The 109,831-nt window shown below is 27.8% G+C and overlaps 9 protein-coding genes across 11 annotated transcripts; 4 read left to right on the forward strand and 5 right to left on the reverse strand.

The window, feature by feature from the left end:
• Positions 1-59,074: 59,074 nt before the first annotated feature.
• LOC119675246 lies at positions 59,075-59,957 on the reverse strand. Its single transcript, XM_038086436.1, has 4 exons — positions 59,900-59,957; positions 59,473-59,838; positions 59,234-59,388; positions 59,075-59,165 (listed from the first exon to the last, which is right to left on the reverse strand). Exons 1-3 carry the CDS (start codon positions 59,951-59,953, stop codon positions 59,236-59,238), a joined length of 573 nt encoding a protein of 190 aa, XP_037942364.1. The 5' UTR covers positions 59,954-59,957; the 3' UTR covers positions 59,075-59,165; positions 59,234-59,235.
• Positions 59,958-62,987: 3,030 nt separating this feature from the next.
• Positions 62,988-63,975, forward strand: LOC119671665 (protein stunted-like). 2 transcript variants are annotated; one of them, XM_038082408.1, is made up of 4 exons: positions 62,988-63,127; positions 63,243-63,373; positions 63,566-63,610; positions 63,869-63,975. In XM_038082408.1, exons 1-3 carry the CDS (start codon positions 63,096-63,098, stop codon positions 63,574-63,576), a joined length of 174 nt encoding a protein of 57 aa, XP_037938336.1. In that variant the 5' UTR covers positions 62,988-63,095; the 3' UTR covers positions 63,577-63,610; positions 63,869-63,975. The 2 variants fall into 2 exon arrangements, with proteins under 2 accessions (XP_037938336.1, XP_037938335.1); XM_038082407.1 differs by lacking the exon at positions 63,566-63,610 and having other exon boundaries at positions 63,869-63,972.
• A 197-nt stretch (positions 63,976-64,172) lies between these two features.
• On the reverse strand, positions 64,173-66,191 carry LOC119671664 (peptidoglycan-recognition protein LE). Its single transcript, XM_038082406.1, has 6 exons — positions 65,647-66,191; positions 65,348-65,584; positions 65,177-65,290; positions 65,046-65,110; positions 64,769-64,983; positions 64,173-64,707 (listed from the first exon to the last, which is right to left on the reverse strand). Exons 1-6 carry the CDS (start codon positions 65,876-65,878, stop codon positions 64,566-64,568), a joined length of 1,005 nt encoding a protein of 334 aa, XP_037938334.1. The 5' UTR covers positions 65,879-66,191; the 3' UTR covers positions 64,173-64,565.
• Positions 66,192-66,546: 355 nt separating this feature from the next.
• On the forward strand, positions 66,547-68,264 carry LOC119671663 (mRNA cap guanine-N7 methyltransferase). Its single transcript, XM_038082405.1, has 4 exons — positions 66,547-67,035; positions 67,088-67,707; positions 67,759-67,908; positions 67,964-68,264. The coding sequence occupies exons 1-4, from the start codon at positions 66,698-66,700 to the stop codon at positions 68,041-68,043; spliced, it is 1,188 nt and encodes a 395-aa protein (XP_037938333.1). The 5' UTR covers positions 66,547-66,697; the 3' UTR covers positions 68,044-68,264.
• A 307-nt stretch (positions 68,265-68,571) lies between these two features.
• LOC119671666 (ribosomal RNA processing protein 1 homolog) lies at positions 68,572-71,085 on the reverse strand. Its single transcript, XM_038082409.1, has one exon. It carries the CDS (start codon positions 70,796-70,798, stop codon positions 68,648-68,650), a length of 2,151 nt encoding a protein of 716 aa, XP_037938337.1. The 5' UTR covers positions 70,799-71,085; the 3' UTR covers positions 68,572-68,647.
• Positions 71,086-72,528: 1,443 nt separating this feature from the next.
• Positions 72,529-73,938, forward strand: LOC119671668 (immunoglobulin-binding protein 1). The gene has a single exon (XM_038082410.1). It carries the CDS (start codon positions 72,692-72,694, stop codon positions 73,787-73,789), a length of 1,098 nt encoding a protein of 365 aa, XP_037938338.1. The 5' UTR covers positions 72,529-72,691; the 3' UTR covers positions 73,790-73,938.
• Positions 73,939-74,136: 198 nt separating this feature from the next.
• On the reverse strand, positions 74,137-77,494 carry LOC119671669 (basic proline-rich protein). Its single transcript, XM_038082411.1, has 3 exons — positions 76,686-77,494; positions 76,234-76,582; positions 74,137-76,131 (listed from the first exon to the last, which is right to left on the reverse strand). Exons 1-3 carry the CDS (start codon positions 77,163-77,165, stop codon positions 74,798-74,800), a joined length of 2,163 nt encoding a protein of 720 aa, XP_037938339.1. The 5' UTR covers positions 77,166-77,494; the 3' UTR covers positions 74,137-74,797.
• Positions 77,495-77,959: 465 nt separating this feature from the next.
• On the forward strand, positions 77,960-78,458 carry LOC119675254. The gene is made up of 2 exons (XM_038086444.1): positions 77,960-77,984; positions 78,039-78,458. The coding sequence occupies exon 2, from the start codon at positions 78,043-78,045 to the stop codon at positions 78,361-78,363; it is 321 nt and encodes a 106-aa protein (XP_037942372.1). The 5' UTR covers positions 77,960-77,984; positions 78,039-78,042; the 3' UTR covers positions 78,364-78,458.
• A 20,643-nt stretch (positions 78,459-99,101) lies between these two features.
• On the reverse strand, positions 99,102-101,363 carry LOC119671672 (hexokinase type 2). 2 transcript variants are annotated; one of them, XM_038082416.1, is made up of 2 exons: positions 99,608-101,363; positions 99,102-99,280 (listed from the first exon to the last, which is right to left on the reverse strand). In XM_038082416.1, the coding sequence occupies exons 1-2, from the start codon at positions 101,290-101,292 to the stop codon at positions 99,259-99,261; spliced, it is 1,707 nt and encodes a 568-aa protein (XP_037938344.1). In that variant the 5' UTR covers positions 101,293-101,363; the 3' UTR covers positions 99,102-99,258. The 2 variants fall into 2 exon arrangements, with proteins under 2 accessions (XP_037938344.1, XP_037938345.1); XM_038082417.1 differs by having other exon boundaries at positions 99,102-99,488.
• Positions 101,364-109,831: the final 8,468 nt, after the last annotated feature.

Genomic DNA, 109,831 nt, shown 5'->3' on the forward strand with positions numbered 1-109,831 from the left:
TAACACCTTATAGAAATCAGTTTTCATAATATGAATAACTGCATTCTAAGTTGTATATAATTTTTAAATTTTCACATTACGATAACAAACTCGCAAACTTAATTAAACACTAATTACTTAACTATATTTTGCAAAAAAAGCAAAAATCTATTAAAACTGACTGTCATCAAATTGAAAAACTATGAGAAAATTCTTATACAATGCAGGCACGAACATATGTGAAAGTAATTCTATTTAAGCAATAATTTATATTTTACTATAATTAAATTGATTGTGTGTTTTGTATGTGAAAAGATAATATAGCAACGAAATCAGTTTTTGATTTCAATAAGAAATTGATAATGATAGATGTGTGTTTATATTTCCATTAAAGCACAGTTAAATTAATAATTTGACATTTTCGACAATTCTATTTAATTAGTAATTCTTTCCTAATTTTTATTAATATTTTATAAATAAATAAATTGATTAACTAAAAACAATTGAAGTGCTGAGGTGTTTTTTTGAAGTGTTTTTACTTCACACACCCCAGATTAATTGCACTGATATTTTGCCAATTGCTTCTGCGTATAACAAAAAAAAATCCATTTTTCCAATAAATTTTGCAAATATTGATTAAGAAAACTAATTAAATGATAAATTATTTACATATTGTGGTTATATTTTTTAATCCAAGTCACATGACTCGTATATACAAATCATAAGAACTTTCCGTATTTTATTGCCTTTGGTTTATCTACTTATCAGTTAAAGCGACAATCACTAAAAATTATCAAACTAACTAACTGATTTATATAATTTTTAATAGTTTAGAGTATAGGCAGTTGAGTTTATTACAAAATAATTTCACATTAAATATGAATTATTTTATTTCTCTTTAAACAAAATATTTGCCCAAAAGTCTGGTAATCAGAGAGGTTAATCTATTTTTTTTGTCAACTTTGTCGTGAACTTAAGTTAAAACTACTTGAGATTATTGAAAAATAATTCAGCATTAAAAATCAATAATATTAATATACTTTATATGGTTTTGATAAGATTTTGATTCAAATTTGTAATTTAGATTATGACATTAAATCTGTTTTTATAGCTCAACGCAATATTCAATATTAGAAAAACTGTGTATTTTTAAAAATTTAAGTGTTTCTAATCATAGATACCTAAGAATTTGTGCACATAATTATAAATAATACTTAATGACTATAGAGGAATATTAGAATAAAATTGAATAATTTTATAAACTTTAAAAGGATTGTATATAAAATTCAATAAACACATGAAAATATTACTTGTATACTAATCCATGTATACATATACAAAACCCGTCCCTGTTTTTATTATTTACTATTATTTACTATTTACTATAACTCTTACTCTGTTAATCTAACAATAGAAGCATTAGTTGCTAGAGTATGGTAGGGATTTAGACTTTTATTAATTAGTACCTATTATTTTATATATTTTGATTATATTTATTTTAAACATTATTAACAATTATTAATGAAATTGAACACAAAACTTTCATAAAAAACAAAAATATTATTAATGTACAAAATTAAAGGAACTTTACTTGAAATAATATAAAAATATTTAAATTTATTATTCTGAAACTAGATTTTTTTAAAGTGTATTATAATATATTTAAATATAAAATTTTCAAAAATTAAATTGTTTATTCATAAATTTTAATTTAAAAAAAAAACTATTAAATTGTCAAAAATTTTGCATGAAATGTAGTAAGTATATAAAAATATATTATTTATTATTAATATCGATTTGAAATATAAAACTATTAAATAAATTCATTTTATTGATGTTAAAGTTATTAAAGTGTTATAGCAGGTTTTAACTATTCTTTAGTAATAAAATTAGTTTTCGTAGGTAAATAAAGTAACTGATTTATTACATTTAATGTTCTTTGTATTGTTTAGAAAAAAATAATTAAAATTAATTATAATTGTAATTTATAACCCTTATAATTACAGGTTAAAGTTTAGTTAATACTTAATAAATAAATATATTTTTTAAATATTGTTTTAAGTTTGCATTATATAAAAGTCTCAACCATTAAAAATTTGTGAAAATTTATACAATTATTTAAAGATGTTCCCAGAATTTCGTTTGTGAGTTTTTTTTATAACTATATTACTTCTAATTTTCAAGCAATTAATTTCCCCCGACACACTTGGTTCTTAGTTATGCTATGATATATCTTGAGCGATACAAAAAATCGTTTACTTAAAAAATCAAATATTTAAAACTGTATACAATAACAAAAATTCGTTTTTATATTATTTTAATTAATTAAATTTTTGGCTGACCATACAGCTGTGTCGAGTATGGGCAAATACCCATCATCAGTGGTCTTGAAAATAATTCCTGCATTTAATTATTCGTAAATAATATTTTTGAAACTGCAAGTGCCAGGCATCGAACTCGTGTCCTGCCAAATTTGAAGCTCAGAGTCAGCGCTTCTTAATCAACTGACCCAAAGCCGTACTTGACTTTTTTATGTTTGCACAAATTATTTTTTAATACCTGTTAATATAAAATTTTTATCTACTTCCACATTCCAATCTCTTAAGGAATATATGCGATGTGCATAACATATATATAAATTATATACTCTTATATATTATTTAAACTTTTATTATATATTACATTATTATTTATGTAACTTATTTTAAAAACGAATAATTGCATTTTAAAAAAACACTTACTTCTCAATATATTACAACACAACTGCTTTTTACGTTGTAGTATATATAAGTATCTATACTCGTATATATCTACATTTACGTCACTTTTTAACCCAAAATCAAAATTATATAAAACCGAAAACTCACAACCGATTTATAAATATGTGTAATTAAATATATATACCGATTCAAGTCAGAGCACGTCGTAGCTCTTTGAAAAAGTTTTCTTTCAAATACACAAAATGCCAAAGAAATAAGCAAACGCTAAGTTTATGCATTTACACGTATAAAAAAAATGCAAATTAGTGACTTTAACAATTGTTGAAAAATTGTTAATAAGTTTGTTTTTAAAATTTAAATAAATTTTGTTGAAATTTACTGTCAACTCGAATTGAAAAACGTTTTCTAGTCCGAACGCTTCGAACTTTTACTCTGTGCCACAGACGTTGGCCAAAGACGAATTGCCATCAAATTGCGACAATATGCGAATTTTAAACAAATTTTAATCAAAAGTGTGTGATTTTATAAACGAGATAGGAACAAATATAACAAATATTATTAATAATAATATCAAAAGCAGTAAAAGGAATAAGACGATAATAAATAATCAAATTAAAATTTCTACTATTATTCAGATAGAAAAAGCAACTTTTTTTTTTCATTCTATCTACTTTTACTCTTTAGCCAAAACGCTAACGTAGTGCTTACAGTCTACCCGTCTCCCCGTCTCCCCATCTACCCGTCATATATCTACCCATCTACATATATGTGAAATTAATTTTAAATGAAATATGATTTATTCTAACAAACACACAAGGTACTTGAAACTAACAGATACAGATACATGCGTTAAATTAAAAATATCGTTACTCCACCTCTACAATATACACCGCAACGTATACGCTCTGAAGACCCTTTGTCGCGAAATTCGTGCGACTGTATGCTCGGTGGTGCCCTGGTACTAACAGTTTTGCAACTGTGAGTGTGGGAAAAATTTTAAATTTAATACAAACAACAATAGTACCGCCTCGAAAAAAATTCACAATTTCAAGGGTAATGAAATTCAAAGTTAAACAATTCTTCGCCACGCTTATTCTCATTTATTTTTTACAAATTATTTGCTTAACATTTACAACAATTGGCAATTGGCAGCATTCAAGTGGGTTTGTATGTGTGCTGTCCAAGATTACAGCCACAAAAAGCTGAACGCTGAACGCTGCTAAGAATGGAAAATGATTGAAATAACGTCGGCGATAAGATAAATTTCGATTCCGGTTTCATTGATTGAAGTACACAGATACATTTACATCTACTATAAAACTTATAATGTAGCTCATCCACTTTGATGAATGGTCAATTGGCCACTTATTAGGCGGCGATAACGAGGGCTCATACCGTGTATTTGTTGCTGTTTCCAATTCACATTTCTTTTCTTCTTCTTCGCCTGTCGTGATAGTGGAAAATATCAGCTAAAGTTGCAAATATCTTACGTCTATATCAGAGCAACATCAATATCTAATAACCCAAGCAAATATAGGAATGAGTTGGCAAAGTAAACACACTCAGATGTATAAAATGAATTTATACATTGACGGTTTTAAACTTGTTCAGACTAGACGGTAGGGTAATGTAATGAAAATGTAAATAATATAAAATAAATACAAGTATATTTACAACGATATTTAAGATACAACAATGATTTTGTAATTCATTTAAATAAGAAGTAACACATTCTCCTTTTTTGCATTAAGCATTTCATACGTCTATCATTACACCAATAGATGCACATAGGTACATTAAACCTCAACTGTGTATTGTTTTAATTATACATAATAACATTTTTAGACTGTGTGGCAGCACGTGTCATTCTTTTTTCATATAAATATGTATAATATTTATAATTATTTAGGTATATATACAGGGAAAAAATTTTATAATATCATTATACAATCACATTTATTGCCGGCATTCTAATTTTATTTATAACTTGAAGCGTGATCATTGCTGCTGCAATATATATAATTTAATAAAATTATAGTAGTCGCATCATAAAAATATACTTTTTGCTTTAATTGTAGTCGAAAATTGTGTGCGGTAGATTTATTGAAGGCAATCAGAATATTTTATGGCTTTACGGTTAGACTTTTTGAACGTGCATAGATTTCAAAATGGTTACGAAGTGCCCAAAGTAAAATAATAATAATTATGAGAGTTAATTATTCATTTTATTATATTTTCCATTTTGTTGTATTCAATTTTGAACACATTATTTTAAAAAAATATTTCACTTTTATATTAAATTAATCATTAATATATAATTATCATTATAAATATTAATATATTAGTATGATGTTTATATCTATAAAGTAAGCATAGTGAAGTGAGTTGAGTTTTTCTTATTCCTATAACATAATACAGAAAAAAGTAAAAAAATAAAAATTACTATAAAGTATGTACATATATACATAAAGAATATATAAAGTATGTAAGTATAAAAAGTATATGCTATAAAGTAAGCGTAATGAAGTGAGATGATCTTTCCTTATTCCTATAACATAATACAGAAATAAGTAAATAAATAAAAATAACTAACTAGTAAATAAATAAAATACTGCTCAGTATTGCAGCTAGCTCCTATATTTCTTATTTAAAGAAAATATAGTATCTTAATACTTAAAAGATCTAAGATGAGTCTTCACCTATTCTATAATTTCTTTTATCTTTTCTTACTTAAACAAAATATAATATCTTATTTAAAAGAACCAAGATGAGTCTTCATCTTTTCTATAATATCCCTGTCTTTTCTTAATAAAAAAAAAATATAATATCTTACTTAAAAGAACTAAGACAAGTCTTCACCTATTCTATAACTTCTTTTATCTTTTCTTACTTAAACAAAATATAATACCTTACTTAAAAGAACTAAGATGAGTCTTCATCTTTTTTATAACTTCTCCTATCTTGTCTTACTTAAAGAAAATATAATATCTTACTCAAAACAACTAAGATGGGTCTTCATCTTTTCTATAATTTAATTTTCTTTTCTTTCTCCATATAATATACGCGTATATTCTAACCAGATGTTTGTGTAGATCATTAGCAATGACAAGGAGAAGGATACATTTAGCGAACCCTGAGAATTTTTATGTAATTCTCAGAGATAATTGTTCAAATTTTTTTAAATTGTATAATGAGTTTTATAAATTTTTAGAAACTATCTAACTATAAATTAAACAGTCAAAGTATCAGTTAATAACGCTTAAAAACTGTATATTCAGGAAAAAAGTAATAGAAAACATGATACTAGCTAAAGGCTTTCCAAATAATAGAGGAGTAATTTAAAAAAAATGTTTCTAGAAATTCTCTGAACTTAAGTTTTTAAGACTCTCTTTCGCTTATATCTCTCTCTCCTTTATTACTGGAATAAAGTTTCACACTGTGGTGGAAATCTTCTCCATTAATTTTTAAGTAGCGGTTTTAGTGGGTTAAAGTCGCATACTCTTTCTATCGAAACCTCTGAACATTAATGAATAATTTATCTTATATTTTTAATTACTTTTATTGCTTCCAAGGTTTTTAAAAAATTCACACTTCGGATAATATTTTTTATTAACAAACATTCATTTTTATTTTTATTTTTCTATTTAGTTATTTGATTATAATATGTTTATAATATATATGATTGTACTTTGTACTTGAAGAAATTTACTATTCGCACGTCTATAATTTACTACTGAATTTAGTAAAATAATAACTTTATCAATTTTTTAATCATTCGATAGAAATCTCAATTTTCTGTATCTAAATATACAAAAGTACTTGTAATAGTATCGAATTGTTCATACCAAAAATAGTTAAGCATTAGATTTGATATGATTTAGTATGTTTCTTCCACTAAACAATATGTCAGTTTTAAATACTTACTGTATTTATAGCGACTATAAAAATAAATATGACATCAAATATTTAAAAAAAAAATAATGAAGATATTACGGATTATATATTATTGTATATATACGTTATAAGTTAATTTAAATATGAAATAAGAATTATTTTATTTTATATTGAATAAAGTAGATATGTTGTAAAGGAATTACTTTTATAGTAAGACTAAATACATAGCTACGGGAGGAAGGGACCTCAGCTAGTAAAATCAAAAACAATATCGTAACAAGTCATCGTAACAAGGTGTATGAGAATTGGATGATATATGAAGAAAACGCCATTGAACTTATAACTTAATTAATATGTTATATGTAAAGGATTAAAGGGGTAAGAATTAAATTTTAGGAAAACAAATAAAAAATTCAATAATAGATATGCAGAAGTTTGGAATATAATCAATACAGTATATATGTATATTGTATATTACGAGATAATTTAAAATATTTCGTGGTACAGACTTAGCGATATTGTTTTAGTAACATATATCAAACAGAACTATAATTCAAGACATTATGTATTTAATAAAAGGTTTGTTATATCATTTATGGATCGTTTAAGTGCTGTATGAGATTATGGAAACACTAATAAAATAGTGTCGATATTGTGGATCAAATTTTCTTTAGTATTGAAGTTCATTTTCACATTTATGTATATATCAATAAACAAAACTGTGACGTCTGGCAATGAAATTGTAGCCACAATAATTTACCATATGGTGTGGCATGTCTTCTGAAACTTTGATAGGCCCATACTTTCTAAAAATAACGAGTCTGACTCAAACCGTCAATTCCAATAGGTACAGTCATCAGATTATAAATTTTTTTTAAGACATTTGAACTTTAAAGGTTCAAAACAATTGTCAGTAGTAAATTTTTTATAATAATAGTCTTATATATAAAATAAATTCACATATCAAAAGATAAATAATAAAAATTTTAAAATTATAGGATAACAAATTTAAAAAGCTTTAATATTGGCAGCTCGTTTCATTTGTTTTAGTCAAGAAGTTTCATCATTTCTAAGTTCTTCACTTAAATTTATTACCTACTCAAAATAATATGAAAATTTCTAACTCTTAGTAACGACAATATTGATTCGATTTGTATCTTATCACTTTTAAGATTGCTTTTTAAAAATAAAAATAATTATAAGTTTGTATATTTTATCATAAAACGGCAAGTTAAAAAAGAAAATATTTATTAAAAGTTCTAAATGCAAAATAAGTTCACTTTCTTTTTTCATTTCATAAAAAATAATCTAAACTCGGTTTTTTAGAATTAACAAATAACAAATTAAGCAGAAACAATATAATAAATAAATAGAAGAAATATATAATTTTTATTTATTCAATTAATTTTTTATATGATGAATTGCTTGACTTTAATTTAATTGTTATTTATTTTATAAATTATTAAAATTATGTAATTATTCCAAGTAAAATAGTTCCATCATTAATATTAAATTTAAATTATGTGAATTTTACATGATATAGCACTGACTTTTCTGTGTAATATATAAAAATAATTTATGTTAAAAAATAATTAGAATTAAAAATTAGCTACATTTGACCATGTGAACTTTATTTAGAAATCTTAAATAAACATATGTTTCAAGAATCTATCTATCTTTGAAAGTATCCATTAATAGAAACATTTTAACCTATTTTTAATGAAGTAATGAATTTAATTCTAATGGATGTAGAGACAATTTTGTTAGAATTCTTTTGTACTAGGTTTTTAGACTTAAAGACTATATAATATTTCAAAGTCTATATCTGTATCTATACCTATATCTATATCTAGGTATATCTATATCTATATCTATATCTATATCTATTTGTATTATATTATACTTAATATTATTAATAAATTTTTTAATTTATCATCATGGAAGTTACATTAGATTTAAAAGATATAAGTCAACACTAGATCTCATTCGTATATATGTGAAGAGTATGAAAATTTCGGCATTGCTAAAATAAATTTTTTTTTTCATGCTTTCAGCGTTGTCTGTGACTCATTCGAAATTTGAAAAATATTATTATTAATTAAGTAAATAATTTATGATTTCAATTACTATTGTTATTTTAATTCATTAAATTCGCATGCTAATAATTATTTGAAATTGTGAAATGCAATGTTGTGCGCATAATTTCTATACTGTCAAAATTAATTATTCATTATTATTTAATTTCAAAAATCACATGAATAAAAATTTATAATTAAATTATCTGCAATAAGTTCTATTTACAAGCAGCTTTTACATTCACATCTCGTGCTAAAACATTATCTTTATAACCATTGCTTCATTAAAACACTAGTCACCTGATATGGAATCAACTAATCAATTTCTATATATATACCTGGAACCTACTAAGCACTTTCTCATCTCTGCCCGAGATTACTGAAGAAGCGACTTTAATGTTTATTGGAATTCCTTAGCTACACCTGGAAAACCAAATTTTTTAACAAGACCAACATGTATAGCCCTTTTGAAAGAAATGGTTAATATAGCTCATCTCCCTACCCGACAACTTTAAAGGCATCACACTTAGCAATAGTGACATTTTAAAAGTAACCCAACCTAAGTCATGACTTGCATCGCGCAGAGATAAATAATAATTTGAATGGATACCTTTTAAATTAATTAGTAAATTAATAAAATTGTTTAATTTGCTTGATTAATTCAATTTTTATTGAAATGCGTTGAAAACGAAATATCTGGTACTTATGCGCCAAACCAATTCCTGTAGGGCATCGCGTATATCACTGCCAAATCTGCGAAAAAGCAGTTACTTAACAGGTTCAATATTCGCAACTACAACAATTGCTGATATTGAACTTAATTAACCTGTAATCGTACACAACCACACTGACAAAAGAGACCCAGCAGTCGCTTTAAGCAACGGCAGCAGATACGAAAACATCACAGACACCTGTAAAAATATCAGCACTCAACAGACGCTGCGATGCATATCTAAAGCACGTGAATAAGCAATTGAAATTGTTCAAAATAAAAAGCAAATACAATTCATACGAGATATTTTTGCAAGTATTTCAAGTGTACGTGGTACCAGTATTGGTACTTTTTTGTCTTCTCCGAAGTAGTCGCTAATATTGAAAATAATTAGAACAAATATTGTAGCTCTAAATATAGCGGCAGATGGCATGATAAATGGCAAAAAAAAATATTATTCAGGGTGAAATATTGCATGACAAAATTCCCAAAAATATCAAAAAAAACAAAAACAAAAAAAAACAGAAGGCATATTCAAATTTATTTATTAAAAAATTGTTTTATGTTTTTTATCACTTCAATCAATATGCGAAAAATGGAGTACGTAATGAATAAGTTTTTTGTGAGTATTTTTAATCGGTTAATGATCAATCGCCAGTTAAATATTCAAAATTAAAAAACGATCACATGAAACTTTTTATCAACGCAATCAAATACTTATATTATTAGTTTAATTTATTACTTTTAAAACGCTCGCTAAAACTTATTGCCTTTACAAAATTTCCAAATAGAATTATTTAATCTTTATGGCGTACCATAATTTCAGTTAATTTTTAATCAATTTCTATTTAGTACGTAATTTTGTGAGATTTTTAATATCAGTTTTTTATGACGGTCTTTTGAAAGGCCTGCGTATGCACAGATTTATGACGGTACTTTGGAGAAAGTGTTGAAGCTAATCAGTTGCGTGCAAAGTGATTAATAAAAGAATATAATGAGCTAAACGCTTATTTTTATTAATAGCCGAGGCACTAATTTTTACACTCGGGGGAATCTTATGTCTTACATCGTATAATAAGAGGAGTGAAATAGTGAGTGCCTCACAGATATTGGTGGTAGAAAGTAAGCACATTTCTCAATCAAATATATAAAGAGGAGAACGAAGATTATTGCTATCCTACATCTGTTTCTATATTTAATCCTTTCAAATAAGACTCACAAGATACTATAAAGGAAAAAATTAAAATCATTATCCTACCAGTGTCTATACTACTATGTTAAGCTTCTTCGTATAGAACTTAACAGAAAATTCTTCAAATAAGACTCGCAAGGCACTATAAAGAAAAAAACTAAAACCCTTATTATCGCACCAGTATCTATACTATTATATTCAGCTTCTTCGAATAGGAATTACTAGAAAAAGGCGAGAACTACAACACTTTCAATACTACCAGTGTCTGTTTGGCTATATTAAGTGTAATAAATGCGATTATTAGATCGTATGTTAGTAGTTATTAAAGTAGTTCACTATACCAGTGTGTAAATGTATTCAAAATCTTAGTGTCAAATAAATAAAAGTAAATACTGAACTGGTATCCTTGTAGTATGCTTCATTTTTCGATATATGATGAGTGATTAGAGACCTTCGAATTTAGTTATATATTATTTTATACATATGACTCACAAGGAATGGCTGCTTTATTTGAAATATTTTTTCTATAAATTATAAATATGTATGCAATACACATATATATAAATTGTTAAGTTCACAATCTGAAGTATTTATTATTTATATTTATTTATATATTACATCTTTATTTATATTAACATGAAATATTTATTATTTATATTTATATATATATTATTTATAATATTTTTATGGAGTAATATTTTTATTTTTATTGAAAAAAAGTGATCTAAACTTGACAGTGATTTCAGTGGCTTTTTATATATGTAGACACATGTAGCATGTTTCTACAGCAATGAGAAAAGTTCCATAATATAATAAAAACTATAAAAAACTACCATATCAATAACAAGTAAATTACTAGGGTTTCTCATATGTGTATATTTTTATTTTGATTATTCGGAGATCGCATTACAGAATAAAATATACTATGTAAGATAAGAAATGATTTTTTTTATTGAAATATATTAAAAAAAAAATCACCGACTAAAACTACGACTAATCGAATAAAAATACATCTATAAATCATAAACAGAATGTGCTATACAGTAATTAAATAATTAAAATGTTAAAAATATAAATTTAATTATTAGAAGTAATATTTTAAACTTTTAGTTTCATATATATTCAAAACACTAATAATAACGAAAAAAATAAATAAATTTTCTATAATTTCAACTAATAAATAAAGTAATGAAATAAAGTAAGCTGCTTTAAAATAGATATAAGTACGAGTAAATATCGACTATTTGTTATAACATTTCTCCACATATATAATAATTTTTATTATATAATTTCAATTATATATGATCACCACCCGCGAACACTTCTTACTCCTCTGATTTAGCCATTTCAATCAATTTGAGGTAACAACTTCCGAAACAAATTTGTAACTTGTAAATTTGTACTTGCATTTCAAATATTACATATTCTTCTAACTATAAATTTTATTATATAGTGTATAGTGTATGCTTGTATAATATTTCCCATGTCTGACAATATGGGAAACGAATGACTATCATTACAACAGTAACAATTACAAAACAATAACACAACTGACAAATTTAACAACAATTGAAAATAGCAGTTAATCTCTTTCAAACACAATAGCGGATAAATAATGATATCAAAACTAGAATTTTCTTTAATAATTTAATATTGTTTATAAAACCTTGCATGTATAATAAAAAAGCGCATATATTTCATATAAATTTATATAACTTTTTTTTTTAAAAAAAAGTAGGTGACGAATAACAATAACAAAATTGTTTCTAAAAATGATAAGTACAAAAATTAATTTGTGGGATTTAGTAAGTCTTATATGTATTTTTCTTAATATATATATATAAAATAATATGATAATAATGACTCATCGTTAATTTCATAAATAATATTATAATATTCTTTCAAGTTGTATGAGATAACTTAAAAGGCAATTGCAATAACTGATTAGTTGCACACAAGTGTTAAGTATTATCTATTATTTATTATTAATTAAAGGTGCAAAAAATACTTAAGAGTGCTAATGCAAAAATAGTTGGCATATTTGCTTAATTGACTGTTAAGTTTTAATATTTATAATAGTTGATTGATGAACTGTATGAACTGGAGTTCAATTAGCACACTACTGAAATAAAAAATAACATTAGAAATAATGACTTTTTACGCCTACTATTAACACTTTTATTAAACTTATAACACTTGCTTAACAAAAAAATAAAACAATTATAAATTAAATTCGAATTTTAGAAAAAACTGCAATATAAAAAGAAATAATAATTGATTATACTTTTATGATTGATAATTTGTAATTTTATTTTATTACTATATTTGCTTTGATAACTTATAATGATGAGTGATCATTATAAGCAAAATAAAATCACTTTAAGTAATCACCACAAGCTTTACTACATCTAAATTATTTTAACAATCGCTTTACATTTATAAAATTGTCGATATATCAAAAAAAACACGTATACGCCATGCGATACCTAATACCTAATTCGCTTATAATTATTAAATGCAAAGGAGCAATTTATAATAAGGAAAAAGAATGAAACTCATTTTAAATAAAGTTGTTTGAGTTTTGATAATTATGTATAGAAATCATACAAATTTAATGTTATGCTTTTTTATTTTAATTTGTTTGAAATACATAAACTTTAAAATTATATATGTTAAATAAATAATAGCGGAAAATAAATAAAATAGAAACGAATATTTTACTAAATATTTAACCCTTTTTATATTAATTTTTTTTAATAATGAAGACAAATTTCTATAAAATGATTAATTTTTTATTCATATAAATGCTTGTATATTAAAATAAGTGTTTACTTTAATCTTAAATTAACTAAAAATATAGTAAAAAAGTCAGTCTCCACATGCCTTTATATATATATTGTTAATTGCTGTTGTAAAGTGATTTATTATAATTTTTTATTAGTTTTTTTTTAGCATCAATATTAATTAAATATTTTTTTTAATTTGAATATTATACTAATATTATATTTGAATATTATATTGAATATTAATTAACTTATCAAATTCTTATTTATTAAATTTTATTCAATCTAAATTTAAATTTACAGACCTTCGTTATGATTAGCATTTGTAGTTGTTTTTGTAATTATGTATTTTGTTCTAATATGAACTTAAATAGTTACTAGCAGTAAACCTATTTACATTATCTTTTACGGTAGTACAATCACACTTCCGTTAACGAACGGATTTTTAAATTGCAATTAAAAAATGTTAAAAATTTTTTTAATAAATGCAAATTTTTTAATAGTTTTTGTGTAGCTTTAGCTTTGTACTATAATTATATTAGAGCTGTTCTAAAATATATATACAATTGTTTTTTAATTTAATGAGAGGTGCTTTTGCAAAGCTGAAACTTATTAACTTTTAGTCATTAAAGCAAAACAATTCAGTACAAAACTTGTATATTTGTTAGCATAAATTTTGTAGAGATGCTGACTTTTATTTTGTATCTAATTAAAAGTTATTAATAAGCACAAAAAAAAAACTTTAAGGTTTCACTAAAACAATCTTCAGGCAAACTTGTATGTTGAAGCCTTAAACTGCAAATATCAAATATCTTCAGACATTTAAATCATAATTATGTACCATATTATATTTTACAAAATGTGATAATCTAACGAGTCTTCGAAGGGTTTTTTTTATAAAAAATATATACGTTGTAGTTCCCATATATTCAGCATATTAACTAAATTAGTCTTAATGATTCATTTGGGTAATTTTGAAATTTGTATTAGCCTAAGGAATTAACACGACGAAGGTTGCTAATTAATAACACCGTTGAATTGGCTATCGCTACCATGAATAAGTAACTTTTTTCCAATTTTCAATTAATTATTAGTATTAGATTTAAATGGAATCATATATTAAATGAAAAGATAAATAAATTCTATTAGCAGCTGCTGTCAGCGTTTTTGCAAATATTTATTTTTGAAATTTCCAAATACGATAACATTTTTACAATTGGCGCGAGACCAATTATTTGCGGCGACAATTTTACAATCTCAGAAAAAAGAAAAAAAAAACCTTTTGCCTTCTGAATTTTAACAACTTTTAGTCATCATAAATTATATTATTATTTTTTTTATTAAAAAAAATGATTAAGCAAAATCAGACTAGTAATTTGAAAGCAAAATTATAATTTTCTGTAGCTACGTTTTTTTTTTTAATTACTAAACTTTGCTTTAAAATTCATTCATAAATTTTTCTTAAAACTCAATTATTTATTAATATTTACCTTTTTATTTATTTAATTGTAATTTATGAAAAAAAAATTGTTTAATGCAAAAAAAAAAATCTAACATTTGCATTTGATAAGCCTCAGTTGAGTTATGATACATTTGTCCCAGTTTTGCGATAAGCGTATGGAGGCATATAAATTTCAATGTCAACATTTTTGAACTTAGTAAATAGATTTGAGCTGGTGAAATTACTTTCATGAAAAATAAAATTATTTATAAAATAACACTCAGGTTATTTAAATAAGACATTAACATTAATAATGCCAATAATTATAAAAAATAATAACAAAAATATAAAAAAGTGCACTCATCATGATTGCATATTTAATGTGGATTACTTTTATCTGGTGTAGAACTTATATCTCAGTAAGTATGATGAATAAACATTATTCAGTATTTAACTTCAAATAGTTCTAGAAATAAAGAGACATTTAATTGTCCTTTATGCTTATATGAGGTTATTTATGAAATCATAACTGTTAGCTTGAAAGAGTTTTAAGTACAGATTTTGTGGTAAAAATCTATAGTTTTGTAGAATAGAAAAAGTTACTTAATTGAAACCATTTAACAAACCTTAACTATATTTGAAAAGTTAATCGTGTTTATTAAGAATATTCTTTAGTAGTTTCAATTCGATTATAATCTTGATTCAAGTGTCCGTTTAAATTAATCTATAACACATAAGCCATTTAAACAACTGTCTGAAATTCTCTAGAAATTTTGTCATTTGATCTATATGGCATATGAGTTGAATAAGTACAAAGCACACTGACATCCACCAACAACCAACCCATTATAAAATTAGTAGTCTTACGAAGCATATCAATTAGTTAATAGTTTAGATAAAGTTTGCGTGACTTAGTGGATAAGATATTAATTGACATTATAAGTAGAAATAAATAAATTCATTTTTTTATACTAAAGTAATCTTAAAGAAATGTTAATAAACATCAACTATAAATCATTAAAATGTAATCATAAATAAAAAAATTTCAATTATGATGAAAAAAATTCTATTAAATTTTTTAACAAGAAAAATTTTAAAATAATAAGTTCTTTGGAAATATATAAACTTAATAATTGCAATTCTACTTAGATAATTAAAATATAGCATTAACAAATTTCTTTTTTATAGATAAATTATTTTTTATGTTCTACCATAAAATTTTACCAAATTTTTATATTGTTTTTAGAAAAAAAATTTTTTTAAACACATCAAAAATGAATGAATTTCAATTAATTATAAAGTCATGGAAAGTTACTCTCAAGTAATATTGATGAGATAAAATAAAATTCAATTAATTCTTGGTTTTTTGTAACAAAAAATTTATTGCTATTTTTAACTCTGAAATAGTGCCCAAAAATAAATCCATTTAAAATATTAATGATTTGCAAAAATAACTTATATCAACTTGAAGAAAAAAACAAGAAAAACATTCAAATATTCTATTTCAATTAATTTATCATGAATATTTATACATGATAAATTGCGCATTACTGAAATAATAATCACTTAAGGGTTCTTAAATATATATAATATATATATATACATATTATTTCACAAAGATATTGACCAGAATTTCCAGCATCGACTTAAAGTACTACTCATATGAAGTCATAAAGTTTAAACAAATAATGAAGATAAAAATAATTATAATTTCGCACAAATAAAATTATAATTGAAATATCTAAAAGTTGTTTCAAATTATGATCATTTTGAGTCAAGATACGTATCGGTGTCGTATTTATTTAGGAAGTCTTATTTTCTAAAAAACAAGCTACAATAAATCACACCAGCTGTACACATATATTTATTTACATTATGACGCTGAAGCCTTTGAAAAATATTTAAAAACATAATTTTAACTTGTTAATGGAAAATTACCAGGTTATCCAGTCTAAACTAGATTAACTGGTGCTTTGGTACTTGAAGGTAGACAAACTGCTGTCTTATTGCGATATTCTTACTAGTTAAGTGCCTTGCTTGAGACTTTTACTATCTCAGAAAAATCTTCAAAGTAGTGGCAAGACACACTCTGACGCCTGCTCATGTTTGCACTTTGTTTACTTTCATTTAATATGAAATCGCGTTTGTTTTTGAACTTTCTAATTAAAGTTAATGACAACAAAATATTTCAGTAATATAATGTAATAAATGATAATTGAATAAAAACAGAAGCAGAGCAGTATTGAGAAACACTTGTTAATATTTATATAGCAACACAAAAAATGCTTATACGACGAGTATAGAATAAAAGGTGAGAAAATGGTATTTGCAAATGAAAATCTACAGAAATTTATTTACTTCAAGTGCTTGGGATGGCGTTAGACAATTGCGCAGATCTACAAACAAAAAGTCTTTCTGAACTACTTTATTTTTGGGGTATTGCCTGTAACAGAAGTAAGACAAATAATCTATTACTAAAACGACAATTTATGGGGATATCCAAAGTATACATAATTTTTTATTTATAATATATTATAATTATATTATTTAATTACAAAGAGGTTTTTCGAACAACAACAAAAACCTATATCATATTATTTTAATTAATTGAATTTTTGATTGACCATACAGTTGCTTCGAGTATTGCCAAATACCCATCATAGGTGGTCTTGGAAATAATTCTTGTATTCAATTCAATTTGTTGAGACTGCAAGTACCAGGTTCGAACTAGTACTCTGCCAAATTTGAAGCTCAGAGTCAGCGCTCTTTCACCAACTGACCGAAAGCCGTACTTGACTTTTATCTTTTGGAGTTTCTTGTTACTTTGCTGTGAAAGTTTTGTTTACAAATTCATTTGCTGGTTTACATTAGAACGAAATCATAAACCAGCTGTAGAATAATTGAATTAATTAATTATATTTTTATGTTTAATTGTTAAATTTCAATATTATTCTATTTGTAGAAGCATTATTTGTTGCATGATTTATATATTCTTTCTTATGTATAGAACCTAATCTAGGAACGTAATACTGAGAAAGTCATGCTAATGTTACTCCACAACAAATTGTTTTAAAATTACACTATTCTTAGTACTATTTTTTGCTGTTACACTAGCTAGAAGTCGAATCAAAGATCTAACAGAAACTGATATGGAAATCCTTATATATTTACAAGAAAATTTAATTGGTCAAATTTATGCAGATAACTCTTAAATTAAGAATATACGTATACTAGAAACACTGTTAATAATAACAATTATTCAATTTGATTTAAGAATCATGAAAATATATAACTAGACTTGGAATCAAATTTGCCGTAGACTTACTCATATTAATTATCACTTAAAAAATGAAAATTAATTTAGGAAAACAATTTATTTTAATATTGATATGCTTTAAACCTTTTAGAAAAAATATAATTTCAAAGACTAGAATATTTAAATTAGTCATCAATGGAGTAGCACACTGTCTACCATACAGCGTATAGCGCACTTTAAGTTAGTTTATTTACAAACTTTTTATTGTTTTTTTTTAAATAAATTTTTTTTAACGTTTAAATAACATTTATTTACAAAAAACCATTAAATATAACTTTCTCAAACAAAAGATACAAAACTATACATATTTATTCTTATACATACAAACACATCTATTTATATTTGGCAGCTACTGTGTTTATTTTAAAACTCGTATTTATAAGACCATCAATATTTTGTTAATAAAATATTAAATAAAACATATTTAGCTAACAAGATATGTTTAAAAAAATATACTTTAATAAAATAAATAATAGTTTAATAATAATTATTATTTCAATGAAGCAACTTGAATTGCGGTCATGCCTCAAGCTAAGTTATGTGTGATTCCTTTCGATAAAAAAATACATAAAAATAATCAAATAAGTACAAATCAAAAAATCGAAAAAACAGAAAAAATCAAAAAAAAAACTGACAAAATCGTATATGAGAGAAAATTTAAATAAAAAAAGCTCCTAAAACTAAATCCAAAAGAGAAATTAAAAATTTATTATATATGCAAATCAAGGCGAAATGTAAAGAAAAATAAATAAAATAAAAAAATAAAAAATAAATTAAAATTAATAAAATTGGAAGACATAAAAAGGAAATAAAGTTTTATAAAAAGCACGAAAGCGCGTAAATGCACGCATCCCATGGCCTAGTTTAGCTTAACTTCATTGAATATGTAAATTTTATTGAAATATACAGATTTATGTAAAATACTTTATATATGTAAAATTGTTTGTATGAATTTTTGATGTCGATGTTTTGTCGTCCAATATAGCAACTATTGACGCCAAAAAAAAATTAAATACTGCGGCGAAATTAATCACTTATATTTGGGAAGCTGTTTACAGGTGCTGACGTCACAGCGATGAAGAAAATTCAAGTCAATCAAGTGGCGGACTGCTAAGCATATATCATTTTTGTTTATATTATTATTTTTTTGTTTTTTGATACACTTGACTTTATATTTGCAGGAAACAACAAACACAGTCAGTAAATCTTAAACAAAACACCGCAATAAAAACAATAATTTTAAAATAACAACAAAATCTTAACAAATGTGACTACTGGTTGACAGCTTCGTACGGGTATATAAACCATTAAGATACGCGCATGTAGTTGCGTTAATATATTTTTTACTTTATAAGAAATAACAAATATAAGATATATATGAAAAAAGAAACATTAGCCAAAAGAGTATTATTTTTATAATTAATAAAAAAAATATTTGAATTATTGAATTAAATTTGCAAATTGCTATGATTCTGTCACGATCACCCTGCCTTCAGTTATGAGTATCTAATGTATGCTATTTTGATTAGCAACTATATACAACTATATAAACTATATGTCTAGTGTGGAGTGTAAGAAACTCTGGCATTGTTAACATTAAAAATTGAGTACATTTTCTAGTGAATTTCTCATTACTTATTGCTGCAATTATTTGCAAAAATTGTTATCACATTTCAAACAAATATCACATATCACAAATCACATATCACATATCGTGCAATATTTGGTAAATATTGCACTTTCAATTAAGCGTTCTTCGTAGCGTATGAGTAATCTCCTTAACATCTCATCGTACATCAGCTACTGTCTGCAGCTACATTGCTGCTCGATGTAATAAGATATAAAAACAAACGGAGAAAATTTATAAAGATGTATAGGTATTTATTTTTTGAATATTGTTTTGTTTTGTTTTGTGAACTTTGTGTTTTGCGATATATACAAAATTAAATTTAATTGAGAAATTTTGTTTGTTTTAATTTAAGCATCATCAACTTTTTAATTTTAATAAATTTTATGGCAGACGTGCAAACAATAAAAATAAAAATAAGTGATAAACAAACATTGTTTACTTTTGCACTTAACATTTTGTTTTCCAGTAAATTCTATACGAAGTTAGGCATATCGCACTCTTGTTAGCGGTAGTATGAATATTGTTACTTCAAATTAGCTACAAGATACATTGTTGTGTTAATTGCAGCCTCGGAAGTGCCTTGATTTCCCATACAATATTTAAGACGATAGTGTTACAAAATTCTCATCTTTATTTTCATTTTTAATTAATTTAGTTTTGTTTTGCATATAGAAATGTTATATGCAAGCCTTTTCGCTATGAAATTTCGTAATAATTATCTGGTTATAATTTGATTGCAAATTTGAAATTTCTATTTACTACAGGCATATATGTGTATATATGATAAATAGAGGAAGTAACTTATTTTCGGCATCAATAAATCTTTGCAGTCTTAATAGTCAAGAGTCATTCATTGGAATAATTTTACATAATCTATTATAACAGGGTGTTATAATTAAGTGGTGTGAATATTTTAATATCTTTGTTGAGAAAGTGCCGATTTTAACACCATATTGTATTGAATTTACAGTAATTTTTAAAATTATCTACATAAATCTTATTCAATTCACGATTATATCAAAACTTGATTTCTAATTACTTATAAAATTAATAGTATTGATAAGGATTAGTTATATACTTAAAATTGCGACATATATCTAATTACTAATAAAATTAATAGTATTGATAAGGATTAGTTATATACTTAAAATTGCTATATATTTTAACATAACACACAATATTATAATATATTGAAACTATAAACAGTTTGCTACTTTATTCTTTTAAATTTATATGAAATACCTAACTTTTAATTATTTTTCAAAATCTATTTGCCTTCTTATCGACTAGTACTTCTTTAACACTTTTGGTAAGTAATATGATCTAATTGATGATTACACATTATTTTATCCATTTCTTATAAATTCAATGTATTAACAAATAAAATTAAAATAAAAATTAAATCTTATAATTGATTATTTCTGCAATATGAACTCTATCTGGCCTAATTATCATATTTATCAATTGATAATCATTTCGTATGCTTGTTCTTGAAAAACTAACAAATTTAAAAATAGTCAGATATGATATAAATAAATATAACCATATAGACAACTCGTTTTATATTATACAAATGTACTTATATTATACATATACTTAAGAACTTTTTAAGCACTTATAAAATTAAAAACAATTTATTAATTTTTATTATAAATAAACTTTTTATATTTCATTATTAAAATTGTTTAAAAACCTTTATGACAATAAAGAACGAATTAAAAAAAAATCATGATGTGAAAAATCGCATGTGATTGTGGTTTTTTTTTTTTGATATTAATAAACTTATAAACGCTAATTATGGCATTTTTAAAATAATACAAAAAAAAATTAACAATAAATTTAATAAATTATAGCGTTTAATTTTGTTAAATGCTGTTTGTGATATATATTGCAACAGAAAAAAAAACAAAAAAAACAATTCATTCATAAATATAAAATTAAAATACAATTACAATTAAGTATATATCAAAATTATATTATAAATAACCGAAAGCGTAAAAGCAATCAAGTGTAAATTTAATTTTATGCTTCTAAGATTGTTTTAGCTTCTGCCAACTGCAAAATGAAAATATCAACACTAATTATATAGACAGAAGAAAATCATATAATTTACATATGTAAATATATAATTTAAAAAATTTTAGACGTTTAAGAATATTTATGAAAATAATAAATAGGTTTTATTACAATGAAACTTTTCTATAACTTAAAATGAAAAAATTTGTATTGTTTTTAATAAATTTTTTTTAATTGTTATAAGCATCTTTATTATACTAAAAAACTTCTATAATTTTATTGCTTTTTTGTAGTCTAAGATATTCACTTAGATCTCCGATTTAAACTGTCTAGCTACTGGTTTATTTGAATTTAAATACAAACAGATTTGGGAATTTAAATACAAAAGTTGCATTAAGTATATTTTGATTTCTTAAATCAATCTTTTGGTTTTTAACTCTTTCATAATATATAGTATAAACCATTACTTTGATATTAAAAATGAGGATTGAAAATGAGCATTAGACTATATGTGCTATAAATGTCTTAGTATGAATTATAAAAGGCAATGAATGTATATGTTATATATACACAATACGATGCCATGGCGAAAACATCTTATTGACTTTATTAGTGAGACAAATATTGGTAAATACGTCATACGCATCACAATACTCAACGACTATATATCGCAATGTTTATTTATATATCTTATCGTTCAACAGCATTTTTGGCATTTAATAATAATTTTTTCTATTTCATGTTCCATTAAACTTGAACATTATTTGAATATAAACAATTAAAGATAAGATGACAAGAAGGCACGCAAAACTTGAAAGAAGTTTAATAATTCAGAAAAACATTTGTTGTTCCTTAACTGTGACGCATGTAGACTGCAAATATATCGTGCAACATAACAAATTTATTACTCGAAACAAGACATGTGCGACTACAACAAATTAGCCACATTTAAATTAGCCTAAAGCTGCTGAAAACAATTAAATGGCATTATTGCTCTAATGCCCTATCTCATATCTTTACTAAGAATAAGAAATCTTTGACACGATACTTTATGCGCATATTTACAAAATATATTTACATTTATTTAATACGAACTTCATGCTACTATTTAACTGCTTCAGATACCATAACTGAAGCCATAAATCAAAGAATAGTTAATTTTCATAAATTATTTTCTTGCATATATAAAATATCTATTGCATTTCAAAACATTTCTGGTCACAGATATTTTCTGCTTTTATCCGGATTAGACCAATTCCATGGTGTTATAACTGGTATATTTTCTTGGACCAGCATGACAGCTCAGGCTTTGCTTTGCTTTCAGCATGAATTTCATATTGACAAAATGTAAAGTGGCGGCTCTTCTGAGTATATTTTCAATCAGTTGCGGATATAAATATCTACCATTTATAGCTTACAATATTTTGAACGTTTACAAATCATTGGAAACTACATGATATTTGATTTTCTGTACTAATGACAGTTCAGAATTCTTAATTTCATTTATAATTGAATTACTTTTGTCATAATTACTTGAAGCTGGTATGACTTTGTTCTGTAACTTAGCAACTCAGCAAGTGTCGGAGTTTGCGTTATTAACAACAATTATTCTTTTTTGTAGGTACTTTTTGAAAAGTTAAATTAAGATACTTTTTTTTAAACTAAATTTTTATTGTTTGTGATATATAAGATAAATGGTATCCGGATGTTTTGTTCTGAGTTATTATGACTTTATTGTTATTAAATTCATGATTTAAGGAACAATAACAATTAGTACTCGAAAAGTTAAAAAATCTCAGATAAAAAATTTTATTTTTCAGAAAATTATTTAATTATGTTATGCTTATTAAATTAATGTCACCGCAGTAAATAGCCATTAATTTTTAAAGGCAAATTTAATTACCTGTTTTATACAAGTTAAGAGAAAATATTTTAAAAATATATAATAAAATAGTTATGTGGTTTCGTTAATTGTAAACGTAATATATAGGAAAATTTTGTTCTTTTAAAAAATGTGAATAAAAAATATAAGTCATAAGGTTTCAAATATATATATGAGACTTCAATATTTTATGCCATTAACAACGACTTTTTTGGATTCTATCTCTCTATACAGCTTCCTCAAAATCATACGCAATATTTTTTAAAATATTGCATTTTTGAATAATAGTTAACTATAAAAAAAATCTTTTCTTAATTTGATCATAATAAATAAAAATTTATATATTAATATATAAAATATTATAAAAATTGTTATGAAATAATCTATACATTATAACATTAATCAATTGAATTTATAATTAAATTGTAGTTTTAACTAAAGTATTTATAAAATAAATTTAATTAATTATTTTTAATACTGAAGAAATAACTACTCTCTTTAATAGAATTTAAATTTAATTATAATTAAATTTAAATTATTTATTTTAATCATTTTCGATATTCAATATATAAAAAATAATTAGTATATGATATTTTCTTTGTAGATTCATAAAGCATATAACATCACTCTAACATCCAATTTAAAATAGTATAACAATCACCGATTTTTAGGTTTTTGCCTTTGTTTTCTTTTCAAATATTTGTGTAGTATATATAAATAATAAACATAATAAAAATAAATACATATATACATATACAAATTAAATAAATATACATATAATTTTATATATTTTTATATAATATATTTTCAATATATTTATTTAAGCGCAAATAATATAAATTAAATTTTCTGCACCTTGAAGCTTAAGCAAAAAATTTATTTAAACAATTTTTTATTTAAAAAGTCTGTTTTTAAATTATAAAAAAACTTTTTATTTTTTTTAGTTAAAAAATAAATAAAATAAAAAAATTTAAAACAAGGAAGTTCTTTCAACTGCAAAAGTTAGTGAACGCACAATAATTATTTTTTATTTTAATAAATCAATGGCTTTTTTAAAAAATTATGAACCATCCTCATCAATATACAGTTCTTGATAAAAATGTGTTAAAAATTTTGTAAGAAATGAAATGAAAATAAATTAAATAAAAAAAATTTTTATTTTTATTAAATTTAAGGCATTTCTAAATGAAAATAATATAAATTTAGCCTTTTTTTTTTTCTCACAAAAACAATATAGAGTTCATTATAAACCTGATAAGTATTAGAAAAAGTTTCTATAATTTTTTTTTTTTATTCACAAATAATAAAATATAAACTTCAATATTTGAAATTAATTAACAATTAAAAGTTTTTAAAACAGCTGCAAAATTGACATAACTGCTTTGTTAATTGGCAACTTGTAAGTTTAATAATGTTTTATACATACAACAAATAGAAATTAAAAAAGTTATTAACAAATTAGTCATGAAAATTATATTAAAAATATATATTAAAATCTGCGGTGACACAAAATTTGGAATCTGGTAAATAAATATTCTTATTATATTTCTTTAAATATAATAGTATAGAGGAAATATTTTTGACTTAAATAAAAAAATTGATAGAAATCAATTGGATAACTCTAAATTTTTCAATGAAATTATCACTTTTAAATTATAAATTTATAGTAAATATTAAATTATATATGCATTTAATTAATTTAATTGTTAGGAACTTTTAAAAATCAGTAGTGCTAGTATCGATTACTCAAGGTAATCAAATTTTATATTTATAGTAAATATTGAATTATATATGCATTTAATGATCCATTTGATTGTTAGGAACTTTTAAAAGACAATAGTGCTAGTACCGATTACTCAAGGTTAAGTCTTCAAATGTATTTTTGTACTGTACGGGACACTTTTTTAGGATTATCAACTTTTGTGTTGATTATCATTTAGCTTTAAAAACTTTATTTGAGATTAATTAGTTATTTTTACTTAAAAACTATTTTTGTAAATTCTGCAAAATTATGCACCTAACATTATATAAATCTTAAGTCTGCTAATGTCTTATAAAGGTTATAATTTAGAGTTTAAAACTTCAATAAGTTGAAGATAAGTTTTAATTAAAATTAATAAAAAATATTATTAATCGTACATATTGTCTAAAACCTTATATACGAGTTTATAAACAAAAAAAAAATAATTTTTTTAACAATGAATGAAAACAGAAACAACTGTCGAGCTATCAATTTTATTTGTTTGTATTAACATTGTAATTTGATATCCGTGAAACTAAAAATTGCATGACTTATTATAATATTTACATATAAAAATTATTTTTGTTCTTAATACTTCTACTATAATTACAACAAATATTTTAAATAACTAAATTTATTCACAATAATTTTTTTTTTTTCTAAATTAAAACTTTCAGTAAACTGATATTTGTTATATATTCCTTTTTAAATCTTCAATTATTTTATTATTAATAATAAATATTAACAATATATTATGACTACGTTATACGTTATATGAAATGCTATATGAAACTTACAAATTTCCTGCACCTTGTCTCTTCCACTGAGTTTGGAGTTCTTTTGGATGCACCGTGTTCGCTTAGATATTTTTGCACTTTTTAGTTTTGTTCGAACGCTTATTTATTGTACATAAGATGTTCAAGTGCTTAAGCAAGTCTGAATTCAGTTATACAAATTATTTAAAATATTTAAGATATTAAATTTTCTCGAAAATTTATCTTAACACAATTTAAAAGTTTTATGTTAGTTCGTTGTTAATTAAAGATATACGAAATGGGGGCGAGTAATTTACATTTCCGTTTATTTTTAATTTATTTACAACAAAAAATATTTTTATATTCAAATCAATTATTTCAATAGTTTTAATAGATTGGATTCCTTTTTAAAATTTCATGCACTTTTCATTGGGCGCAATAAAAATCATTTAAGAATTCTTTCCTTTTTAAGTGCAACAATAAAATAAATAAAATAAATTTACGAAGAAATATTTTTCACACACCCGCACCGCTGGAAGCACAGATTAAAATTTTGAACACGACCGACTCGTTTTCATACCAAAACGGAATTAAATCAGAGTTGAAACTTAACTTCTCTGCTAGTTGGCGATTGCAAATGCGAATGCGAACGCGTACAACTTTAATTTGAACGTTAAAAAGGTTCGTTATTGTTGCTTTTGTTGTTGTAAGTAATCGTTTATGCAAACTGAATTTCTTTCCGTAGCTAAAATTTAAATATCTTTTTGGGTTTTAATTGAAATGACTCGTATTTGGTTAGATTTAAGCTGATTGGTTTTTAGCCAAGTTAACAGTAGCGCACTATAACGGAGAATGATGTTGGCTTAAAACAAGACGCAATGTAATATACTCAAGATCCTGTTTGTATAGCAGCGGCAGACAATGCACGATCGGCAAATAAGAAGAGCGTTAACGAAGTCTGTATGTGCTCAGTGAGTCGGAAAAAGCAGCAGCGGCGCATGTTGAGCGTGAGCTTTAGTTTTGTTGTTCATCTGCTGTGGCAGACTTATTATCATGGTATGTGTGAGTGCTGTGTGAACGCTATGAGTTCGTAAAAGTTCGGCTTGGCCGTTTATTTAAAACCGAGAGTTTAACAAATGATTCTAGCCAATCATGGCATTTCGCGTTGTTGGGCTTTGTATTGTTGTTGATGTTGTTGTTGATGTTGGAAAATTGTACTCTCTTTTGTAAACAAAATCTTCTTATAATGGTTATTTTCCTTTGAGGAACAAAACACCAAAACCAAAGTCAAAACAAAAACAATTAAAACAATAAAAGCAAAAGCAAATAAAATAAATATGCAATAAACATTTTATCTTTGTGCAAAATTTATAGCAGCATTACGCGCATAACTGAGAGATAATGTTTTGCATACGAAATGATAAAGATGGAAACAGTTTTTTGGTATGCCTTATCAATCTCAGGAAATGATGGTGTTAAAATTACAAATTTTTTTCTCAATTAAATTGTATTTTTTTACGAGATTTTAATTTTTTACATATCATTAAAAAAAAAACACAATTTTAACTTTAGATACTCATACACATATATATATCACCTTATTTAATAATTTATGTATTTTAGGTATATAGTTACATATGTATGTATTTATTTATTTTTTATGTACATAATTTAAAGATTTATAGAATTTTTATTTGATTGAGATTTAATCCCGCCTCTCAAGAAATTTTCAATTCCTATTGGATTGCAGTTCTGCTTTACTTTCCAAAACTTAGTTAAATATATTTTTTCATATTTTGATTGAACGTTGCGACCCACTTGGAACTTAAATGAGAAAACACCATTAAAAATTATGCAAATAATTGTTTGACTTTGTATTAATACTTTTATATACAGATTTTAAAGTACCAATTACATTTATTTTTAATTATATTAAATTTCATTTAAATGCTTTATTTTTTCACACTGAATTCAGGTTTAAGCTAATTTATGTCCAGAAGCTCTGTTAAAGACGTCAACACATTTGTTTATGTTGCAAAATTTAGTACAGAGAAATTTTTTCATAAAGATTTTTTTTAATTTTTTTAAATTAAAATATTTTAATTAAAAACTTGTGATTCGAGTTCGTAAACAAAATTTATTGTGTTAAGAAAATAAGAATGTTTTTTCTGAAATAGCAGTAATATCAAAAATAAATAATGAATTTTCAATAAAAAGGACACTAAGCAACTCTTATGCCATAAAGACATCGTATTTAATACATATAACTGTAATAATATGTGTTAAATAGGCTTGTAAAGTAATGCATGGCATTCTATGGCATAAAAACCTAATAAAATCAACATATTTATTTACTTCTTGAAAAAATTAAGAATTCCACAAAAAAAGCTTATAGAAATATGTTAGTGTCATTAAGAGTCTTCTATCTTATTGTTAAATCATCGTTATTGTAAGTTTGCCAAAGTTCTGAGCACGTCATAGCTTTTAACTGGCATATGACTTATCTTTTTACATATATATGCATTTTATCTTTATTTACTTTCTCTTGGTTTAGCATATGCAACAGTGTAGGTACTGTCTCCCATTGTTTATGTATATGTAATGCATGTATGCAACAGTATAGATACTTTTACAAATAGCATGCCTTCCAATGTTTATGTATATGTAATATAACATTCATTGCAGTATCTTTCAGGCAAAAGTATTGACTATTCACTAAACCACAAAATAGATCGTAGGCAACAAAATCTTGTAAATATCGCAGTCTTCTCGAATAGTCAAACAATTATAAAATCTTTAGTGTGTGTTACAGCCACATCCTTCACAATTCCAGAATGCCCGGCTTCACTTGATGAGCTCGCTAGTCATGTTAGTGTCCGGCTCACACGGGTACCTAGACACAGGGACATCTCAGGTAACTGAACGGCAGATTGGCTTACCAAGGCGTGCAATCTGTTCCCAGACATTTATTTCTTAAATATTGATATCCCCTTTGCTACGAAAAAGCTGACAATCAAACAAAAAAATTTGAGTACAACTAAACAAAACTGGGTAGTTAAACTCTTCTATCAGATCTCAAGATCGACCTGGTTCAAACTGGAGAGCACCACGGCATCGATACTGACGAAGACATGATACTGTGTGCTATCAAGACATGCTATGAGACTTTGTTTATCGTATAATAACTTTTGTCGTGGTTATGGTTTTCTGGATGAAGAGAAAATTGCACTACTCTAAATGTGTTAGTAACCATCATTGACTAAGAGAAGAATTAAAATCATTGGGAGTACAAAATTAGGGATCTGGTCAAGTTTAAAAACTTGTCAAATTGGTTCATTTTTACTTGAATGCGGAATTCATACCTTTCAGCGTTGTTCATATAAATTGTTCTTCTACACCAAATATTTTAATCTTTGTTAACAAACCTACATTTTTAGGTACCAACCCGCAAAATACAGCAAAAATTAATATCAAAATATCAAATTTTTTGCAATTGCAAACTCTTTTAGTTTCCTTATTAAAAAATCGCATAATTATTTCCTTCTTAAAACACAAAACTTTGAATTTTTAAGATCATTAATTTATTTGATGATGTGATTTGGCAAATTACACGCAGTTTTTTAACTACTCATGACGTTGAAGCACGCGCCTTTGTTCTTCTCAAAAACTTCTCAGAACAAAAGTAATGATAATTTTTATGAATTGAGGTTTCTTACTTTGGTTCACTTTAATATTAACGAAAAACAATCACTGGCACAGCATTTTAATAATTACGTAAATTCTTATAATTATGGCAGCGTTAAGTGCTGTAAAAGAAAAATAAACTTCACTCAATAAATAATTAATAAGTTTGTACACGTAATTAATAATCTGTCAAATTCCGTTTGTATGACGACAAAGTGTGGAGCAACCCAACTGACAGGTAGACGTATTGACTGAGTTTTGGACAGACGTAAGACACAATTTTTAAAGTCAATACATCCATAAACAATTAATTATTATATATATGAGTTATTAAAAATGAGCCAAAAAGTATCACATGTACTGCCAACTGGAATATTGGTAAGTCATATGATTTATTTTAAAATATTTTATTCTCATTTATTATGTTCATTGTTTTCTTTTTTGGGTTATAGATATTTATTTATAACTTTTCTCAGGCTTAATGAGTATATTTACATGTTAATTTATGTTGATTTATTTTACATCTATTGCTCACTTTGACATACTCCTATCCTCATCGCAACTAATTTATTACAATTTCATGAATGTGGTCTCTAAAATATATATATAATATATTGTGTTCCATATCTGTCACAAAACAATAGATTTCATGCTTTAAGTACCGTTTGCTGAACTTCAATTTTTTTTTTTAAATCACGTGCAATTTAAAAACAACGATTATCGTTTATATCAATAACTTTAAAAATAAATTCTCTAAAATTAATTTCATAACATGCGTGTTTTTATTTTATCGTCATTTTTTTACAGACTTATCGGCAGTAGAATTTCTATTTTATTATAAATATTTTTAAAAATAATTTATTGTTATAATGGCAGAGAGACTGGGTAAATGCAGTGACCTCTAACTTATCTAACACTATCACTGCAAAAATCTTGCATATATAATTTGAATAGAGGACAAAGCTATTGATAAATTTTAAAATGTTTGTTGGAATATATTCTTTTGGTTCTATAAAAATTATATAAAGCTAATGAATTCCTTTCTAGACACTCCGATTATCTATCTTGTCACGGAAAGAGTAGATTGGTGCCTATTTTATAGTGTTATTAATAATTAATTCAATGTTAATTAATAATGTTCTTAATAACAATATTCTAGTAATAGTCGACAACGGAAAGTCTTCTAAGTAACCAAACTATTAAACTAAGATTACATAGCTTTGCTTACCATACTTATGACTTTAATTATATATATATTAGATGCTGATCTAACATTCAATGCGAATCAAATTTCAGCATCTAATGTATATGACAAACAACAACATAAAATAATAAAATACACTCATATACATTACGAATAAACATAATGTAATTTATCATATGTGAAAGTGATGGATCCAACATATGCATCCAAGTATATGTTACAACAACATACTAAAACAAATTGAAGACGCGTATATCTGGACATAAGCACACCGTGAGCATAAAAATAATATTAAGTCGAAAACAACATTGGCTTCACATAATATTAAATCAAAGCACGAACCAGACAAAGGCGTTACACCAAGATATAACCAATAAAAGGACTTTTTCTTGGAAAGGCTTTATATCTTACAAAATCCTAGTGACACCAAGCACCTTTAACAAATCCTGAAGAGGATAAATATATCATTCTTCTATTTTATTTTATGTTTTATGTTTTATTAATAATGTATTGTATAATTATTCGTTTTCTATTTTTAACTCCTCTTTATTATATACTTATTTGATGTTTTATTGTTAATGTATTGTATAATTATATGTTTGTAATATATTTTAAATTATTGCTATATTATAAGAACATTATAGTACACTGAAGATGACTATAAAATATAGTCGAAATATAGGTTAAAATAAAAACAAATTTTTAAAACTAAATTTTTTTAAAAAGTGTATTATTTAAGCATTGACCAATTAGCCCCGTTTTAATAAGAAAATTATTAGTTATTAATATATAAATTATACATAAAAAAAATTGTTTAGAATTAGCTCTAGATAACATCACTTTTTTTGTGAAATTTACCCCATAAGTCAGATCTTTTTATTTATTTAGATATTTAGATTAGGATAAGACTAGGATAAGCAATAAGTTATGTGCACTAAATAAACTCAATTTGGTAGGGATAATTGACGTTAAATTTGAAAAAATAATATAACTGTTAAAAGCTCTTATGATTTCAGTCACTTCAATCATACATATTAAATCTTATATTTAGCGTTATGCTTCTTATAGAAAACACAAATAACTCGTATTATATTTTTCACACAAATAGTGTAAAAAAGGAGTGTTAAGGTTTCTTAGATGTTTGTAACACCTTAAAAATGGCAAACACCATATAAACTATTAATACTACTGATCAGCATGACTAGACAAATGGATATAATAGCTATAATCCCCCGTCTTCTAGCATTTACTTATGTTTCTGTCTATATAGTAGTATTAATCAGAGTATCTCAGTTGTCGACTTAGCTATCTATGCCCGTCTACTAGTATCTAACTATTCTGTGTAATTAGTTTTCATAATTCATAAGAGTTCTTTAGTTTTAGAGATAATCTAATGAATTTCACGCAAAGGCGTCTTGGTTAAAATAACCATTAGTGGTGTAGTAAAAATTATATCTGCTATTATAAGCTGTATATGGAAAAAGTCTTAACTACAACATGTTTAAGATGTTCAACTAACTCGCAATTAATTATAAAAACAACAATTGAACAAGATTTACGCTTAACTCGTTTCAGTATGTACACATAGCCAATAACTTTAAAATAAATAATAATTATTTGAAGAATATTAAAACGTGTACTTCAAAAAACAAGTAAAAGTCTTGCAAAGATAAGAGTTTATTTACAAAACAAAAATTTGAATAAGTCAACAAAATTTGTATTAATATATTTGTTAATAAATATTTTATCCGACTGTGTTTAGAAAGTCTATTCTATCAGTTCCAAAAGTCTAACTATTGTACAAAAATAATTATTTTTAATATTCAAAATTTAATAAATTTCATTTAATATATATTTTTTTGTAGGGAGCAAACCATTAGTTTAGCAAATCTACTGACAAAGACTATAATGTTTATGTACATAAAGTTACATTATTTTTATAGCTCGTAACTGTAGTAAAAATGACTCTGGAAAAGATCTAAACAATAAAATACTAATGTTTACTTAAATCACATTGCTCGAGCCATAAAAATGCTTTAAAAGCGCGTGCTAATTAATACAAAAATGCTGACAAAAGGCTATTAATCATCTCTCTACTACTAAAATAAAGCAACAACAAAAATGTGTATTACATTTTAAATTAAAACAAATTTTAATTCTGTTTTATTTTCTAAAAAGACAATAGATATGTAAACAACGTCATAAAGACGCCCCGAACGCTTAGCATAAAATACTGAAAATAAAAAAAAAATTGCTTCAAAATGTGTGACTTTTTTATCCACGAGATACGCAATAATTGTGAAAACTCAGATACGCGTGTTTTTTTTTTTGGCTAATTTGATAAATTAATTTGAAGTTAAGCAAAAATAATCATGTTGTATTTTAATAAATAATATACTAAATCAGTGCAAATCACAATGAGTTTTAAAACAGGCGCCAAGTTTCTTGACTATTGCATCAAATTATCTAGAAGAGATAAAATTGCAATTATTTTATAACAAATGATTAAGTAACAGCTTTTGTCAGTAGGAAATATTAATTAGTCTCTAAGAAAACTGTACTAACAAAAAATTTTAAAATATTTTATTACAAAATTTAAACTTGTTATTAAAAGGATTCGTAAATAAATACTTTTAATTAAGAAATAAATTTATTTACAAAACATAACTAAACTTTATATAATTTATTATACTGTAGTATATTAATATGATATAAGATAGAAGATATATAACATGCAATCAAAAATAGTTAGCCATACGGAACAGTTGATAGAATGTATCTATAGCAAATTCTACCAAGACTTTCACAATCTAAAAAGCTTTAAGATACTTACAACTTAAAACGCTTCAAAGATTACATAGCACAATCAAAAAAATAACCTAAGAATTATTACGGGATTATTGACCGGTCACTGTAGATTGATTAATTACCTATCGAAGTTAGGAATTCAATCCAACTCAAACTGCAGATACTGTAGAGAAGAGAGAGAAACTACATACCATATGCTTGGGGAGTGCCTGGCACTGAGATTATTTCATGGATCATAAGAATCCAATACTAGAAAAAAAAGGCTCTAAACTGTCTTTCATTAAAGAAATCGGGGGCACAATAGAGCTTTATTATTATTTAATAATAATAATAACAGCAAATTCTTAAAAATATTTCCAAAATTTACTGCAAACTGGATCAATGGAACTTTAGGTTACTTCACACTTAATCTCATCCTAGCAAAAAAATACCTGTAAATTAAAAAATGTTTATTCTTAGGAAAAAGATTCTTTAAAATTTTTCTTAAACTCGTTTCATATTAAACACATTATAAATATTTACTAAAACTATCTGATAACTACATGTATAAGATAAACTTTTCAAATGCTATTCATTTTGAATTTTAAACGGCACTTCAAGTTCATTGTCAAATGAGACTGCTATGTGTTAAGCGCATCTTAAGTTTTGTAATATTTTTCTCATAATTCACGACTCATTATTTTATGATTTTCTACCTCCGATGTACACGTTTCGTTATCAGTCGTAAAAGCCGTAACTGCTTCATTCTGGTATAAATTAGATTATGCTAGTTATCGCTCATTAACTTTTGCTCTTCATCATGTTGAAATGTTTTTCTTCTTGAATTTTCGATAATTATCTATCTTCACTTAAATTTTTTCTCATTTCGAAATGTATCACTCTTTACAGACTCATTTCACAATAATTATCATCTCATCTCGACTTGTTGATGCATTTCGACTTGTTGTGTTGCAGCTCGTTTTCTTCGGTTCCTGTTAAGCTGATTTGCATAGCAATGGAAGATCTTTCACTCAATGCAGTTTATATATTGTTATTTAACTTGTTGATGTGATTATTGTATATTGTATCATTGATTTAATTAAAAAATTTAATAATTAAAATGTGAAATAATATTTATTTTAATTTAATCATTTTCTTATGGTTTATTTATTTGTTTATTATTATTTGTATTTTAGTAAATATATTAACAATGCATTAAATTCATATTGATAACAATATATATAGTAGATACAAGATATAAAAGAAATTATACCATACCATTATACCATAATAATCCCTACACTGATGACCACTGTTGCACTTATATTTATAAAACAACAACACTGGTAAGTGCTGATAAATAATCCCTTAAACTTAATGAAATAAAAGTCTTGCCGAAAAGTCTTTATTTTTGCTTTATTACATGCTATGGTTTTATCCTACTCAACTTTCCAAAAAAATAAACAAATATTAGACATATAAACTTGACTTCTAATGGGTCATAACATGTTCACAACTAAGAGTGCAACGGAAGCGGATATTCGCATGCTAGGAGCAGACATACAAACGTCGACACTTGCAACGTTTTTCTGGCTGCGATATATGCAATGAAAAAAGCAACCAACTAATATAAGGTAATACATTCATCCTTCGAATGTCACTATTAGATAGCCATGAAGACAATCATGTGCAACGCAATCGAGGATGGAAATGATATGTTGTACCTCACTGATGAACACCGCTTATCAGAAGCTAACCAGATAGCTCATCGATATCCGACTCATCGATACAAACCTCTCAATGTGCACACTACATATTTAGAAAAATAAAAAAATATGCTATCGCTTGGGCAAATGACTTGTCAATCATATTAATCCTCAATCGCGAGGATTAATATGGCCTACGTTATAAAGGAATAAAACGATTCAAATTTCGGGCTAAAGCAAACCTATATATTGTGTAGTTACTGAGGTCTAGACAAGACACTGTGCCATTGCATTGTATCATTTCATCAATGCTGGCGTATTTCGACAAGTAGACTGTGCAAAATTTATCACGATGAAGATGAGATAAAATCTCTTCATAACTTCTATGTCTTTATCCATGGCTACAGATAGCGTGTCTACAATATTTTGATAGATGTCTCTGAGTGAAAGTACTGACAGTTATATTAGCCTATGCCTTCTCAACCTCAACCTAATCTGTAGTTAGTTAATGATCATAGATCAGCACCTGATATTAAAAATAAATTCATATTTATCGTTATTTATATATAATTAGCAGGCGTACAGATTATCTCTTTTACTCATATGGACCATATAAATGCACAAATAATTTTCTCTTCATAAGTGTGTATTGTATATAAAGGAGTTGACAATTTTAATTTTAAGCGTGCCTAATATAAAATGATCAAAATACGAGTATAACCACTAAACTATATATATTTGTTTTATTTTAATAAATTTATGAACACATTTTTGAAACCCTTTTATGTTATTCCATATTAATCCAACAAGCAGTTGCCTTCTTTAATACGCCACCTTAAGTTAACGGCGAAGTGTTTAATATGTATGTATGTCAGTGTGAAGACGATACTCTACTTAATTCATAAATTAGCCACAAAGTCTTATATATTTGCCATCTTTTGTCTTAGTTAAGTGATTAAAATTTGGTTTTATTGTAAGAATTTGTATCTTAAAAATGATGGTTATTTTTAAGTATTTTAAATGTTAATGAAAAAAAACTACACACATAAGTAAAGAATTTAGATGTAAATTCATTAATTCCATTAAATAATGATCAATAATTTCAGCTTTTACAAAGTCATATCTCTTGAAGTACAATAATGTTTTAAAAGTGTATGTATATTTTTTTTTTTTAATTAACAAATAAAAACAATTATTCTTTTTAATATAAAAATAAAATTCTTGTCGTTACACACCCACAAACTAACAAAAACGGCCGTTTTACCTAAGAAAATTTGTTGTTTATGTTTTTTCCGATTCGAAATGAATTTTTTACTGAACCATCTGAAACCGATTTGTACCGGTTAAAACTAGAATCAATGAACTAAAGAAGTTATAAAATACAACAATAAAAAATGAAAGCTGCTCCAAAGAGTCACAGACGTAACCAAAACAACTTGTGGGTAAAATACCCAGTCTAGCTACGTGAACTGTCTGCAACAGCTAACCAAGCAAATCAGTTTTATACTCACCAGTCAAGTCGAAGTCAATCCGCTACTCGCAATCGAAGTACTCAAATCAGTCGATTTATCAATTTATACGAAAGCAGAGGCCAAGCTAAGCTTCAAATGTACTACTTTAAAACTGAATACGATATGCTAAACTGAAAAAATAAAGTATATATAAAATTTAACAATGTATTTATAAAAATATCTAATGATATGCTTTATCTAATGATAATCTAATCTAGAGTCAGAAAAGATTATATGCGAAACTTATACATATCTTTACCAAAAATAAATACTCATTGAAAAAGCTTTTCGTATTCAATTAATTATTTAATAGTTAATTACTAGTAAATTAATTAATAGTTAAAATTATTAAATAAGTATTGTAATCGTAAATGTGGTAAAATATATTTAAAAGATAACTCTAGAAAACTATTTCAGTATATAACTGACACGATTTTTCCTAAAAAATTATATTAAGATTTACAACAATATTAATTCAGTAAGGGAAATGGTTACTATACAAAAAGAAATCTATCAATGAAAGCAAGCCACATACAAATAAATATATACATATATAAAAATCCATGGCAGACAGCAAAAATGTCGTACCCGTAAGCTTTATATATATAACTATGCCAGTTTATAAATTTCATTCTAATTGAACAAAATAAAAAATGAAATAATAAATAAAACTAATACTTCTACTACTACTGTAAAAATTTATATAAGACTGTAGATACCATGCATAGTTGAAATATGTAAACTTTTCAAGTATGACTCCTGATAAATATTACAACTAGACGTAAATGTCATTCATCGCTATTTAAAATGCTTTTGAAATGCCAAAGCGACATTCTGTAAAACTATAACCTTTTTACTTCGCTAGATAATAAGGGACTTCAACACAGTGTTACTATCAAACTTGATTTTGAACAGTATCACTGTTTCATCTCACGTGAAACTATTATTTTGTAACTCATCTCGATCATTTCTAAGTGTTTCTAAGATATTCTTTATGGATTCTATTTTAAAGTAGTTGTAGCGATGTTGTCCTGAAGTATTCTTTATATTCCCTTTTATAATAATCTTAAGTGATTTACTTCAAAGCTATTGATGGCTTATTTTTTTCAGACTGCACATTTTGCGTATTATACGAAGATATTTATTTACGTTAATTTGTAAAAATATGTCTTTCAATTGTTTAATTTTAAATGATCCATTGATGTCTTTCATAACTCTAGTATCTTTTTTCAAGTATTAAAAAAATTTAAATTAAAAACTGTAAATATAATTTAGTATATATTTCTAGAAATTGTGTTCAATTATAATTCTCAAGTACTTTAATATAAATATATTATAAAGAGAAAGCGATATTTGTATTGGAATTAAAAAATGTTAATGTAAGTTACTTAATATCGTATTGTGCCTAAACTAAATTCCTCTACCTCTTCAAAGCACTACTAACTTTAATATGTGCGTTTTAGAAGTTGTAAAATTACAAGTCTTGAATATTTTGAAGAAATACTAATAGTAGTAGTGGTATTATTGTAATATTACTAATAAATGAGTACATTTTATGTTAAAATGATATTATATGTGAAACTGTTTCATTTTAAATGACCCAAAACCTGATATCTTACATATTTGGCCATAACAACCCGTTACCTAGTTTTGGCCTAACGCAGCTTGTCTCCGCATGTATATCTGATTTCACTTATATAAAAAATTTGATTAATATTTTTAAAATGGTTTTCAATTATAATTCTTCAGTACTTTAATAATATATATCTATTAAAAGCATATACGGCAGGCCATTTGGTAGGAATTTAATATATATATATATATGTGTTGGTTATTTAATGTTTTTTTGTCTTAAAATTTCTGCCTTTATTGGTTACTAACTTTTAATCACTAAATTATTTACTTTGTGTATTTTAGGAATTTCGTGTCGGTATAATTCTTGTATACTTTCCTGAAATATTACTATAAAAAAATAGTGCTGTAGTACACTTTAATAGAAGGAATTTTAATCAAACAAAAATTTTAATTTTTTTTTTTGGATGTCTTCGCTTTGGTGTTTATTCTTATGCTTAAAATCCAAAAATGTGATTTAAATCCTTTAGAAATTGTGTTAAAATAAAATGTATTCTTTAAAGAAATTCTTCTATAAAAAGAAGGGTTCAGCTGTTACATTTAAGACAGCAATCCGAATTGAGATAGTGTGTAATATAGATAATTGGTTAAATTGCAGAACTTTTCCATGCTATATATTTATAAAAGTATGGTCAATATGTTAATAAAAAAATATATTATTTATTTATTATTTTTATTTTAAAAATGTTTACTTACATAGTTTACTTTTAGAGTGACTTTTCAATTCATATTTTGAGTATAAAATTTTAATTTTCTGCTATATATTTTCCAATAACATTTAAACAACTGATTTGATTAAGAAACAATGTTTTATCAATAAATCAAAATAATTAATATACAACATATAATGATTTATATCAATATATAATAAATACATTCATATGTAAACCATTGTAGTCTTTATTACTTTCGAAAACCTGATTAAGTCAATTACACAATTAAACTATTCTGTGTTCTGAATAGTTTGCTATTTATTTTTTTTGTCTATTATAATAACAATGAATAGAATTAAAATAGCGGTTATTATAAACACAAAGCGATTTTACCTTTTATATTAAAACAGAAATATAACGTTTATGTCACTTAAACCTCGATTTAATTTACATAAAAATAACTATAAATACAATAAGTGTGCTAGGTGTGCCTAGCGCATTTTTACATAAATTAACTTTAGTTTAAAACCATTTAATAAAAAGATATTCAATCTATGAAATGTACTTATAGTTATTGAATAAGTTGAGTTTCAGCTGAACTGTATTGTTGTATATTATCAATACCAAAACTATGAGTACATATTATTTTTTATCGAGTTTAACTAAAAGATTACAACCTGCTTCATAATGTAATGTTCTCATAATTTATATGCAGAGGTAATACCTCTTATTATCTATTAAATTGATATAGTATTGACTTACTTTTATATTATGAAAGAACCGCCCTTGAACTTAAGCTTGATTGATCTTCATTTAAAATTTCAAATAGTCTAACAGTCAGGTTTTATTCATACGATAACAAAATTGCTACATTTCTCACGTAAGACCATGGCTCTAGATTGTGACTTTTAATTATATCATTCGAATCTTTAACGTAACCAGGCATAAAAAAACATAGTACTGATATTCCCTGTGTTGCAAGCAGATTGCATTTCCAGTAATTAGGTCTGTTCCACGAGCTACTCGTAGTAAAACACAAGTAAAGTACAAACTGAGAGCGTAAAACAAATAAAGTGTCAAATTACGCTCTTTACACAGATTTTGATGGTTCAGCTTTGTGTAAAGTCTAGTGAGAACACTAGTACCGCGCAAAGAAACAATACAAAAATTTTAATTTAAACCAAAACAGCTGATTCAAACATCACACAAATTTTGCTTGAAATAAAATGTTCGAGTAAAGTCTGTGTAGCATTTTCAAATTTCAACAGGGATGTTACGCTCTCTCAGATGCTCCCATTTACTCGAAAATTTGCTGGTGGAACGCACTTGTGTATACACAATGCTACTCAAAGTTACTACAATTAACTTGTGAAACAAACCCACAGAGGCGTATTCTGAAATCCTTTTGAACGAGTAGAACAATTATAATATTTATAAGTTCAAGAGTTGTTGTAAATAGTTTTAGTAAAGTGTTCAGCTTAGTGGGTTCACCAGTTACTTCATTGGCTCCTACTTTCACGCTGGAAGGGAGAACCCAGCAACCTTTTCTTTGATCTACAGTGCATCAATTATTGTTTTGCTTAGTAGAACAAAGTCTGGTTGTTTTTAAGAAAAAAAGTAAAATTAATTAAATTTTCAATTGTCTAGTATTATATTTTATTGTTATGTGTAATTCAAATCTACAAACTGGATCGGTATACATGTAAGTTAAAGTTTTTTTAGGAATAAATCAATCGCTCTGATTCAATTGACGTTTTAACTGGTTTTGTACTAGTTACTTATGATTTCCATTTACATACTTAAAACAGTTTTTGTGAAATGGGAAGACCTGCTTGTGGGTCTACACTGAATGTCAGTTAGTTTACATACTAATGTACCACATTAACTATGAGATTTATAAATACTCAAGTTGTTTTCCAACTAAAATCTTATTTTACTTCCCTGTAGTAATAAAAAAGACTCTGAACTACAAAATTTAAGACTTACGACCTCTCTTTTATCGATTCACAATCCAAGGCACATTTTTATGCTTTTTTGAATGATTCGAAAGCACGTCGATTGCAGGTAGTTTACACTGCTCCATACAAGCTTACATTGATTTATTACAAAAAAATAATACATAATATTTACAACTCGAATGATGGTCAAGGGCGTACGTTAACCAAGCTTTCATTGGTCTCGGTTTTTGTTCAAATTAATTATGGGCAATTTTAATAAAAACTTTGAATAGAAAATTTATATAAATTTTTTGAACAATTCGGCTTTTGTGAGTTTTCAATTATAAGCAAAATAATGTATACTCAGACCAATGAAATACTTTTGAAGTTTAAATATATAGTAAATCACGTTATTGAGTTTATTGTTTTGATTTTAATTCGGTATTTAATTTAACATAAAAGAATGATGACCCTAATGCATATAATTGCATTTTTATATTAATAATAAATATGGCATAATTAATTGTTAGTAAATATAAATATAAAAAGACAATGGAGTTCTCGTTTTTGTGCTTCCTATATTTGTAATAAATATACATTAAGTATGTATGCTGTATCATATTAACGAAAAATATTATGTCTTTTGTGAAATAATCGAATAAAAAAAATAAGTTGAAAAACCTTTTTGGTCTCTTTAAAAGCAATTAAATAAATTGCCGTTCTAACGCACCAAGTTTAATAAAAAGTTTTGGTAATTTTGGTATTATACACACTTCTTATTTTACAAGATGTTTCTGTTATTTTGTGTATTGGTTGCATTGTCAGTAGCGTACGAGTTTATGTTAACTTTAGACAGCTGCGATAAATAGTTTCAAAAAAACGACTTCACGTAACTATAGCTAAATAATTGCTTAATCACGTCTTAGGTGAACCAGAGTGGAAATGAAATGTGGATATATGGCCACGATATTGAAATTTAGTCTCCGATTTTTCAATAATGGAAGTTTCCTATAGAATCAAACTCGAAAAAGGTTCAGGTCTAGTCAAATGCGAAACTCCTTCTAAATGCTTTTTTTGTCGATTAATTTATTACGAGGTTTTACATGCCTCTTGTACAATTAATTAGTAGTGCTATTTCCAAGTTTTACAAAATTCTCATACTGCTTAGCAAATCCAACAGTTAATGGCGAAACATAACATTATTGTAGTGCCAAAACCACCGTATTTACACAACTGGTACTTTTAGTTTATTTTGTATTTCCTAAACTTAAGAAGGCATTTCTCAACAATACATTGAGATGAAGGGAATCGCAAAGCCATACCTTTAAGGAAATACCTAAAAGAGATTTTAACAAGGATTTCAACAGCGATGGCATAAGTGGATCAGCGAAAGAACACTTTGAAAGAAATGGAAGCATTAAAAATACTCGTTCCTTTTAGATTACACTTCATATATTTTCTGACAATTCGGGTCTTAGCCATACAGTTGCAGCAGTTTTTGGGAAACAATTTTTATCATTCCATCTTTTTTTAATTATTCAAATTATATTATATAATCTTTCATTCAATCTCATTCTTAAGAAGTGGTTTCAGTGAATTTAAATCTCAAGCGAAGACTTTCGATCCGTTTACTAAATGTGTAATATAAATTCAATTTAGTATGTCAATTCATATGAGTCATACTTTGATATACACTTGAATAAAGCAATCATTAATATATAATCCTTCAATAAAATTAAATGTTACATATATTTATTGCCTTTCATCAATATTTCGTGATCATACTTTTCATGCTGTCATTAAGGCAATATTTTCACTTCACAGTGATTTCAATACCAGTGAAGTTAGAAGTCTTTCTTTGTTATCTCTCAAATAAATCATTTGGACGTTTGGCAGATATTGCCTGAAATCAATTGTTGAACAAACAATAACCAAAATTATTTGTTAACATCATTAGTGGTTTTACACTTCAGTGTCAGCTAATAAGTTTACAATACTTATTTTAGCCAAATTATCATAAAATTTGCGAAAGCAAAACAGTTTAAACAATAAACAATAAATATTTAAGATTAAAAATTTCCTTAATAATAATATTCCTTTTGTTGAGATTTTATTATTTACTCGTAAAATCTTTATTACATTTCACTGAATTAATACTAATAATAATAATAATAATAATTCCAATACTCATTCAGTTATTGAAAAATTAACAAGTAATTAGCAAATCGAAACTAATTCTTCATTGAAAATAAATTTAATAAATTTATTCACTTAACGAATTGTTTTGTTCAGTTAGAATTTTTCTATTGATTTAATTAACACAATGGAAACCCATTTAAACCGATTCAAACCTCTTTTAAGCAGTTTCTACAAATCAATATATCTGTCTATCTATCTATCTATCAGATAGCGAAATTTTTATCAGCCTCATGAAATGTGGCTGCATTTTCTTAATATTTATTTTAAGCATATGACGATTTTGAATTTTGAATCAATGAAGTTTCTAGTACTAAAAAATTAATCAAAAACTTTTCAATTCTAAACTAAAAATAATTTATGAATAATCCAAGTAACACAGTTTCGAAATATATTTCATAACAAACAGTAGAAACATTTAGAATGGAGAGAATATTTCCGTTTCATTGACGCTGACAATGCATTCAAAATTAAAAAGTGCAACTGAAATCAATCAACTAATTAAGTTTTTACACGATACACTACTCATACAATTTTTGTTAATTTGATAATGTATATATGGGCAATTATTTAATAATAGTAAATCATGTCTAATTTTAGGTTGAGTAAACGTTTGAGCGAGCCACACATAACCGTTAAATTGAATGATTTTTGTAAACAATAAGCAATTCCGAACTATCAATTAGACAGTTTAGCAATTTTACAATTGCTTCCTATCTGAGTTGAGAATTTTTAATTTTATTACACGCAGGCCAGGGAGTCTAGAAGACGCCCCTGGCCTTCACACACTTTACTATGATAACGTGCCTGAATTCGTGAATATCGTTTAGTGCACCCATTTAGGACCTTCAAGTGACTTGATTTTTCAGATATTATTGTTTAAATCTATAAACAAAACAGAATGTTCAACTCGCATTTTGTGGTTTTTATTCTGGTTTAATAGCACAACACGCAGGTGATATATGTAAGTACGCAAAACGTCGCTTTAAATTTGCATTTTTAAATGCAGCCCGCGTACGGAACTCGGCTTCACTTTCGGCCACAATTAAGCTTCACTTTTGGGTTCCCAATAATGCTGCCAACTCATTTCGATATGCGAATTGGGTACGCGTGCGTTATTGAAAATGGTCATTTTCAATAAAACACTTCAACAAAAACACTACAAAAAATATTAAATTAAAATTTAGACATAAATTAAATCATTTTAATAGATTATTCAACATGTTTTTGTAATTTAGGAAATATTAAAATCAAAATCAATTGTTTGTAACTTGAAAAAAAATTTAATAGATTTGTTTTGATGTTTTTGTATTTTACAATCTTTAGTTTGTTTGTACTTTTAAAAAAATTAAAACATTAAATATAGACATACAGACATTAGTCAGTCATACAATCATACAATATATTAAGGAATCTCAACAACCTTACATGAACGAGTTTCGTAAAAAACTTGATAATGATAATCAAGTAGCATTTAACATTTTGTATTCCTTGCAATGTCACACGCTTTTTTTTTATATTAAATTTTAAAAATTAATTTATTTGTGTGTATAATTAAATATATAAGTTTAACTAATTAATACAGATAAAAATAAAACTTTGTAAATATTAAATAAAAGAAAATTAATTTAAAATAATAATATTAAATATGGTTTAAGAAATCTGGGAAACCGATTAGGACTCAATACATCTTGATAAAATTTTGATACAGCCCTGATAATTTGAAAATAAGATAGTCTTGGGGAATATGATTTCAGATAAAATTTTTATGATTTCATACTAAGTGCAGACAGCCAAATTTCCTTAATTTCGTAAAAATGAAATTAAGTTAATTTCGAAAGTGGTCATGCTGCCCCAAATTAAGAAAATCATATCATTAAGAAACCATAAACACCATTTGTGTCTGGTAAATCTTAAAAGTTAATTATAGCTAGAAAGGATGGCATTTAGTAGTTTTATTAGCTTTAGTGGATTCCAGGTATGTGAATTATTATTTTTCACTCTATTTTAAATTAATAACAGTTACAGCTTTTTCTCTACATTAAAATGTAAAAATTTACACTATTTTCAAATATTTTCCCGGCTTTATTAAAGTCAACTGTTACTGACATTTATTTTAAAAAAATATCACATTTTCGTTATCTTAACTTTATCTTTTGTTTAAAATTCATCTTACGCATAGTTGCATTTGAAATGTCCCTTAATTTCAGCCTTCCTTAATTACGTTCTAACCTAAAAACTGAATTTTGTATGGAAAAAACAATTAAATTTGGCTGAAACGAAGATGAAATTAAGATTTTTGCGAAATTAAGGTGTGTCTGAACCAAGGATTAAACAAAAACCTTTATATTAGTAAGTTTGTTGGACTGAAACTAAAAAACAATTAAATATGTGTTTTCTTACGCTCGATTACGTCTTATCTTAACTGCTACTGCTTAGAGCGATTTTCTGTGTTCGAGCGAGATGCGTTCTTGTACAAGCATCATCGGACATCGTACTTCTCAAAACTTCAAGTCCTCGAGATTTTAGCCTCAAATATAATGGGTGGATAAATTCAGAACTCATCGAGATGATTGTATTAATATTGACATTATTGAACTCACAAAGGAGGTCTTATTTTCTTTTTAGCTCCAGAGCCACATCACATAACATAGTCAACCACTTTCGAACCTAACAATATTAATTTAATATTTCCTAATACGTCTGTAACGCAGTGCTCTGTGTTATGTATATCGTCGAGATATGATTAACATGTCGTAACTATGATCATAAACATACTGATCCACACTAATCATAAAGTACTCACCTGTATTGGGTGTAATGATAATTGCAAACATATTGACCGTCTAAGGACTGATTTCCGTTTTTTTAAAAGTAATTATCCATGTTTTTTTTTTTGGGATGCAAGGGGCAGAAGTGCCTCAATGGGGGAGTGACGCGAATATACAGTCTAACGTCCTCAATAACCAACCTCACCTACTCGTGATGCATCCTGTTCTCGCATACGAGGCTCTGGCGATCGAGCACAGGCAGTATAACCTGGAAACACATAGTAGAGGGGAAACTCTCTAGCTACCAAACACCAGTTTTATTCCGAGACTTGCAGGGGATCTGGTTTTTCAGATTGGGTGTTGATCACAAGGTCAGCAGCTACGTAAGCTTCTTTAAAAAAGTAGAAGGCCAAGGTTCACACTGGACTGTAGTGCCAAATAAGAAGGAGTACTTCATGTTGTTTGAAACCTGTAAGTTAAATACTGTTTTTATAAATATCTTCATTGAAGATATTCTATAAAAATATATTAAGTATATATTTTCGTTTAGCAGAAAATTTAGTTTAAACAAAAAATGACTTAATTCTCTTCTCTTCTGCTTATCAGAACTGTATCTTTTACTAGCATGGAAAGAGTTAATTGTTAAAAGTCAATTATCTATCGGTTTGAAATACTTATTAAGTGTTTTTGTAACTGAATTCTTTCTGAAAGACTATTTGCTGAATACTTTTTTACTCCTTTTTGTGATATCAAACTGCCTGAGAGTTCAATGGACTTCGTGTTTATGAAATTTGCAATTTTTGTTAGTTAAAACTATTCTAAAAATTACGTATTCTAAATTTTAGGCACAAGTGGCACTTGAGTTCGGTGTCAATCAACTTGAATACGGCCAACCCTGAGATGTCTGCGTAAACAAATCCAATAAGCGAATTCCGTGCAGTTGGCGGCAATTATCCGGTTTGTCATTTATGTTGTCGAATTTAATTTGAAATAATAAAAATTTAATTAAATTCTTGTATTTTCATATTTTGATGCAAAGCATATAAAATGTTGTATATTTTTCTATCCAGAATACGATCCAAAACTTATGTCAACACTACTTTAAGACCAGTAAATCATTCAGAACCACTTTATTGTTTATTTGAATGTTTATTAACATTTTCTCTTATTATATTTAACTAATTTTTAACGAGTATGTGAGCTGAAAATACTTCCGCTTTGACAAATTTACACAGGCAAAGTAACCGCAGAGGTCAACAAATTTTTATCAAGCTGAGCGGTTATCAAAACAGAGCGAACCTATGCGAACTTGTTGTAACAGATGTGAGTGAACCACCATTATCGTGCAAGCATCTTTCTTAATTATGCCAAAGTCCAGATGAGCATCTTCTACGTACGAATTCTTAGCAGATACTTTCATTTCTTGTTGGAAAGAAATGTTAATTTATTGTTAAAATGCAAATACACCACATATATTGCGATACTGCGATACTGCGGTAGGAACAAATATCTTCTCAGAATGCGAAAACAAAACGTTAACAAACGTTAACAAAATACGCGTAAAACAACGTAAATAAACAATCAAATTAAATTTTGCAAAATGAATTTACATGTTGCAGGAATTTTAAAATGATTTTATTTATTTTAGTTTTTAATGTTTAATTTTTTTAAATTTTTTTTAATTTTTTTGATTTTTTATCAGTTCGTTAAAATTTATTTGGCAAGGTAAACCGGTACGGGAAGCTGCGCAGAAGCTGCGCATGCTCACTTTGCGATTATTCATCGTTTGAGTTGAAAAATATTTTGGAAGAGTTTTGCATTTCATTTCGTGTGTAGTGTTGTGTTTTGTAAGAAGTTGAAGATATCTTATATGAATAAAATTTAAATATTTTTTCTCGAAATTAACGTCGCACATTAAAATTAATTTTATGTGCAAAACATTTTGATTTGTCGCCAATTTTTGTGATTTTGTGATTTTGTGATTTTTTTCAATGTTCTTGGAACAATTTTAACGATTTGACGCAGAGGAGCAGGCGCCAGAAACTGGATTTCTTGAACTTTATGATAATTACTTTAATTAGGCTGTTTTATAATTTCATTTAAAATCATTTAAATACACGATTTTGCTACACGCTGCCAACTGGACGTATGAGTAATTTTATTCAATTAGTTGTGCTATTTTGACGACATTCGAATTAAAATATTACGTATAAAGAGATTTCATTTTAGTAGTATATTTCTGTATTATTTAGTAAACATATTAACACGTTTCTCTTGCTGACTCACGATATTTGGGACTCACAATTAACTGAATTATATTATATTTTTATGGCTATTATAAAAGTTACCAAAATGTAACCAATCAATGTTTATATTTAAATTACTTCAAGTTGCGTATACTAAAGTAGGAGGATATCAATTTCACTGCTTAAGAGAACAACTTCTGCACAAAGAACATTTCGAAATTATAATAATTTATTCTATTAGGTTCAACAGAATCTATTTATTATATTCATTAATAGTTTAAATGAAGTTCTGAGATTTTTGAACTGAAATACATCTGACAAAAACAAACATAAGAAGATATACTAATTAGTTATATCAAGAAATGAAACAAAATCTACCATCACTTCGCTTAAACGCTAAGATCATTATGGTGAACTCTATCTATAAAGAATAAATGAAAAAGAATTGATATTATTAAATTTCAATACAAAGTACAATAACCAATATCCCTGGATTCTATCGTCCAATCGTGCCCACCCCTAACACAGCTATTGCATCTATTTATTATTGAATGTACACAATATGCTAAGAAGGTGATACGAAGATTTCAGATAATAACATTATCTGCTTTAGAGGGCTGAAAATCCTTTGCTAGTATATATCTTGAATCAACTATTACTTTTTAATCAACATGGTTTAACCTGCTCGTATCCATATATTTAATTCAGCCATCTTGCATATTTATTCCAATACAAAAATCCAAGAAACAGGCATTATTCTGTTAAAAACGAATGTTTCTTTACTTTGACGAATGTTATTTATATGGTACAAGTTCTTGAAAGATTCTTTCATAATCTGATTTTAGAAAAACGTCGGAGTAATATTATATCAATGTCATTTTATTTGAAAATCTTATTATATTAAATAAGTTTAATATCATCGATACAAATTGTTACAAGTCTGACTATTTATATTTATGCTTACTAAAATGGCGATGTAAATAATAATCCTCCATCTTACTCAGCATGTAACGGTGGTTCCAAAGGGCAGCATCTGTATAAAAAAACAGTGATTTCAGTGTTATAATGGCAAGCTGTAGTAGCGTAGTCAGGATTCTGTCAAAGGGGAAAGGAAGACAAGTACTATGAAATATTTTTTAGGTGTGTATTTGTAGTGTATTACCTGTAGTTTATAATGTCAAGGTGGGATCTAGCTCGTAGCATACACACACACCTCCCCCCGCCTCCTATGCTTACTTAACTATATCTATTTAGGATCGAGAAGCTGATTTGTCGCGTTAATGATATAAGATATATGTTTAATGTTTTTGTAGGTAATATAGAGCAAGTATTCGAGAAAGTGAGACTTTAAAGTGGATGCAAGTTTTTTGAGTAACAATTTTCTCTTCTTTATCTTGAAAGATGTTCTTAATTGGTAGGCGTACTTACTGATGAGATAGTGTCAATATAGCAATTTTGTTGTGAAATGATTAGCGAACCATCTAAAGAACTACTAGCTAAGATTTTTATCCGATACTATTATGTGGCAAATATCATGTAAGCAGCAGCTATAGTAAAGTTTGCGAGTTAAATAAAATTAGTCGACTTATGGAGATAAACACACCTATCGTTAAACTAAGAAAACTCATTTTTCTTTAGTCCTATAAAACATTTTTAATAGTTTGTAAAAACTTTCTTTGTGACTTTATAGAAAATACAAATAGTTTTATATCCTGTTAATGATTTCCAAATAATTTCAATTTGTTTACTTTAATCAATATTTTCTTAAAGAAATCGCTAAGCACCTATTGTACGAAATATGCAAATTGCTTAAAAATGATTCATTATTATTATTTGATAATATTTATTAAAACCGAATTATCAAGTAAAAATGTTTGAGTTTGTTTAGGCAATTAGCAAGTTCAAACGTCTGCGAAATATTAGTAAAAATGTCTGAATAGTTTAGAGTACAATAATTTCCTATTTTGTGAAATAATGAAAAAATAATTTTCTTTTATATTTACAAAAACACATTGAACAAATATTTAATTAAAAATGAATTTTCACAAATTGGTGTGAAATTTAGTATGGAATGTTTTGGAAACAAAAATTATTTGGTAAATTTTCCTATATAATATATGGTTTAACATAAATTTATTAAATAAATATATTATAGTAATATATATCAGATTAAGTTAAGTTAATTTAGCTGACCGTAAACTACAGACCTAGGCCTGTTGGTCTCTAATAGTAATATAAATCAGGTTAGGTTAAGTTATTTTGGCTGAACGTGAACTGCAGATCTAGACCTATTGGTCTCTAACTAAACCAAATACGGCAGTAGTATTATTTACTGAAAAATATATATTATAATTGATCTAATTTTATATATTTTGTTATTTGATCCATCCATACTTTCATACATTAAGTGTAAGAGCAAATAATATAAAACCAATAATTTGAATAATAATTTATTCAATTTATTAAAACAAAATTAAAAAAATGCTAAAATAAATTTCTAAACTGGCTGATGAAATACTTTGTTTCATTTCGGTGATCAAAAAAAAAAAAAAATAAATAAGTATAACATTTTCAATGGTTTCCTATGACATTTACTTATAATTTATTCAGAATACATAAATTCAGGTTAAAATATATATATTAAATGGAATTCCTGCGCTACTATCTATATAATTGTTTTTTTATTTTTGTGGTGGAATACTTTATGCACTGTTAACGCTACCGTCGTCGGAATGGTGTGTCCGACTCCGACTACATTAATGTGTAGTATACGGACTAAGACACCCCCATTCGGCGAGACTTATTCCCTCTCGGAACCGCTTTCGCATTACTTCGAGGAGGTCTCTTTTTAGGATTTCAAACCAAACTCTTGTTATTTTCGATCTGCGTCCAGACTATCATTTTTTTGCCGCATTTTCTTAGTGTCTGCACTATTTATTCTAGTTTCTGGTTCTCCTTTCTAAGTCTAATTTCTTCGTTTTGAGGTTTTGAATCCTATATAACTCTATCGTTCGCCAACTCTCTGGGGTTGTCCTCACCTTTTCCACTATATTTTTGGGATTTATAGATTGTTTTTGAGCCACCTCTTATAGTAAAGGAAGGTGTGCTCCACGTCGTCACAGTCTTCATCGCCATAAATGCAGTCAGGTAAGTACTTACAAAAGTCCATGTCCGGTCAGCATCTGAGCGAGATAGTAATTTGGGTCTCCCGATTTCCGTTTGAGCCAAGTGATTAAATTTGGTATCAGTCTGCACTACTATATAATATAGATAAATACCTACTATATTCTACTACATAGTAGATATAAATACATTGTTCTGATTTCCAAATTAATAATAATAATAACGCAATATAAATTTGTTTACAACTTTTTGTTTAAACAAATAAAATTTAGAGCCTTAAGACGTGCTAAGTGCACTAATTTCTGTGCAAATATGTTAAGTTTGTATCGTTTGATTTAACTTTTGACGCTGTTTTTCTCCTGTTTTGTTATTTATTATTTATTTGTTTATTTGTTTGTTTGTTTTTTTATAATTTACGTAATTTCTTTAAATCATTTGTAAATTATAAATATTTACATGTCATAAATGTAGAACCTCACAAAGTTACTCAAGGTTGACAAAATGCCTTTTCAAAGACTTCAGCGTACGAAATGTTTTCGCTGGAGCGACATTTTTATATTGTTTTTGTTTGTTTAATAAGTCAAATACGTTATATTTACCTTTTGAATTTAAAATGTTACGGTTTTACATTTAGTAAATTTACCATTTAGTAAATTCAAAAAATTTTGTTTTTTGTTTACAGTTGTACAAATAAAATAGTATCCAATCCAATTGTGTTTGTGTTGAGAGCGTTCGTGGCGTATGAGTGACGTGCTCAACTTCACATATGCACATATTGTTCAGCTAGATCGCACTTAACTTTAAGATTAAAAAAAATATTTCTTAATAATTTAGATATTAAGACATGACTTTGATTATATAAAAAACAGTAGTTTATTGCTCAATAACTTTGCAAATATAATAATTTTTTGAAAATTTACAAATACTGATGATATAAACTAATGATATGACAAAATAAAAACGAAATAATTGTATTATTTAAAGGCAAAAACAGAAGGCGTGAAGAACAAAAAACTGATCTATAGCCAGATAATTAGACCAGCATGGGTGTGTCGCGTATAGCAAAGCTGCCGAGTCTATTATACAAAAGCTACAAGTCGCTCAAAGTCAGGCTCTCCGAAGGCTCTTCAAAATGCCTTGGTACATCTGCACAAACGACATGCTAAGAGACCTTAGAATAGACCCGATCAAAAAACACATTAGGGACAGAGTACTGAAGTTATATGCGAAAATTGACAGGCTATCTTACTTACCACTATCTAATCTTAGAGTAATCACTCTCCGCACGGGGAGGTACACAGATCTTAGATCACTGAATAATCGTGAAATTTATAGGCATTACATATATTAGTCAATGAGTTGGGTAGGACCCTGTAGTACCCCCAGCTATCAAAGAATAAAAGTGCCCAGTTGCGCTGACTCGAAAAAAAAAGATCAACATACATCCAATGAATTACTGAAACCTTAAGAGAAATATTTATGAATAATGGAAAAATATTTAATATACAACAGAATGTGTTATGTTATCATTAATAGTTTCTCTTGTCTTGGTTTGTTTTATATATCATATATATAAATTATCTGAAAATAGAACAGAAATGTAAGACATTAGCAACAGTACAATGAACGGCAACCCTAAGAGTTGCTTTAGCATATCTTACGGTATCTGAGGTAACGGTGCTGGTTATTAATGGCACATTACCTATAGATCTAGCAGCCAAAGAAAATAAAATAAGGTGGCAAAATAAGCAGCACCAAAATACACTAAATGATCTAGAAGTAAAACTACAAATGCAACAACTGTAGCAACAAAGATGAAATGCAGAAACAAAAGAAAGTTGCACAGCAAGATTGATCCCAGATGTTCCAGACAGGAAAACTGGTGAGGGAAACAATCACTTAACTCAATTCCTTTCTGGTCATCAATATTTTTAGAAATATCTTTTCCGCATTGGCAAAACAAATTATCCAAAATGCATATTCGGAGATGCAGACGAAGACAACGCTGAACACACCATCTATAAAGGCAACAGAATTTTTTAATGGAAAACCAACATAGAGACCCTATCCTAAAGTATTCCCAATAAAGTTTCACGATAGGAACAATCTGGTACATGAGGGGGATTTTTTTCAGTCCATATAATGACATAATGATGAAATATGAATGATCTACGACATTCTAACATATTGAAGTGCTAAGGGCATTGTTCACTTTCGGGACATTATCCTATTTTATAAACGTGTACTGAACTTATAAAGGACACTTCAAGAAAAACACTTTATTGTTTCAAACAATTAAAGAAGGCAAATTTAAAAATTTATAGAGTAAAATAATAAAAATATTTAAGTTACTAAAAAAACTCATTCCAGGATTTTTTAAATTCGTATTAATTTTAATAAATATAAACAAACTAAAAAAATTTGAAAAAAAAATTGTCTATTGTTTAAAATTAAGACTTAATAATTTTTGTTGAATCTTTTTTTATCTTCTCAAATTTTTTATTTTTTTTTTATGAACTTATTTTTATATTCTGTACATGAAATAAATTATTAGTTTGACATCGCTTTACGTAATCCTCAGAAAAAAATTGCTTCACATATCAAGAATCATAAAACTGATCTGTTTTCAATATTTTCAAGACGTGGTCTGCATATTAGCACTTCTATTGCACATCCGTACCAGGTGTTCAATAAAATGTGTTCATTGCAGTTTGGTTTGGTTCAATCAAGAAATATACGGTGTACTATTGGAAAAATTTAGTTCAATACTACTAAACAAGTCATTAATTAAGAGCTCATAAAATAATAAAAAAATGGGAAAAATAAATTGTGAAATATCATTTGCTAATGTAAATGCTTTCTCCGTTCAAGCTCTAAATATCAGCAAAGAATATCAATAAATATATTGCATATAAGACTTGGTGTAATAAAGTGTTATTGTGGTAAAAAGTGTAAGTCGTGTAATAAATAATGAGTGAATTTTTTATTTAAAACAACACTTTTATATATTTTATAAATATATTAGAATCGTTGGAATTACGCTATACAAAAAGCTATTCATAAGACAGCACATAATCATAATTCAGTGTTATAATTATATTTGATGAAGACAAGTAGAACTTATAAAATCAATACCACGAGAGAATCTCTTAAGCTATGTTATTGATAAAGCTATTAATATATCTGTTTCATTATTCCCGACCATGTTATGTTCGCTGGAAGCTATATGAAGGTTATAAACTCATATCCTAGTAGCCACTTTTTCCGAAATCAAATTTATGTGTTCAGACATAAATTTTGAGTTTACACCGATCATTTATCTAATAACTCCTTCTAAAGAACAAAATAAATCTGAGTGAAGTTTTCATTTATTTAGTACGAATTTATTTTACGTTCAGTTTTTAAAGATTTAGATTTGTTGTGCTATCGCAGAAACCAATTTACTAAGCTTAGTTTTTGATTTGTTTCAACATCCTTCACACCAATATATTCGGTAAAAACTATATGGACGTAAGAAACCCATTGCTATGAAATCGCAGTACATGAATAAATCAGACAAAGAGAAGTTTTATAAATAAATATCGGTGTCTTTTAGTCTCCACCTTTTAGTTCAATTAAAATTTATAGGAAAACCTCCACTTAAAAAACCATTAATTAATCTGAGTTGACATCTTCTCAGTCTAAGTAACCTATTATTTTTGTCGTTCATCCCAGAGAGCTATTTGAACCTATTTGAACCTTCGGAAACAGTTTTTAATTGATGTTTCTAGGTAGTGATGCAGTCAGACTCAGATTACTTCATTGCGCATTCTCCTTGTCCAGTTTTGCTTCCATCTAATCTCTTATTCTGATATATTACTAAAAATTATAATTTTTCAAATACAGTTAAAAAAAGTTGAGTCTTTTTATCTTAAACATTATCTGAACTATGCATACTATCTAGTTATAAGACTAAGAGTTATTAATTTGTATTTTTTATGTATTTATAAATAAAATGAGTAGTAAATTTATTTATCCAGGAAAAAATTATATAATTTATAATGTTGAGATAGCAAAGCTGCCAACTCTACTATCCAGAAGCTGCAAGTTGCTTAAAGTCAGGCTCTCCGAAGACTCTTCAAAGTGCCTTGGTACATCCGCACAAATAACATACCAAGAGACCTTAGAATAGAACCGGCCAAAAAATACATAAGGGGCAAAGCCATGAAGCTATTCGCGAAAACCGAAAGGCTATCCTACTTAGCACTATCTAATCTCAGAATAATCTCTAGCAGATCTTAGTTTACTCATCGAATAATCACGAAGCTTTTGATGAATACATAAATTAGTCAGTGAGAAGGGTGGGACTCTGCAGTAACCCCGCAGCTAGCAAAAAGTAAGAGTGCCCAGATGCACTAACTTGAAAAAGACTCAACATAAACAATGTTAAGAAGAATATCAGTAAAATATATAAAAAACATAAAAAAATTTTGTTTAAAATCAATTTTTTTAAATAATTATTAATATAGCAAAATAAGGTGCGAAAACATGTTAGAATTAATGACTATTATTAAAATGTTAATTCATTGTAAACATTAGAAATTATAATACAGCTTCAGGCCATTTACTGGCAGATTGACATATTTCGCCTAAGGTGCGTATGAGTGACATTAAAGTGATAACATTAGAATTATATTAATACTCAATTAAACTTGCATATATTAGAAAACGTTGAAAACCTCTCATGTTTCAAAAATGCTTAAATAAATTATTATAAATTATTAAATTAATTTGACAAATGGTGGTTTTTAAATTTATTAAAGATCTTAAAAAAATAATTAGTTATAATTTTTTGGTTTTAAATAAACAACAAAATATTTATTTTTAGTTAGCTGTCATTTGAATTTTTTTATTTTTTAACTTAACATTTTCATATATATTAAAAGACAAAAGACGTCCTCAAAATTAACTCGTGCATAATATCAAAAATTTTTATTTTGATGGTAGGGGATTCCCGTTGTATAAGTAATTTATTATGTTGAATAAATTACTTGATTCATTTAATTTGTATATTTTTATTTTTGAAATACCAACAACAATTTCAACTTTAAATGATTAATTTAATGTTTATATAACAGCTTCAATATAAAATTTGTATAATGATCGCTATTTATATAATTAAAATATTTAATTATATATAAAAGTTTTTAATAGTAAAACACTTATTAAGCAATGAAATAAAATGTTAAAAGCAAATTCATATAACTAATTTAGTTATTAATCCCATTAAGAATTTAAATCAACATTTTAGGATATAGTTTCAGAAACAGCCAGAAGAAGAGATAACCCTATTGACGAACTAATAAAAATGACATAGAACAATCAAAAATAGAAGAAATTTTACATGACTCAACCAAGGGTACAGTGGCAATAGAAGTGTTTTATAAATTGAAGTTTTGTGTTTTACAATTTAAAAACATAATTACAACAAAAACTATCTTTTACTCGAAAATAAATATTATATATTTTGCTAAATATTATTACTTAAATAATATCGGTCTGTCTCTTAAGTGAAATTATTGATGAGATAGCTTTTGGAGATAATAAGGATATATTTAGTTATTGGAAAAAATTTTATCTTTAATAAAACTAAAACAATTGCAAATTTGTATATGGACAACACATGTTTTTAAAAACCAAAATCGGACATTTACAATTAAGGCATAACATCCTCACTTGGATTTAGTTTAAAAAAAATTACCATCATATCCTACATTTTATTCTGAATGTTTCAAATGCAACATAACTTCTTTAATAACTGTAGATAGTCAAAATATGCTGCTTTTTATTATGTCTCGCTTTCACTATGACATTTTCAATGTCAAATATTGTCAGTATAATGAAAACGGTCATATTCGCATTCTTGTCATGTAATGAAAACGCATTTGACACACCAGTCAATTATAATGGTCATTTAAAATGACATAGTAAAAACAAGGTATTAGAAAAATTGGTATTTGATAGAATTATATATATGTTGTAAACATGCCGTGAAGTTTGAAAATTATTTAAGAAACACAAAAAAAGTGTGTTAAAACGATGCTCCACTTCGTTTTTTGAGGCTATGTCAATCAAAAATCTGCATTACAAATAAATCTCAAGCAAAAGATCTCGAATATCTCAAAAACGATTTAATCAAATAGCTCCTTAATACAAAATGAATGTGAATGGAATAATAATTCAAAGTAAGTTTTCTTTGGAAATTTTTACATAAAACCGTTTTTATATCAAAAATTTAACTGGCAAATATTTTTTATCTAAAAGATTTTACCCTGTTTTATATTATTTTCTCCTATTCAGCCTCCTAGGCGAGCAACCTACGCGAGCTTTTTCAACAAAACTTAATCAATTCAAAATAAATTTAAATTAAATTAAAAAAAAAGAGTAGGTTGTTCACTCCAAAGGACGATTACGAGATAATGTGTTTCTCCTTACTTCTCTGTATCTGAGTGAATATTAAATATGTATTTTGATCATTTCAAAATAAGGAACGATTACGAGGAAATGTGCTTCTCCTTACATCTCTGTATCTGAATGAATATTTAATATGGTTTCGGTCATTTCAAAATAAATTTAAATTAAATTTCAAAAATAGAGTAGAACGCTTCCAAAGGACGTTTACGAGAAAATATGTTTCTCCTTACTTCTCTTTATCTGAATCAACACTGAATATGAATTTCGTTTCGCTGGTAAAGAAATCATCTCCAAGTTTTGCGAAGCATTCCCAGAAAACACCCTGTATATCTAATATTTTATCTACTTTTTAACATATTTACATTTAATTAATAAATATACACACATGAAAATAAACAGTTTGAATTTAACAGAATGATTTCCAATGTCCTTCGGAATACTTTTCTGACACATATAATGTTATGTATAATTCTAAATGAAATCTAATCTCGGCAAGAAAATATACAGAACTTTAAAATTTTCTACATATTCTTAGATAAAATAAACATATCTAATAAATCAAGAAAAGAAAACCTTAAAAAGTCAAATTATTTTTCGTCACATCCGGTAAAATACTGCACTGATGCTTCCATCTGTCGTTTATGGTGAGTTACATGTCATCCATTAACAAAAATTCTGCAATTGAATTGCGTAGGAGTCCCCTTTAGTTTGTGGTTGATAATGAAATCATGATGGATTGTTTAAAAATAAATCGCAATTAATGTTCAAACAAAATAATACGATGCTTTTTACGTAAGTACATTTTTGTCACAAGCTCAACGTTAAATAAAACTTTTAAAATCTGGACGTTTGTTGATGCGAAGATTGTTGCTCATTTGCTCGAGCTACCTACTTTAATGGCTTATCAAATCTGGTTCAAGAGTACATACAATAAATTTTGTTGCTGCTTTTTTAATGCTGTTTATATATATTTTTTTAAAAAATTAATTCATAGCAAAAAATATTTATTTTTGCAATTTTAACTTAAATTTGTGTTTTCTCTTTAAATCATTTCATGTTTTTGGTAGATGCACACGTACACTTTTCATAAGCCGAGTAAGGACACATTAAAGATTTTAAAGAATTGCTGAAATATATATATAAAAATTAATATAAATTTGAATTTAAATTTTGAGTAATTAGTAATTATCTCACAATTATTTTCGATTTAAATGCATTCGTGACGAAATGCAAGTGGAGAAATTGCCGCTTATCAAATGCATAATCGCTTTGTATTGACCTGGAAAGGCAGCCATTGGTACATTCTTTACAATAACTCTATTAAGAACATTTTTCAATAGGTAAGCTTTCTAAAAGAAAATTATATGAAAATGCATAACTATAAGTATAAGTAAAAGACTTAAATAATGTTTTTGTAAATATGATACACTTACTCCTTTTTTGGGAGGACAGTCGCGATCATTTTTAGCTAGGTTATTCATATAGTCATACCAAATTTCGGTTGGATCAAAAACAGACTTACAAAAATCATTACGTCTTATTGAAATGGACGTCTCGACCCATTGTCCATGCTGCCAACGTAAAAGTTCCAACTCAACTCTTATTGGTACATTTTTTGGCATATTACCTTTCACCATAATTTTACCATTTGTACGTACAGTTTCAAGATCATCGCTATATTCGTGCTTTAGATTGCTAACATCAAGGATTGTCATGATGTCTACATTTCCTTTATTATCCTCCTTGCTACAGCGTGTGAAGAAACAGCTGTCATCGCCTATAATTTCATAGTCAGTTGCCTTTAAAAAATCAGAATTCAATATTTTAAAAATTTTGTACAAATTATAGACTTCCACTTACGTTAATTTGATGGGAAATAAAAATTACAAGAAAAATGCAAAGCCAGTTAAGCATTTCGGGTTCCAATTATAACTAAACTTAAACGGCAAAATTGGACTAAATTTATAGTTTATTATATTACTTTTTTTTGATAATTTTAATTATTGTTAATAATATGAACCATTTTATCGGCAACTACTTCAAATACAAATCGTTATTAATTACATTTAAACTATTTTTAATTACTTGTCATTTAATTGCTTTAATTAGTTTAGCATGTAAATCATTTCTATTTGATAATAAATTAACACTTCGCTTTCTTATCAAAAAAATATTTAATACATCACAGACAATATGAACAATATTCAAAGCACTTATAATTAATTAAATTCTGTCAATTAAATTTAAATAAAATAACGAATAATGTATAATAGAGTATGCCTGTATAATTTAGTGCTATATAATTATAATCGATCCAATTGAAGCGAAGTGTAATGAAAAAGTTTTGAATGATTTATTCAGCAAAGGTCGAATTTTAATATTAATAATTGTATTTAAATAGAAAACTTAAGTCTTCTATTTATCATTCTATCCTTAATCCTTATCTGCTGTCTATTATCTGTCCTTTATCGTAAGCCCAAGCCTAAGATGATCTGTGATAGAAAGTCTAAGATGCTCTAAAAAGTCAGATCTTCGCATATGCAGCCTACATAGTGCCTGCATTGTCCTGAACAAGGACAAAGCAGCTGTGAAAGACTTTCCTTACCGAAAGTGATCTATCAGTAAACACAATACAAAATGGATATCTATACGTGAATTGATTGGGTATAAGAAATTGTCTTAAGAAACTTTTGAATCTGAACAATAACTTCAAACCTGCATACTCGAATACTATATTATAGAGAATTTCTTACAATAAAATCTTCTCTCAGCGAATTAGTTATGCTTTTCAGTTTTGAACTCATATAGATACCTGGTCAGAAAAATATCTCGAGCAACTTAAATAAGATGAATTTTCCAAAGCAGACATGCTGATTTCTTCTGGCCAATTAAAAGTAAACACCAAGTAAATAGCAAACCTGGTCTAATTCTTACAATATTCGTACAATATGACGTCATGAAATAACTTACGTACTACACATACAAACTTATGTACTGAAAATTTATTGAGCCCATCGTTACATTTAAAAATGAGTTACATGACTAATTAAAAATTAAAGTAATTAGTAATTCTAAGATTAACATTAAATTATCTTTACGAATTGCTTCAACACCGTTTACATTAGGCCAATTCCTTTGATAAAAAATGTTAAAACCATAAATCATTTTGAAATCAACAACCAGAAAACAAGATAAATCCTCTTTTTCTGCGAAAATTTATTTATTTTATAGAGTAAATACACAAACGAAAACAATTCCTTTATATTTGCAAAGCATTTAATAATTTTAAGAATTAAAAAAGTCTAATATAAAGCAATCGTACTTTTAAGAGTGCTATGATTTATATGAAAGGTGGCGGAAACACTGTTGCAAAATTCTGGACTACGAAATTAGCATAATCTTGACCTCGTCTGCTCATTTGACTCATGGCAACAGGTATTTACTTTTTTTAAATTAATCTGAATAGATAAGATTGCGATAGGATTAAATAAGAGACCAAACTAACACCAGCTACTTATAGTCTTAAAATTTCTGAACAAATACTTATAGTAAAATAAGCGTGTGCATCAAAATAATCATAATACCAACTGTCTTATTCTAAAAATCTGTTAATCCTACAAAAATTATGTGATAAAATTTTATTTGGTGATTTACTCACACAGTGAGTCAAATTTCAGTTAATTGTTCAAAAATATTATCTTGCTTCAAGAGATATTTTTCTACAATATATTACCAAAAAGGATCATTTCACTTTTATTTCAATAATGGACTAACATTTGATTCAATGAAATCATACTATATCTTTTTTAGTTGTTTTTTTTTATATCTTAATTATTACATATGAGTTGCACCTGATTCCTGTGTGCTGTGGTCTTCGTAGCATTAATCATATATATAATATATATAATTAATCACTATATAATCTTCTTCATGTGGATCGTATTTAAAACTTGTATAACCATTTTTATACAAACCATTCTTTTTGATCACATATCTAAACCAGCTAATCTTTTTTATACCATTACGGTTTAAATATCTATTGAATTTCAATTTTTTAACAAAACGTTTTTCTCATGTCATCTTGTTATGTTCTTCTATTTTTAAAATATACACTGTCATATCAATTTGAAATGATTTTTAAATATATAATAAATAGACAGATGACATGAAATTTTGTATATGTTCAATATAGTTTAATATGTTAAGTTTAATAAAACTAATAACCACACTTAAACGTTATAGCAATTAACAAATATTAAGCAATAATTATTGTTCTGTTAAAATTAAAATTTAAATTTTAAATTTTAGATTTTATTTATATTTTTCTATAATTTTATAACTAAAGATTTTTTTGTTTATAATTCAATAGTATAGTTATACAAAGTAATATAACTATTCGACAGTTTTCCAATCGGACTTGTTTTTTTTTCTACTTAGTTTTGTACTGTACGAAATAACCGTATGGTCTAACATTCTCATATTCCTTGTTACTTTTTAGAAAATAATTAAATGCAAGCAACTTTTAAACTATTTTAACTACAAATAAATACGGAAATCTACATAATGATATTATAGAGATATGTAATCCTATATTAAAATCATTTTCGGATATATTATTACGTTATACACTACGTTAACACGTAATAATTTTTTTATTACGTTATTATTACGTTATACGCTACGTTAACTACGTAATAATTTTTTATATGAGGAAATAGAATAATGTTCTTATTGATATTATTGAATTTCTTTTTATATATTTATATATGTTATTAGTTCTAACAAACATAATTACCCAAAGAATTTTATTTTCATGCTTTAAAATGTTCATTTGATTTCTTTCAATTGTAGTAACTATCCAATACGTAACCAGTTACGAACGTTGACAGTAAACGCAAAATAATTTTAGTGCTGCCAAGTTGACAGCCCCTTGACAGCTAATTTCAATCAGCAATCGGTGTGGATTTTCGTACGACATCTTTGCACGACATTAGAGTATTTGGTTATTTTGCTAAATACATAAATTTATTCAAATTATATATAAAAAAATTGCAAAATGACTCAAGCGTGGAGAGCAGCTGGTTTAACGTAAGTTTTAAGACTAAACTGTAAGATTTAATTGCTCTGTAGTGTTTTGAAACCATTACGTAATTTGTTCCAAAGTCGCTTAAGAAAATTTTTAAATTTACAATCAAATTTTCAGCTACATTCAATATTCTAATATTTGTGCCCGCGTTGTACGTGAAGCCCTCAAAACCGAATTGCGTGCTGAAGCAGCCAAAAGGAACGAAAGCCATGTTAAATTCACACCTTGGCTCAATGGTAAACCAGCACGTAAGTATCACGAGAAGTTATGTGATAGAAAAAGAAAAAGTTTTCGGATGAGAAACAAAGGACGTTTTCAGTATAAAATAGTGATCTTAATTTAAAATTATTTTTCTATCACATAAGATATTTCAAGTCGAAAAAGTATATTTTTAATCTATACCATTTATTACTATTATTATTTTTATAATCAATTTACAGATGAGAAGTAGTTAATTTATATATTCTACATAAACTTCAGTGGGAGTAAGTTTAATGTGCTTGCACCAAAACGCAAACTTCAAAAATCCCTTTTAATACTTAACAAAAATATCCTAAATATTTGTTATTGTCTGTTAAATTACTAAGCAAACCAGGCATTCTACTTATCTAACAATGAGTCCAGAAATCAAAAAGAAGTTTTTTTTAATACATTAATTTTTAAGTTTTTCTTTAACACTTCTTATTATGTATACGTTTCACATGTCTTTATTGTCATTAATTTTTGTTTTTTCTACTTTTCAGCTCGTTCGCAGTCCAGCGCCTAAATTTGGCTTTATGATTATAATCAATAATATTCATAATTTTAAATACCTTTCAAATAGATTTAAAATAAAATGAATTAAACCAAACAATTGTTTTATTGTAAAAAATTTATTTTAAAAAGTAGTTATAACATTTAATGTATAATCACAAAAACGATAATAAAATAGTAAAACTAATACTGCAACAAAAAAAGCAGAATTTAGAAAAACGTGCTACCTGAAAATATATAAATTTTTAAGTGCAATAAATTTGTTACTACATTTAATTGCTTCAAATCAAATTAATTATGTATTATTAATTTAATTACAATTTTATAGTCAAGATTTTCCTGACTCTTTTGGTGCAATAACACAATATTTGATTCGTATTTTACTAAAAATAATCTCAACACAATATTAACAATAAACCGATTGCGCTATATAAGTATAGCATATAATTACAAATGCTCATATTTCCAAAATGTATGAAAAAAATATTTAGAAATTTGGATTGAGTTAATGCATAATTCTGTTTTGTTGAACAAATGATAAGCATAAGACTTTCATAAATATTTTGTCGACAAAATAATAAACTGGTATTGTATACATATTTCAAAATTATACTAATCCGAAATCAATAACGCTAATAAGGGCAATCATATGGCATTCTTAATGACTAACACAACACCAAAATATATTCACTCTTCGTCTTCGATTTTATAAAAGTGCTCCCATTTTTGTATTTCTTCATAAAGTTTACGTCCTGGGCTTTCTGTTGATGTACACTGACAATGACATATGAGTTTATATTTTGCAGATAAATGACCTTCTTCAACGCCTCTATATTAAAACAAACAATTCATTACAAAATCTGCATCAATAAAAATTAAATAAATCTTACTTTTTTAGTAAATTTTTGCAGGTATTAAGGGCATTATCAGTAGGCAATTCACGCATGAAACAGCCAATGAAAGATATGCCTAATGAGTAAGCGTTATAGCCCATTGTGTGAGCTCCAACAACACCCCAACCACGACCTTCATACGCTAAGCCATCACATCCAATTAAAAAGTTGTATGCTATGTCATCCCATCCACGAGATTCAATATGAAAACACTACGAAATAGTTTTCAACATTAGAGTTATTCAATTTTATTTATTTTCATATTGGTACTTACCTGTATATCTCGTATTATTCTTTTATTTATAGCTTGTTTTACCGAACTCTCGGTAGCTGTGTGTACTATGTATAATAGAAAAAACCGTTAAAATAATATATTTAAATTAATATTCATACCAATCAACTTACATATAACCACATATTCTACTGGTCCAGTTAAGTATTCATTGTCTGTCATAGGCATTTGTGCTAACCAAGAGTGCCTGGGAACAATGCTACATATGGTCTTTGGTATTTTGAATTCTGTGAAAACAATTTTATATTCATGGTTGTATAGTAGTGAGATTGTTGAAATCTTACTTGTTTGTTCGTTAAAGGCATCTGCTGTGTTGTTAGACTTTGGTTTGATTTTTGTTCGTTTTACTTGTGGTTTTTGTGCTTGTATTATTTGGATATTGCCATTAATGTTCGTTATATTACCAATGTGCACACCTGTTGAATTTTCAATCTTTACGTTACCCACAGTTTGAACACTATTTATGCTATTAAACAACTCTTTAATGCTTTCAGTGATTTGAAAAACATCAGATTGGTCTCCTTAAAATATAAGTATTTACATAAGACAAAGAAATATTAACATAAAACAGTATTACACCTACCAACTTGCATGCCCAGTTTCATGGTAGTTACTGCTGCATCTTCAAGATCTGTTTCTGTTTGTGTGTCATATTCGCTATCACTGCTGTCAACTACTGACGACTGTGCCAAAGATTCTAGATCCGATTCGACAATTTGTTCACTGTGCAAATCTTGACTTTCTATCCAACTTCTAGTCGCCTCATATTTTTCTTGATTAGCATACTGTTTTGCTTCTGTACCGTTTTGCAACATATTTCGATAGCACTATTCGTTAAATCCAATTGATTTTTTTTATCAGTTATAACGCAAAATAAATATTATTAAAATATTATCTTATCGCACTGAGCAAGTTAAATGCGGATTGTTGTGAACGTTACGCACTTTCATAAATTTTTTTTCTTAATTTTTGTTTTACTTTTTTGACAAATAAATTGTTGCAACAATATTCGATATTAGCTTTTGCAATTTTAATAAATCTTAGAGGCGATCACGAAATAAAAACCCCATAAACCTGGCTCAACCCTATGATTAACTTGAATGTTTCACAATAGAACTGATCTGAACAATTAAACAAAGAGTGTAACTATTCACAATAAATTGACAGAAATTAAAATTCTGGTAGCCAGTTTTCTACTGCTGGATCGGAAGACTACTCTGGAAAACATATCCAGAACATATTGATTTTAAATCAAAAATGAAAATAAATAACTTATATCTTGTTTTTAAACTATATATACTTATTTTCTTCTATCCCAATTTTTAAACGTGATATTGAGAAATTACTAAATTTTTATGAACTCATGTGCTAAAAGGAAATAAAATAATTTATTGTTATATGAAGATCAGATGTTGAAGTTCAAGAAATGTATTATGGACCTAGAAAGTACCACTTTGAAAGATATTATTTGACTATGGATTTTAGTAGTTATTGTGACTTTTTTAGGTGAAAATCAAAATAACTCAAATATGACATTTGTCTTTGTGGTGAATAGACACATTCCTGGAAATTGATAATCAGATGCCATTGTTGTTTTTTGAAGCAATTTTTTTTTAATTCAATCAGCAATAAAGATGATGAAGAGGAAAGTTGAAAATGATGATACAGACATACAACCTACAAAGTTAGTACGTATTGAACCCGAACAATTAAAAGAAGACAGCAGCACTAATGAATATCATTCAGAAGAAGGTGAAAAAGAGTGTGGAAGTGCTCCAATTAATAGCCACAGTCGTGTCGTTGCATCGCATTACAATGAGTTGAAGGAGACTAATCGTCATGAACGTTTATCGTCGCGCATTGTGCACTTACGAAACTTTAATAATTGGATAAAAACGCAATTAATTAATGAGTATATGGCAAAAATCAAATCAGTTTCGCGCATTGGCGATCCCATGCGTGTGCTAGATATGTAAGATATTCAACTTTTAACATAAATAAGTTTTAAATAAATATAATTGCAGGTGTTGCGGCAAAGGTGGGGATCTTTTAAAATGGGAAAAAGCATTAATCAGTCATTTAATATGCACAGACATTGCTGAGGTTTCTGTTGATCAATGTAAAAATCGTTATCAGCAATTACTAGATCGCGCTAAACATTCAAAGTACGTTCACACTTTCACTGCTGAATTTTTTTCCTGTGATTCAACTTTAGTGCGACTACGTGAGCGATATATGGATAAATCTTTAAAATTAAATCTGGTATCATGTCAGTTCGCATTTCATTATTCGTTTGAATCGTTATCACAAGCGGATTGCATGGTGCGCAATGCTGCTGAATGTCTACAGCCAGGAGGCTATTTTATTGCCACAATGCCAGATGCAAATGAAATAATGCGTCGTCTAAAAGAATCGGATAACAGTCGCAGTTTTGGTAATGAAGTTTACAAAATTGACTTTGTATGTGACACAAATCCGCCGCCACTATTTGGTGCAAAATATCAATTTCATTTGGAGAATGTTGTTGACTGTCCTGAATTCTTGGTTCACTTTCCAACATTAACAGAGTTATGTCGAAAGCATGGATTGAAATTGGAGCGCAAAGTTCCTTTCGCAGATTACTACAAAGAATGCATAGACAAAGGTCAGTGATTTTTTTAATTAATCCAGAGCATTCGTTTATAACATTGTGTAGGTCGTACGTTACTACAACGAATGGGTGGCTTTGAGACTGTGTATCCAAATCGATGTAATAGCACAGAGTATGCACACGTTCGCGCTCAAGTCAAAGGTAATGTTGGGCGACCATATGGTACACTTTCGAAGTCTGAATGGGAAGCTACAAGTAATTATAGAATATATAAATGTTAAACATATTTTAACGGCGTTTTTTCTTTCAGCGCTTTATTTAGTTTGTGCCTTCAAAAAATGTAAGAATACTTGGGACTCCGAGGGAAAGCCAGTATTCGAATTTGACTAAACTGACGGAGTTAATAACTAATTTTAATAACTAAATTTTTTAGCTTAAAAAACATTTTGGATAGCGGTTTTAATTAAGATTTGTTTGTGCACGTACTGACTTCTAATTATATTAAAACAATTTATATAACTTGATAATATACAACACATTTACTTTGTATTAAAATCGATAACTTACATAAACAACATGGTTAATGTGAAGCATGTATACCGGCAAATCCGTTTTTTTTTTTCTTTTTTTGTTAGATTTTAAGAATTTGTTTTAAACACCAAAGTGCACATCGCTTTTGAGTATATAAATTTATTACCAGATAATTATTTGAAACAGTGAGGACTTTCTTAAAATAATACGCTACGTTTAATGACTTGACTTGTACTTTTCTTTCCAAAGTAAATAAGGCATTAGTTTTAATAACTAGTAAAAATCCCTCGTTTTCCAGAAAAATGTAGAATGCTCATATAACCACGAATAAATCAGATATATACAATCTATATTCAGACAAATAAATTCTATTATATTTATAGTTTTTTTTAAATTTTATTGTGAAATTCAAAAGTTTAGGTTTGATTTTTTAAAAATTTACAATACTTAATTATTAAATATTTTATAATGTATCATTTAGCCAATTTAGTCCCAGTTTTTTTTTATAAAATGGATTTATGGGACTCGGCATTAGATTAGGTTTTAGAAGCCCCTTGCCAGGTTTTTTATCTGCATCAAAGGGAAGATTTGGAGAATTTCTAATTTGTTTTAAATATTCGCTGGGATTTTGGCTCGTATTGTGTTTAAGCGCTATTTTAACTCGTTTGGCACTGCCTGAAGACGGAGTAGAAAGTGAAGAAGTTTTATTAAGTTGCTTGGGTGTACTTGTTCCCGAGTTCTTTGCTAAAGGATTTCGAACCAAACTTGAATTTGCGTTTTTGACTTGAATTTTACGTGATGGTATAAAATAGTCTACTTCGCCTTTTTTCAAGGGTTTATCCCACTCACTAATTGATTTTTCTTTATTAGTTTTGGAAATAGATGGTGAATTTGTTTCTTCTTGTGTTGTCTTTGATAAGATTTTTGTTTCTTTAATTTTTTTATTTTGATCTACATCCTGACTCACAGTTTTAGCTGTTATTAATGGTTTCGATTGTGATATTGTTTTTGTATTAACTGATTTTTTACTTTGCGCTACTGCTGGAGAGATGGGTTTATCAGAATCCACGATAGGCTGTAAATCACATACACCATCTGAGGATTGGGTTTTTCTTATTTTGTTTGCCGGTTCATCTTCACTAGCTTCACTTTTAGACTTTTTTGAATTTTTTTGCTTGACGATTTTGCGTTCGGTATTTTTCTTACTTTTTTCTTTTTTTGCTGAAATGTCAACATCAATGTCTTCTTCTATCCAGTTGTTCATCATTGTTAGCTGTGCCTTTTTCTTAATTACTTTAGTACTTTTTTTTGGTATGGCTTTCTCAATTACATCATCAAAATTATTCTCATCAACGTTGTCTAAATTTAGTGACTTCAATAATTTACGCCTTTTTCGTTTATTAAGCTGCTTTAGTTTTCTTCCGGTACCAAACACTTCGTTTTCCATATTTTCGAGTTGATCCACTTTGTCTTCAATAGTAGGTTTATCTACATTGAGCAAAAATCGTGGAATCGTTTTAACACCTAGAGCGAATATTCCATTTTCATATTGCCTGAAAACTTCCAGTAAATTTTTCAGCATTTTCCGGCGCTTATTATTGATGTCTTCCTTACACACATACTTTTCTAGCTCTGTTATTAATATTTTCGCATCTAGCGGCAATTCAGGCATAAATATATCCACTTTTCCAGCACGTGGATCTAAATGTTTATCAGTACTATCTTCGTCATGATCCATAGACTCTTCATTATCATCATCAACACAATCTTGATTAACTGGCTCTAAATCATCTATTTTTGTAGTTGGAAAACCCATATCTCGCCAAGCATTATATTTTTCAGTGTATTCTCGACCTAAATTACTTTGATATAATAAATGATAGAAAACTTGCTTACGGCAATGAGAAACCAATTTACTGTCACGTTGGGTACCCATAAATTTAATGAATGGTTTGGCAAATGCTCCAACCATAGGAGCTTCAATATTACCTGCAGAAACTTTAGCCAACTCTTCAAAGAATATATCCATTAAATGCATAGTTAATCCAGTCGTAGTAGCATGTTCCGATAAGACAGTTAAGCTTATGTGGTCATTAAAAATTTGTATTTTATCTTCTGACCAACCGGCGTTATTTATCACTTGCAACATGTATCGTAGCATGCGACGTACCAGCATAAGATATTTATCCAAACGCCACTGATCTATACCAAACCACTGTTGGCACATCGTTTTTAAAAATGCTCCAAAGAAATTAATACTGCTACCAACATCATCACTAAAACAATTAAGCAGCCGTCCAAAGCGCTCCGCTAAATCTTCTTGTACTAATGGCTTATCTGATAGCCAAAACATATAATAAAGACCTTTCCATATACGTAAAAAATCTTCTTCGCCAAAAGCAACGGAACCGCCATGTCTTAACTGCATCCAATTTCTTAATATTTTAAGTTGTCGGCAGCGTTTATTTAAATCATTACAAGCTAACGCCTTAACTATTCTTATTTCCTTCGCTATAATTGAGACCTCTTTACTCTCTTCATCCGCATTTTGATCAACTGCAATATCCGGATCCGAAAGCTTGCGCGCTTTCTTCACAAAATTCATGCTAACCATAACGTTTTTAATTACAAATTACTAAATTTTCTTTTAATCTCTATGTACACTAGTTTTGTATCTACACACACGTGCTGACAAAAAGGAGTCAAGGAATTTTGACACTAGGTGACAGATCTGAGACGACTATTTACATGGTTGCATTCTGAAATAAAAAACTCTAACAAATTTGTTTGTAGCTATTGAGGCAATGTTCATGTATACAAACTACTAGTCATAAAGTAGCAACAACTTATATGTTTTTTGTGAAAATTATATATGCTAAAAGACAAAAAAGCTTAACGTTAAAATTAAAATCACCACGAAATCATATTTTGATATGTAAATATATAATTTCGTATAGCATGTATACAACGCTTGCTTTGATTCACATAGCAAATCATAATTTTACCTTTATTTTGTTTTTTAAATATTTTTATAGTTGGGTCCGCAAATGAAAATGCCAAATGGTTTAGCAATATTTTCAATTGTTTTGGTTTAGTTAATAAAATTATTCACAATATCGCTGCACAATTATAGAATTGTGTATAACAAATTTAATATAAACCTGATTCTATGATTGTTTTGCAATTCAATTCTAATTTAAGCTGTCAGATTTTTAAATGTAATCGGATTACCACCTCAACTTGGAATTATAACGAAAAGATATGAACGAACAAAATTACTATCAAAATAACAGTAACGTATGCTATATAAATAAACCACTACGTCTATGTTTTCAACTTACAGATTTAACAACAACTTTAGAATGCTGCAATGTATAAGTCATTAAATAACAATTTAGGTGCTTAAATCGTTTATATAAATTTTGTCTTTATACTACATGGTGTAAGAATAAAATTCTGAGTGTTAAAGCACAAATATGTTTATCAGTCATATTTATAAAAAATATATATGCTTAAGATCTGTATTTAGTAAATAACATCGAATCTGGTAGTAAACTGCTAAGTTATATAATTATATTTAAAAAAAAAGTTATGTTATTTGATATTAGATGCTTTCGGCAGGTTTTAAAATGTGACAGGAAACAGCAAGTTGCTTAATATAAGAGCTAAGCGAGATATTGAGATCACTTTTACGTTTTGTCAAATGTTGTGTTTTCGTAAGAAGCAAATCTTGCATATGTGCACATAATGCAAGCAAATTACATTTTGTATAAAAATGAATAATAAACCTAAAACTAAGAATTAAAATGAATAATGAACTAAAAGCAATGTTTGGAATGCTGGAAAAACATATTTTTAAAATATATCATTTCCAAATGAAAATTTTGTTGACAATCTTTTGAATATTCATGAAATTTCCAATACGGATTCTCAATAGTTCGCTTATTGCTTTAGTAACAATTTTTCTTGTGGTTGCTAAAATGTTTGGCTACTTCGCAACTAGGTGCTGAGATAGCAAAAGTAGTACATTTTAGCAACTTTAAACGAGCAACTTGCTGTTTTTTACCAGACGTAAAAGTTGCCGAAAGCACCTCTTCTTTTTCAATTATCTCTTTATTTATTGTGAAATATTAATATATAAACATATACAAATATTACAAAAAGAACATTACATATTTTCAATCGTTTTTTTTATATGCAATAATATATGTACATATTTTATATGCACTCTCTCTATAAAATATGTTACAGAAATAATTGCATTAAAAATAACTCAGAATGTCAAATTACAAGTAAAATTGCCATAATTTATTATTAATATTTCGTTACACTTCAACGAGTTATGAATGACACAAAAATTTCAACAAATCCAACACATTAAAATGAATTCACCTCAGCTGAAATCGTCTGTCAAACAATTTCATTGCAGTTTGTGATTGCTAAGCACAAAGATTGTTGTTTTTGTAAAATAATTTTTTAAATAATAAAAGTGAAAATACTATTTGTTATGGCGGAATCATTGGATGTTACTTTCGAGGGTAAAGAACTGAAAAATATATTTTCAGCTGGCGAGACGTTGTTTGATGAATTAGAAGAAACGTCCTTACCTTTCTCGAGTGCAGATTTTCAGAATAAAGTAAAGCAGTCCATTGAATGTTTTGAAGATGCTACTCGTATTGTCAGTGAAGTCGGGATGTTCAGTCCTAATGAACTAATTGATGAAGTCTCTACAGAATCTGTACAGTACTTGTTGCTACCATTCTATTTGGGTAAACTAACACTAAAGTTGAACACTCATGAGCGACTGGAGATATTAAAAGTAGCGGAAGTGTACTTTAATGATTTTCTGAAGCGGTGCAATGAATACGAATTGTGCGATAACAAAAATGTTGAAGTGGAGAAGTCGCAAGTGAAGGAAATTTCCGGGAACAGTTTGGCATCTTTGTTACGCGCCGCCAACTCTCGAAATGAGAAAATTGCTTTGTATTCAAAAAAGAAGCAGTTGATAAGTGATATTAAAAATTTAAAAGAAATGATAAAAATTAAAGACGTCGATGAAGAAGTAAAGCGTGAATTCTATTTAAAACTTATAAGAAAGAGCATAATTGATGCAACCGAAGAAGTTGATAGTGTTAATCTTGAAAAGAAAATGGCAGAGATGCGAAAAACGTCCGCATTACTTGGAGAGGAAAATACGTCGTCCGAGCATGACATTACAGTTAAGAAAGCACATAACCATCATGGTCACACACATGGCAAACAAAATCCAAAACCGTTGCGTCCGTTTATTATAACACGCGATGCGACACAAAAGGCAGTTTTTGGTATGGGTTATCCCAGTTTGCCCATAATGACCGTTGATGAATTTTATACACAACGTGTAGAGGATGGAATTTTTCCTGATGAAGAAAAAGTTGCAAAAATGAATATTGCTCAAGCTATAGCCGCTGCACAAGATCCCAACGAAAAGGAAGATCAAGAAAAAGCTGTTCTGGAGGAACAAATCGAGAATGATGACCCAGACAATTTGGCACGTATGCGTCGCATGGACGAATATAAAGATGTGGTACGTCGTGGTGATGGCAACCGCTACAACCGAAGTTAATTTTAATACACAATGTAACCACTCATAGTCTGATATAAATTTACTTTCTAAATCACAATATATTTAATATAAGTATCATATTCTATTACTAAATACTATTTACTAATTAATATGTAAAAGCCACCAATAAACAAATGTTTTACTAAGTACTTCTTTAATTTATGACTTATGCATTTTCGTTTATAGATTTAATAAACTACAGATTTCATATCAAATAGAGATTATTATGCATTAAATGCTATAGCCATATATTTAGCTAAAATATTTAGCCCGATATTAATGTCAGGGCGAACAAGACAAAGCGTATCTATAAAAATAAAAACAGTTCTGTTCACGCATGGATTTCTTCGAGCTTTTTTATTGAACTTGACAATCATAAAAGTCCTTAAAAATTACGTATAATGCGAGCAACTATAATTTATTAATTAAATATTTAAATACATTAAGTTGAAAGTAATTTTGCGCTAACGTATTTGTAAAAAAGTTCAGATTATATCATACGAGTATATATATTATAATTAATGAATATAGCCTAATAATTTATTTGAAAATATATAATCCGTTATCTTGTGTTGAAGAATGCACCATGCATCATGCATCTGCTATCTTTATCCTCTAAGAGTGCACTTGCACTCGAACGTAATGATTAACGAATAAATTCATGCAAAAAGAAAAGTATCAAGATTTTACTTCGACTGTAAATCACAAGCATCGGTAAATGGATGCCTTCTCAAACAAGATAATACAGGTAAAAAATCTAAAAAATGTTAATGTTTACACAACAAAATGTACAAAAATTAATTCGCTACTTAATAAAAGGAGTAAATCATGTGCATATTAAATGATGTACGCGAGCACACATTTGACCTTATTTCTTTATTCTGAAATCAAATTGCAATCAACGTTTCGATAAATTGTTTGCATGGAATAAGCCAGAAAACGTAGAGTAGCATATAAATTCGACTATAATTTATGTACTATTTATAACCGCAAATAGGATCAAATTTTTTACTGTGGTGGCTGGTTACCGTAGTAGTAAGCTCCTGTAGGGGGGCCTTGTGCTGTAACAGGAGGTGGCATTTGCCCAGTTGCAGGTCTATATCCTTGATAACCTTGTGAGGGCGGATATTGACCCTGTGGCATACCCCCATAACCGCCTTGATGATAGCCGTGACCGGGATAACCGCCTGGTGCTGGTGGACCATAGGGCTGTGGTGGTGGTTGGTATTGATTGGGCATAGGTGGCGTACCATTTGGTGGAGGAGCAGTTGCATTAGGAGGACCTGCTGCTGGAGCTTGTTGCTGATAAGGTTGAGCTGGTGGAGGATATGCACCTGGTGGAGCCTGCTGAGCACTTGTTGGTGGTGCTGAGTATGTTGGTTGTTGCTGAGCTGCGGCATGTGGTTGTGGAGGTCCTGAAACAGGTGGTTGCTGAGTTGGATATTGTGCTTGTTGTTGCGATGTAGGTGGCTGTTGATTGGGTGTCGTATTGCCAGCTGGAGGGTTAGGGGGAGGAGTTGATTGCACACTAGGAGGCGCAACATTTGGACCATTTGATGGTGTTTGTGTATTGGATGTAGGTGGCGGTGTTTGACCTGGACTAGGGGATGAGCTATAACCACTACCTGGAGGAGGCACGCCACCCTGTGGAGCATTGTTTGTTTGTGGATTTGTTTGTGGTTGTTGTGGTGGTTGGGTTGGGTATCCAGGCGCACTTTGCTGATATGGTGGTTGGGGTGGATATGGTGATTGCCCTCCAGAAGCTGGTGGAGGTCCATATCCAGCAGGAGGCGCACTACCTGCTTGACCATAATTATTTGGTGGTGGTGCTCCGTATCCACCATAGCTCATTGGAGGTGCATTTTGTGGTGGCCCATACTGATTTGGTGGTGGTGGTGGCCCTTGTCCAGCTGGAGGCCCATACATTTGAGATGGTGGTGGAGGTTGCTGCCCAGGAGGAACTTGTTGATTTGGTGTTGGTGGTGGATATCCACCTGGTGGTCCCTGTTGCGCAGCAGTATTAGGGTAAGGATGCTGATTGGGTGGAGCATTGTTAGACGTTGCGCCTGGCATTCCTGGATGGTGATAACCGCCTTGTGTGTTTGGAGGTGGTGGTCCAGCATAGTTTTGTGAAGGGGGGCCATAGGGATAACCTGTCTGAGGTTGATATGGTGGTTGTGATTGCGGCGGATAACCCGGATAATGAGGATGTTGCTGTTGTTGTTGGTAACCACCTCTGTATTGAGATTGTGGTGGAACTTGCTGTTGTTGTTGTTGATTTGGAGCTTGTGGCTGCTGTTGTTGCTGTGGCCCTGGCGGACCAGAGTTCGGCCTTTGTTGATCTGTAAAATGTATTATATTAATATATCATGTTTAATTACATAAATTATATTCGAAGAAATTGATTGATATTAGGTACAATGTTTTTAGTACGTTACACTTACTAGCTCCAGCAGGAGGAACTGCTGGTTGTTGTCCGGTTGGTTGAGAACCTGGTACAGGTCCTTGCGCATTGCCTCTGTATGGGCCCTGCTGCTGTTGATTAGGTTGTTGTACACCAGTATTTGGTGGTGCCTGCTGAACTGGTTGTTGTTGTTGATTGGGGTTCATACCAGGATGAGAGCCTTGATTTTGGTTGGAATAAGGCATTTGACCAGCACCAGATTGTTGATTAGGAGTTTCCCCGTGTTGTATTGGAGGCATACCTGCCGGTCCTCCCATTTGATTTGGTGGACCACTCATCATTCCATGAGGTCCCTGTTGCACCGCTTGTGATTGAAGTATATGTGGTGGCTAAAAATGTGAAAACGGTTAAATTATGACCAATAAGAAATTCTCAAATATATTCATATATAGTACATATTAGTACACAACAATTTACTAATAAAGTACAAACCGGCAATATCTGTGCTATATTCATGCTTGGATCCGCTAATTGCGCTAAATAAACTAAATTGCGATGTAGAGCTATATGGTAAGTCATACATTCTTGAGCTTTGCCCATGTTTTGAAAATCTTGAATTGTTTGAATTATTCCACAGTTTTCGTCTAAAATTTTTTGTATTTGTGCGGGATTGTGTGGTGGCACACCACCCCGTTGTGCTGGTGGTGGTGGTCCACCTGAGCCCATCATACCACTCCCACCACCCGGTGGTCCCCCAGGACCAATGTTTCCCATTGGAGGCCCACGTTGCATTGGGCCACCAGTGCCTAAGGGAACTCCAACGCCAGGTGGACCACCTCCAGGCCCCATACCTGGTCCTCCCACCCCTGGCGGTTGTTGTTGCTGCATAGAATTCGGCGTTTGTTGCTGAGGTGGCTGTAAAACACCACCCGGTGGTTGTTGGGGTGGTTGCGGAGAATAAACTGCAGACATTTTGCTGGCTGCAGCCTTCTTCTTCCGCTTGGGAGTTTTCTCCTGTTTTTCCACAATTTTAACGGCTTTTTTACTACTGACGGAAAATATACAACGCCTTCTTCCACTACTGCACACCTATACAATCACACGTGATTTGTACACTATAGTTGCGGCTTTTCCTTGTGAGTAATTTTATATGTTCTGTTAAGCGATTTTCTCTATTTCATCAATTATAATAATGATTAAAACAAATTATTGCATATTTGAACTCTTTTAAAACCAATATTCTAGGCAATACATAATTTTTCACACTTATACCGATATAACTATTATGACGCTACATTACACATTCGCAAACTACTTCTTTTTGTTGAACAATTCACAATAAATATTTTTACGAATAGTAGAAGTAAATAAATATTTAGAAATTTCTTAAAAAAACATTTTTAATGCGTGTTAGTATTTTTTTTAATTTTAACAAATTATAAAATGCTTTATTGGGACTAAATAATATACATATATAGCAGGGGTACGGTATTTGTATGTATGTACGCATATGCTAATTAAGTGAAGAAAAATTTTATAATGCAACCATGTCGTATCGCATATGAAATATAAATTAAAAGTCAAAAATTGCGCCTAGCAAGCTTAACATAGCGGAGAAACATAGTAATATTAAAAATAATTTTTTCTTTACAAATTAGCATATTTCTAACATTTGTAATTGGCGTTCTAATATTTTAATACAAAATTCTCGAAATAAATTTACTATTACTATATAAATATTTTAATCTCTGCATTAAATTATTCGTTCCAAAAGATATATAATTCAGTAATGTACGTATATTGCAATAATACATTTTAAATTAACAACTTGTTTGCACTTTTCAGACTAATGAGTACTTTACAAGAAAAAAAAACTTTACTTGAAAATAAATTAGAAGCTCTTCAAGAGCAAGTAGGTTTTTGTCTTTACAAGTATGATTATCATCATCAAAACAATGAGGAAAATATCTTAAAAAAAGAATGCAATTTGTTGATAGCTGTCAAAGACTCTACTCAATATTTACTTAAGGAATACAACATTCTATCCAGCAAAATTATAGAAGCAAATAATAAATGTAACGAAGTCGAAAAATTACTGGTGAGCATGGGTCTAATGGCGTCGACTACAAAAGAAGTCGGCGCAAGTAAAGAAAGTCAAGAATATGATTAAGACGAAGATGCTAGAAAAAACCTGTATTTTATTGCAATTATTTGATTTATTAATTCTCCTGCTGTGATTATTAATATTAATTTTTTAAAAGTAAGTGCAACAATTTAATAACAAAAATTAATGTATCTATATCTATGTTATCTAGAACAAAATTTTTTATTTCTTTAATACAAACTATTGTCTATTATATTTAACAAAGTGCAGTCTTAGTGCTATTGTAATCAAATATTTTTACTGAATATATGCTATTGTATTTTAATTTTCTGTTCAAGTATACGCATAAAAATGTACAACGCTTTGTTTAATTTAATTTTATATGAAAAAGTTTAACTGCATCGAAATGATACTTGGATAGACAAGTACTAAGCTAATAGGTGATACTAGATGAGACGGTGATATGCCAAAATATTTGCAATAAATAAAGATGCTTTTGTAATTACCATAAATAAAAGCTACAGCGATGTAATTCATGTATTGTAGTGGGAATAATACTTTTTAGCCATGAGCAGTAGTCTCTGTTTCCCTGTTCTTGCCGTCATTATTTTGAGTTTAAATATAGGCATAAGTTTACATTCTGATATTAAAACAAAATCACACATATTTTTATAACTAATATTAAATTTTTGCTCTCTAGGTACAATATTTATCAGATGTTATAGTACTACTTATATTTGCTTATCAAGAGTTAATACGATTTTAAAGAAAATTGCTATTACTGATGTATGCTGCATTATGTGATAATATTTACAAAGAATTGTAGTGTATTAACATATAAAGGTTTATTCTTTTTCTAATATATTTGTTTATTTATTTTTAAGGATTGCTGTAAATGCTTGTAATCTTAAAATTGCGTACATACATATTTCTAAAAGCTTAAATAAATTTGTTGTCAAATTTGCATATTATTCAAAAGGCCTGGCTACGGCATTGTTTCCCTTTCCTTCCACATACCTTCGAATTGTTTACTAAAGTCAAAAGGCAGTCAACACGCGCAGACCTAAAAACATCTACAAGTACTATTACCATCGAAATGTTAAAATATGAATTTTCCCTTCTTCATCCTCTTCTTGTATACTGCCTTTGCCGGTTTTCATAAATTCTCTGAGCGCATGAGTTGTCCTTACTGTTATACCAGCTGTTTGAACTATTACGCCTCTCAGTTTCAGACACACTCCTATGCGCCTATGTGCCTATGTTTCGGTAGTTTCGATTTTTTCATACCATAACATTTATTCTAAAATCGGATGATGAAACAAGTGCAAAGGACAAACTCAAGGGCATTTTACACGAGAATTTCTTTTGCCGTTTACTGCACCTAAAACTGTTGACATTTTATTAATCCTTATACATTTATATATAAAAGTATATATAGTATTTACAAGTATTCTTGAAAAGTTTAAAATAATTCATGTCAGATCACGAAATTGTACAAAAATTAATTCAATATTATAAATTTTTGTATCAAACTGTATTACTGGAGACGTAAAAAAGATTTTCCCTCTTAATAATTCTTAGCATTATTTTGTTGTTGTGTATTACGTTAACAATATTGCCACTCCTACGATTTAAGCCAATGAAAAAACTTTTTACTTAGGAAATATCTCCCAAGTAAAATGAGAAATGAGATTGTCGGGAGCAGTTGAGGGGGCCAGTTAATGAAGGCATCACATGATTTTATTCATAATAATGCCGCTTCTGTGTACAAAATGGAATGAAATATTTATGTCTTTTCGGCACATATTTTCCACAAATAAATATGTATAAATATATGTATATATGGGCTATAAGATGTATGTATATGTGTTCTAGTAAAATGTAGCACATTTTCGTTGTCGGCCCACACATCCATAGTGTATTGTACCCGTATATACTATAAGGTACAATATACAATTTTTTCATTGTTCTCTTCAATGTGATTATACACACCTTCCACAAATAATGTAAGCGATTTTTTTTTAATTTTAGCAAATTTACTCAATTGACTTATTTTATTGATTAGCCACACGCTTCGACTGAACTTCCTGGAACTTTAAACGAGCCGTCTGTTTTAATATCTATGAAAACAGCACCATAATGTTATATATATAATTGTATTAAATAACTTTATGAGTTAGCAAATGTAAAAAGAGCTTTTGTTTAGTCATAATATTGCCTCCCATTGCCACCAAAGCAGATGATCCATATACAGGCAAAACATGTTGCCGGTTTTCTAGAAGGATATCTGGTAAAAAAAAATGACTTTTAGAAAAGTGCGTGAAGTGTTGTTTCGTTAATATGTGGAAAAGTTACAAAATACTTTTTCTAGCTGCTTATTTGTGCATTAATCGTTGAGGCAATTTCCTATGGAATTAAACACGACTATGTGGGATATACTACATAAGGAAATTCTAAACTCTTAGTGGCATTTAAAACTTTCAAGAAATGCAAAAACAACTAGTAAAATAACTTATATTAACTTATGATTATATTATTAATTCATTTGATTATATTTGCAATAAAGACAGCATTTTTAAAACTAAGCATTTTTTTAGTTTTATTTTTTTTAGCAATTTCTATACCTTTCATAAGCTAGAAAATAGTTTGTAAGCTATTGTAAGCAGAAACGTGGGTCCCAACAAAAAATCAATTTATTTATTCTTGTAGCTGCACTTTATAAAGTCACTCATCTTCGCTTTGTTCTATCTTTATGCTATGTTCTATTTTGGACTTAATTTTGGGTTCACAATGGTCAATAGTTGTCTACGAGTGTAGATTTTTGCACCAACCCGTTCCTGTACACCTTCCTTTGTTTATCTCATTTTCTCAAATTCTATCCTTTATGTCCTTTTACAACCTTTGTGATTCATCTACATGATGGATTCAGACCAATGCCTACCGAATTACTTAAGCATTCAACGATATGTTTAGATTACTTAAATGTTTCAAATAAGTAGCTAAAGCGTCTCATTCGCCTGAATTGGCTGAAATATCTGTGTGACCAGGAACCTATATACTTTCTATTACTTCAAAATAATCTGTTTTGTCCGCGTTTCGTATTTTACTCCATAGATAGATTCTCAAATACAACATAGTATATAATAGATAGTTTTATTATTTTGAAAAAAATATTGTCCTTCCCAAAAAACTGAAGCCATCTAAATCAGTACACCATAAAATATTAATAAAAACAAATTAAATATAAATTAACTAAATTGAGTGTGTTGAAGACTACACATACGAACACAGCTACATAACATAGTTGTACAATATACAATAATTAATAAAACAATTCATACGAGTAATAAACAAAATACCGTGGTTTCCATAGCTCAGTTAGATTATATCCCATTCCAAAATAATTGCCATAATTACTCGTGTTGTTATTGTTTTTGGAACATTCTAAATAAATTTCAATAGCGTTTTATGTTCTTTTGCTTTTGTTTATAGTCACTTGAGCGTGCTTTTTCTATGAGAGGTCTTTGATCTAGTCGGGATGTTGAGAGGTGGGGCAGTTTATATCTACACGTAAAACAATTTATTTCAAATAATTTTTATTTTTTCGATAAGATTAGTGCAAATTGTTTTCAAACCTTTCAAATGACTATATTTTGGGATATCTCGTGGCATTTATTGAGTACTAAAATTTATACATTTATTTGTTTATAGAATCAATTCCCAAATACATAGATCTATATAGGGGGTATATAAAAATATTTACTATTTTAAATTAAAATATAAAATTGCTTTATTTTCTTTAAGTGTATTTTATTTGATTATTAAATAAAAAAATGTATATTCAAACATGAAAATCAATTAAAATTTTTTAATTTTATTAAATTAAAGTGCGGAAATGTTTGTTCCTCAACTCTCTGTTATATGAATTGTCAACTGATAAAAATTGTGTTTTCTAGCATTTTGCGACTCAGTTCAGAACTTAAGAGTAATCTAAGAAGAATTTAATAAAAAAATTTCATTTTTGGAACGACAACTCAACGAAATGTCGAACCCTTGATCTTCATCGTACTATTATGAATCGGGTTTGCTGATAACTGAAAAGTCAGTCAACTTTCATTTTTTTCATTCAATTTTTTTTTTAATTCAAGAAATGTTTTATTCGTATTTTAAATTAAATAAAAATAAATTACTTTTTTGCTGTCTGCTGCAAATGCTTTTATTAATTTATTTTTAATACAATTTAATTACTCATGATATTAGGGAATGTTTCAATAAATTATTTTAACACCTTAATGGAATTAAAAATTTCTTCATTAAAAGAAGGAAGACATCTGCTCGTATTCTCGATTATTTATTGTTTTAATTCTAATTAAAATTTTAACATTTTTAAATATAAGGCAATTTTTTTTCAAAAAATTATAGTCTTCAAATATGAAATTCTTCTATGTTCAGATCATATTTAATTTATAAAATTAAATTTAGAAAAATGGTATATTACTGAGTGTGCGATTAGAATGATATCGAATAGAAGAAAGAGTTTCTGGAATTCTAGAGCTAAATGTAACTGAGTAGTGCAACCCTAGCAGATCGCTTATATAAACAATTGACCTTAATTAAACAAAAAACATTCAGTCTTTTTTAATCGAGGCTAGACTAAATGTGTGCGATTAAAATAGAATCGAATAGAAGAAGAAGTATCTGTACTTCGGGATATGATTTGAGCTGATTTTTTTCATAAGATAAGACAGGAACATAAGCTCTTGCCGAAGTATTTTCTTGCTGGCTCAGATCAAAACCGAAAAGCCACAAAATATTTAAATGAAGATCTCATCCAATTTCAGGCAGTGACAACATTCTGCTATCTCAAAAACATCTACCCAGTTTAGATGGTAGTACAGGTTAAGATGCTTTTAAAGCAACCTGGCAGCAAATTTAACTCACTCTTTGTAGTTAGAGGGTTAAACAAATGCTTTGTCCGGCTAGTTACTTGAAGTATACGCCAGTAACATTAGTTCTTTAATTACTGATGAGGTTTAATTATACTTATGAGAATACATCTATCATACTAACATATAAAACTTAGTCTTTAATTCACTTGTCAAAACTGGAACAGTTTAATTTGGTTAATTATAAAGAATCAGTCAAGATGTGTATAGGTCACTTGCAATAAGACATATCTTGAAAGAAAGATACATATATTTTCAAACTCACTACGTTGGTGTCATCTTTTAGGATTGATATAATATATTTTCTGATAAAAAGAAAACTCCATGATTTTGAAGAGTCCCATTTTGGAAAGATGAGTCTTATGTGTGAATATATCATCTCTCTGTACATTTAACATACAACGCTTAATAAAAACAAGGTATCCCGTTTCTACAATCTGGATACTCTCTAAACTATATATCCACGTGTTTATTCATTAATCAGGCGAGATGTCTATATTCTATACTTTTCTACATTACGCTAATATAGTATTTTAGTCTGTGAATGGTCTTTAACAAATATGTTATTCCATGAGCAGAATGTCATCCATTCCATTCTTTTCGGAAACTTCTTTTACATGTATTTAAGGTCAAAATTTTCACCTTAACACAATTATTGACGAATAAGTCTTACAAAATTGTTTTATCTGTTGTTTGTTTATTGAAAAACAAACAAGTTGCCAAAGAATTTTGCAAACCTGAACTTCTTGAAAATCCAGAAATAATTCGAAAAGAATGCACCTCAACAAAAGTAAACAAAAAAGTATATTTTTCGAAAATAATAAACAAAAACAAAATGTTTGCGATAAAAAAGTTGACTTTGTTTATAAAAAAATGTTTGCTATTTTATTTTGTTTGAGCTTTTTTGTTTTGTTTTTTTTTGTTTTGTTTTTTTGTTTTTATTGAATTGGTTTTGTTGTTGTTCATTTTGTGATTTAAAGACGCAGACGTGCACAATTGATCACGTTTCCATATGCGCTTTTTATATTTTTTGCAAGTATTACTTTGCACTCTTCCATTTTTTATATTTTTATTTATTGGTTATCTTATTTTCAATAAAAATAAATTTAATAAGAAAATTAACAACACTTGCATTGCAGTAACTGAGTCAATTACAGTTTATTGCCTTCGACAAATGTACATGCATGTAATGCAATTGCAATCGCATAATTCAATTGAAATGCATAAAATCATTGCATTTTATTGTCTTCCATAAAAATTTCTACTGCTCCTTGCCACTTGCCACTAACCAATTTCTGTTTGGAAGCATCTACTATATTGCAGGTTTTGCAACAAGTGTTGCATCAGGTCATGTTGCATCAGCTCATGTTGCGTCAGCAAATGCTGCGTCTATGTTTGGTTTATGTTTTCATTACCGACATGCAACAATACTCCTTTTTACGAAATACTTTAATAAAACTTAAAGAAGGATAAAATATGTTCTTGAGAGTTCAGCTTACACAATTTACTTACACATTACGTATGTATCTCAATGGTTTTATTTAAATTCCTTTAAGAAGTCACTTATGTTACTGTGCCTGTACTTTAGACAGTCAGCTAATTGGACCAACTGATTTAGACCCTGCAAGTCCATTGTGTTAAATCGCAATCCATTGTGTTATATTCGGTAGTCTTCGCCAAAAAGTAAAGAAATAAGTTGTTTAATGAATTCTGGTCATTTGTGGTACACAGAGCAGAGACGATTCATTAAAGTGTAAAGATGCATAATGCCGGATTAAAAGATATTGAAATATGGGAGAGGAATTGTTTTTGGGGGCTTTTCTTATGTTAAAAAATGAAAATTTTCATTAGAAAATATAACTAATAATTTTTGTACAACTAATACCAACCGCCAATATTAATACAAGTCTCATCAAATTATACACACTTAGGAATTCACTTGGAAAGTAAATTGATCTGGAGAATTCACTTTTTCAATAAAAGGAAAATTTCGAGCTTCAAACTAAGAAACTAAATTGATATAAGAGTAAAAGATTTTGATTTATAAGAGTGTAGTGAAACCCATCTGGAGTTACGGACTACAGTTATGGCGCACCGCGGTAGATGCAAATCTGACAATAGTCTAATATTTTCAATCAAAAGACTATACTTGGTCGTAAATGCATCGAGTGTCATCAGTTAAAAAATAAACGTCTAAAATTGTAAACAAATATGCAAATTGAATATAATCATCCAAATCCGCTTGCAATAGATCTAATGTCATCTTCGAACATTTTCGTAACGCTAAGAAAAAAACTTGTAAGGATCATCTTGAAATAAATGATTAGTTTACATCCTTACACGTAAATATATATGAATATGTTAGTGGACAATAGTCCATGAGGACCTTTGTGGCTTTTACCCGACATATGGATTAGGTTAGGTTCGAGTAACAGACTTTCACACCAAAACCTACTTAAGCAAATATAATGCTCCATTGTGGTACAAAACAAAAATATAAGGAGTCCAAAAATTGTACATCGGAGAAAAATGTTTACTATTCTTCCTTCAGTAAGATCCTTTGATTTTGATTTGTTTAAATATTGCTAATATTAATGTATAGGCATATGAAATACACATATGATTCCTTATCTAATTTTTAAGTCATATAAACCGTACGAATATGTATTGGTGAGATTTGGTGTGAAAACCGCTACTCTAACCTAACGTAATCTTAAGATATTTTATGACATAAAATATATTTTCATATATTAAAAAAAACTAATTTTTAAATTTAGCAATTAGCACCCTAATTTATATATGTACGTACGTATGTACGTATGTATATAATATACAACTTCTTAACATTAATAATTTTATAAGTTTCACAATTTGTGGTTAATTTCGCTTTTTTTGTTAAAAATTGCATCAGATGGGCAATTTTATTTACTCAATAAAACGTGATTTAAATAATTAAATTTAAATAATGACTAAACTGGCAAAATTTTGGGAATTTCGAAATGCGTATTGTATACAAATAAGAACCCCTGAACATTTTAAAGATATAATAAACTACTCTATACTATAAAATAGAGTATAATAAGTGTATTTTTATTATATTGTGGCTAGTTGAGTCAGTGCACTTGAATATTTTTACACTCTGTTACCAGCGAGGTTTCTTCATAACCCCTCTCTACGCCTTGACTGGATTATTGTTGATCACTTCATCAGAGTCAGATCTGCATACCTCTCCGAGGTGCCTGGTAAGCGTTCTGAGATTCGATAACGCGGTGTTGGTAAGCCTATCAGTTTTCGTAAATAATTTCAGGGGTCTATGCTAATATCCTAATATGTTATTAAATATTATTCAAAAAAGAATCTAACTAGATTATTAAGGATAAATAGTATAAAACCAATTTTAACCAAAGATATTTAAATGTTGTTTGTCAATGATTGAATTTCTAATTGTTATTATATATAATTAATTCTCGAATAGATAATAATTACTTAATTTCCGCTTAAGATATTTCATAATTGCGAAACTAGCATGTGCTATTTATTTATGTAAATGAACCAACAATTTCTGAATTACACGAAGCCAACTGAAATGCTGTTGTAAATAAGAGAACTACTCCCATTCAATGTGGTAATTGCAAATGTTGGCTTTTATCTAATGAAATACAACACCAAATTGTAAATATTTTCCATGCTAAAAATGGTAATAATAAAATTGTTTATAGTTCTCTGAATAAACACGTGTAGTAGTTCTCATTGACAAATTTTGCACAATTTTATAACGTTTCAATAGCCATTAAGAACTTTTGTTGGCGTTATTTTACTACTAACACTTTTTGCATTTTAACATCAATAATACTATAATAGTATAAATCATTGACTATATTATATACATTTTATAGCTATTATTTATGCACATATTTTTTATTCTATTCAAATATGGTTATGCACTGATTGGTAAGTATTTGCACTGCAAAAAGAAATCGCTACGAGATCGCGATTAATAATATGAATTTATTAAATTTTTATATGACAGTTTCAAGTAATAAATTATAAAAATAAAACTGCATATTTGGTTGTAGAGGTAGATCAGTAGTTCCACTTCTTAAGACCACATTCCTAGAAAAATCATAAAGAGATAAAAGCAGATTCAATCTGTTGAATTCAAGTAATTTACAAGTCGCTCAATCTTACTGATAAACAGCATGAAAACTTGTCAAAGAAATACCCGTAATTCTCTGAAAAACTATTTCTTCTGGAAGCAAAAGTTGGAACTGCTCCCTTAGAAAGCAATGCACAGTTATTCGCGTAGACTCCTATACACCAACTGTAATATCATAAGAGATCATTATTTGTACATAAGAGGTTCTAACCTTAGCTAACCTATTCTATACACTAGTCAGCAGAGAGAAGTGTTGTGAGTTTTGCAGTATTCACAGTCTCTCTATAAGTTACCAGAGTCGAAGCTTCTTATATGAGATCCAAGTCGACCGGGAAGTATACAAAACGCAATAAAATAATGACAACATGATAAATATTAAAAACTTTTAAAAGTTATATGATCTATATATCAATATCTGTACACAGCGGAAAGTTAGGGTTAACCTTCCATTGTCTTGAAATATTGACTTCGTATCTTATATAAAGCTATTGAATTAATTTAAGCTTATTAATTTTGTCTACGTTCGTTTTTATATTGCATTAATTATCATATTCAATATGATGATTATAATGTATATTTAGTAAAAGCATTCCATAAATATTTTAAGGGCTGCACACAGTTGCAGTGGTCTATGCCTTTTGCATTCAAATCGTAGTTCTAGATAATTTATTGCATTTAAATGGCGTTTTATTTTAATGAAACTCGTTCACATGATCTGCAAAACTGCAAAAAATAGCGTAAAAGTAGTTGCACGCGACAAAAATATAGAAACTGCAGATATAATTCAGTAAGAGTGCTGCGAAATATAAATCTGTAAATCTGTATCTATTTGCAAATTAATTTAAAAAATGCGTTGTAACTTTTATACTCAGATGCGCCCTCCCATTTGATTGTTACATACGTCAAACTATTGGTAATCGATAGATCATGTTTATTGCATTCTCTACGGAATGCAAATAGTATAGTTAGTTACTTAGTTCTGTTTGATTAGTTATTGTCTCCAGCTCTGTTATACTTTGACACGAGCCTTTAAACTGATAATTAATTCATCTTTACTTACATTCATATTCGTATTAATCAGAGTATTGAAAATATCGTCATACGATATACGACTATACACATGAATATCTACAAACATTGAAAAAATTAGCATGCATTGATTAAAATAAAAAATAAATTATAATGTAAAATTTATTTTTTCGATTATGAAAAATTTGTATTGTTTTTTTTTGTTTTCTATAATATTTTCAGATAATATTTTAATTCAATAATATTTTCAAATAGTTTTCTACAGAAAATTTTTCGTATTATTATTTATTTGTTTTTATTGCTGCTAACTAGCACTTTTTTTAATCTTACATATATCATTTTTCATTTTTTAGTGCTATTATGTTGCATTTTGACTGTTGTTTTCTTTCCTCTATTTGATGTAGTCTCATTAAATAAGCCGACAATAAAAATTTTGTTTATACATAATACATTTATTATATTTACGCTAAAATTCAGGCTGCGTGCATGGTTGAAGTGAGAGAGTTTACTTCGTAGTATGAATCAAATAAAAATACATCTTAATGTTAGACGTATTTTTTTCAGTTGTATTTCATTGAAACATAAAACTGTCCTCAACTAAGTAAGCCCATTTTATGGTAGCAACATTTATAATGTCTGTCTTTATTACTTTAGTATATTATGTTGAGGATATTGTTTTTACTTTAAATATTTATTATGTTTTATAACTATTATGTAGCATCACACTATTAAGCAGCTTTAAAAGTTATTTACGTTACTTTAGCGGTATATTATCTATTTATTATAAGAGTAAAATAAGCAGATTCGAAAGTAATGAGCGGAACTAGCTTTTCTTAGACGAATAACTTCGGGAGTCCCGACGAGTCCCGACCGCTACTAAAATCATAAGAAAGAAATCAATCGTCTTATATACTCCAATCATTAATAATAATAATAGTAGTTATGTTTGTCAATATGAACTTCACTGCGTGTGAGTTATATTAATTACTTGAAAAAAATAACAAAGAAATAATAAATATAAATAATAATATAATATTATAATACATTAGGAATAAAAAACAACAAAATTGCCAGTAATTTAAAAAAATTCGACCAACATAAATTATGTTAAGTGTGACGTTGGTTTAGTCAATTAACGAGTCTGGATTTTAAATTTGACAGGTTTTGATTCAAAAGTTACATATTTCAACAGATCATTGACGATGGTTATTTGGAAATATTTTAATAAACGCTATATGTGAGATTAAGTTGAAGTCTTCTGTACTAAAACTTACTTAGGTACAAATAATGGTCCGTTTTGATGCTACGGATGAATCATCGTCCGTTCGCCAGACCCAAGGAACCACTTCAAAGGAAGAAGTCCCAAATATCTAGTAAGAAGACTCGACTCCCTATTTCCAATAGAAATAAACCAACTTGCTAAGTCTATGAACTGGGCTATGTCCTTAAGTTTAAAGGAAGACAGCTCAGATGAAAGTCTAAGGAAAATTGATAGTTTGTTTATTGCAAGTATTATAGATTTAAAACTAGATTCAACTCAGAGAACTCTGCTAAGCTATAGTTAAGCTATAAATCAACTAAATTCGAAATAATTAAGCTGTAAGAAACATTCAAAACACTTTACAACCAAATGAGCACTTCGATCTTCCATCTGAAAGTTTCTCTTAATTTTTGAAAAGTCTAACACACAGTATTGTGAGAAACACTTTATCATCTTAAGCGTATATAGAATGTTAGAACTTATCTGGAGTAATTTAGGTGCATTACTTAAAGAGTGGCAGCACAGTGTAAATTGTGTAAATTTCTGTAACTTTAATCGTTACTTAAACTGTTATTACAAGATCTATGTAATATCGTTTTATCAATCTGATTTGCATTAGTCACAGACTACTGGTTAGTTATAACAACAGAGAACCAAGGAAGGTGGTTTGCATAAAAGACCTTTACAATATACATAGACAAAGTTTATGTGTACAATCTGAATTCTATTATTCGAGTCACTATACTATTTCTTTCACTAGTTCTTTTTACCCTATTTATATGTAAGTTATTTATATGGCAATAATCGTTCTGTAGACCACCTGAAAAGCCCAATAGATCTACCAAAAATGTACAGTACATAGAAAACAAATTTGTGGTGACTTTAGGTAATGGATGGATTCAATTGTAATTGCAACTGTGCCGCTCTGTTACTCGTACAGATGCAATAGCTTAAATATTTTATAATTATTTTGTATTACGTATAGCTGTGAAGACTTTAATTATTTTAAATTAACAAAACGTAATTAATATTGTTTTCGCAAACTTTTTAATGCACGTTTATTGTCAGATTTACTGATACATCACTGAAATGCTTCAATGCCCAATACATATAGCAAATTTTAATTACTCCACAATGAGTGAAAAAAAGTAAAATAATTAAAGTGATTAAGTTTAAACAGCTGATAAGAGCAGTTTATTTGTTTTTTAATAAACGTAATTTCTTAAATTATTTTTTTCTAGAAATTTAGTATGATGTGGTATGTATTTCACATATAACATTCACATATATATAACGCAGAAGGTGATTTTGTCACGCTATTAACCGCAAAAAAAAAAAAATTATAAAAATTAAACAAATAATAACCTATTTTCAAAATTAATATTTATTATGGAGGCTCAGCCTGGATTACGTTTTCGGCATATAGTATTTATGTATATTAGTGTCTGAAATATATCTACAGTAGACGGTGCTATATATAGATACGCTCGTTCGATATACTCGTATTTCAGGTTCATAGGTGCAAAATATATAAACATATACTTAAATATTCACGTACTCATGATTGTTTCTATCTATTATCAATTCATAAATATACAAAAAGCTGAGGCCACTTATCATATTTTTTTATGTTTTTTTTTTTTGCAATATAAATAAATACTCATTGGAGGTGTGGCGCAATTTGAATACGTTATGAATTATTGTATTATTTTTTATATATATTATTTGTTTATATTTTATTTCATCTATCATTTGATAGATTGCAATTTACTTAAATTGATTTAAAGTAATTTTGCTCTCTTTGTTTACATAATATTGCATTTCTTCCTTTCATTAGAGAAAGTCAATGTCAACAAAAATATCTTCTTTTCCTTATACAATAATTATAATGTACATATATTCAATTTTTGCACAGATATCCGGTATTTTCTATATACTCAGCATACGCAACACATATGCATAAATTAAATAAAAATAATTTCTTAAAAGCTGTTTAGATTTAGAAATCAAATAAAATATAATTTTAGATATTGTTATTTCGGTGGAAAATAAAATAAATTTTTTAACCCTTTAGGTGCCGAAAAACGATTTCGTTCAAGATAGAAAACTGCGTAGTCTAAATAAAGCGAAAGACGTTAGAGGAGAAGCCATAGTTTTATAAGTACACTTTGAACAAAGAACCTAAAAATAAATCATAAATTTAGCAGATGTACCATTTATAAATCTTAGATGAGCGCATATAAACAAAAATATTGAAATAAAAATCTAATCATGTGGTTGTTGAGATATTTTATTACAATTCCGATGGACTGAAGTAATCAAAACAGCAAATATTTGCTGCCAATATATTCGATATATTTTTAAATAATCTCAAAATTTTATGAATGGAAACCTTTTATTGGAATTTTTGCAACTCATTGCTCAAAGTTTATTTAACATTTAGTATTACTAACGCTTTAATCTTATTATTACTAAAAAATGTATTTATTCGATTAAAATACAATTGAAGTCATAGCAAATAATGTATAAAATTCTCACTAATTATATGGAAAAAATGCTAAAATTACTTACACAGCTCAGTGACCCCTTATAAAGAGTCTACACTAAATAGATTGATATTGAAGTTAGAGTTTCTTTAGTTTTAGAATAAATACTCACTTACCATCTCCTTCATTATCGATATAAATGGTGTTCTTTTCGACGCAGTTCTTGTGATCATTCCACTTATATCCAACACCATTAATATCTTATATATAATTTTTTATATCTTATTAAGAAATAGTCTATATTAAATATCTTGCAATTGAAGTTAGAGTTTATTTTATTTTAAAATAAATACTCAGCGTAATTTACTTATTTACCACCTTCTTTACTATCAATATAAATGGTGTTATTTTCGATGCAGTTCTTGCGATCATTCCACTTATATTTGACACCATCAATTTCTTTATCAACAATACATCTTCATCCGCACCACTTTTTTTCGTAATAATGCTGCTAAGGTAATCTATAGATTTTACACATTCTATAATGACATCATCAGAAGAAACATTCGCCGATTCCTACGATGGTGCGGCATATCAGCTGTATTGGTTTTGAAATTGTGCTGGAAATATAAACTTCAGTTATTTAAAAAACAAATACCTTTAGCATATTCCACATATTTAAGTTATTGGAAAGAAGACCACATATTACCGTATCTACCTTTCATGTAATTCTGATCATTTTATCGATTACTCATTTTATCGAAATAAAATGAGGAAAGTACGTAGCTGTTGTCGGACACCACTACTGACTAACATGGGCGTACCCATGGTCGAAATTAGGGGGGTAGGGGCTCTGATATTTTTCTTGTAAACATTAAATTTTTTTTCAAAACAATAATAACATTTTGAAATGTAGGAGATTATATGTCTTACGTTAGATCGAAGCTGCTGCTTCCAACGATAAAAAAATGTTCTTAAAAATATAGCGCCACGACAAATTCTTAAGTCTTAAGCAACACATTCTACATCACATTCTTGGATTTCATGCCAAAACATTACAGTGGTTTGCACTTCATTTACTACTTGTGTTTGTCATTTGTTATCTGGTAACTTCACTCGTCTGTCCTTTTGAGAATTCCAGGTGTAAGCCTTGCTTTTAATATCATTGTAGATTGTGTGATGAATCGAGTTCCAGATACGTAGAAATTTCGTTCGCTCTAAAATACGTTCTTTGGATACACACTATCACAGTATATATTAAATTGATTTTCAGTTCATATTTCTAAGAACATACCTATTTCTAATATCTGGCATTTTTAAGATTTCCGTATGTTTTGTATAGGTTTCCGTATACTAATCAGTATTCCTAAGTACTTGTTCTCTAAACTGGAGATCATACTATCCTAAGTTGTAACACCTCGTTTTCGAGTAAAATGTCCTTTAATCCCATTAGTCAGCTGAGCGCTTTGACAGCGGTATCATTGTTTACCGAAGAAGCCGTGAAGGGCATTGATAGCTCATCTTTTTACATTGCCATGTCATTGGAAGTGTGTCTTGCGAAATATATTAACCATTTTACTGAGTTCTTGATTTGATCAAATTAAATTTTTTATTGCTTATTTTATGAATGTAATTTTTCTAATAATTTCAATACAATATAAATTAAGTGCAATGTAAACAATAGAATATAACCATTAAATTGAAGTCATTATTTTAATTTATTGTTCACACTACAACAAAGTAATCTAAAATTTTTTTTTGTTATTCATTCAAATTCTAGACTTTTAAGAAATTTAATCTATTTTAGAAATAATTCATTTTTTAAATTAAAAACAAATAAATTTGTTGTATCTGTTCTAATGACTTTTTCAGATTATTCGAAATAAATAACAAAATTAACCTCAGTGTGAGAAGAAAACTGAATTGTCAACTTATCTGCGGTCAAACACAACAATTCTACGTATATAATTTGCTTTATAATTTTTCTTGGGATTTTTTTGTAAATATTTTTATATTAATTCACAGAATTAATCACTTTAAAAATAAATAATAAACATTTAAATCTGAAACGTGATTTATTTTATATGAAACAGAACCTTTGGGATTTTTATGGCCAAGTATAATTAAAAAATACAAATGTTTATAATATTGTTTGTTAATGTAGTAAAAAAATTATATATTCTGACCACTTGAGGTATTATAGTATAGTATTGTAAAACAATCAATAATAAAAATTAATAAAATCTTTTTGTCTAAAGGAGCTCATATATTTTATATGTAGTAAGTCAAATAGAAGTTAAAAATTTGAAATTTATTCATAAATATATAATTTATTGCGACTTTAAGAATAATCGAAACATGTGATAGAACTTATTAAAGTTTCATTAATCATCATGTTATTATTTCTTGTTATTATTAAAGTTTAAGTTAAGAAGATTGCAATACAAAGGTAGTTTGTAGCTAACTACAATTGATGACTACAGTAGTTGACTACAGTAGAAGACTGCAATAGTTTGATTACAGTAATTGATTACAGTAGTTGATAACAGTAATTGACTACAGTAGTTGACTTCAACACTTAACTGCAGTAGTTGACTACAATAGTTGACTACAGTAATTAACTGCAATAGTTGACTACAATAGTTGACTACAGTAGTTGACTACAGTAGTTGACTGCAATAGTTGACTACAATAGTTGACTGCAATAGTTGACTACAAGAGTTGACTACAGTAGTTGACTACAATAGTTGACTACAATAGTTGACTACAGTAGTTGACTACAATAGTTGACTACAATAGTTGACTACAGTAGTTGACTACAATAGTTGACTACATTGGTAGACTACAATAGTTGATTAGAGTAGTTGACTACAATAGTTGACTACATTAGTTAACTACAATAGTTGTCTACAGTAGTTAACTACAATAGTTGACTATAGTAACTGAATACAATAGTTGACTACAGTAGTTGACTACAATAGTTGACTACAATAGTTGACTACAACACTTGACTACAGTAGTCGACTACAGCAGTTAACTGTAGTTGACTACAATAGTTTACTACAATAGTTGACTACAGTAGTTGACTACAGTAGTTGACTACAATAGTTGACTACAGTAGTTGACTACAATAGTTGACTACAGTAGTTGACTACATTAGTTGACTACAATAGTTGACTACAGTAGTTGACTACAATAGTTGACTACAGTAGTTGACTACAGTAATTGACTACAGTAGCTTACGTTATACAACTCTGTACAAACATTGTTAATAGCAGAATGGAAAAAAACCTATATAATAAAGTAATTGAAGTTATACTTAACTTTATTCGAAGAAATCTTTAGTTTAAATGCTTGTAAAACATCTTCCATTTAGTGCAACATCCTTTCATTGTCTATTAAAAATTTAACCTTAATGTGTTGAGAATAATTAAATTTATACGTATATGTATAAGTCTTAAATTGTTTATTTAAATTAATTTGAATGAATATGTTTGGGCTACAAGTCCATTTAAGTTGGCAAATATGCTTTCAAAGTAGTTTGTCGAGCGAGAAGGGCGAGCAGCTTTTAAATCATTTAAAGTGTTTTTTTCTACACAAATCAATTTATTGCCAGAAGCATGAGTCTTCCGAATACCATGTGTCGGTAATTGAAAGGTCAAAAGAAATTTTCGCACAAAAAAACACCATTTGAATGAAACAATTCCAAGTCATTTAGATCTCAGCTATAAATTGTCTATTAAGAGTTGCCATATAAGCGCTGCTTCATGCTGAATAGTACCAATTCCGTCCACTTCAAACAGGTTCCATGTATTATCACTTGACTTTAACTGAACTTTTTTTTGATTAAAAACAAGAAAATATTTAATTCGATTTAAATACTCGTAATATAAATATGCATAAAAATACGAGTATGAGTATATTAAGAGCTGAATAGCAGCGTTTAATTAAGAGACTCGTTGATAATGCATTGACTCTGAAAAAAATTTACGCGCCCCATTATTATTTAATAGAACTTTTTACGACTATTTCAAGGCCTAGACAAGTAATCCGAAGCAATATGAGACTTGGATTCATTTTTAATTTAAATTATAAAATGAAACTATCTCATTCAAATATTCTTAGTGCACCGAGCTATCAACTGTTCTGCTTACTCGTGCCTACTTAGTCACAGCATAGGCAATCCGCCAATATTCCTACCAGACTGTAAAAAATATTTTATATACGCTTTTTGCTTTTGATAAGAATTTAAAATAAAATCAAAATCTTGATTATTAAAAATTTTTTAAATTTTTAACGAGAAGAAAAAACGTGTTTATTTAAATTTTATTAAAACTTTTTTCCACTTTGATTCACGTTTTTCTTCGTATATGTATACATCGTATATGTTATATGCATTTTATTTTTATTTTTTTATTATTAAAACAAGTTGCATAAATTAAGTCTATAAAAAATCAAATTTGTAAATTTTAAAAGATACATTTTACATACGAGTCGAGTCATGTGGCTTTAAGTGTGAATATTTAATTCTAGTTTTATATTTTGGTTTAGATTTGTGGGTTTATCGTTTCTCTAGGGAAGTACTTCTCTATGCAACAACCTCAAATTGTTCAATACAAACCACTTCGCATAACATAATAATTACTAGAATTCATTTAAATTTGGTCAGGTTTTCTCTTGTCATAAATAGATTTTCCCTTTCTTTGTTGCTCAAGAAAAATTTAATATTTAATTTAGCGTTTAATTATAATTGCAAAAATTCCTATAAATGTGATTGTTACGATTACTTTGCGAATATATTTACACTTTTTACACTTTTTACCCTTTATATTGATTTATTTAATTTATTTATAGTTATTAATAGTAAAATCCAAAGAGTTTACTTTGAAAAATTCTTTTTGAATGAATAATTTTTTAAATATACATTTATATTAATAATTAGCATTCGTTAATTAGATGGATCATTGGCTTCCCTTAAATTAATTATCATATAAATGAGATCATTTAATATGATATTTTATGAATAATCGAATCAATTGTAATTGCCGCTTTACCAAGATAGTTGAAGTAGTTTAGTTCCGATTAACTGCTGTATATCGAAAGAATTCATCTGAAAAAAAAACTATTTCCATAACGCCTTTAATCGACGATATGTGAGTCAAAATTTTAATCTAAAGACTCTAAAATTTGTTTTAGAGCAAATAAGATGACCTGTAAGAATGATCTTTTTATGTTTTTGATGAAACACTGAATATCTTTAATTATCAAAGTTAGTAATAATAATCACATAATATCTAAATAGGCTTTGACACTGTGAATTGTGTTTTAAGTATTAATTTTGGTGGATTCATTTTTAAGGCCACACTGAATAAGTACAAATAGCTATAGATAATATCTATAGAATACAAATACAAATAGCTATAGATAATATCTATAGCTATAATATAGATAATATCTATAGCTATTTGTATCTATATCTATTAGCTATGTAACAGAATTCATGTTGGAGGGCGTTAGATTTATTAAAAAATTTAGTTCATAACATCATCTCGACTCTAGGAAACCCTTCTTATGTATTAAATAAAATTGCTACAAATTGACTATACCAATCTATACAAATTCTATATTAATATGACCCTGTATAAACTGTTAAAAAAATTACCATGTTTTTGTATGATTTTGTTATTGTCTTAATGGAATAAATAATTTTTAAGTAAATTTTATAATTAAGAAAAAAAATGTTTATTAAACAATCGGCTGTTCTGGCAATCGCAATTGATGGCAAAACTTAATACTTTTTAAATTGTTTTTTTTTTCTTTTAATTGTCATCAATTTCAGTATTTACGTAGTGTTTTAGACGATTTTTTAATAATTTTTAATAAAAACGAAATTTTATTTTATTCTTTCAAGGAACTTCAATTCTCAAAAACGTTCGTTTTCAATCAACTTTTGTTGCTTCTGGTTCGCATGTGGTGAAATAATGATAAAAAAAATTAGAAAATTCTTTGTTTTTAATATTGTTTATTACACTTTTACTAAATTCAATAATTTATTGCGTATAGTTTTTGTTTTTTGTATATAATTAATAATTTTTCTGTTTTTACTTTTTAAGTAATATTTTCAGTGTTTTCTTCACTTTCCGATCATCAATATGATCAACATATACTTATTGGCTTAATAAAATTTACAATTTATTTAAATTATTATTAAGTAGTCAACTTTTTCATTATGCTATATAAATATAATTTTTCATTTATTATATAAATATATATAATTCAACAATATTATATAATTTTAAATAGTAATAATGATACTCGTTTGTGTAAATACATAAGTTAAACAAGAACTTTTGTTGTTGTTCGCAATTTTCATTTTTTTACACAGTTTAGTTGCTTCTCTCAGTTTTAAAATTGTTATTAATTTTTTTTATATATAGTTTTTACACACAATTTTACTAATAAAATTAAGCACTCATATTAAAAACAATTCACATACATAAATATATGTTTATATATTTAATTAAAATCAAACATACCAACAAAAAGACATAAAAATTTGTTTAGTTTTTCTGTCACAACTGTTTTTTTAGTTGTTGTTATTATTATTATTGTTGTTGTTGTTGCAGTTGTTTTTATTTTAATTTGCGTCTTACATTTTATTATTACAAAATAATAAAATACAATTAAAACAAAATGAAAACATTTAAAACAATTAAGTAAAATCTAAGGCCAATATAGAGAGAGTAAAATTATTTAATAAAAAATTATGTACTATGCTTTATTTATGTTTATATATAACTAAAAAATATTTATGTACATACAATTGTAATTAGTAAATGTAAAAATTTAAAAATTAGAAAAAAAACTTAAAAACTTAAAAGCTAAGAAAAATAAAAATAATAACAATAATAATAGTAGTTTTTACTTTTTCTTTCGCTATAAAAAATTATGTACTATGCTCTCAAATACAATATTGTTTTTACATATTTACATATGTAAATATCCTCTGTACGTGAGTGTGTGTGCGTTGCACTTACATAAGTAAAATTTACTAAAGGGCATTTATTTTGCTTCAAGCAATTCTTAAAGGACATGTCTTTTACAGCTAAAAATAAAAACGTTCATTCTCATCAATTTAACTATAAGTACCAATTTTTTATAAGTTCAAAATGATTTGTAATTAATTAATTTATAATAAATTCTTCTTCAATCAATAATAATTTGAGTAAATAATTTGAATGGTACTGTACTGTACGTACTGTACGATTTGCATTCAAGTTTTCATCATCAGTTTTCAGAGCATGACGCAATACCTAAAAATTGCTTAAAATTAATTCTTTCTCTTTTTTAGCATACAATATATTCAATTTTTGAAGGAAACTATTTTTAAAATAAACTATTTTTCTAATTAATTTTATACTTTGTTGCTTACTTTTTCACATTATCCTCTCTGCAGGCTACGGCCGCTACCAGCGCAGCACCACGTCCTGAACCATCTTCGGACAACATTAAATCAAAACTAATGCCAGGTTTCACCAGCTGAGAAATTTTTTCTACCATTAAATTGTGGAATTTGGGATGGAATCGATATACACTGCCGTCAACACCAACAGTTACGCTGGGCTCATCCATTTTATTGATTAGAGTGGCAAGGCCGCATGAAACTAAATGCGCTGCACGTTTCGACACACATTCGCAGATGTAGCGTACGTTGGCACAATCGTCATCTGTGGCATTATTCAAACCCAATTCCTCCAGTACTAGGCGGCAATTGGTGTATGTGCCAGGCTCATCAGCTTCGATTTCTGATACATATTTTGTAAAGAATTGACCGCGTGTCATCAGCACATCAGAGTTCTGTCCTCGGAATAGCACACCAGCTTTAACCATTTTTACAATAACCAATCGTACCAATTCACCCATATACATGCCGGAAATCATTTTCTCAAACACTTGTTTACCTGGATTGATTGAGTGTGAATCTACTTCTTCATCGAATTCCGTACGCACAAAGTTAAGTGCGCCATTATCGCCGAAGGCACCCCATTCAGTATTGATTAGTACATGTGGTTTGCCGTTGTCTTCACCGTCATACAATTCAACTTCCTCAACACGCTCAACGTAACAAACATTACAGCCGGTACCAACAATCAAACCAATTTTGCAGTTATGATTTTTCCATGCACATGACATGAGCGTACCAGTGGTATCATTTAGTATAGCACATACATCGATCTGCACATCTCCACGCCGCGCTATAGCATCTTTTAATAATTGCACAACATCTTCATTCACTACACCAGAACAATCGAAACCTTTTGTCCAAGTCACGAGTAGGCCTTTTGTCAAGCCCAACTGCAGTAACGGAAATGAAAAAGTGAAACCCAGAGGCAACCGCTCCTTGTAAACATTGTGTTCAGACATAAAATTGGCCAAACATTCAGCAATGTGATCGAACAGTTGTTGACCCGAACCCAACATTATATGTTGTGGAATTGCGTATATGCGTGATTCCATTTGAAAATCATGATCCTCTTTCAATTGTATAAGCAATACACGGAAATTGGTGCCGCCAAGGTCAAGTGCTAAGAATTTTCCACGTTCATTGCCATTTGGCAGATCTTGTACGTACGTAACGAAGCACTTGACATTCGCCTTGTCGTGTGTGTCCTTACGTAAACCTTTTTTGACTTCGTGCAAAATACGATAGTTGAGTTCGAGTATTTGCTCATCTGTGAGTATTAATTGCTGACATAATTCGTGAACCATTTTGTATTTTTCCGCTACACTTGCGTTAGCGTAAGGCGGTATTTCTTCAGGTGTTGGTGATGTTGCTTGCACTGACTTATATGATAAACTGGATGCAATGACTGGGGTGCCGTTGGCACTTACACCAGCGTGGCTAAGTATTCGAGCGTTGTCTGTTTCGTCTCTGGTCGCGTTGGGGCAGCTTTCGTTGCAAATGCAATTCTTCACAGATTTTGTGCCGTTGCTTTGGATGTGATCAATGGGAACTTTGTTGTTTGCCATTGCAGTTGACTTTGTTGCGACATTACAACAGCCATTGGTACTATTAATAGATACGTTTTGCATAGCGCCATTCAAATCTTTATCCATTTTTAATATAGTTTTACTAATTGTAGTTTTGCGCACAAAAAAAAAATTTATTTATACCAAAAAATGTTTTTTTTTTCTCTTTTATTTTTTGTCTTTTTTATGTTTATAGTTTTTACTTTACACTTTTCGCAGCTTTCAGTTTTCAGTTTTTTATTTTAGTATTTTAGTATTTGCAAATTTATTTTTCGCAAAAGTTTTTCTTTTAGTTTTAGTTTTGGTTTTGGTTTTTATTTAATTTTCACACTTTTCGTATTTAAAAGCTCTTTGTATTCTGTATTCTGTATTCTTTTGTTTAAAAACAATTTTCATAAATGCACAAACTGAATGCTTGATTTTCCTTCTACAACTGTTATTCAATGTCTGAAAGCGTATAAATTTTTAGTTTATTTCCCGCTTGCCATCCGTTGTGTTTAAACGCTTGCTTCGGAATCAAATCGCTTTGCTGCTGTTTCAGTTCAGTATGTTGTCGTGTACTTTAGAGGAACCTTGAAGGTCAAAATTGTCAATTAGTATATGCTGGTAAAGAGAATGGAGAAAATATTTTCTATACTATATATGCATATATACGTATATATCTGGTATACACGCTAAACGCAAATAAATGCTTACGCGCTAAAGCTTACACTGACTAATATATATCAAATACTAACCTGCTTCACTGTTATACTGTTATAACAGTTAATATTCGTACGTATAAGCGTTTGAGCGTTTGCTGTAACGGTATAAGATATACCGGGAGGTGTGGTGCGTTCTGAGAGAGCGTTGTGTGAAGTACAGAGCACACAAAATCCAATAAGGCTGGAGTGTATAAATGGTTATCTGAAAAGTCTTCTCACTTCTGTTTATGGCTTATCTACTATGTACAATTGTAGTTGTTTGGGGCTCGTCAATAATTTTGTTGTTGGACTTGTTTCAAAAGTGCTTTCTGCGTTTGTATTGGGGTTCGTGCGTGCATGTAGTAAGAAAACAGCAACAGCAACAACAAAACGATAATCGAATACGTGCCTCTTAACACTGCACACTCACTTCAAATCAATGGAATTTTGTTGAAATAACAAAACTTGTTTCTTTAACGTTTTCTTCAATTTTATTTTGCAACCCGTAATTTGCATTCGTTTTCTTCAGTATTTTTTTTTTTTTTGCGCGGCACGTTATATCTGCAATAATTTCAAATAACGAACTCGATCTTGTGCGCAATAAACCTCTTCCTACGGGTGCTTGTTGTAAACTGAAACGTAAGAAAATATTTTGCTGATTTGGGTTTTGAAAGTATGAATTTGGGTTGTGTGGCATGTGTTAAAGCACTACAAAATCATAAGCGGTTAAGTTGGCACTTGAAGATAAATTTTTATGCTTCTAAAGACTGGTTTCGTTCTGTGCTAATGAATGAAGAAATTTCAATGATTTTTTATGTATTAGTAAAAGTACTAATAATTATTGTTAGTCATGTGGTTTGTTAGTATTGTTATCAAATTATGCAAAATTATCTACTCAGAGCTACATTCATACATATATGAGTTTGTATAATTCTTATCATGTATACAAAAGAGATAACGGCTAACAAGATAACAAATAACTATTAACGATGACTCAGCTGTTGGTATGGTCAATTAGCTACGCACTGCGGGTACAGAGATATATTTCCTGTTAGAGATAAGCTGTAGTTGTGCGAGTCTATGAACACTATTAATAGCAAAGTTAATCCTTTACACACAGCTATTAGTTGCACGAGTCTGTAATATACAAAATTAATCCCTTAATCTCAGAAGTGTACAATAGAAATCACTTGCTAAAAATGATCTTAACAAATTTCATAGTGGAGCAGTAACTAATTATATGTAGAAAAACATTGAAAATTAATATGACATTCCGTTTCAGTTTATTACATATATCTATGTATAAAACTCTAATCTGCTTAAAGTTTTCTTAGATTCCGACATGGACGTAGTTAAGAAAGCATATGCGACGGTGGATTCCTCTAAATGTTATATACAAATTATTATTTCATAATATAAAGAGGTCCTATAGAAGATTGGACTCACCTAAATGCAATGTAAGGTGAACTAGTTGTACAGAAATAGCAGCTGAACTGTATACAATTGAAAATTTCAGTTGATTTGACGTTTTCTTTTGTTCCTCTAGTTTTATCTGCGGAAATATTTCTTTCACCATCAATATACTGTATTCTGGCGATGCCCATGGACTCCGTACTGAACTTTTAAGCTGATATGTGGTTTCAAAAACTTTCCTAATATTAACTATAATCTTAAATTATACTAATAATAACTTTGACGTCACTTTAATTGGCTCATTATGATTATGAGGCGCCTTATGCGTCAACATAGAAATAAATATCATTTTAATTGCTTAAAATGGTACAAGTACGTCAAAATTTCAAACCATTTTTTTTTCAATGAAATATATTCATATACTTTTATTTAGTTATTAAAAATTAACCTAAACAAGTCTCTGTACACGCCCCTGTATATGTGGTATTTCACTTCAGTTCTGAGAAAAAAAAGCGAAATAATAAAGAAGATAAACTTAACAATAAACGGTGTTAAGTATTTATTAAAAACTTATTTGTTAAGTAAACAGTCCTTCGTTTGATAAAATACCAATCTTCAACTGATCCATTCTAAAGGTGTCAACAGGTGTACTCGAACCATAAACCTGTGTAATGTAAATATGAAAACATTTTTAAATACATTTTTATTTTTAAAACAAATAAAATACTTCAAATTTGCAGATGTGTACGTGTACTTTAACACATATCCATTGACAAACGAAAATTTTCATTTGGTAAACGCACCATATGACTTTTTATGGTATGTAACGTAGGGTATATTCAAGACTCACAATTATCAATTCATAGGCCTAAACACTAAAAATCTGTTATACACATGCCAGAGCACGTTTCTTTTTATTTGCTTTTGGGTAAAGGTTTTTTTTTTGCCTCCTTACTCACGTTTTCTACAGATTTCACACGTTTTCGGTGTTGTTACAACATCACATTTTGATTCGCCGCAAACTACATGTGTCCTCTTTGCCTCTGCAACTACTTTTCCATAGTCAACTCTACATACATATATATATATATATATATACAGTGTACACAACCATAAATGTGTGCTTAATGTGTTTAAAATAGTATATAAAACAGTTGCATATAGAAGGCAAATAAATAAGTTGAGGGGCTCGTCACAAGCTCGTGTGTTAGTATTTGTGAATCGAATGTTTAGCACACAAAAAATAATAAATTCCTTAATTCTTTTTTTTTTGTTTTTTGTGTTTATACTTTGGACTTCTCATGGCATATTTTTTTTGTGTAAACACTGTATAGCAAGTTGATGACGTAGTTGAGATGTGTATGTATTTGTGTCTACAAAAGTGCACACTTCCGAAGTTGGTGTTCTATTCTTTGAATAATCAAATTCAAATTATCGCGCAATTACGAGTTCATGCCGTAGATTCGGTTATGTAAATACAATTGAGATTACACATAAACCAATCAATAATTATGGTTTACAAATATTTTATAATTACAATATATAATATGTGTATTGAAATATCGTAATTAGTTTTGCGGTTATGCGATATAAATACTTTTTAAAAAATAAAATATCTATAGACATATACATATGTATGTATACTTAGATACATACAAATGAAAACTGATCATAAATCAATTTGACTTTGATTGTCATATTTTTTTAGTCAAAACAAATATTTTATGATATTTTAAGCCGAATTGGCAATATATATTTATACATATTGTAGGTTTTCACGTGATATACAAATTATATGACGACAGTTTTTTGTTTTGTCTTTAAAAATGCGTCAATACACCCACCACATTGCGAATTTATGTAGTCGCTGTTTGTATCAGAAATAGATTTTCCCAATATAAATAATGGAAATGTACCAGAAATCGTTCGCACATTTTTATACAACACATACACATCAATATATATACATATATAAACACACATTTGGATTGCAGAAAAATTTTTTGGAACATGTGAAAATTAATGTCAAGCTTCAAAGAAGTTAAAAAAAATAAACACGCTAAATTCCCGCTAATTATATATTCTGGTCATATTGCCAGCAAAATTTAATATCCCATTATCGCACATTAATATCAAAATTAGTCTATGTTGAACTTTAAAAGCTACATTGTATTGGAGATGTTAAAGTGTTAATATCGTCATTAAAGCGGGTATTTTTTTCAAAAACTCTCTGATGATCGTAAATTTAATTCTTATATGGGGGAATACCCATGTAAATAGGATTGCCAAAAGGTTTGCAATTAAAAGAAATAAAGAATGCCTTACGTTTGAAAAACATATTAAACCGTAGCTATAACCGAATATACTAATTATTATTGGTTTATTATTTCTTTGTTTAATAATTGATCATTTGGCTTATTTACAAATCCATCTAACCTAAAATAAGTTTTATCATAATACGTTCGCTTAACAGAATCGTATATTATAATAAATGTTATTCATTGTAATAATAATTCAAAATTAACTGATTGTATACATATTCAAAAAAATAGTAAAATTTAAATTATAATAAATTCATGTTAGCTTAAATATACTCTAAGAAGAATCTGATTTTAGTCAGTAAAAATGAACTATCGTAATATAATTAACCCAAAAAAGTTTGTACCCTTAATAAGATTATCTTTTTAATTACTGTCAATTAGTCTATGCCACGATTATTATTTGAAATATTGATCATTCTTAATAATGATAACTCCACATCCATACCACATTATTTTTGCCTAATGCTCCCATGTTAATAAATATAGGCATTATTAAATATATTATTTGTTTTAATGAAATTAGTATCAGATTTGACAATTTTTGTTACTTTGTCATGCTCTACTTTAATATTGTTTTAATTTACTTTAAGTCATTTCTATAGAATTGTATGTTTTCTTCAGTGTATAAAGTACAACATATAGGATTTTCTCTAACCACCAACTCCCAAAAGCTTTAATATAAAAATAAAAGATTATTAATATATTATTTGCATATAAGAATGATTAAATTAGAATCGGTTAATAATGTTATATTTTAATTAGTAATTAAAAAAACTCACTCTGTTTTATAGTTCAATAAAATGTCATTAATTTTTTCAATAAAAATGCACAACTTTTGATTATTAATAAAAACCGGGTTATCTTTTTAATGTAAGCTTTGACCCCTTTTTAATTACTTCAGAGCATTAATATTAATATTTTAAATACACACGATTAATTACTAAAAAAAATTTGTAAACACTGTCGTTAATAGTTTATTCAGCAGTACAATGTATGGATTGTGTTGCGGTAAAGACGAAATCTCTTAAGAAACTAAAATTTGAAAAATACTTTTTTCCGATGCCAGTCTAATTTTGAAGATTTTTTATTAATGATCACTTCAAAAAATAAAAATTTTAAAAATAAAACAAAATTAGCACAAAAAAAGCTACTTAAATACATAAAAATATAAAACTATTTACCAACGTCTAAACATGCAAATATCTAAGATATGGAATGTGTCAAAAAGAGAAATAGATTTTATATGGCCATGACAATACATTGTACCCTACGAAAGGCATTACGAACTGATTGGTTTACTATTTGTTTCAAAAAAATATTATCAAACTAAAGAAGTTTAATATCCTTGATTAGTATCACTCATCTCGATAATCTCTTTTACTTTCAAAGCTCTTTTTATAATCTAAACTACCAATGTTTTGTATGAATAGATCCCAACCATATAGAGCAAAACCGATCAGTTATTCGAGGTTCCATTCTCGACACATTTTCGTTTTTACGTTTTCTTGCAGCATTTCGAAAAAAAATACATTATTTAACATTGTATCTTTTAAGATATCCCCTTCCTAGCTATATGCTTGTTACATACAAAAGTTATAAATGGTGTAGACTTTGTTCTTTTCCCTGGATATATTATAAATTGAATTTCATTAAGCTCAGATTAAATTGAAAATTTTTCGTCAATGAATATATATACTATGTTTATTTTTCTCAATCAGATCAAACTTTTAAAAGATTCATATGCCTTAAACATTACCTATTATTTTTATATCTCATAACAGTGTAGCAGCCTGACTGTAGATCAGTGCCTTCTTGATATTTACTACAACTGCTGAGTTTCAAAGTAAAGTGAATAACACCAATTGGATTTAACTACTCGAAAATAATGCACCAAACACATATCGTCAAAGAACGAGAAAACCACCCGGACTACCATAGCACATCAGTCTGGGAGTAGACCAGTGTTACTCTGGTCTACTTAATATTTACTACAACTGATCAATTTCAGCCAAAACCGAATGAGAATGAATCGTCATGTATCGGCAAAGCAAGGTAATAGTATCCCCGTTAAAATAACTTGGGATTGTAAGAAGAAAAAGGATTTCCATTCTCGTGAAACACTAATAAGATTTTAGTTCGTAAGGAAGATAAGTTGTTAAAGAATAAATCAATTACAGTAAATTTCAGACACTGTGTTTAAACTTTGAATAGTGAATCTATTTTTAAATTAGGTCCATTCGAAATTAATACTTAGAATACCATTGTTTTTATTTTAGGAGATCAATACTACTAAAATTCATCTTCTGGTGATAACTGTAGCGACGACTAAGCACGATCTCATTGTATTAAAATGCCGACTGTAGATACTTTCAAAACCTCACAGCAACACCGAGACTCTTATATTGCGGTTAGTTTATATGCTAATTTTATGCGTAGTTTTATAAAATACTTCGATTGGGATCTGCGTAAGATTCACATCTTCTAGTTCGAACCGCTTCTATATAAAAACGTCGAATAAATTTCACATATGGACTCTAGACTACAAAGATGTCTGTTTGAATATATTAATTTGCAATATATAAATTATTTTTTACGGGTATTTTTGTTTATTATGAATTTACTTTCAGTTTCACTGGAAATTAGTCGTTTTTTTATATTTAAACTTACGTTATCATTTATTAAAACATAGTTTTTTTTATTATAGGTAATGATCTATCTATCTATCGATTCATGAGGTCAATAATGTCTATTAATGTTATTTTTGCTTGAGTCGACAGACACAATAAAAGCCTTTATCAGCAATTTATTTCAGATTATTATTATTTTTTTTTATAAATTTGTTCCTAACTTGTTCATTTCATGTTCAAAGAAAAAAAGTTCAAAGAAATCCCTGAACCGCATTTTATGCATAATTAATTAAGAGCTGATAAGGCATAAAATAAAATAAGAAGGACTACATTTTTTGAATATTAAGAGAATTATACATATAGTTTTTAAATTGGTGTGTTAGTAACCATCCAGTTTCTTAAGCCGAAGTGGTTCTCTATCTGAACTTGTTTTCATAAATATGAAAAATTCCAGGAATACATGGGAGGTCGTTTTTTTTTATTGAATTGTAAAGTTGAAAGAAAAGTGCCCTTTTCACATGTACATTTATGAAGTGCGTTGTGTTAGAAGAATCAATTCATCGATTGTTTTTTTTCGGTTTTTTTAAAGTATATGAGTTATAACATAAAACTCGATTCATTTTTGGGCACAATTTATTTCTAAAGTGGACTGCAGTGGAAATTTATGTGTATACTATGCACCGATGGCGTTAATAGAACGTCTACTAACATTTTACTATGCATAAAGAATTTATATAAAATATTATAATAATATAAGTTATTAATATCATTTTTCGTTAGTTTTTATTGTAAGAAATGCAAGAAAAAAATTTTTCCTTTAACATAAAATATTTTATTAAATAATAAACATAATTGTAATATATATATATCTTAATCCATGAAACTATAGCAATATATATTTTATTCTACATTTTAATTCTATACTTTTTACATATCAGTGTTAACATTACGTATACTTTGAAGAATCTGTTATATAAAATTAATCTGTAGAAATTTGAAGTTATATTTTTTGTAGGTAAAAAAGATATAATTATAAAATTATTCACAAGCACATCATCAAATCTTAATAAGATTCGAAATTATAATAGTTTTTGTTACAACTGTAATTAAAATATTTAAGAAAGCCTTTATAAATTATTTCCTTATCTTTTATAAATTTTGGATTATTACTGGGCTTAGGTCGTTTATTTAACACATAAAATTATAAAAAAAATTTTAAATATTAGTATATATAAAAAGTTTTTTAAATAAAAATTTACACTTATTAAAGTTAAGTTAAAAAATGTGTTAAATGTATAATTATATTTTAATTTTTATAAAAAAACTATTTATCGTTTATATATAAATGATACCTATAGCCGGTATATATTACTATATAATATATTATTAGGCTGTCAAGTATTTTACTCTTAAGTTTAGTACATCTGCTTGAGAATTACATTCCAACAGATAGAATTAACCGGTCATGTAGAAGAAAGCTCTTCGAAATTGTATTAATTATTTATAACTAAACTTTCATGCGTAAATAAATATTATTTCAATAATTCGATTGACTGTTTTAATATAATTAAATTGTTGTTGT

This window comes from Teleopsis dalmanni, chromosome 1, assembly GCF_002237135.1.
Source record: "Teleopsis dalmanni isolate 2A chromosome 1, ASM223713v2, whole genome shotgun sequence".
Classification (NCBI taxonomy): Eukaryota; Metazoa; Arthropoda; class Insecta; order Diptera; family Diopsidae; genus Teleopsis; species Teleopsis dalmanni.

What these genes read in the sequence shown, in the direction of transcription:
- LOC119671666 (XM_038082409.1), bottom strand. Translation starts at nt 70,798, where the DNA reads ATGGTTAGCATGAATTTTGTGAAGAAAGCGCGCAAGCTTTCGGATCCG.
- LOC119671664 (XM_038082406.1), bottom strand. Translation starts at nt 65,878, where the DNA reads ATGTTGCAAAACGGTACAGAAGCAAAACAGTATGCTAATCAAGAAAAA. An exon ending in AGTAGAATATGTGGTTATAT is followed by an intron (nt 65,111 to 65,176) that starts GTAAGTTGATTG and finishes TATTATACATAG; the next exon opens with TACACACAGCTACCGAGAGT. An exon ending in TGCAAAAATTTACTAAAAAA is followed by an intron (nt 64,708 to 64,768) that starts GTAAGATTTATT and finishes GTTTTAATATAG; the next exon opens with AGGCGTTGAAGAAGGTCATT.
- LOC119675254 (XM_038086444.1), top strand. Translation starts at nt 78,043, where the DNA reads ATGAGTACTTTACAAGAAAAAAAAACTTTACTTGAAAATAAATTAGAA.
- LOC119675246 (XM_038086436.1), bottom strand. Translation starts at nt 59,953, where the DNA reads ATGCTTAACTGGCTTTGCATTTTTCTTGTAATTTTTATTTCCCATCAA. An exon ending in TTATTTCCCATCAAATTAAC is followed by an intron (nt 59,839 to 59,899) that starts GTAAGTGGAAGT and finishes GATTTTTTAAAG; the next exon opens with GCAACTGACTATGAAATTAT. An exon ending in ACTGTCCTCCCAAAAAAGGA is followed by an intron (nt 59,389 to 59,472) that starts GTAAGTGTATCA and finishes ATTTTCTTTTAG; the next exon opens with AAAGCTTACCTATTGAAAAA.
- LOC119671665 (XM_038082407.1), top strand. Translation starts at nt 63,096, where the DNA reads ATGACTCAAGCGTGGAGAGCAGCTGGTTTAAC. An exon ending in TGGAGAGCAGCTGGTTTAAC is followed by an intron (nt 63,128 to 63,242) that starts GTAAGTTTTAAG and finishes TCAAATTTTCAG; the next exon opens with CTACATTCAATATTCTAATA. An exon ending in GCTCAATGGTAAACCAGCAC is followed by an intron (nt 63,374 to 63,868) that starts GTAAGTATCACG and finishes TCTACTTTTCAG; the next exon opens with CTCGTTCGCAGTCCAGCGCC.
- LOC119671668 (XM_038082410.1), top strand. Translation starts at nt 72,692, where the DNA reads ATGGCGGAATCATTGGATGTTACTTTCGAGGGTAAAGAACTGAAAAAT.
- LOC119671669 (XM_038082411.1), bottom strand. Translation starts at nt 77,165, where the DNA reads ATGTCTGCAGTTTATTCTCCGCAACCACCCCAACAACCACCGGGTGGT. An exon ending in ATATAGCACAGATATTGCCG is followed by an intron (nt 76,583 to 76,685) that starts GTTTGTACTTTA and finishes TCACATTTTTAG; the next exon opens with CCACCACATATACTTCAATC. An exon ending in AGTTCCTCCTGCTGGAGCTA is followed by an intron (nt 76,132 to 76,233) that starts GTAAGTGTAACG and finishes TACATTTTACAG; the next exon opens with ATCAACAAAGGCCGAACTCT.
- LOC119671672 (XM_038082416.1), bottom strand. Translation starts at nt 101,292, where the DNA reads ATGGATAAAGATTTGAATGGCGCTATGCAAAACGTATCTATTAATAGT. An exon ending in AGAGAGGATAATGTGAAAAA is followed by an intron (nt 99,281 to 99,607) that starts GTAAGCAACAAA and finishes TTTTATTTTTAG; the next exon opens with CTGTAAAAGACATGTCCTTT.
- LOC119671663 (XM_038082405.1), top strand. Translation starts at nt 66,698, where the DNA reads ATGATGAAGAGGAAAGTTGAAAATGATGATACAGACATACAACCTACA. An exon ending in CCCATGCGTGTGCTAGATAT is followed by an intron (nt 67,036 to 67,087) that starts GTAAGATATTCA and finishes ATATAATTGCAG; the next exon opens with GTGTTGCGGCAAAGGTGGGG. An exon ending in CAAAGAATGCATAGACAAAG is followed by an intron (nt 67,708 to 67,758) that starts GTCAGTGATTTT and finishes AACATTGTGTAG; the next exon opens with GTCGTACGTTACTACAACGA.